Source organism: Betta splendens, chromosome 14 (assembly GCF_900634795.4).
Source record: "Betta splendens chromosome 14, fBetSpl5.4, whole genome shotgun sequence".
In the NCBI taxonomy this organism is placed as follows: domain Eukaryota; kingdom Metazoa; phylum Chordata; class Actinopteri; order Anabantiformes; family Osphronemidae; genus Betta; species Betta splendens.
In genome coordinates, this window is record NC_040894.2 from 8023358 (window position 1) to 8145830 (window position 122473).

At 44.8% G+C, this 122473-nt stretch overlaps 4 protein-coding genes across 12 annotated transcripts; 2 read left to right on the plus strand and 2 right to left on the minus strand.

The window, feature by feature from the left end:
• Window positions 1-353: 353 nt before the first annotated feature.
• On the minus strand, window positions 354-46660 carry LOC114869057 (disks large homolog 4). 7 transcript variants are annotated; one of them, XM_055514619.1, is made up of 22 exons: window positions 46625-46660; window positions 20829-20990; window positions 16843-16899; window positions 10496-10549; window positions 9809-9859; window positions 9489-9613; window positions 9059-9228; window positions 8807-8943; window positions 8410-8554; window positions 7999-8134; window positions 7256-7412; window positions 7051-7153; window positions 6835-6949; window positions 5805-5981; window positions 5657-5699; window positions 5544-5574; window positions 5387-5434; window positions 5160-5261; window positions 4792-4964; window positions 4574-4686; window positions 4397-4488; window positions 354-3561 (listed from the first exon to the last, which is right to left on the minus strand). In XM_055514619.1, the coding sequence occupies exons 1-22, from the start codon at window positions 46643-46645 to the stop codon at window positions 3455-3457; spliced, it is 2319 nt and encodes a 772-aa protein (XP_055370594.1). In that variant the 5' UTR covers window positions 46646-46660; the 3' UTR covers window positions 354-3454. The 7 variants fall into 7 exon arrangements, with proteins under 7 accessions (XP_055370594.1, XP_029028701.1, XP_029028700.1 ...); XM_029172868.3 differs by lacking the exon at window positions 46625-46660 and adding an exon at window positions 43494-44703; XM_029172867.3 differs by lacking the exon at window positions 46625-46660 and adding an exon at window positions 35393-35530.
• Window positions 46661-56303: 9643 nt separating this feature from the next.
• On the plus strand, window positions 56304-94108 carry zbtb20 (zinc finger and BTB domain containing 20). Of its 2 annotated transcripts, none has more exons than XM_029174678.3 (4): window positions 56304-56554; window positions 78129-78260; window positions 79478-80989; window positions 82681-94108. In XM_029174678.3, the coding sequence occupies exons 3-4, from the start codon at window positions 79498-79500 to the stop codon at window positions 83214-83216; spliced, it is 2028 nt and encodes a 675-aa protein (XP_029030511.1). In that variant the 5' UTR covers window positions 56304-56554; window positions 78129-78260; window positions 79478-79497; the 3' UTR covers window positions 83217-94108. The 2 variants fall into 2 exon arrangements, with proteins under 2 accessions (XP_029030511.1, XP_029030510.1); XM_029174677.3 differs by having other exon boundaries at window positions 56309-56554; window positions 78124-78260.
• Window positions 94109-96685: 2577 nt separating this feature from the next.
• si:dkey-251i10.1 (uncharacterized protein LOC100038774 homolog) lies at window positions 96686-99192 on the minus strand. Its single transcript, XM_029173600.2, has 4 exons — window positions 98984-99192; window positions 97705-98191; window positions 97468-97608; window positions 96686-97351 (listed from the first exon to the last, which is right to left on the minus strand). Exons 1-4 carry the CDS (start codon window positions 99092-99094, stop codon window positions 97194-97196), a joined length of 897 nt encoding a protein of 298 aa, XP_029029433.1. The 5' UTR covers window positions 99095-99192; the 3' UTR covers window positions 96686-97193.
• Window positions 99193-104718: 5526 nt separating this feature from the next.
• LOC114869388 (GDNF family receptor alpha-4-like) lies at window positions 104719-118986 on the plus strand. Of its 2 annotated transcripts, XM_029173599.3 has the most exons (9): window positions 104719-104929; window positions 105262-105780; window positions 112842-113108; window positions 113186-113278; window positions 113367-113736; window positions 114233-114342; window positions 114679-114813; window positions 115540-115676; window positions 116814-118986. In XM_029173599.3, exons 2-9 carry the CDS (start codon window positions 105726-105728, stop codon window positions 116994-116996), a joined length of 1350 nt encoding a protein of 449 aa, XP_029029432.1. In that variant the 5' UTR covers window positions 104719-104929; window positions 105262-105725; the 3' UTR covers window positions 116997-118986. The 2 variants fall into 2 exon arrangements, with proteins under 2 accessions (XP_029029432.1, XP_055358138.1); XM_055502163.1 differs by having other exon boundaries at window positions 104719-105780.
• Window positions 118987-122473: the final 3487 nt, after the last annotated feature.

The window sequence follows — 122473 nt, forward strand, 5'->3', positions numbered from 1 at the left end:
ACACACACACACACACACACACACACACACACACACACACACACACACACACACACACAGTGGCATAACATACTGTCCAATAAACAGATTCTCATTGTGTGCTTTCCCAAAGAGAAAATGGTTCCCCTGATGAGACACAGGGAGGTGTGGGAGCGACTAGTAAATATGAACCAAGTATTTGCATATGCAGCTGAGAGGAGCTTGTACAGTATAAGTAGCTGAAAATGGAGAATGACTGCCCTCCCCTGGTCGCACAGGGACTATTTTTGCAGCCGTCAGAAGAACTGTGAGGCGTCAACTCATGGACACATAGACAAGTGTGAGAAAAACAAAACAGGCCAATGAGTCCATCGTCAGAAAGCATTTTTAAATTCTTTTTATTATTTTATAGCTAATTTACAACAAGCGCTTCACTGAACTTGAACATTATATTTTGCTTGATATTGTCATTGTTAAATATATTTTTCTGCATCAGTTGACTTTGTTGTAACTTTGTAATCAGTCTTTTCTGTAAAAATTCATATATTTTATAAGGAATATCACACTATGATACGGATGGCTGAGAGAGATATTAAGAAACACATTGAACCCTCAAAGAAAGAAACTGAAAACATATTATTTCATTCATGGACGTGTGGTCACGTGATTCTATCAGTGTGTGCATGTAAATGTATATGCCGATGTCTTTCTGTGTAGATGTGTGTGTACATGTGGGCAGATGACTGGCTCTGATGGAGTTCGGACTTGCATCCATTCATCCATCCATCCATCCATCCAGCAGTTGTGCATGGCTACACCTAAAGCCACGCGGGACGCCAACACTTCTGATCTATTTACAGCATTTCTGGCCAAAACCTAAAAGCTCTCCCAGTGTGGAAAAATACAAAAATATACAGACTTGGAGATGGAGCCAGTCACACAAGTAAATAAATATTAAATGATAAAGAAAAACACACGCTGATAGTCATTCAGAAGCCTCCGCTGTTCCATCATAAGCTGAGAGAAGCCAGTGAGCAAAAATAAACAAACAATAAATATGAATGGTCACTTCCATCAATATTTCCACCTTCAGGACAATGTAAATACAAACACATGCTCATAAAATCTTTGAGTCATTTTGCTTTCATTAATCTTTTACCTGTTGATACCAGTAGCAGTGCAAACTTCATAAATACTTTTTTAATAGACACATGTGAAACCATCTTCATTGCATAACACCATGGCGATATTGCACTTCATCTTCATGTGTGTGTTTCACTCTCTCTCTCTGACACACACACAGACACGCACACACACGACCCGTTTATATATTATGCATTACAACCACTAGTGGATGTTATAGTTATTCTCATATAATATAATTTGTATTTTATACATCAAGCTCTCATCTACTCTGTCACACACACACACACAGACACACACAGCTGCATCGTACTCGTTCCAACTCATTTTGAACTTGTGTAAGGACATATCGGGTATGTCGTTCTCCGGCGCTCCAGTGTGACGTTTGCTTATGTCGACTTGAGCGGGTCTATTATTTTGTTTCGCTGCATTTTACAACAATAAAATGGGAACGTGAGTAAAGTCAACAACCAAACTGCAATATTACCCAAAGAAATCAATGGAATATTGTTTGGAGATGTTGATTTTTACAGACTTAGTTCCATTAGAAATTGTCATAAAAAAGATATATATATATATTTATATGTATATTTATATTTATATATAGGCCATTTATTTGTTAAACATGACTTAGCTTAATTTGTGTGGACACAAGGAGGAGAAAGAAGCAGAGAAAAAGTGGAAGAGAGAATAAAAGAAGACCTATTCCTCCCACACAGAGGAGTTCCACACATGAATGTGCACAATTGCACAGACACACGCGCACACACACACGCACACATACACACACACACACACACTCACCATGGCTTTTACAGCGGCCACTGGAAACAGTGTGTACGTCTGCGGTCGAGGGATTCTTTTGGAAGAGTGATCGGTGAGTTGGCTGCGGTGTGATGACGCTAACAGCTCCGCTGTTTGTGCCTAGAGAGATAACATTCATCCTGGATTCTGACGAGCCGGTCAGAACAGCCAGTCCCCCCCTCCCGCAGAGAGGAGTGTGCTAGGTTACAGCTGAGATTACAACTCTACTTGTGTGTGTGTCAGTGAATAGGTGTGAGTGTGTGTGCATAAGAGATCGGAGGCTAAACGGTGTCAGAGGATCTATTGCGCTCCGGACCGGCCTCTCAACGCCGTCATCGCTGTGTCTCCCTTGTCCTCCTTTGTCTTTCATGAGACGCCCCTCCAACAACAAGGAGGCAAATAGGAGAACACACTCTACATACCCACCATTCTTTTTATATTTTCTCTTTTTTTCTATAGTTTTATCTCCTATCTCCGTCGTTTTTGAGGATGCATGCACAAATTCAGGTTATTTAACATTATTCATGGTTTGAACTCAATATTCACCACTGAGCAATTGAGCAAATGTTGGCCGTGGTTACTGAGGTTTACCTCACACCCAGAACCGAGAAGAGATTCACACTAAAAAGTACTCTTGTTGATAAAAGGCTCCTGGCCGCGAGGGAAGGATCTGGGCTCTTCGTTCTCGGTCCTCTTTCTCTTTTCCGTCCTGAAACAAGGCAAATGCTGACAGGAGGAGGAGAGCCACAAGGATGGGATAGAAAAAGGGCCAGCATCTCCATCTCCAAGCTTGGTGTGTCAAGGTGTCTGACGGGGTTGTGAAACGGCTAGGAAGGTGCGGTGGTCCTAATACTGTCCTAGAGTCCGTCCCTGTCCTCTGGTTGGACCCCCGTTCAGACCCAGTGATTAGTGTCCGTGTACATCCAGACTGCTTTCGATCTAGAATAACTGCAGTTCCCACGCTGCGTATCAAGTCATCGCTTCTAATTGGTTTCTGATTCTCATTTGATTTTATATTACGAGAAACCTCGGCTGTGTCTAAACAGGAAAAACACACATTACACAATAAGTTGTTTGGCGCGGCTAAATAAACTGTGCCACTTTGCGTCACCAGATCTGGGAGCAGCCACAGCTGTATTGAGAGCTGTCCACATGTGGCCCGGATGCATTTTAATGCTAAGTGTGCAAGCAGGGTCTCAACACTCAGTCCTGTCTTATCAAAGAGCAATACTGATGAAGTCTCTTCTCTCAGTCTATCACATCGCTGTGTTAACCTCTGTCTCTGTGTCTCCTATTTGGTTTCGTTCGTGTCTCGCTGTGTCACTCTTGTTTCTCGCTGTTTGACTTCGTATGCATTTGTCTCTCTGTGTCATTCTCGGTGATTGCCTAAGCACTGACTTTGCTTGAGGACAGACAGGCAGGCGAGGCTGGCTTGGCTGTGAGGGTGAAGGGCGGTGTCGTTAGGTGGCTGTGAGGGAAGCAGGGGGGAGGGCTGGGGGGAGGTAGGGAAGGGGGAGGGGGTGCAGCATCACAGCCTCTCCCGAGTGGGGATCCAGATGTAAGGCCCTGATTGCTCCTCGATCACTGTCTTTACTTTGTGGTAGACTTCTTCAAAGCTATCCCCTTCCACGACAGCTGCAGCAGGACACAGGAAGAGTGAGGGGGAGAAGACGAAACAAAGAGCGATGGGGAAAAAAAAAAACACAGGCAGCGGCAAACAAAGAGAAAAGAGACACAGCAGGAAGCCAGTAAAATGTAAACATAAGAGGGAGGAAGAGAAAAGATGGATGTTTATCAGACAATGGAAGACAGACTCAATTAAGAGGCTGTACATCATTAATACAGTTTGATAATCTGCCTGCATTAACAGTAGGGCGATAAATCACATTGTTAAACCAGAAAGATGCTCTAGTTTTTATCTCACACCTATTCAGTGGCCTCCTGTAGACAGCAGAGGGTTTGCCAGGAAGCTTATCAGTCAAATTCTGATGTCTGCTGTGATTTGACCTGAATATGTCTCCTAAATGTTAAAAGCAGCCCGAATCTGCATTTATCTCTCAATAATACCTGGAACATGGAAGTGTAGAGCTTATCATTGCGGGAAAGGCGTGTCTGATTTTAACGCTGAAATAAGGAGAACTGAGTTTATACTGTTGACATCAACAACGAGCCAACTCAACGGACGAGCTGCTGTTTGTCAAATCTTGTAAACGTATAATGATGAAGAATTTTAAGATCACCATTCCAAATCCACTAGATTAGGAGTAAGTAGTGAAGCGCAAACACAGGTGTATTAGCTCATGTTTGCCATCTGGTGCTGCACTACTCCAAATCCCACATCCACTGCTAAATATGCACACATTATGTAGTAAAGATAGTTTTGTGCTTAGAACTATCCGGTTCTGTGTGTTGCTCTGTGTACATCATGTAGGTGCATTTACATAGACTCTTCTTCTGCTGCTGCTCTTACCTGAGAAGCACTCGAGGAAGTCTTGCTCTAGTTTGAGAGCTCGGTCCATTCCTTTTCTGGCCTGCTCCTCCGTCAGGCGGGTGTTTATCTCTCTGTCAACGTAACAAACCAAATTGTAGCAGACTTTTTATTTTTCAGGCTTTTCAACGCGTTCAAGCAGACATCTGCATCACGTACAGCACATTCTCCAGAGACTTGGGCCGGACGAAGATGGCGATGGGATGGAGCTGAGCCGCTTGTAGCCTGCGCACAGCGTTGGCTGATACGTCCAGGATGCAGTGTTTCCCCTGCTGCTTGTGCACACGTACAAGGAAGAAAAAGAAGCATGCAAGAAGCATGAACATTATTAAGATTCGTGTTCCTCTTAAATTTACATTCATTTTAATGTTGCTCACCTGCTCAGCCACCTCGCGGACGCTCTGCACGCTGGTGCCGTACAGGTGGCTGTTGTACTGGCCCGCCTCGATGAACCGATGGCTCTGAATGTCCTTCTCCATCTGTTCCCGTGACGACACAAAGTGATAGTCCCGGCCATCCACCTCATATTCCCTCTTGGGCCGTGTGGTGTCTGTCAGGCAGAAAGCAGAACAATAAAAGCAAAAAATACAGTACAACTCCAAATCTCGAAATTAAAGCAATTACTTCTCGGAGAGAGGACGCATTATGCAGACGTCAACCTGAAATGGCTCCAGGTGGCAGCAGTGACATGGAATGAAAACCCGACTGCTGATCAGTCTCGGGAAGTGACAGCGTAATTACTCACGTGGGACACAAGATCCAAACTTATCAGGAAACTCAGACAGCAGGTCATCATTTATCCTGTCCTTTACGGGGCCGAGAATGATGATGGGCCTCGCGTAATGAACTGAGCATGAGGGAGCGACAGAAGAAAGAGAGTGGAAGCATTCAACATACAGGAGTCATAGCAGAAATTAAATTCAATTATAAATTAAGGGCTTAAATGAGCAACCCTCCTCTTTCTGACCTTACCTTCCACCTGGGTAACTGTCTCATAACTGTGGGAGGTTTTATCTCTCCCTGGAGACAGAGGACAGCAGGATTCAGACTGTGGTTTATGTGCTACTCTTTATTTGTGTGTACTGTATGTGACACATTTTAATACTCATGCATGTTCCATATTCACTACCTTGTGTGCTCAGGCTGTCTCGCCCATGGTCCTATAGGAGAAACCAGAGAAGAATTAATGACAAAACACAACTGGAGAGAGGAGGCCTCACTCAGACAGATGAATAAATGTACCCTCTCTTTGGTGTTAACGCGAGACCACTCTTTTCTTTCCACTCTGCAAAAACATGAAAGAACAGTCAAATTGAATATTTATCATCTGTAACTCCTAGACCAGATGCTTAGCAGCTGTAAAGCACACATGGCTGGCTCTCCCTCTGACCTGTGCTTGCTGGGGATAAATCCGACCTCTTCCGCCTCATTCTGGGGGCTGACCTTACGAGCCTGCCACCACTCCTCGTCTCCACAGTCCAGGACATGCAGCACATCCCCAAACCTGAAGCCCAGGGCTTGACTGAGGAAACCACAGTCCGCAGTCTTGTCATAGTCAAACAGAGCCCTAAGTGACGAGAAAATAGGGTCAGTTAATACAGACGGCTTTTTAATGGCCCATCAAAAAAAGTGAAAGATGTTTTCTTATAGTTTAGACCCGTTTGTTTTTAAATAAGTTTTATTTCCCTGCCACGTCACAGATGAACTCTCACTGCTGTGAGTTCAATCGGCCTTTAATGATTTTTATTTTCATCCCTTATATCTGAAGCCACCGGTTAATGTTCACATCACTGTTTGTACCGTTCGGACACGCACGCCACACTCTTTGCTGTGTGATGTGACTCTGTGTTAGCCTGCAGATTGTGGTACTTATTATAATTGCAGAGCACGTTATCTCAAAGACAAGCCTTTTTTTAATTTATAGTTGACGGCATTGCGATCTTGTTTCCTCAGCGCGGCTTGAAAGGATGTTTTGATCCTCACTGACAGTAGATGCTATTAGTAAATTGGTGCTGTACAAACAGTGGTAAGCGGCAGGTCAAGGCATTTGTCAACTGTTTGTAAAGAGCTTTACACACGCTGGATGTGCACGGACGAATCCTACAGCTTTAAGTAATTGGCTTGAAAATGGCTTAGAGTGTCACAGTAACATCTCCTGGCGATGTTTCCATCTAATATAGTCAGTAAATGTCTGGAATGTGCACAGATAGAAGCACAGTGTGACATGGTGTCTGTGTTGGAAAGTATAACGATATGCTGCTTGTATATTTACAGAGTGTACTGTTAATGAACTTATTAAAATTCCAGGCAGGTCATACTGTTTGAGCTTCATTCCTCAGTAAATGCCTGATTATTCGTGGATATTTTATTACATCACTGTATTAATAGTTCAGGTCATGTAATCAAGGTGAGTGTGAGACCTGATGTAGAAGCCTCTCTTGGGGTTGCTCCTTAGTGTCGTGGTCCCAGAGCCCATGCTGCTGTTCATCAGCTGTTCTCTCAAGTCGTGGATCTTCGCCTCGAATCGGCTGTACTCTGGAACAAATAATGCACAGATACAGATAAAAATACACTTTAACCACGAGAGAGAGACTGTTTCTGTACGAAGGGATTGCGTACGACAGGTGAGGTTTTACCATCGGGTCGGTACTGAGCGATGATCGTCACGGTCTGGCCGGCGTTCTTCAGGGCCGCGGCTGCCTGTTCGTGTGTGGCCATGCGCAGGTCTACGCCATTTACCTGACATACACACACGCACGGATAACCATCATCAAACACTATGTGTCACCCTTGAGGTCCTGTCATGTTGTGTGACAGCTTGGTGAAAATAATTGCCCTTACACTCAGGATCTGATCGCCCTTGTGCAGCTCTCCACTAAGATCAGCGGGGCCGCCTGCCAGGATAAAGGAGATGAATATTCCCTCTCCATCCTCGCCTCCCACAATGTTGAATCCCAGACCTGTGGAACCTCGGTGGATCAGAACTCTTCGAGGCTCTCTGGAAAATGGTGACGAAAACAGGACATAGTCACTAGCGCTTTGAGAGCGTGAAGAAAATGTGATCTAGTCTGATGAAACCATTGATCTATTTGGGCTAAATGCTAAGCATTACGTCTGTTGAGCAATATAATCTGATACCATCTAAAACCATCCCTGGGGGTAAACATAGCGGACACACAAAGAAATGTCCTTGAGTAAAACCTGCCCCACAGTGACTGCAACCAGAGATTCAAGTTAAACCGGCAGCCGAGGTAACGCTGCTCTCTGACCTAAACCTCAGCGAGCATCTGTGGAGAGGCCTGAACATGGCAGCTCATAGATACTTCCCTTCCAAATCCTAAAAGATTCAGAGCTGTAACTGCTGCCAAAGGTTCTTCTATTAAGTAAAGTACCAACCATGTGAATAAGAGTTCAACGTTATAAAACACAGTCATATGTCTACTGGTATGTCACTTTAACTAGGGTTTATTGACTGTAGGCTTATAGATAAAAGTGCTATTTCTAATTTACAACCCATAAAAACATGATGGCAATATTTTCTGAAGTGAATGTACATGAAAAATAGATGAAGGATCATTGCTCACCGGGGGATGTCGTCATCTCCCATCAAGCCATGTAGGACAGGAGAAAACCGACTAGGTGAGGTGGGAGTGAGGGCTTGTGGGTAATCTGAGCCCAGATAGTTGGGGTGGCTGAGTTCGGTGTCCATATGGGAATAAGCTGTAAAAAACGCAAGACAGGAGATCAGGATAATATACCAGGGAGGCACTGTGCAGATGTCACCACCATGTCACTAAATGCATTTTTGTAACATGATATTTCCTTAATGTTTGCTATGAATCATTTCTGGTCATCAACACAGAATGATGTCATTACATCAAAGCCTGCAGTGAGATTTATGGGTTACAGGACCAGTAGCTTCCACCTCACATATATAGAAACAGTGTTCTGGTAGTCTAGTAAAGAGTGGCTGTGTACAAAAACATGGGGCTTACTGCTGGTGAGGTCTGGAGGGTTGTAGGAGTTGGTCAGAAACAGGTTGTTGGGCTTGGCCACCCTGAGGTACACCACCTCAGCTGTGTTCTTCAGAGCCCCTACCGCATCCTCATGCATCACATCTTCCAGACACACGTTGTTGACCTGATCATTCCCAACAGGAGGAAGAAGGAAAGCTCAGTCATGCAGAGACGTTTGTTCAGACACCATTTTGAGGCTACTGTTACATTCTCCCCATTGTCCAGTAGATGGCAGTAATGCTGTTTGAAATTTAAGTCTCTTCTACTGTTTTCCATCCATACACATCTATTCTAGACCACAAAAACTTGGGTTTGTGCTCTGATCAGTGATATCACACAGCACCATAAACGAATCAGTAATAACTAAGTGACGAACCGCTAAGATTTTGTCCCCGATCTGCAGGCGTCCGTCTTTATGCGCTGCTCCGCCTTCAATGATTTTGGTGACATAGATGCTGTTGTCGCCTGGTATATGCTGGTTGCCGACGCCTCCAGCGATGCTGAAACCTAATCCTGAGAAAAGGAAGTGCAGAAAGAAGCAGCGGGTGAGGCATGAGCGAACACACAGCAGATTTGTTAAATTAGCCAGGAGCAAAGCCCTTTACAGTCCACACCTATCGTCACCTACCTTTAGGCCCTTTGATGAGTTTGATTTCAGTGACCTTCTCAGCTGCTGGCTTTCTACGGAGAACGTAAAGGCGGACGATAGCACCTGCCTCCTTGAGAGCCTCCACAGCCTGGCTGTGCGTCACCTCCCTCACATCAACATCATTCACAAATAGGATGCAGTCATTCACACTAAGAAACATAGAGAGACAGTGGGAGGAAGGGTGAAAATATAGCTCGCGCTTTTGTTTTGATGAAGAAATCAGGTGTAATGCCGCACCAGACGAGGCCAGGAACAGTCAGTCTGAGCCAAAGGATCTAGTTTCACAACAGAACATCTGGCCTTTCCTACAGTACGAACTCTCAACATGCAAACATCTACACTTTAAAGCTTTAAAGTCATGATAGCAAAGGGGTTTATGGGTCCAGTTCACCCACTGCCTGTGTGTTACCTGAGCCGTCCGTCCTGCGCCGCGGCTCCTCCAGGGATGATTTTGGTGATGAAGATGCTGGGGTCATCTCCCACATGGGGATTGTCTGTTCCCCCAGCTATACTGAAGCCCAGGCCTGAGTTACCCTGCAGCACCAAGTCAAACCATAAGCACAAATGATATTAATCACGTCAGTAGCATTTATCTATAACCGTTATGCATAATGCTGCTGTATCGTGTTGGATGAGGGCCACTAATAATTAATATGGGAGCTGTTCAGAATATTACACACATATACTATAAATGAAATTACGACTGAAACATCCTTTTATCAGACTCACTCTCTCCAGTGTGATCTCCTCGTACTCGATTTCCCCTTCAGTCCCATTCACCTGTGACGAGGAGAGGTTGGTTTATAACTTTACCTTTAACCACAGTACGAGTCTAAATCTGGTGTCAATGTATCTCAATATAGAGTCTGCTCCTGTTTGACATGATTTATGTGTGGATCGGTCTGGTGCCTGGGTGATACCATACCAGCAGCACTATTCTTTCACTCTCGACTGGCTGAAGAACTAAAGCTACACATCAGCTTTACCTCTGCAATTAGGGATCTCCCAGAGGAAGAGTAAATTTAAAGAACTCCAGACTTCACTGTTCTAGTATGTGACCTAGAAAACATCTACTCTTCGTGCTGCTGCGGAGCCCCAACGCCGGTATGTACAGTATCGGCAGCCTTTTCTCTGAGACGCCGCTAATCCCTCACAGTTTATATTTAAACTGCTTCCAGTTGAAAGCGGCGCATCATTAAAGAGCTGTGGCTCCAATGAAGGAGCCATTTGTTTTGTCAAATGTACGTAAAAATAAAAGTAATTATTCGTTAAATTCATTATTCTTCACGTTAAAACAATGATTAAAACCCACCTGGATGCTGGCAAATGAGTAAAAGCACTGATAATGCAGACTGAGCATGTTAGTCCAAGCTAACATAATAATACAATAAAGAGGAGATTAAGCATAATCCTTACATATGGGGATCCATCGAGTGTGTCAGTGTTCACCACGACTGGGGGAGTATTTCCCTGGAGGGAGAGAGAGATGAAATAATATTAAGAAATAATAGCAGAAAGTCAAAGAGGAGGCTCCAGAAGGAACTCACTATATTCCTAAAACCTTCATTCACGGCCAAGACCGATGGCCATTTTAGCTTTTAGCTGTGACAACACGCTTCTCCGTCTGCTCCAGCTAAAGGATGGAGGAGCCATTTGTTATTCTCCACCAGTAATGGACCTAGACATAATTCACGCTATTGGCCAGGTTTGCGCTCTCTGCGCCTGGCTTGCGTTCGCCGGTGGTTGAATTACAGTATAGCTTGTATTACTGATGTTTTAAATGGCGACGTAGTGGATGCGGCGGACGCGGACGTCCGCCTCCCGCCCACTGGTCCTTTCAAAACAAACCGCTCGGTGATTCGCGCTGACAGCACATGGCGGCAATCTCCCAGCGCGCGCCCGATCGCGCGCACGCGGAGGATGACGGGGGGACAACAAGGCGCTGACAGGCCGCGCGGTAACCGACTATCATCTACCAAGCTAGTTCTTATCAAAATGTGTTCCGGCGTCAGGGTAAAACCTGAGTGATGCGGTTCAGCGGGAACAAAGCCGCGCGGGGAGCACGAGGAGCGCCGGGACGGCTCCGCCTTTCATGTGGCTCGGGTTTACCTGCAGGGACTTTCCTCTGTCAGCTCGTCTGAACCTCCACGCTTCGCGCTCGTCTGCCTCCTTTTAAGCCTCTTACATTACCATTGTTTCGTGCTTCTTTTGAGGATTCACCCTCGTCATCGGGTGTCTGATGTTGGAGAACGTAAACGCGCCGTTAGGTGCCGTGCTCCTGGGAAAACGACGTCTGACGGCCCCCGTCTCGCGCCTCTGTTTATTTCCGCCATTGTTCTGAAGCGGGCTGATTAGCTGACGCTTTGCGTCGAAAGCGCTCACAGAAAAGCAAACAACAGCATCAAAGTGGCCTTTAGAGAAACGACAGCTCAGACACATACACGCAGCTGCAACTTCAAGCTTTTACCCAAAACAAATGCACACACTTAGCCAGTAAAGCATTTTAAACACACTTTGCTTTAAATTAAGTCAAACGTTATCATTTGCTAACGTGAGGCCTGTTTACACAAAAACTGTCCGTCATCGTCATTGTCAAAAACGAATGAAACCATCATCCACATGCGAGCTGGTCTCCAACCGCCCACCATTTGATTCCAGCAGTTGTCTGTGCAGAGCTCCATTGTGCAGCCGCGTCCAACGGGCCATGCTGCTGAGCATTACGTCAAATTCCTTATCTAGAGACAGAAATAATGACCGTAGCCAGCAGAAATCCAAGCCCAGTGCAGGCAGCTTCCCTGCAGCGATTTCTGACAGCGCCTTCTCCCTCTCTCTCCATTTGACAGGGAGATTTACATTGTTTTGCCGCTCCTGCCCACCTATATTTTAACAAACCCACTCTGCAAGAATAACAGGAAGAAATACATTGTTTTACCTTGTGTGGCCCATTGCAACTTAATAATTGTCCTAACTAAAGAATGTAAATCAATATCCAAGCTTGCAAAACGCTGAGGCAAGAAAAGGAGCAGCTAAAGGGTGAAGCAGTGTGTTCAATCAATTTCTTTTCTCTATTAGCGACTGTATAAATTAATTAGCGTGGGCGGCTTAGCAGCGGGACCCGCGAGGGTTTAGGAGACGTTAGGAATGCGTATCGGGCCCTCGCTCCTCAGGAGGATGACAACACCATCAGATGAACAGTCCGTGTGGTCTGTGCAGCCCAATCTGTGAGCGCGGACACTTGAGGCAGCCTGATGAATGGTGATCATGATGAAGACTAACGTATAAGATAACCGACATCTCGTGTGACAAATGTCCACTGTTCGTCTCGAGGCGCGAGCTTTAAAGTCGGTCCAGCTCTGTTTAGAAGAGCCTCAGCGTTGAACATTCTGCAAAGTGTGCACTTGCCGGAGATCAAACCACAAACTACTGACGTGTCTATGAAGATGTTGTTGTCTGGAGAGCCGTAGAAAGGCAGGCAAACGTTATGGAACAGTGTGTCTCGGAACAGCTGTACAACAGTAAATACCAAATAGTGGGAGCTCAGGGGCTGTGCAGCCTATTACTGAAATGGAAACGAGGAGACAAGACTTGCGTGAAGTGTTATTTAATGTTGGACGGCTGGTGATTTAGCTACCTCTGTGCTGGTGTGTGGGTTTTAGTGCAGACTGTGACAGAGGCTAATTTGGACGTCAAATCATGCACATTGCTCACTTATTGGCTCCTTTTTAAATCCCACGTACATGTGTGGCGTGTAGGAAAAGGTGTGTGTGTGTGTGTGTGTGTGTGTGTGTGTGTGTGTGTGTGTGTGTGTGTGTGTGTGTGTGCTGTGGGGGTGTGCAGTTAGTGGTCGTACACAGCTTGATATGCCTTTGAATATTAAATGAAAGATCACACCTTCAGAGTAGGAGTCTAGCATTCACTCTGACAGTTTACTGTACAGTTGCAGCTGTATTTGATTAACATTAAATCCTTGGAATATTTAGATTTGGGCCCTTGCGACACGACCAAAATTAAGTCTGCATAACTTTCCACTTTTATGATTTCCTGCCATATGGTTTGTTGTGGGCAAAGGTCTCCTGTGATTCTAGGATTAACTTAAAACACTCAGCTGTGCTTTGTTGCGTCTCATTTGCTGTAATTTGACGCAGTGCTTTCTGGTCGCACTCCTGCTGAGCTACAATTGTCACAATATAAATAACATAACATAATTTTTTAGTGGTGACTCTGTGCAACTACAACTAACTGTGAACACACACAAACACGTCAGCTGATTTGTTAGCATTTATGCTAATCATCACATTACACACATTAGTTCTATTCTAAAAAAGAAAATGAATGTGTGTGTGACACAGATCATCATACTGTATCTGATATTCATGGGCACTGGGCACAGCTGGCCTTGGTTACCATAGTAACAACAAAAATAAATCAATTTTTTGAGCCACTAAACAACAGCAGTTTATTAAAGATGACTACAGATGCACTGCAAAAAGAGCACATAGAGTTACACACAGAAGACACGTTTAAAACTCGCCTACCGTTCTATAAGGCCGATGCTTCCTGGCTTTCCGCACCTTGTCGAGGAACCGGCAACCCATCTTTTTAGCGTACCACACCGACATGAACATTTTGCTCCCAGTGCCAAATTTCTATTTACACCGGTGCTGGAGAGCAAAGCTCGCTACATGACATGCACATAGAACGGGTTCCGCTCTTCACTTGCCTTCTGAGATATCCACGAGACATCACCGCATTCTGCACTAAACCACGGCAACTGATCAGAAACCCGGAAGCCTCCAGACTTCCTCACTTCAAAGACACCTGTTTTAACTTTCAGCTTGCTTTCAACTCAGTCCAATCGAAAGTTACGACTAAGCACAGCTCCAGACGGAGGATGCGCGTTCATGAAATTTTAAATGCGGAATCGCAGAAAAAGCCACAGTCCAATTAGCGTCTCCCTCTTTCCGAGCCGACGCCAGAGGCTTTATTCGGAGGCCGATTCCCCAAAACAAAGCTCGAATTATAAGAATTTCTGATAAGCCGATAAGCCTGGTTATAAAGTGACACTCAGCCACGCCGATGAAAAAGAAAAGCTTTTCCAAATGTCTCTTTCCAGTCTCGGTTATCGGTGACAGCGGACTGCGGTAGTCGTGCCTCCCTGCTACTGGTCTGCACTCAGTGAGAATGCAGTTCATATTTTCTGCTGCTACTGTGGCCCTCCCCTCCCCACCGCGGGGGGAACGAGGAGCGAGCAGGAAAGTTTGATGGCAATTACTTAGCTGTCTCTCTGTGTAATGTCGATGGCGGTGATGTGAGAGGGGGAGGAATGAGACTTTGGCTGAACTTGGAAGGACGAGCGGCTCAGACGGGCCTGACTCATCCTACAGTAAGGAGCAGGGGCAATAGAGAGGGGACGGAGGCCTGCGGACCCCCGTTCCTACTCTGGGTCGGAAAAAAAAAAGTGAGATCAAAAACGCAACCTGACATCCCATCATTCTGGTTTGTCACTGCGTGGTTTCATCTGTTCTCAGTTGCGTGCTAGTGGGACAGCTTGGATAAAAAGCAACAGACTTACACACATGTTATAACACAAAGCTTTTTTGCTCATCTTATTATGCAACTAAATTAATCCAGGAGCTTCATAACGACTGCAACTAAAGCCTTAGCGCGTTAAGCTGTAACCAGTCTGTTTGAAGTGATGGGATGTAGGTGGGCCCTTACGCGAACACGGTGTTCCTGCAGTTCATCTCCAGATCGCCACCACCGAAAGGTGCAACGGCCGCCAGTGGGGAATTTCATTGAACAGGCCGTGTATTAGAAAACAGCGTGTGCCGTGTTTTCGGTCCCTAATAAGCTCCCATGAATCCGTGCCTCCTGCTCAGCCTCCCGTATCGTATTCCACTGCCTCCACCAACACGGAGCAAATGCCTGAATGCAGCAGATCTATCGGGTTTAGAAAACGTCTCTTTTTTATTTCCCTTGAACAAATAATTACACGGTGCGAGTGGCTTTGAGGGCACATGCGTTATGACAGGACAAGAAAGACCTGCTCACGCTCTCTGCTCACAGGCGAACGGATGCTGGCACGCTGAGCATCTCTGTCAGGGCACGCTGAAGGACAAGCTGTCAGCTGATGTTGTCTTTTTGTTAAGTAAAATCCACCCGTGCACCTATCTAATATCTAATCCCCCCCCCCCCCTTCAACTGCAAGGCCCCTCTATCTGTCTTACTCCCCCATTCAGCGTCACCCCCCCCCACCTTTTTTTTCTGCATGCATATTTTTTCTTCCCACTTCTCTCCTTCCCAGAGGACCTGAGCTGCTGCTGCACAGTAATTACACCGGAGCTGCAGGGACATTTTTAAACATTTATTAAAGAAAAGTAAGGAGGGCAGGGAAAATGAAGATAGAAACCAGATACGGACCAGACGTGAGTGCAGAGCAGACAGGGGAGGCTGTGATGGAAGCTTTTGGGCACACACTACAGAAATCAGTAATTGAATCCCTACATTAAAAATGATCATTGCTCGTCATTTCGCAGAGTGCCAGACACATCATAAAAAAGGAGGGGGGGGGGCTATTTTATCTGAAGAGGAGCAGCGTGAAAGCATTATGTATAGCAACAATCCTGTGGGCAGAGAGGAGAGAAGATGATACATAACCGTTTTGAGCAGGAGAGACGGGGTGTAACATAAACTGGGCAGTGGGAGTCTTTTGTAAGCACTTTGCACCTGCTGCTTCTCGCTCCCTGTGCGGGATAAATTGCAAATATGTTGTGTAATGTTTTCAGCCCATGTAGCCGAGTCTTTCAAGATAAATATAACGTAGGCACGGCGAGAAACCATCTCTGGGACCAATAACTGTCTGTGAATGAAGCCCATGGACAAAATCTATACAATTATTATTATAGATATAGTTATATATAGTTTTTGGATAAAACCCAGCTGTCATTTTCATTTAAGCATGTAGAGTATGCACCCCAAGCATCACCTCTGCCAAACCACTGCAGTCCTTCCAGAGACAATGCTACACATTAATCAATGGGGCCTGGAGTGGTTCTGGCAAAGCCCACACCATTAGAGCAATAAAGAGACACAGTGACGACACCACCTACACATCACTGACAGCCGCACGGCCACGGCCACTGCATCAGCTCCAAGGTAATCTATACACACCAGCGTTAGCGCAGCACGGCCCAAGCACTTCTATAAGTACTTCTGTGAGTGGGAGGGGACGTATACGGTTCATTGTCCTACTTAGCACTTGCGCAAACACGCGGAATGCGCTCAGGGCACCGTCGGAGGTGTGGTGTGTTTGAGGTGTGGGCAAGAAGCGATGCCCACAGCATTAGTCATGTGAGCGCTTCGCGGCACCGCGTTAACGCTGCCGGTTTGATTATAGGAGCGATTTATGCGGCTCCGGGGTTGGAGTGAGTCAGTGCACAGTCTAACACTGACACCTACAGGTTTCAGTCTGTCCTGCAAAAGACGCCTGTCCGTCAAAGCCTCACTGCTCCGACACAGGAGCCGCGATTTACAGTCAATGCACAGACTATTGGCTGGAAGGAACATGGATAAAATGTCGATAATGTGCGGAGATCACAGTCAACGGTTAATAATCGCCAGCAGAAGAAATGCGTCCACAGGAGATTTCATGACAGCGAGTCACAGACTGACGTGAAGGGGAATCGAGCACAAATGGAGATGGGGACACAGATCACACTGGTGATGATGGCTGATGGCGGGCGACGGAGCGGCCGCGGTCTTACCAGAGTGGAAACAGCGGAGGTGTACATTGGAGTGTGTCCGGTAGACATCAACACAGGCTGCAAAAGAGTAGAGCGGAGAGGGTAATTGTGCAGGACAGCGGACACGAGGCCAGAATCTCCATACCTTGATGGAGGTAGATTTACTTTATTGTTTAGGACCATTGTCCCATTGGGTCAAACGTCTACCCGGCATCAATTTGCTGCCTGAAAACCTGAAATGATCCTCCAGGAGAGAGCGCCTGTAGCTCTCCATATGGTGCAGAAAGATAACTGCACACCCAGCTGAAAATATCCCAACTGTGAAGAGCGGAGGAGGGAGCGGGCTTTAGAATAGAAGAAACACTTTTTGGTCCAGCCGGGGTCCAGACCTTAACCGAATAGAGACGCTGTGTAATGAGCCCCAGATTCATTCACACCAGACTTGCTGAGAACATTCCTGAGAACGTTGTGAAGGTCTAATCTGCAGCTAGAAGCGAGTGTGCACTTATTTGTAATGGGGAAGCTCAATAAAACATGAACAATGATATGTGGTTGTGCCTGGGATGAAGATCTGGGCACATTTTATCAATGCTGACACTCCAGGATTTCCAATATTAAGTAATTTAAGCTTGTTTTAATAAAACATACCCGAAGCGCTAAAATGTTGACGTACTAGATGAAGACGTCTTTGTCTGTGTGCCATAATCTGGTCACAGTGGGATTGTTATGCTTTTATACACAAACACACCTCAAGTTACTACAGGGCTCTAAACAATCCACCCTGAACCTGTGCATTAGCAACAGCAGTGCCGCATTTTCCCCCTCTGGAAAAGCGACACATTGCAGCAAAGCACATCATTAAAATATGAATGTTGGGACAGATGCATGTGCTGATTTACAGTAAGTAGGACTGAATAGGAGGCCGATTCATCCTGAACTGATGTGATCTATTACCCACCTACCACTGCGCTTTAACATCTTGCTCAGTGGCACATCGGCACTAGCTTTATTAGCAGAGGTAATAAGAATTACTTAGGAAAAAGAGCTAGTTTCAATAAAAAATTAAATTGTTAGATGAATAAACTGATTGAAAGAAAGGTCCTATATGCAGTACACAGGGACAGAGCTGCAAGAGGAAAACCCTATTACTTCAACATGGGAAATAGAATCAGAGCAGGATCTCTACTTAACAACAAACAATCTATTGAAGAATCATCATCAGCAGCTGACTATAAAAACTGCTTTAACCCCGGTATTCATTTTAAATACTGTGTTATCTCCAATTTGACTCCACCACCCACTGTGAATTCTCCCGACACCATTCTAGAAATAGAAATAGGAGCAATCCTAATTCCCAAAACACTGAACATCAACATCCGCCCTTTCATGTCTTGGGAAAAAAATCTCTACGTTATTTTTCTGCACGTATAATAATAACAATAGTATCGTTGCTGTATTTGTAACTGAACCATCGACCCAGTTACTGCTGTAACTTTGTTAGTGACACACTTCTGTATTTGACTCCATGTCTTTTTAATGAACGTGTTCAACTCTCCTGTGTCTCTGTTTTGCTGGTTTGGACGCGACATTGATGCGCCTCCTCTTGATGATTTATAAAACTGCTTTGCATGTAAACACATTTCTCAAAAGTCCTGGGGCCAGAATGAAGAAAACGGTTGGCAGTTTTCAACTATTACGTCTCTTCTGAGCAGAAGTGCAACACGACACTGAGACAGGGAGTCAGAAGTATGTATATTCATGTAACTCGATGAAGACATGAAACGTTCCCAGCCCACACAGAGCAGTGGATAAGCAGCTCATTACAGTCACTGTCATGACAGACCTAAATATGGTGATGCGCAGCTATTTCATGTGAATCCTCCATCTACAAGACATGGAGAGGAACTCCACAGAAACCAGGAAACACACGCTAATTAAATGCAGCTTTTCCAGCTTGGCTTGCTTTCTGCAGCTCACGTGTAGCAGCTATAACTAATATAGAAGCAGAACCATGAGAACGCAGGCCTTTAGTGCAGCCAGAACCAAATAACTGGGCAAAGACGTGCCATTAGACATTAGCGGGACACAAATACTGCTGTAAGTGAGATTAACCAGTTGAATATACTGTAGGTCTGATTATTGCCAATAATTTTACATAATCCACCAAATGAGACCTGGTCAGAAACATAGAAGACAAGAAACAGGACTGGAGCCAGTTCATATCCTATTTTTCTCACTGTTAGTGAATTTAATGAGAGAATCAATTCTGAGAGTTGGTCTCATTATTTTCCAGCACATACGCTGTTCTTACTGTGGAAGCAAATGCCTCGAAACTAATCTTAGACTCGAGTATTTGCATAGTTTCATTCAACATTAAAGGATCACTCACGTCCTGTGCAGTAGCTTTAATGATGTGTAGCAGGGTTGATACAGGCTCAAACGAACTGCTGAAAACGGAGGTCATGTGACCCAGCACATGATGAGTGGATGGCTTTTCAATTTGAGTCAGACCTTCACTACTATTCATCACACACTCTTTCAGCTTTTTATGTTGTATTTAAACAAAACGTATAGAGTAAAAAAGCATGAGGGCACAAGAATGTATGTGAAAAGCGTAAGCCTCCCTCCCATCACTGTAATGAACGGCGCATCAGCGCCAAATAATTACCGATACCATGGGACGTGCAGGACGGCAAACTCCGTGGGGACAAAGTAAATTAATGAGCCCAGCAGGAAAGGTCAGCGGGGGTCACCAGACAATCTACGCCGCTTCATGTGCTTAAACATCTCACGACGCGGCGCTGACGGACTCCCAGGAGTCATTATGCAACGCCGCGATCGCGTCTCTGTGAAAGTCAGTTATGTGTCAAACAATAAAGCGTCTCCAGCGTCTCTCCCCGTGATTGGAGCCAACTCCCCCGTGCCACCGCTAAGACTTGAGTTTGACAGTGATGCTAAAGTGAGCATCAGCAGAGAGACGCTCCCTGATCAGGGTCTGTGTGTTTTAAATAGCAGCGGTGGAGTCGGCCTCTCCTCCCATCAACGCGCTCCCTGAGGAGAAAGGAGAAACTCGTCACCCCCCCCCCCCCACACACACACAAATACACACAGACCCCTCAGTCCTGACAGTCATATGTTGGCGTATGACATGGATCATTGTGAAGTGAGCCTCACTCAGCTGACACCTGCTTGTACCTACGTGTGTAACTCTTAATGCACTGCGTCCGGACAAAGTGACTGAGCTCGTGTTTCTACTGGCGTCAGCTGCGTCTGGACTCTACGGCCACTAGCTCCTGTGTCGTCTGCGTCGGCGTCTCGGGGACGCGTGGTTCCGCTGGTGTCAGACGTGTCAGGACTGAACACGGTAACTGAGAGCTGCTCAGAGTCGTGTGTCCTTAATTAATGGCACACAAACTAAATCACAGGGTAAGAAGAGAAGTAGCTGGTGTTAAAAGGCTGTTGAACTAATTTATTGTCAAGGGTCAGATTGATTTATTGTCATTATATTGACATTAAATCATTTATCTTGAGAAAAACTAGGATTTGGCAAAATACCTAGTTTTCAAGTATAACATTAAAAAGGATGTGAAGTTCATAGCCTTTGGTATGAGTGAATGAGCCCACTATAAATGTAACAAATGCTTGAGCGTGTAATGTCCTAGAATGAGACGGAGCATATTACTATGAGCATATATCTGCCTGGCAACACAGCTAGAAACGTTAAGATGATGTCTCTTATAAATGTAAATGTTTCACTTTAAGAACAAGCAATCTGTCACTCGCCAGTTTCTAACTGCTACTGTACATTTAACAGACAAGGGGGGTCCAGTGTTTAAGGGCTGGTGTGTGTGTGTGTGTGTGTGTGTGTGTGTGTGTGTGTGTGTGTGTGTGTGTGTGTGTGTGTGTGTGTGTGTGTGTGTGTGTGTGCGTGCGCGTGCGTGCGTGTGTCTGTCTGTCTGTGTGCGTGTGTGTGTGTGCGTGTGTGTGCGTGTGCGCGCGTTTCCTACCTTGACAGGAGAGATGTGTGTGTGAGGTGTGTAGCCGTGTATCGCCTCCATGGCAGCGAGGTTCTTGTCACTCATATGAAGCATCTCGGCACTTTTCCCTGGAGCCAGATGTGCTGGACTGTGCTCCAAGGGGGGCGTCTCCTCATCCTGGTACCTGTACTTCTGCAGAAACACACAGAGACAGACAGTTGTTTCAGTGCAACACAATTAAAAAGGTCCACTTCACAAACAGACCCCACTGTTTCCACTACATTCCTTCAGACAGCCTCTCATTTCCTTTTAAACACAACAGTGCAAATGACGAATTCCTGTCACCCAGCGCACACAGTAGTATTTCCATCCCAGATTCATCTCCAGCCAACTGTGTAAATCACGTAAGTCATGTGTGACGCCCACAAGCGCAGAGTGAAGACGTGATGGAAACAGAGGCCCCATTCAGCTTTGTGCTCTGAGTAAAGTGTCCGTCCTCCACAACCACATGGAGCGGCCGATGACTCACAGTGGCTCCACAGTAGCCGATCCTGCAGCTTCTTCCTCGTAACCTTACTCCCCTACTGATATCCCACACACGGGCAGTCCGCCAGCAGCCCACGGCGTTAGCCACACATGGTAGGTTTCATTCTAGGCGTGATGACACCAAATCTGCACACGGCGCCTTCTCTCGCACACAGCGGAGATCCTCCCCATTAGCGCTTGTATTTTTGGATCGAGCCCGAACCCCTCGAACGCACAGCGGCCTCCGCCGCGGTGTCACACGGAGCCGCTCCTTCCGAGAATGGAGAAATGGAGAAAATTCAGAGGCATCTTCTGAATGTTGGCCGACGGCCGGCGCTGACACCCCCCCCCCCCCCCCCCCTCCTCCCTCAGACAGCGAGGGAGGTGCATCACCAGTTCCTGTCTCAGACGTGCTGCCTAGCAACCGGAGCGGAGCAGAGATTGCAGTGCCACGGCCGGGGCTTCCAGCATCAGTCCTGGATCGCATTACTCTGAGACAGCAAGAAAGCCAGGGAGCGAAACAGAGATGAAGATGGAGGAGAACGTGAGGGGGGGAGGGGTGAACACGAAGACGTAGGAGCATCAATCACGGCCAGGACAAAACAGCCGTCTGAGGAAACGGATGGTTGTGGAATTGTTACATAATTACAAGCTGCAAACGAGGGATTCTAGTGAGGCTGTGGCACAATGCAAACAATTTAAAAGCGCAAACGATTAGTAAATGACTGACGAATCACAGATTAACTCGGGATCAGGTTGAGGACGACCCACTGGTCTCCTCTGCCCCCGCCTTCCCCATATGACCAACACTCATGCTGCCGTGTTTCCTTCTGTTGCCCTGGAGGGGGATGTGATGGTTAATGTTCCCAAATGTCCTCATGTTCTCTGACCAACAGCACGCCTGAACCAGGCCTGTGCAGAATACATGCATTAAAGCATTAAATCTGTGTGGGAGAATGAAGACGCTGTAGACACGCAGTAGGTGCGAACATGAACCCGGGAAGAACAGACCCTAAATGAACATAACTTGATTATTGTTTTTAATAGGATGTCAAAGAAAACCTTATAATGTGCAGCATCAGCGCTAACACATCGCGCGCCGTAATAAACGTTTGGACATCTTGTCAATAAAATGTGCTTTCCAGACGCGGCTTTATCACAAACAGGGGGTTTGTAACGGCGCGCAGCAATTAAATTCTGCTTGTAACTATACAATGGGCCCAGGAAATTACCTGCGAAGCAGGACACCTCTGGGGCTCCCAGGGTTTATTGTATCGCTATATCACAGCGGAAGGCACCCGCTACACATTTAGAGGATGGATCCGCTGCAAAGGTCAGCGTCAGAGTCTCCACGGCGCCTCCTGCATGCCACACCTGCACAGGCTGATGATCCAGCGCCTTAATGGCTAAGCCGGTTAGCCCAAATGTCAGAAGCTACAGTACCTACCGTCTCAGATTGTAATTCAAGCACCCAGCTGAGCTTTGAAATTATGTGTGCTTTGGGTGAGAGTTTAGCCGAGCTCTCAGGCACATGGGTCGACACAAAGAAATATAGATGCTGCCTTTAAGTGAGACCCAGGCCTTGTCTTTAGTTCAACCTTCATTGGATAATACACCTCCCTGCTCTTATGTAGGCCAGAACATCTACTGATGTCAGTGGAGCAAACACGTTGCCAGGCATCAGCTCCAGAACACAGTTTATTTTTATATCCATGTCCAACTCAGTAGAATATGTATTATTGTATGTATTTACTACCTGTCATGTTAAGTAGGAAGCTATTTAGCGGTTTACATGTGCACTTGAATAAAAACTGGATTCACTGAATAAAACACAAAACAACTCGCTCCGACTGGCACCGAGCGGCTGCACTCGTCCTTTGATGGACAACGGGACAGCGACACAACAACAGAACTCCACACTCGCGGCACAGCAGCGCGATTCATCGCCACTTCAATGGAGCATTGATGGGGGAACAAGGTTTGTCTTTTGGGGTCGCTTGAACTTTGAACGCAGCAGAATTACAGCCATTGTTGCCTTCTCAGTTGATTTTCACCCTGAAGTGTTTTCACAAGTGACAAACCCCAAGCGCAGCTTTCAGCTCATTTGCATTCTCGCGGCTGCCGCCGCCAGCCGACACCTACCACGGCCATTGTTGTTTCACGTGTACGTGAACCTCGCATCGTCCTCCAAGTCCAACTTGGTTTTAATCCTCCCAGGTGCTTCGGCGCAACACTGTGACAAGTGTTGGTATCCTGGAGCGATGCATCCTTCAGCAGCAGCGGCAACAACAACAACAGACTTCCCATTCACCAAGGGGCCAAAGGATTAAAGCTGCACGAGGCCAGAAGAATTCATGGCGCCGTGTGCATTTAGCAATACATGGCATCAATTGGTGATGAAACGCGATCTGATCTGCGCCAATGGTGCTTCGTTCCAAAGAGCACGTTGGCTCCGAGATGCTACTGAGAGAAGACGTTGGAGCGGTGACGCTAATGTTCAGTTGTAAACAACATGACAGCTCCACATCACGAGGAGGAGCATCAGGATGCGTTACTACAGAAGGACGACGATCGCCAGTAAACAAATGTAAATAAATGTGATGTTTGCAGAGTCAAAGTCTGTCACACTGAGGCATATTTAGACTGAATTAGCCCCTGAGGGAAATAATCCAGGTGCCCATTCACCCCAGCAACAAACTAAAAAAAAAAAAATACTTCTTTTATCAAACGTATAAAAACTTTTAGGTCTCTGTTTTTTGAAGTTGCTTATTGTCCCAACTGATTTAAAACTTTCTCTAAAAATAAAAATGAATTCCCCAAAGTGCTGTTAGGCTCTCTTCACCACCGAAAGGCATATGTTCCTGCAGCGCAAGATAAAAAAATCATAAAACTAAATCAGGAAAACAAAATGCCATCTACTTCCTGGACGCCTTTAATATTCACTATTTCCTAGGTTTCAGGCCAAATTTGCTTAATTTGTCTTCATCTAATCCAAATCACTCTGAATGTCATTTGTGGGGGGTGATTCATCATCAATAAGACCCACACGAATGTATCATCATTACATTTGGTAATTCCATTAGAGTCATAGAGCGAATGGGGCCATAATGTGCGTTGGGCTGTGCTTCTAGCTTGAACGCACACATTTCCTCCGCAGACGACTGCACCTAAACCTAAACCCCCTTTACAGACAATAGCTTGACTTTTTTTCTATTATTATGAACACCACAGGGTGGTAAACTGTCCTTACACACAATTACACAATTAGCTACAAAAACACAATCCGGTGCCATGTTCGCGGTGTGGTGCAGCCTCTTCCCCACAACTCTCCTCACAGGTTTCACACAAAGCGCAGCGGCCTTCATTATTTATACCCTCCTCCTCCCACAGCGCCGTTATGCTGAGTAAACACATTTTCATATATGTTGTGGGTGAGCGCGGTGTTAACCCTCCCCCGTACTCGGTCCACGGACAGTAATGGAAGAGGCCATTTTAACACGCAGCACTGCCAGACCTCTTAATGGCTTAAACACGAATGTGCTGTAGGAGCAGAAATGAGCCTCACGTTCTGGGATCTCCAACGGAACGTGTGTAAAAGAACCTCCCGGGTTCTGCATTGAAATGCTTTATTGGTGTGTTTTACAGAGACCCACGACCTGAAGGACGAGTTCCTTTGATTGTGAGTTTAATTTTGAAGCTCCATTATGCACGTCGCTGCCAGGTGCTTATTGAGGTCCACTCTTCAATGCAGCGCGTTCTTGGCTGCTCGTGTTCCGACAGTCGACGCAAATCACGCGAAATTACGCGTCCGCGACGGGAACGCCTACTTCCCAGGAGCCGCTGAAAAGGCCGGAGCGCTGTCGTTTCCGCTGCTTCCGTGGGCTCACCTCGTGTAGCTAAGCAACCCCTCTTGCAGGAACGCGGCGTTGACATTTTTAAATGATGTTAGCAACTTTTAATATTGGACTTTCAAAGCCTCTCACAGAAACCTCAATATGTTTCGCGCGAGACCCTGCGTAATGCATGAGCCCCGTCGGGTTGCACGCTTCTGTAGATGGATGAGAGCCATTTCTGTAGCGTAGAGTGTGCTACTTACACCTACAACCTGCACACGGGTTACTTACACAACACCAGCTGCTGCCTGTGATAGCGGATAAATCAGGAAGACTAAGTTAGCGAGGACGGCCCGACCCTGAAGGCTTCGATTTTAGGCCTCAGCAGAGCATTAGAATCTGCTGCCGCGCATTGTCGGTGCTGCATTTCTCTGAGTTTACACTCAGGGAAGATGACATAAAGCGCAGGGTAAAATAGGTCAAATCCATAGAAAGGAATCTGTGTTTACTCAACTACAAAAAAAAACCTAACAGTGCGAATGTGTGCAAAGGAACAGGGCTCAGTGCAAAGCACAGTGCCTCCGCTTTCAAATCGCCGTCTGATGTGACTATTCTTATGGTCATTTCCCTGTAAAGATGTCTGGGACCCAATGCAATCGTCAGTGGGATTCATAAATCCTTCACTACACTAATATGCTGGGTTTCCACTTAAAATGAAATTAGTCTGGCCTTCATATAACTGCGCTGAATTGTGGCCTAAAGACAAATTTTACATCTCAGTTTGTCTTGATTAAATGTTGTGGGGCCATTAATGGCCATTAAGCTTAAAGGAGAACAGTAAAGCTCAGCTGGATGTTTAAACCGCATAAAAAAAAATAATTTAGGCCCCCCGTTTAATGATGGCGATGCTCTGTGTTGGTGTTTCTGAGCGAAACGAGGCCATGCAAACAAGTAACCTTGGGAGATCACCTTGGCAGTTCCCAGCAATATGATAGCTAGGCTGGTGTTGGTGTTTGGGGCTGTGAAAGATTCAGAGGAACAGTAAAACAGCATCCCTGCATTGTGACGTACTGTACATCCCAAAAGATCCACGGAAGTAAAAGAGCACTGATAACAACCCACCGTGAGACTGCAACACTGTGTTATGAGACACAGAACCTGGAGGAAATATGACTCCTGTACAGGTTTTGGGCAACAATACAGCATCTAATCATGACTCACAATATCTGCATGTAACATGACCTGAACGCAGTGTTACATACATTAAGCAGGGCTTAAATTATTTTAATTAAGATACAGAGTAAACATTTGCTGTGTTGCTGCTCCTCAGTGTTTGGTCTCGATGACTGTGGAGGCAACATTAATCTGTGGGAGGGGATTTTATTCCATAAGACAGTTGCAGAGATATAAGCAAGATGTGAGTTTGGTGTGGGGACGCATGGAACGAACGTTCCTAATACAATCGATGTTCACAGCCGCAACACTGATACACAGACAACATATAAATATTCATTTTTTCCCAGCAGTGCCTTTTAAATGTAGGAAACTGGTCTCACTTAGCGTAAAAACAGACATCTAGAACATAGTATCACATCAACATGCTGCTAAAGTGGGTCAAATAGTGAGGACAGGACAGAACAGGACACAAGCCTGAACGTTGCGGAGCCGAACTTGGCTTTGCAGAGCTAACAGACTAGGTGACATGTGGAGGGGGAGGCTGAGCTGGCTGCTACACTGGAAACACCTGAAGCTCAGAGAGGGGGGGGGGTCTGAGGACGGATGAATGAATGAATAAATGGATCGCACGTCCAGAAGCACAACGCTGGCGCACGGTGAGACACAACGGGCTGTTTGTGCTTCCTGATCATCACTGAGGTGTAGAGAGCAGCGGGGACACTGTCCACGTTACCTGATGTCAGACGGGGACCGACGTCTCTGATGATGAATGATGAAGAGGCCCTGAGCAACAAAAGTGCATTTCCCAAGGTCACAAGCATCGCATGCTGTCTGCTTTGCATTCCAGCAGAGCCGGGTGTTTAATTCAGCTTGTTGAATCGTGTGGTTACCTTAGCACGACCTACCCCACGGATAAGGACGCGTTTGGCTGTGATGGACGCTCCACGCGCTGTGAACGAATAGCGGCGCGTGGCCGGACGCTGCCCGTTCCGCGATAATGGGAACTGGAGCCCACTGACGTCCGAGCGCGGGTGGGAAACGCGGGTCGCTCCGTGTTGTAAAAGGTGACTCGCCGTGGATACGCGCGAGGAGCGGCGCGGGAGCCGAAGACGAGCGATTACCGGGGAAAAGCGCGCTCGAACGAGCCGCACGGATCAACCGACGCGTTAAAAGACGCGCATCCCTCACAGAGGCCTCGTTCTCGTTCACTTTACGCATTCACACGGACAAACAGCCCACGCTGTGCTTCACCCACCAGCCCAGCCTTACCTTACACCCGAACATGAGAGACAGGGTCCGGTTACTGCAGATGACCTTACACTGGCACATGACCGGCGACAGACACTTTAAATTCCTGACAGGCAGAGACATCAGCCCAGAGCCTCACACCGGCACGCGCAGCACAGACCACAGCTCGTCGGTCCGCCGCCACACTCCACTCCACGTTACAATTTGACGAGAGTCGCGCAAGGCGAGACGAGCGGGGGGGAGGAGGCCAGAGATGCCCGGGTAATGAGCGGGCTGCCCGGTTAAACGGAACCGCAGCGGGACTCGCGTCCACCGAGCGTGTATTTATGCAACTTCAGATCATGCATGGTTGTCACGTTTGAAGCGTCGCCCTGTCTGTCACGTTCACAAGGATTGGCACTGGTCGCGGTTTGCACTGTGCTCTCTCTCTCTCTCTCTCCCTCTCTCTCTCTCTCTCTCTCCCTATCTCGCTATCTCTCTCTCTCTCTCTCTCTCTCTTTCTCTCCCTATCTCGCTATCTCTCTTTCTCCACCTCTCTCTCTCTCTCTCTCTCTCTCTCTCTCTCTCTTCCTCTCGCGTATTTGATTCACCGTAAAATTTCTACTCAAGGCGCAGCTGGAATCAGAAGGTGGGCAATGATGAGGTTGAAGCGAAAGTACCGGTCGCCCACCGTGTTTCTGAATTACTTCGAACATTTCTAGTAGTATATTTAAGTACAAATACTACATACTACACCATTCTTCTCGAAGTAGGAATTAGTAACCATCAGCCACAGTAATCACGAGCCACATCAGTCTGGTTTGCCGCATGTTGCTGTGGGATTACTTCGCCCCCTTTCGGATCATTTAAGAGTTGCTACAGGAGCTGTCCATGGTTCTGAAACGTGTGTTTTTGTGTGAGTGTGTGTGTGTAGAGCTGGAGGACTACAAAATGTCCTCACGTATCCGCTTTGCTGATTGACACAACCAACTGCTATTTCTCGCACAGGTTGCTGCCTCTTTCAGTCTTTGCCATCACGCCATCTTCTCAAATTAAGACCAAATACCACAAATAGGCCGCTGCCTTCATTTTCTCACAGAGAAACCCCTTCCCTGCAGAGAGCTGAAGTTCATGTGTCTCCCTGTGAAACAAGCAGAAGCACAAACATTTAAGATGTGTATAAAAACACACTGAGCACACTGAATTTACTTCTAGTGCAGGAATTCTATCTGTATTTTTTATATTCTTATGTAATCAAAACTGGTATCTGGTGAATATTGGTTTCTTAAGGTTTTATACAAGAAACAAACCATTTAGGCAAATAGTTACAATTTCTCAAATACTACTGATGAGAGTTTTACTGAAGGGTCTTGAAAAGTTAACTATTTATATGTGATCCTCCAAACAGATATTTATTTTAGTTTACCAAATACAGTAGTGGGTATAGATTCATTCAAATTTCCATCCTGCAGCGTAAACGTCTGTTCTGCTTCTGTGTGAGGCTGTGCTGACATGCTGAGCCCACAGGGTGGAGTAAGAGAACCAGGTAGGCTCTATTTAAATATTGTGCATTCATCTCAGGACTGACTGCGGCGCAGGGCTCAACGCTCCTGCGTGACGTCACCGGCAAATCGAACACCGACTGTTTCAAACCCACCAGTGTGCGGCTGAGGCTTTTTTTTTTAACCTTATCACCCTCCCAGAGAGTTGGGGATGTCCTGGGAAATCTGCAGTGTGCTAAATCCGGCACATCAGCAGGTTTATCCCAGGCTTTCAAAGTGAGAACAATCATTTCACACAGTAAGACTGGTGCCACTTGTTCAGTTAAAACACGTTTTACCTCCTGAGCTGTAAATAAACAGATTAATACAATCAATACAAATAATAATCTGGTATGACTTCTGGAGCAATATGATATATACACACATGACTATTAAATACCCAGTAATTATTTAGCTGTGTGTGTATTTTTAAACTCAAAACTCAAAGTTTCCTCCACCACAATAGGTCCGACTGCACATTCTGACTTAGCTCGAATCGAATACCAGCACCAACATTTCAAACCCACAACCGTTTCCATGGATATTGCCTACTAAAAATGAGAACTCCGTCCTTGACTGCGGCTGTGAATTCATCTTACTAAGAGTCTCTGGCAATGACCGTACGCTGGAAAAGATCACAGTGATGAGTAGCAGGCTCACAGAAGGCCACCAGGGTAGTTCTACGCATTACTCCGATTTAAACGGCATCACACACCCTCTGCGCTCCACAAAGTCAATAAACAAGTTCTTTACACAAGTTCATTAGGAGCGAACAATATCCAGTTATCTGATGACTCAGCCGCGCTGCTGATACTTCATACGAGCGAGAATGACCCAGATGGTGGGGATTTAAGAAAGGAAGCGTTCTCTTACGGGCAGCGATACAACTTGTCCGTGTTCGTGCCTCAGTAGTCGCTGAGTGAGTATGATTTATTTATTGAGCTCTGACACAGGAACAGCATGAGGGAAGGCACGCGTACATCCAGTCAGACCTGGGCTAACACGGCTGCTCTTCACAGGAACGCCAGCTTCACAGGCGCCATTTCTGTACGTAGAATCAAATAATTATAAAAATAATCATAATGTGGTTTATCTGAGGTTATAATTTCAAGATTTCTATGCATTTACCTGTTCTAATTGCATTTTCAGGTCCACTTAGAGATATTACATAAAGATGGATAAGAATGAATTTCATTACCTATAAATGACATACGCTGCACATCACATGTTTTTAATGGTACCATATATGGTAATGAGTGATTTCCCTCTTCCTCTACGGCATTACGTAAGCGTGGGAGTCACATAGAAACCTGAACTGTGGTGCTTCAGCTTTGAGTATGGCATTAACATCCTAATACTGCATTGTGTGAAAAAAAGAGAGAGAGCGCGCGAGAACCCAAAAGAGCCCGAGTGTTTCCATGACAACATCTGCAGGGGGTGGCCGAGCCCTAACAAGTAGTCCACTAGTTAGCGGCGTTGCGGCCGGCGTATCTTTAACATTAGCCGCTCTCGCGCGGGGGACGGCGCGAGTCAAAGCGGACCCCGTGCCGCCGCCACATGCGACACCAGCGGGACGCGCGCCAGGGTTTTCTCAACACACGCGGAGGATTTCAAGGCGCGCTGCGAACGCGGGGCTTCCGGCGCTGGCGTCATTCGCCGCTGGCGGTTACAGCAGCTCACAAAGTCTGCGGGAGAATATAAATAAAAATAAGGAAATAAATGAGAGAGGTGCCGCTGTGCTCTGCCGCTAACACTAAAGCCGTCTGTGCCAAGGCTGAGGTGTTGTTCTTATTTCTGTTGAATGAACAGTGTCTTAATTACTCACTCCATTTGATCAGTGACTGTCTAACATTAGGGACTCCATATTATTTCATGTGGAGCGCTGTGCATGTAATGCACCAATGACTCACTATGTTACTGTACCACCTTCACCTCAAAAGACTTTGGGCCACTCTTCATTCTGCAGCACAGCTGGCCTGCAAGTCATTAACTTGGGTATTTAATATATTAAGTTTTACCTGATTGCTGGTTCCTATCAGTGAGAGCAGCTGCTGTGACCTGTTCAAAAACATGGTGCTGGTTGGTTTTTGGAATGCGTAAGTTTACGAGCATCTGTTGAGACTAAGTCAAAGACTGATCCATGTTCTGTGATAGTGAGGAGGTTCTGGTCGGTGGATGTTAGTCGTTGACAGCCTTTTCTGTCTGAAATCTTTTGATTTACGAATATGATTGTAATGGGAGGAAAAGAGAATGCAAATCTGTTGAGAGCGCAGCTCATTAGCCTCCGGCGTTCTGTGAATTTATGGTCGCTGTCATGTAAAGGAAGCACGGCATCTAAACGAAGCAGAACCGTGAATTACCAGCTAAATTGGGGAGAATAAATGTGTCTCGCTCCCGCACAGTGAGCCTTCAGTAACAGCACTGACACTGACGTAGGCCAACTATAGTGCAAACACAATGGGGAATCTCCTGAGGCGCTTCGACTACCTCGGCTCTACTTAGGAAAACACCCAAGGTGAGAAGTGTAGCATTCACACCGACACGGAACATGTTATATCAGATTTGTCTCTCCTGGAATATCTGATTTCACCCATTATTTTTAGGAAATACACAAATAACATCATGGAAAATAGACTTTGTTACGTGGGTTATTGTTCAGTGGTGATGACCTGAGTATTAGGCAATATTAGAGTTACTATTTATCTTGGCTGATCAATTTTGTCACAAACATCTGGACTTGTTGGACAGACAGATAGATCCTCTAGATACAGAATCAGTGCCAGAGTGCACCGAAGCTCCTCCGGTGGCGTTTACCTTCGCACCGTTTGCATAATTATAAGGCGAGTCTGTGCTTCGGTTCAATATTTTCTCACCGGCGCACTTCAAACACAAAACTCTATCAAAGTCGGGTTTTCTCGCAGCAAAATCATTTCCAGCTGATCTAATTGCTCGATCGAGGAGTGCTGTGAATTCAGCGAAGGCGTTCGACTCTGCTGCCGTCGCTTCCTCGGAGCAAAAGCGCAGGAGGATGCGAAGTTTACATGCAAAAACAGCTGCTGTAAAGTCCGACGGTCGTCCATCACGCTGTTTGATGAATCAGTCCTCAAATCGCTCAGCTGAGCTCTGTGCCCTATTATTCCCTCATCTAAGACTAGAACATTACACCACAATCACAGAGCGATGATCTGCTTCCTGTGTCACATCAACGATACTGTAGGTCTAATTCTGTTCCGCCATCACCTCTGTCACTTCCGCTGTCACTTCTTCTGCGCCTCCTCCCACACTAAAGACAACAGTGAGCCATCCTCTGCCTGCTGTCTTCCACACCAGACCCATACATAACCTGTCCATCTTCACTGATGAGGGCACCGATGCGGCTGAACCCAGACCACAGCTATATGTGGGCTCATAGCAGTTAAAGCTCTCTGCTGGTGATGTCACTACACATAAAAGCTTCATTGTGCGCCGGTGAAGAATCACCCCGCTCCTCAGTCAAAAAATAGCCGGCCTCCTACTTGAAACGCCGTAAACCAGCGTGTTTTTGGACCGAACTCTGATGAAATGCAGCAGAGACGCTCCGGCCACCGCTGACGCCTTGGCGCCGCGTTCAGGGAGCACAGCGGGGTGCCAGTCTGGTCGGCCATGACTCCGCTTCCAGCCAAGATGGTAAAAACAGAGGCACCGGGCGCCAGCAAGTGCTGTGGACCTGACTGGGGGGTGTTTTTTGCTCCAGTCTCTGGCCACGACCATCTGAGCGAGTCATGTTGCCATGAGAGTTACACACAGACTGGTTGAAATCAAATTCTCTTACGGGCATAACATAGTGTGGAACTCAGGGGGTTTTAAACAGTGAGGCAATAAACTGTCCACTCTCTCCCGTGCTACTGGTTCATCCACCCTCCTGGGAAAATGCCTGTTTCTTTGAAAATGTGAATTCATAGAACGGTGCAGTTATATTTTGAGAACAGTGCTCGTGTGTCTGATTAGCCAAGACTTTAATCGTTTAATTGTGTTCAAGCAATGTTTGGTTACTTAGTTTAGACTGGTTACAGGTGCAGAAAAGGAGAAAAGGACTAAAGCAGCCGAATTCATCTGCTTTAAATAACGCTTTGTGATTAATACAACCTCTTGAGTTTTAAGCTCTCTCCAAATAAAACAGAGGAACTAAACAACTACTGTAAGTGAGAATATTTTTCTAAAAAAGTGTTAATCTAGTGCTTTAATTTTAGTCTAAAACATTCTTCTAACCCATTATTTCATCAACTTCTGACTCTCAGGTGTAAAGTTAAGGAGTTGATGTTCATGTTCAAATCTTATTATGAAGCTCTGCAGCCGGATGTAAATTGGACATCAGTGAGTGAGTGAGTGAGTGAGTGAGTGAGTGAGTGAGTGAGTGAGTGAGTGAGTGAGTGAGTGAGTGAAGAATATGAGTTCTGGTCCACAGCCTCTGATGAACCTCAGTCCATTCACACTGTTTGTCTCTGTGTTTTGTAGACTCATCATCTTGCTGTTAAATCACTGTAGTTCTGATCCACTCTTTACTCTTCATCCTCCCGTTAGCGACGAAACTATCAAGCCGATTAAAGTGGCGTCCACGCGGTAGATGCCCAACAACAACCCTGACGCCGCCTCCTCCGTGTCTGACAGAGAAGGTGAGACGCCTTGAGTTAAAGGCTGCTGGCATGTTGTGACACTTTAATCTGTCTGTCAATCCAGCGGGTCTGTCTTTGTCTCAGCTCAGTCCATAGCACTGTGACCTAGAGGCCTGCAGATCACCTCATGTACAAAATCTGCAATATACAGAGACTTCAATTAAGAATATATATAAAATAAAAAAAACAACCAGATGAGCTCATAGAACAATTGAAAGCACTATAAAATACTGGGTACAGGAAAATAAAGCTCCATGGTGCAACACATCATTCAATTAGTTTCTATCAACAAAGTTCAGCTAATTGCACATGGAGCGGACGAAGCAAAAACTTAGAGTTGTGTGAATGGATCAGAACAAAAACCTTAGAGGAGCATGTTAGGGGTAAAGGCATTAGCGCATTAAACTGAAGCTCGCTGGACGTGCGTGTCGCTTTGAAGCTGTTTCGATGAACTGGTTTGATCCATGTCGGCCCATGTGCACCTACATGTCAGGACTGGGTTCAGCTGCTTCCGCGTCTGCTAAACTCCAAAACAAAAACCAGTTTAGTCCAGTTTCCTGCCTACATGTTGCCCTACTTTACTGGCACGTTCTGGGTCTAATTATACACCTTGCTGGCTACATGCAAACAGGGTCCCCAGCTGGACTCAAACCAGGCACCTCACGCTTACACGTCATGCTGTGACTCTCCTGCTACCAGGACTCTTCCAGCTCCAAGTCTATTATGGGCCCAGCTCTTACGTTCAGTAAGTTTAATCATGAGTTTAATCATGATTTAATTCGTATTCGCCACCGGAAAAACAATCATATCCATGTGATGTGACTGAACTGCAGCCTATAATCCATTCCTTCCGCTACAGCATGAATCCACACATGAATTCGTTTGCAGGAACAGCTCTGACATGGACAACAGGCACTGCCAGGTCCTTCCAGATCGCACGCGTGCACACACAATGCTTCAACGCTCTTCGCGTCCCGTCGGCTAATTGAGGCGGGAGGAGATCTCGGAATGCCCCTGCTTCCGTTCCTCCCACTGCCACGTACGGCTGCATAAACAAGCAAACAGGACGCGAAGCCGCCTCGGCGTGGGAGGAAACCCCGCTTCTTTCCCGTCTGACTCTGAAGGTGATCCGGCACCTCTAACCCTAAAAATGAAATGACCTCCGTCACCGTGACGACGCTCTGATATTTGGGATTTTTTTCAAGGAGAGAGATGCACATAAATATGAATATGCCCCTGCTCTAATAGAGGACAGTTGCCTTCGTGAATCTGCAAGGCTTCAATCAACAAGTCGGCCAGAGTTTTCTCCTTCGGCATACCTAAGCATGTTCACTGGCACATACACACCTACATGTTGGCCCGGCCACGCTCATACGTGATGCTCAGAGTGCATGATCAAACCCACCCAGAGCACACGCACAAGGAAAGCACCCCGGTGCTCATAGACGTACTGATGCTCATTCTATGACGCGGTGACGGAAATGTCAAAATATTCGATGCAGTAGACACAGATGTGGATGCAGACCTCCCCAAAGCCTGCCAGAGCGACTAGCGGGCTCCCAGCTAGCATGCAAAACAGAGGCAGCAACACAGAGATGGAGGAAGGAGAACGGCACAAACAGAGAGGTGAATTTACCTACCACACACGGGCAGAGAGAAGGGAGCTTAGTGCGGCCCTTCATGAGCGAGAGACAGAGGAAAAACAGCCTCCCAGACACCCGCAGTAGAGGAGGAGAGGGATGGGGAGAAGGAGAGAGAGGGAGGGAGAGAGAGAGAGAGAGAGAGAGAGATGGGAGGCTGGGGAAGGGGAAATAAAAAAAGAGGGAGGGGAGACGGGGAAGGGGAAGGGGGTTTGTCGTAGCAGGCGAGGAGGGAGACTTTTTCCTGGAAGCCAGAGTTGCTCATGTTGGATTTTTTCTCTTGATATGATATAAGGCAGCGGTCTGAGCGGCAGCGTGCTCCGGCCGTGACTCATACAACATGTTTGTCAGTGACGGTGAGTGAAGGAGCGGCAGCGACACGGAGACGATAAGCGGAGCCCGTGCACTGCTCTCCTCGGGCGCCGCCGTCCGAGCCCCCACCCCCCCCCCCCCCACACACACACACACACACCCGGCTCTCTGCCCCGCGCCCCAGCGAAAGGCTAAACACCGGGGCCGTTCTGTGCAACGCGCGCGGTTTTGACACAGATTTCCCCAGTTATGCAACCATTATGTAATTGCATATTTATCTCTTTGCGGCTCGTGTTTTATCCGTGACCTATATGCTAATTTCTGAGGTGCTAGGTCTAATTATCAGCAGCATTTCAACTGCTCAAGCTGCAGGACGGCAAAAATACTTTAGCTTCCAGGCTTAAGTTCCTTAATGTCATTATTCAGTTAGTTAATACAAAATTTTCACCATTTGGAAAATATACTGTAATATTTCCTTAGATGCAAGTAATTCAGCTGCTGAGGGCCTTTGGGCCCCTGGGCAGCGTTGCCTTAGAACCGGTCCCTCCAGTCATGAATACAGCCACATGCACCCAGAGGTGGCGCTGCTAATTGACACCAGCCACAGATGCTCCCTTGCAGCCGCACGCGTTACGGCATTCCTGCCATAACGGGACGAAGACGCGCTCGGACGCACAGTTCTCAAGGAGATGCCGAGCGCAGGTTCCATTCATCTGCAGCGATCCGAGGTATTCTGTGAAACGTGTCATTTGTGAAACAGCGATTTTGACGGTTTCAATAAAAAGGTCCAGCCTGCGACACTGCGGATGCGTCTGAACCTGCTGCGTCTACTTTTAGCGAGGAGCTGTTAGGCCGGTGCTCTACCTCTGTAAATGGATCAAATATTTATTTAAGTGGATGCAATTCACTCTTGTTTTCACTCTTGTTTTCCCTAAAGGTTATGAATTAGTCATGCTCTGTCTTTGTCACATGAAACGTATTTCTGACTGGAACATGAAAGTCGCTTTACTTCCCTATGTCCTTAGATGGATAAATATAGTTCTGAGTGGAGGAAGGACTTCTCTATTTTATCAATTTTACCAATTAGTTTCTATAAACAAAGACATCATCACTGCAGATGTTTCAGCTTTTGAATTTCGTGGACCAGAGATCAGACAGTGAATTACATTTATCATCACAACATCTGTAACATGTTACTGGTACTTTTCACGATCGGCCTTTTGGACTTGGACACAGTTTTTTACAATAACAACATTAGTTTGTACTGTAGCACTAATTCAATCAGTGCAGTCATCATCCACAATAAATATAATTCTATGTCTAATCTGATCCATGTAGCAGCTTAATTGGCATTGTAATGAGGTTTGTTTGGTGAAGCTGCTGTTCTTTCTGTCCCTGGCCACGTCCCTGTCTGCCTATGAGTGTATTAAGAGGGAGGCAAGGGGATAAATAGAGTAAATGCACCATGACCCTGCTGCACTGCATTACACTGGGCTGCTGGGTGATGGATGGGTTATGACACCTGCAGAGGTTGGGCCTAGAGCCCTCTGGACCGCAGCTCCACTGTCTGTGACTAAAGACGAGTGGAGCCCGTCGTGACGTTTCCATCTGGAGCGAGGCTCGTGCTCGTGTCGGTGTCAAACGCCGTGGAACCCGCGGATCCAGCTGCATAACGGCCAGCGTTAATTTTCTATTTTCTGCATTTGTGAGCATTCTCGGCTGCTGCCTACACAGAGATCATCCTCCTACCTGAACACTGTGGGCTTCACATTATCAACACCCTTCAATGGCAGGGCTCTCTCTCTCTCTCTATCTCTCTCTCTCTCTCTCTCTCTCTCTCTCTCTCTCTCTCTCTCTCTCTCTCTCTCTCTCTCTCTCTCTCTCCCTCCCTTCCGCCTTTCATCTCTGTTCTCTCCATGATGATACCCCTGCCATGTTGTCATGGCAACAATCGGGCCCTGATTGCTTGGTTGCTAGGCAACTGACATCACCTATAAGGGGAACATGAAGATACAAAAGCTAGAGACAAACAAAATACACAAAATATGTGCACTTGTACATTGCGGCGTGAAGTGTTTGGAGCTCACACTGTCATTAACACTGTCATTGAATTTTTCATTCAAATGCGGACTTTTTCCCGGTAGTAGTCATTTAGGTGTATCATTAGAGACAGAAACCATGTAATTCAAATTTGACCGCTACTCTGGGGAGTCCCAAGCTCTCTGCCAAACAGGTGGTTAAACCCTCCACAATGTGAATTTGTGAAGGAAACCCTTGTAAATGACCCAAAGTGTCAGTAATCCTGTACAAACTGCAGATAGAAACACACTCCGGACGTAATGTATTAATTGTAGGGCCCAGGCTAATAGAACAGCAAGCAGCATCCAAGCATCCGGTCGATGCACAAGCCAGCAGCGGAAAACTGATATTATCCCTAAACCAGATTGTCATGGACGCCTTGTGCTGTAGTTTAACAATTTACCACAAGGTGTCATTGTGTGCTGTTCTGAAAATATGATCCCAGCACCAGAAGAATATCTGATCCCATTTGCAAGGCTAATGCAAGCGCTGCTCACATCGATACCAACACCAGCATCCTCGTCGGTTCTGTCTTCGTGTTTTACATTTCCTCCAACCTCTTGCTGGACTCATACATACAGCGATAGGCACTCTCCTCACATCATATACGATCCCATTACAAGATGTCCTGGCGAACAGATGACCTGCGGTGTCTGCTGCTCAATCTGTCCCCGTTCATAAGCACACTTTGTCTTTCCATCCATACTGTTATTTGTCAGTCTGGTAACATAAATCTGTTGTTTTTCTGTCCTGTGTCAGAGCAGCACAGCGCTCGCCGGTCCACCACAACCAGGCTCATGTTTCACCATTAGCCTCCTCACTAAATGTGAGACGAAGTCTCCAGCCCCAGCATCCCATGATGGATCTGAGCTGTCACCTGTCATATGGACAGTTTCAGAAGGGACAGCGATGCTGACAGTCGAAACACTGGAATTAAGCAGCGGAGCGAGTAAACAGGGCGGCAGCCGCCTCTACAATGTGAAATACACTTATCGATTCTGGTGCTGACCTCTAAACCAGCAGCAGATCACGTATCAGAAGCGTCTTCCTCCCCAAGTGGAAAAATCAAGCTCAAGAAAAACAGAAATCTTAATTTCATATCCCATAACAGCAGCAACAATGATAATGAATGAGCCCATGTCCTCTTCACACTGGGAGCATGGGGAAATTATTCAGTAATATCCAAACATTCCAGCGTGGATTGATAAGAAATGAGGAGGCATTGCTCATCCTCTCGCTAGATAAGACTGGAGAGCAGAGTGAAGAGAACAGAGGGGGGCACAGATTGTGTTGTGTGCATTTGACAAAGAGAAGCTCTTAACAGCCTCCTTGCTGGCTAAGGCTCCTGGTGGGGGTGGAGGGTATTATAAAGTAGTTGAAAGACTACGGGTTGGCATTAGCAACGTGTTATCACAGCGAGGAGCTCGAATGATGTCAAATTTGCAGCAACTCTGCATGTTGGGGGAACCTCTGCAGCCGCATTCACGGCAACCGCATGGCAACCGCACACACACACACACACACAAAAGGAGCGACACAGCTGCAGTCGCCTCCGTCTGCTGATAAGTTTTCCAAGAAGTTTCCGAGCACGCGTTCCTTAATTCGAGCAGGGCTGCGCTCAAACCCCCCAGCGCGGCCAACTGCGCTGGAGCAGGGCCGCGCTGCGCTTCTGTCTGATCATGTAGGTGTGCGGCTTTCTTTTGGGAGAGCGGCTGAGTGTGTGTGTGTGTGTGTGTGTGTGTGTGTGTGTGTGTGTGTGTGTGGGTGAGTGGTGAAATACGAGCTCGGGAGCGGCACAAAGCCGCCGCTGACCACGTTCGCCCGCAACGCTTCTCCGGCCGGCGAAGGTGGAGGACGAGCATCCGCCTCCCGGTCTCCGCCACGCTGGACCACGAGGACCTCTGGAGCCTCTGGAGCCGCGCAGTCGGGGCCTTAGACTCGCACCGGGCCAGGACTCGCTCCGCTCACGGTGCCCTGGGGGCGACTTGGCAGGATCAGTGTCTGTGCGGCTGCATACAAAGGCCTTATGGACTCTTGTTCCCTTGAGTAGAGATCATATGAGCTCTCCACTCACTAATCCTCGCACTACACTGTACTATATAACACACACTTGGACAGACACACAATGCACAGTTTGGCAAATACACAGCTGAACTGAAGGAATTGTGAGGAGGGTGTTTCAATTGTAAGTGGAGACTTTTTAGAGAGCCACTGGACTAGAGCAGCTGGAAGCTCAACACAATATATGATGTAAATATTCAGATATGTCAAACAATAAGCACAGGCACAAAAACGGAGGAGATGCTCACAGACGGGGATAGAGCCATACATTGAAGGCGGTAACGAGCACACGGAGCTGCTGACACTGCCTACATCGTGTCAGATGTATAATTTATTTGCAGCACTGACTAGGGAAGCCTCGAAAGTGCTCAAGACGAGGGCAGGAGGTAAGAGAGTGGCGGAGAGGAGGGGAAAGGGGGTAAAACGAGACGGGGGAGGAGGGAGGGAGGGCGGAAGGAGGCGAGTGGATGGGGGATCACGAAGGTGAAGGAGGCAGAGAGGACGACAAAATTGTGGTATTGGGAAAAACGTGAGAGCAGAGAAGTGGAACGAGGGTGACAACGCTGGGAGAGAGAGAGAGAGAGAGAGAGACACAGAGAGAGAGAGAGAGAGAGAGAGAGAGAGAGCAATAATCAAAGGAGCGTGAGACAAGCGAATAGAGAGCAAGGCACTGGGAGTTAGCAGGAACATGCTACGTACGCTAGCCTGCTCTCCACACACGGGGGACGCACATGCACACACTCCATCCTTCAGTGCAGTCATTTTCCAGCAGACGCGCTTTAAGAGCTCACGTCCCTTCTCTCCTCACGTCTTTGTTCTTGCCTCTTAAACATCAAACCGTCTTTCTCTGACTCAGTGCCGTGCAGGGAGGCAGAGTCAAAGGTATTGTCAAGCTCGCAACCAAATATAAATCCTGTGACGTCTCCTCGAGCTGATATGCCCTGATATTGCAGCTCCAAGTGTTATGTAATGGCTCTTCTGTATGATGCATTGCTACCGTACGTATGTTGCAATTCATTATTTATTTTTCCTTAGATTTGAGTGTAGGAAGGAGCAGGAAATTACATAAGCTTTTTAAAAAGTGCAGGAGACAAAATCTATTATTCTGTGTGTGTTTCTGCGTCGTTTCAGAAATTAGATACATTCTCAAGTGTTCCAATTTCTCAAAGGTTGACAGTTTTGTAAAAATAATATTAGCATTATGAAAAAATCCCTTTGTAATTATTTCCTGAAACGTCTCAAAGGATTAAAACCGTCCTGTTGTCGCTGGTACCATTTATTCCTATTAGAGGACGCAAAGCTGTTCCATCTCCAGCTCGATGCCGCTCTTACAGCCTTGTAGCTGGGTGCTGCGTGGACAGTTTAACTTGTTGTGCTTTGTTAGCGGTTATTCGTCACCCGCCGGCTCGCGGTGGCTTCACCCACACTGCAGAACTCGCAGCGAGAAGCGGCGCCGTTTCACATAACCTGCTCTCCAGCATGTGGGTGTCAGGGAACAGCTCACCCAGGAGGCTGCTCACCCATCATCTGCTACGCCGTGACAAGCCACACTGCTCACCTGCAATGCAGCCTGCCGCCATTAAACTTTAATAACTCACATTTAAAGGAGCACGCCGCGCGTTTGGCGGCGTCTCCGAAATCATCTGCGGATGATTAGTGTTTATTAGTCAAGTCGGAGAGTGGGCGGTTCTGTTAAACGGCAGGTTCCGGTGCACGTTTGCAGGGAGTCGGTCTCTATCCTGATTTTTAACAATAAAAGAGCAGGAATTCAGTCTGAAAATGTAGAAGTCAGGCATTGTTTGAGGTCCGTGACTAATGCAATCAGAGGAATCCTGCAAACGGCTCCTCAGTCACAATCTTCACTTTTATTGACTGTGTTCCCAAAGGTGTCCTCTTTCCGCGCTACTGACTCATCAGTGAGGCTAAAACCCCAACTGTTACATAGTGGAGCGATGCTAACGCCTAGACTGGCTTTATAAGGAGACGTGAGTGGCAGAAAGGAGCAGACTGTGGAAGACGAGCAGGAACTTTGACATCGCGGCTCAACGTGACGTTGACTCACTCTGTTTCAGCTCCTGGTCACCGTGTGCAGTGTGTTTGGACCATTACACTAGATGTTTCTGGTTTTTGCTAGCAGAACCAAATCACGATTTAATTACTGTTATTATTTAATCAAGTCCACTTTGTGTAATGATTTAGTCACCGGTTCTGGTGATGGAATCCTGCGATTCTCACCTGTAATGGTCGTTAGAGCGCTTTAAATTGCCCGTTCGCGTCTCAGCCCACTTTATTCTTTTATGCTCTTTTGTGCATTAACTTTCCATTTTTTCCCTTTTATAAACTGACCATCTGTCTCGCAGTTTCTTGGCAATCCTCGGCCCGTCGTTGCCAGCTTTACAGTAAGTCTTTTCTCACTTTGACGGCTACGCAGGATCCTGGAGCGCGTGCGCTGAAATGCACGGTTACCAACTGTGGTCCTTCACTCGCGGCGAGCCTCTTTTCTCCAGCAAACTCAGTGAGTCACACTCAAAGGCAAAGGAGATGCATGTGGGACTGATTGCGCGGAGAAACCTTGACATTTCCCTTGTTTCTCTTCTCACTTTGTCACACTGCACCGCGTTAGGTAACGAGAACAGGCCGGCGCATTGAAAGTTGAAGGAGTTGAAGACGTGAGATGGAAATTCAGCTTTGATCTCCATCTCTGTATCATGAGCAGAAAATGTACTTTAACGTAAACCTCCAGTGTGCGAGGCTCGATCTCGTTGCTCATTTCACCGCGCCTACTTGTCTATGTTTAACTGACCAATAATCTCCGTTGCCAAGGAAACTGAGAGCTTGATAAGCAAATGAATGTAATGTGCCACAGCGAAGCACAAATTTATGTAATGCGTTTGAAAGGGCCTGCTGCACTCACTCCGGCTCCAGTACCAGGACCCAGAATAACGTGACGGGGGGCCGATTGTCACCTGTTCTCCAGTGTGTGGATTTTACACCTTCCCCACTCCTTGTCATCACTTCCTGCCAGAAGCTGCAGTGGAGCACAGCTGCTACAGTTTGTGCGTCCGCCGGGGCTTCGAGGGTCTCGAACAGGTTGTAGCTTCGTGAACCGTGACAGGTTTGACCCCGGTGTGTGTGTGTGTGTGTGTGTGTGAGCGTGGACTCCAACATCAAAGCGGGTTTATTTTTGGTTTTATTAGCCGAATCCTCCACCGCCTCCGTGGAGGCTGAGCGCTGACGCTCAACACACGTGTGTGATATAACGCATCTCTCGGCCTGATGTGACAGGCGCACGCGTCCTGCGGACCCCGCGCCCGCTTTCCACTACGTGCGCGCGGGTCAGCCGGCCCCGGTTCAAACGCTCACCCAGCACCGCGGGAGTGGGAGAGGGGCTCATCCGGCTGCGGGCGCGTGCTCAGGTAGCGGCATCAGCGCACGGACCCCCGAACACGGTCGGACACACAGCGAGCCATGCGAAACGACACGGAGATGCTACGCCGAGATGTGACACATGACAGCTTCCCTTTGTACAGACACAGTTGTGCAGCCACTGGCTCTTTCTCATGCGCGCACACACACACACACACACACACACACACACACACACACACACACACACACACACCAGAGTATGAACAACAGATAGGCTTACCTTTGTAGTCACAATGCAGAGGCAGTCCATGGTACTTAGAACAAAATATTGGGGTGTATTTCAACCCCCCCAACCCCCCACGACAGAGGGCTGAGACCCCACACCCCTCTCCCCAGCCTGCCCCACTCCTGCGCTCTCACACTCGTCCTGCCGTTCCCCCCTTTTCTCTCCTTCCGTGAATCTCTTCTTTGACTAAACTGAACCAGCGAGGGAAAGAGACGATGGAGGGAGGGGGAAACGTGAAGAGGGAGGGGGAGGGCCACAGGGAAACGGAGAGAGCGAGCGAGCGAGCGAGCGAGCGAGCGAGCGAAGGGAAGAGAGAGGAGAGGCGAGAGGGTGGTCTCGGAATTTTGTATGGGAGAGAGAAAGACGGGAAGGTGAGAGGAGATCAGGAGGGTTTTTTTTGTTTAGAAATGAGAGATAAAAGAAAGACAAAACATGGGATGGAAATGAAGAGAGATGGAGGTGAGGGAGGATGGAGATGGGTGGAAAGCAGAGTGGAGGGGATTGAAGAAGGGGTGGGAGGTTCACACTGTGGAAAGAAAGGGAAAAAGAGAAAACAGAATAAGACAGAAAAACAGCAGAGGATGGAGAGGAAGAAGTGAGGGAGGGGACAGAGGAGGAGAGAGAGAGAGAGAGAGAGAGAGAGAGAGAACGGGAGGGAGAGTGGGTGAGTGAGTGCGCGAGTACGCCTGTGTGTGCGCGTGTGTGTGAAGACAGAAGGAATTAGACCGAAAGAAAATGTGTTGAGGAGGAGAGTGTGAATTACATATGCATCATGGAGAAAGCGAACACGAAGCACCGCGAGAGCGACCTGAAGGACGGCGGAGCGCAGAACGAGAACCCGACGGGGGTTCTCGCCATTGAAGAGGGGGCCACGAGAAACGATGAGATTTAAAAAAAAGAAAAAGGAAAAGGAAAAAATAACGTGTGAAGATCTTCCCGCTTGTTGTGGCACTCTGCAGCTGTTGCCTTAGCAGTGGTGCAGTTGTTGCCATGGCAACGGGGAGGCTCGCTGTTGTCACACGGCACCGTCGGAATGCACGGGGCCGCCGGAGGAACTCAGCGCTGCGTTCCGCACACCTGTGCACCAAAACCTGTGTGAGGGCGCAGCAATATGCGTTCGTGCGCGTGTGATGGGCGGCGATCAGCAGGAACGATCCAGTGGACTGTTCGACTACATCACACATAAATCATAATAAAACGACTGGATTGTCCAGAATCGATCATTCACAGCCCCTTGGCTCATCGTGTTAGCTGTTAGCTGCTAGCTAGGACGTGGTGTAGGGAAGCTTTGAGCGCCATCCGGGCGCTCTGCCTTTAAGACAGTGGACTGTACCACCGTGAGGCGTCAGGGGGGGCGCGTGCGTCGCTGCCTTTACATCATCAGCCCTATTATTGTCCACGTCCACCACGCAGCCCACTGCATCCCCGCGTTTACAGCACCCCAGGTTGGCGAAGCAGCGGCGTAGCAGTAAAGCAGTTCTACATAATGAACACACATTTACTCCCGGGGGGGTTTAGAGGCTGTGATTGAAATGTACAGTGAAGTACAGCAAGCGCATGCGCGCGTCCACGGACCGCCGGTCCTATGACCTCTCTATTAACATACCTGTTGGTCACTTCTCTGACTCATTTTCGTGCCTTTTCCTTCCACTCAACGAACCGATCATCTGACGTCATAGAAGCTGCGGCGCCGCGCAGTGTGACAGACTCAGCTTCCAGTGTTCCACCGTCTTCATGTAAGATTTAATAACTCCCACTGGTTCTTGATGCCTTCCGACAACTCGATTTATTATGCATTTCCAGACTAAAGCCTTCAACCGAGCTTTTTCTCTGAGAAGATTGATCTGATAAGAGAGGACTTTAGTTTGTTTTCAATTATGAATCAGCAGAAGTCTATCAAAAGGGCCAGATGTTTTTTATCCATTAGGAAATTTGTACATTATAACAAATAACTTATATAATAAATATATTATTTGCAAAGGTAGATGAAGTTTTGAATTCCAAAATACCTGACAATGGTTTTCAAGTTACTCATGGTACAAAAATAATGATGCTGTACATTCATTCTAAATGGTGGGTTCTTGTTTTATGCACTTGTCTTGCAACGGTACTGTGTTGGAAAACAAAGTCTCAGCTTGTTTAAAGGCTGCGTCAGTTTATCAGAGTAAATCAAATCAAGTGGGTGTTTGTCAAACGGGTCCGTTTAGCAGAAGTGTGTCTCCGTTTCTGTTTTGACAGACTGCGTTTAATTCACAAGGTGCAGAGATGAAAGGAAGAGGGAGATGCCCACTTTAATGACAGGGCGAGGGCGTTCACTCTCAGTGGGATCCATGAATTAATATACAGTAAATAGTATTTGCATGTGAGTCTGTTGTCATTGAATGACTTTATTTTAATCTGTGTCTCCCTCTGTGCTACGACTCCTCTGCTCCGGTGTCCTGCACGACGCCAGCGTTGACTAAGTGCCAGCAGAAACGAGTTCATGAAATCACGCGGGGTGCATGAGCCCTGATCACATCCGTGACGACACCAGGCGCCTCTCTCCCACTCACATACATGTAAAATCTCCCTTTTGGCTGAAGCTCAGACTCAACCTTTGAGCAAAAGTGTCCAAAGCAGGAAGAACGGTCTGTGAATGTGTGTTTGTCCGTGTCAGAACCCTTCTAGGACTGAGCATTGACTGCACATGTTCTCCATCCGCTCATCATGACTGACCTGTGCACACAGTTACACAATCCAGCGAGAGGCTCCGCTTCCACGTTCGCTCACCAAAACTTCAACATCCTCACAGTCCCTGAGTTCTGATTCTCCAGCTGCACATCACGAACAGTGGGAGCGGTAACTGACACAACGCCCAAACGCATGATATTGATAATTATGCAAATGAGGAGAAAGTAGCCTATATATGTTAAACACAGAAGCCTTTCATCGCCCACGCGTCACCCACACGCTCGCACACGCACACGCTGTTAAAAATATACCGCGTTCTGCAGGAAGTGGCAGAGAGGAAAAAAAAAAAAACCTTTTCCCGGCGGACGCGCTTGAGTTCTGGCCGCATCTCCACACATGTACATTAGCACGTCCTCGTTCTAATCATCTCGTCCAAAGACGTGAAATCGACTCACCCACAAATATGTCGCGTCCATCCTGCTTCGCTCAGAAACTGGAGTCCGTTGGTTCTACGACGCGCCTCTGACCAAGAAGTAGGCCAAGGACGAGCGCTGGTCACCTAAACGGGCTGAACACAAGCAGTGGGGCTGCTGGGTGAGAAGATGGATCAGCACAGCAGGGGGTGATGGCACAATTCTCCTTTGAGCTGACATATTCAGATTATCATAAATAAGAAATGCCATCGCTGTGGTGATGATGCAAGGAAATAATGCGAGCTGAAACTAGTTTGACTATGAGTATTCTCCATTATACTGGTTACGTGTGCTGCACAATGAGCGCCGTGTTATTCACATCTTAAACGTTTGTAGTTTTGTGGCTCCCGTGCGGCAGAAAATCCCTTTTTACCTCGTCCAATGGCGTTCGGCCGGCGCCAAAGCTGACAGACAGACGGCTTCTGGGCTGTGGAGGACACGGACGCGCAGCCGCCCACAGGTGTCTGCACGCGCTCGCGAAGGTGCCGAGCGGAGGCAGGAAACGGGCCGGAGTTGCATTGTGGGGGATTCTCTGTGTGTCACTAACGCAGGTACAGGAGCATTTGTTTGAGGCTAATGCACGTCTTTGCATCTAACACATATTTTATTAAATGCACTTGGAGTACAGATGAAAGTGTAGTGTCTCCAATATTTATTAAGACATTAACACTCAAACACCGGGCTAAGCTCTTAGCTGTCATCGCGTTGTGACTGAAATCCCAACTGGCACGTACAGACATGTGTCGTGGGCATTTTCTCCCTGAGCCCCGCCTGCCAGACCAGTGGGAACCAGTAAGTATGTTCAGATGAATGCAGGGATGCACCGCTGTGTACGCTGCACCAACGCTTCCTCCTTTGTTGGAGCGTCGAGGCATTGAAGTTTTTATGAGGGTATAATTGTTCTTCGGCTTAAAGAGCTTGACTCCCGGCGCCTGCAGGTCTCAGCATGTCGCGCACATTAGTGAGGTAATCCGATAATTTGAACGGCTTTTCAAGAGAACGTTTGCTAAATATCTATCAGGACGCGAGTGATTTAAACTGTTATTGTAGTGTATTGTTTTTCAACCTCACATTCAATTTGAACTGAAATAATTCATACCAAAGTTCTGCAGTCTCAGGTTCAGGCAAAGCAGTGTTTAACTCATTGTAACATGCAAACATCACGTTGAATAATCAGTGTGAATCTCTTTTGCTCCCTGCAGATGCTGCTTCATGCTTCTTTGACTTCGAGTTGAACTCAAGGTCATCGAGTTTGCATACGATTTCACCACTTTAAATCCTTTTCTGTTCTATAACAACTGTGCTCATTGGTCGACCACCTCATTCTCCATTCACCCTCTCATTCTGTGCGTTAGCATCTTCAAAGCACACCCAGCTGCTGATCTTTGCCAACCAGCTCCCATTCACGACTCTCTGAGTGATTTGTGCTTATTAAGATTTATTTTCCATATTTTCTTCATTTGCACGGTCACCTCTTTACTCTCCCTACTCTCTTATTAATCCACTCTCACCCAACTGTGAGCTCCTTTGTACATTAACGAACACGGAAATTACACTAGATGACTGGACAAAAAAAAACATTTAGTGGCTAAGTGCAGACATTATTCAATTTTAATAACTGAACAAAAATATTCAACCTTTATAAAAGTTTGACTTCACGATTTTTCGCCGCCTTCGCTCACGTTGCCATTAACGTACGAGTTGTTACGGAACAACTGAAATGTTCGCGTGTTGAACGCGAAATCGGCCGTGAAGCGGATGGACCGCGCCCCTGCTCTTCCTCCGTGAACAGCCTCGCCTCCTCCTGATACTGACCCATGCCTCCTTATCTGACAGCTTGGTGAACTGGCATTTGGCACACTGATAAATGCAACAACAGCGAAGGGGGCGCTTCCTCCACTAACACTGGCCAGGCTCGCTGGGCTGCAGCAACCTTCTCTCCCTGATACTTCCCATCAACCCACAGCTTGCTAATTAATAAGCAGCAGGGGAATTCCAAGGCTGCTAATAACATTCACTTGTCCACTGCAGCATGTAATGATATACTGTAGCTCACAATTATCCTCCTGGTATAGCAAGCTGAGCTGCAGAGCTGGTGGTAGGAGCTGAGGGTTCCCATCCTAAAGCCGTTAATGTCTTTATAATTAATTGAATGGGGAAACGTGCCACACGTGGTAATGCAGCGTAATGATGCACATGTGTCCATTGGAAGGATGGGACTTTATGTTTAGCTTTGAGAGGTTGACTTCATAAAGATTTGTACAAATGTTTACTGCAATGCTCATTTTTTCAAAAGGAACATTTAAAGTACACAATTTAAGGTGTTGCAGAACTTACAGCCTTTGATAAAGTTAGTGGTAGTAAATTGTGCAGAGGAGTTTTCCTCCAGCGATCGGAGCTGTTTCGATGAGGTTCAAAAACATCCCAAGAGTCACACTTAGTGTCAGGACCAAAACGTTTTGACCTCTGCAGTAACACTGTGCTACCTAGCAAAAGACAAAGCCCTCAATAACGCTGCACCAGACGTGTCTTTGTTTTGAGTGGAAACACTTAAAGCTTATACAACATCCATGGGGCTCACAGAGGCTTCCCGTTAATTGTGATCCCCTTAAGATGATTGGCTATGAACAGTGGGACAAATTGCCCAAACGCAGGTGTGAGTAGCCTTTAGAGACTTAGCCGAGAAGATTTAGAGCTGTAATTACAGCCACAGAGGATTCTACAAAATTATAATTAAAGAAACACTCGTGTTAATTGGAGATTAGGGATGGATGGATGGATGGATGGATGGATGGATGGATGGATGGATGGATGGATGGATGGATGGATGGATGGATGGATGGATGGATGGATGGATGGATGGATGGATGGACGGATGGATGGATGGAAGGATGGATGAAGTGAAGACAGTGAAACTGGGCCAAAGCTCAGTGTGACCTGCAGTTGAACTTTGAGAGCCTAATGCATGTATCAGATCAGTCAACATCTCTGGCCGTGAGCGATTTATTACCGGTCATTACAAGCTTGCGAGAATGTTATTTATAGTATTTACTCATACCAGGCTCCATGAGTGCTGACTGGGAGGCATCCACCTCCTCCATGGACGCCAGCAGCGGCCGACACAAGCCGGAGCTGCTGTTCGCCGAGCGGTGACGTCTGGGAGGAAGCCCGGTGTCTTATTACGCGGAGTTGCGCGCCATCTCCTGGTTGAAGTGCGTACTGCAGGGCCAGCCCGACTCGGAGTCACGTGCTCTGCTCCGTCCTGGTGCTCTGCTGTTGACACGCCTCCCCGCTGACGTCGCTTACTGGAACCTGAGCACTTTGTGTAACACCTGAGCCACTCGCACGTCCTTAAGTAAACCCCATTTGCATGAGGCTGTGTTTGTAATGATGTCTGGGATGTTTCTCTCGGGAGGGGGGGGGGGGGGGGGTGTACATTCAGTTTCTGTCAGAGCCGCGCTGCCAAATAGTGAACACGGTTGTGCTTATACAAATAAGGCTTATGGCTACACTTTCTGGAAGTCACAGCAAATGGAAATCAAACAATGAAACCAAACACACGCGGCGGCGACGACTGCCAGCATTGTGTTTTTTAACTGCTGCTTGTCTGTCAGTCCTTTGTTTAGTTTAACACCTGCCATGTCGTCACACCGCCTCGGGCTATAGGTGCCATTTTACCCTCTCCAGATGATTGACTGACAAGTTTTAGGGTGTGAATTGGAACCGATGGGGGAGGGAGGGGGTGAAAACAGCAGTATATGCATTGCCTCAAATGAGAATAGACGATGCCGTCACGATCAGAGCGTAAGTGGCAGTGACACCAGGTTACGCATGAATATCGGGCGGCTGCTGTTTCATGCTGCTTGTATATTCATCAACCTGGAGACGTCTCCGTCACGTCAACGAGGCACTCGAGACGTTCCTCATTTCTGAAGCGCTAATGGGAAGCTTAGCCCTCTGCTATGCCCCCCCACCCCCCCCCCCCCACACACACACAAAGCCATCGCCTCCACTGACCGTGTGCACAATCGGGAAGCAATCTGTCCGTCAAGGCCTCCAGCAGTTGACAGCAGGACGGCGGCGGCCATGTCAGAACGGGGGCTCTGAGTGGCTCCGGCCCATCCTCGTGCCCCCGACGCCGCCTGCCGCCGCTCTGACGGCCGGCCGGTCACCGGTGCCGTCGTTCGAGGCGCTGAAGGTTAAACGGCAGGAATGGCCCTTTCTTCTCACGAGACCAGCAGCTTCCTGCGGCCTTCGGAGGAGGCGTTTGTCGCCTGGTCATCCGTGAACGCTCCACAGGCTGATGCTGAGGGACGCTGGGAGCGCTGCACGCGCCATTTACATATGGATGGAGGGACTGGGACTTAATATTTATGTGGCAGCCGCACTCACACTGGATGGGCTCAGTTTCAGCTGAATAAAAGGGAACGTGCCTTAGCGACAGTCAACGTGACAACGGCGTGGATTTCACAGGCTCGTTGTACTATTTAGGGTGAGGTGACGTATCACAGAAGAAGAGAGTTGAGCAAGAATCTGCGGAGACCGGTGGCATGTTATTCTTTGTCTGGGCTTCAAGGCTGACATAGGCAGGGGCTCTGGTGAAACGAAAGACAAGTGAACAAGCGTATTAATCATTTATACCACTTGGACCGTGTTCCAGAATAGACAGCGCTGTGATAACTCATTTATGTTACCTCCGCCGTCGCTCTAAAAGGAACAAGCGCTCGCAGTGTTGGGGATGAACTCTGCTTCCCATTTTTATTAAGCTCCTGCTTGTTTACACTGATATTAATTCATTGGGTGCACTTAAGTCATATGTGTAAATAAGACGAAGCCTTGATTAGCTGATCTCAGATGCACAGATGCAGGCGCGGGTTGTTTTACGGCTAAATCTCTGTCATTTTGGTTGAAAAACCCCTCAAAGCATTGTTGATTTTGGAAATCTGAGACGCGGTGCTGTATCTGTTTTCACTTCACTTCTATCCAAACACGTAAATCTGGTCGTACAGCAAACATTTCCTCACTTTACTTGTTCTGCAAGAAGGCACACAAGGTACTAATTTCACTTCTTCTTCCTTTTTTTTCTTTCTTTTTTTTTCATTGTGTTCGGTTTTGTTTCTCGAAAATCTAACCTCCATCAACGTGTGATTCATGGGACAGTAGGTGCTAATCCGCGAAGGCCAGGAGCTACAGCGTTTGTCTCACCTCACACGCGTACAGTAGCGCGACATGAATAAAATAAGTGCAGCTGAACAGTGTCTCGCTTAGAGTCGAAGCAGAAACAACCCAAAAAGGTAAAAAAAAAAAAACAACTGTCAGCATGTGAAGAGGCTTATTCGCTGTCATCTGTGATCATTTCATGTGAGTTTCAGTGAAACATGTAACACTAATGTTGTCACTGACATACTGCACGGCCAAAAAACAACAGTTATTTTAGGCACCGTAATTGACAAATTAAGACCAAAGACCAAATAACCCAAAAAGAGGCGCGAGAAGCACAGCTAACAAAGCAACGTTATTGTCTGTACTTGTCAACTATCTGCCTGCAGCCAGTTTTGAAGATGAGAGGTGAGCAGCGCTGCATTGCAAACTTACTGTGCATTACAAAATGCTGCAAGCTCGAGGTAGCTTGTTAGCGATTTTTAGATTTAAGGGCCGTTCGCTGAACTCTTCAGCACATAAAACAACAAGGGGACGCGACAAATATGTTGTCTGTGCTGTTGCGCCTTTATAGCTGGAAATGGGGAGATATGAGGAAGTAAATAGTGTGGTGGCACCGTGGACCAACATGAAGGTTTGTGCTTTAAACACGCGCAGGTAAACATAATTACCATTGCAACACTGGCAACGGCAACGAGCGGCGTGTACGTGCAGATACCATCTTCCTGCCCGTGAATCATGCTGATTAACTCCCACTGACTATCAAGGTGTGCCACGTTCTGCGTGCATGGGTGGCACGCTGGTATTCGCAGATGCGTCGCGGTTCTGAGTCGGCAAGTGGCGAAAGAATGAAAACAAATCTGTGCCGATTTGTTCTCGAGGTCTCGCGGAACAAAGATGCGCTGTGGTGAAGCTGTGGGGGATAAGGATAAGGGGTGTTGTGTGACCTCGTTGACCAGTTTGACAAACGCAGAGGTCAGCGTGGATGAAATGCGTTTGAATGATGCGCATGCGGGAAAGAATAGCAGAAATGAATGCATGTGTGAGGTCACTGCACTGATGTATGGCCATAATATGCCTCTAAATTTGCTGTGATATAATTATTATGTGTTTTTGTGTTCTTATTACGCAATATCTCAAGTGTGAGCCTACTCTTATCTAGCATGAATTAAATCAGTACCCAAACAGTTCCCTGGAGTGGAAGCTCGTGAAGTTCACCTTGAGGACATAAGAATCTTTAAGTAACAGTGGAAATAAAGGAAAAGAGCAATCCCTCTCCCTTTTCACACATTAACAGCTTCCTTCCACATGCATTCAAAACCAAACAGACTTTGAAATAACATTTTAATTGCACTGCAAATGGAATGAAAACTAATTCCATCTGCCTGAAACCACTGTCGGTTGTCATCCAACCTATAATGAGTTGCCCCGACTGTCTGTAAAATGAACAGCCTGTGGGCCATTCACTTAGCCGAATATATTACAAGAGAACACGAGACGCGGGGACAGGACCTATGAATCTTGCACAATAACGCCGTAGCTGAAACTGCGGCTGCGCTGATTTATTCCCAACTTGAGGGGACTCTGAGGTAATAACTTGCCTCATAGTAGGTTCCAAACTCCCAACTCAGTTAGCCACAATAAAACTCCATGATGTGTACATATATTTGGAAAATGAATGTCTGTTAACTTGGACATTATCATCTACCCATACTGTACGACTGCGCTAATTGAGAAACCTGCAGACAATCAGGTAATTTGCAAATGGGGGGGGGGGGGGGTCTAAAGCACACATTGTATGGGGAAGGTGTAGGAGCAGGATGTATGAATGAACAAACCAATAGGGGGAAGTCACACTGCCCTCTGTTGATTACATTTAAAGCTCAGCCAGGCAAGACGTGACCTGCCAATCTGTAATTACTGGGTGTTTACATTCCACATAGAACATTTATACAATGTGACAAATGTTTCAAATTTGTGTTAAATATTACTGCAAAAAATGTTTCCATGACTGATTACAAGGCGCTGGGTTACAAATGGCCTTGGTGAGGTTCAGTAAAATCCAAATTTTCACAATGGACAAATAAATTTTAAAAAACGATCAATGACAAAAAAGACAGGTAGAAACCGAATGCACAAATGCTCTTGTAATGTAGTGAATTTTAAACTGAAAAGCTGGAATGTTTGAGCTGCTATTCGTTAAGGTGTTACTTTACACGTCGAAAATATGAAATGCCAAATCGTGGTTTTCGTGCTTAATCTTTGTGCTCGGCCACAAATTAGCTGAAAAATATTTAGGGATTGCAAATGCTAAATTAAACGTGTGTGTGAGAAACTGATGAATGAAGTTCAAGCTCTGCGAGCTTCAGACCTGTCAGATTGTGACTGTAATAAGGTTGGGGTCAGTGGTTTTGTGCTCCTGGTGCAATTTATTTCACCATTCACCACAATTACCAACTGATTAGTTTTTATGTGTCTGTTTATTTTGTGTAAATTCAATATAATAAAATAAATATTTATTTTAAATATATTTTTTAAAAATTATTTATTTATCCAATGTTCCAGTTTTATATATTTTTTTTATTTATATATAATTATATTGTCAAGCTTTGTGTTTATCTGTATTGTGCTTTTTCTTTTTTATAAAAATGTGGTAAATAAAAAGTTTGGTGAATTAAAAACTGTCTATTTTCAAACAAAAAACCCACACACATTTACAGAACCAACGTAAAACCTAAGTAAATCTTTGATGGGGTTTTTTGGGTTGGAACAATGCGCCGCCACAGAGGCATGTCCAGCACAACACTGAGCGCGTTCTCCATGTTGAATCCTCCCCGCACGTGTTACCGGCTGAGCCTTGTTAATCAAGCGAGGCATCGACAACGCGGTTCCGGGAAGGCGCGCGCCTCGCGGATCTCCAGTTTCAGGATGTTCACTTTATGACCCCCAGAAATCACATCGTTCACGTTTTGACTTCACATTAACGCTATTAAGCACGCGCTGCGTCGTCGGGCTGCTGTCACGCGCGTCCAGGCCGGCGCTCGCGATCCTACGATGTCCCTACTTAATGTAGGTCAAAGCAGTGACGGAAGGGTGTCCTCCGTTGAACCCGCCGTATTAATCCACATCGCAGTCCTGCAGATGGCGCGCACAGTCAACCGAGTGCCCTGGGTGCTCGCGCGACGATATCCGCGTGGAAGCCTGAGAGATGGCGGTGGTCCGAGGCGACACCTCCGTCTCCCCCGTAGCGTGCATCTGGAGGGGCGGCGAGCGCCGAGTTCGGGGGTGCAGCTCCGCCGAGGCGCGGAGCCTCCACGCCGCGCGCACGCGGCGCTCCAGGAAGCAGGGCGCTTTATCAAACGGGCTGATCGAGCGTAACCTTAGTTGACCTCTTTGTCAGTGCTTCAAGACGCAGAGCTGCTTACAGTGAACGTCCTCCAGCCGGTGCACAACACACGACTCGCATACATGAATAATTTATTGAAAGTATCTATTAGACAGTAGCCTCGGCACGGTTCATTATTCAGGTCTGAACTACAGAAAAGCGTGTGCGCACACACGCACACCTGTCACTGTCTAGACAGGGAGGGGGCATTAAGGCGGTGGGTGCGGGGGGGATCCCACATGACCCATTACTGCTTTATTCTGTGCCAGCTAGAATATATCTCAAGGCGTTGGATAATGACAAAAAAAATCAACAACAACAAGAGAAAAAAGCTCTCCCTCCACCTAATCTGATTGGCCGGCTGAACCGACACCAATTTTTTTCCCCGCTCGCAAACTCGAGGTCAGCTCGGGACGTTAAAAAATAAATAAATGAGAAAATAGAAATGCGTAGAAAGTGGAAGACACGGCAGACAATCTAGCTTGTTGGCGTCCGCGATGAGTGACGGCGCCCGCGACCAATCAGCGCGCGCGGCGCAGCTGGCTCACTGTACTGACAGGGGCGACGTCCAATGCGAAGTTCAGACGCATGATGGACACATAACTGACAATTCACCCCCTCCCGTCCTGTGGATCCAAACCGGGGAGAGATTCGGGAGTTCATTCACATTTGTGAACGCCGATAGATTAAAGAGTGGGCGCCGAAGCCCACACGGTTACACGAATATATAAATTAATTTTAAAAAAGGAGGGCTTTGTCGACGAGGCGCGCGTGCTCCGGCCGAGGGAGCGAGGCGACAACCTGTTTTGAACGCACGCCCCGTATCGTCCAGGTTTCGTTCCGCTCCGTGATTTACATTTATACAAACGGCTGCTCAAGGGGGGATAAGCTGGAACATATCGAGTAGGAGGAACAACACTACTACTACAACTACTATTACTATAACTCCCACCACTTCCAGAGCCATACTGGAGCGGGTTTTACATCCCACCGCGCTGCCAGCGATTGGGGCACAATAATGTTGACGGATTGGTGATCCAACCCAAGACAGCGCACTGTTCTTCCAATAGCAGCTTTAAGTGAAAAGGCGTGCCTGCCCTCCCCCCCTCCCCCTCCTCCTCCACCACCACCACCACCCCTCAAAGTACTCGATGTATAGTTAAAAAATGGGAGGGCACACTTGAACCGAGCTGCTCTATGAAGGTAGGCTGCAGCGTGTGTTTATTGATGAGATGAAAAGAAGATGGAAGTGAGAAATGAAACAAAGTAAAGGAACATATTAAAAAACTAGAGGCGCTTCGTCGGGGGAAAACGAGGGGAGCCGTGGAAACGCTGTGGCCACTTTTTGAACGTGCTTCGAAGTGCAGGTAAGAAATTGAGAAAAGTAGGAAAAGGGATGGGTCCTCGCAATATCTATATCGGTGTTATTAAAGGCGAGAAATAAGAGTTCTCACCAGAAGAGTCTCAAACGGTGCTTGTGGACTTTATGGTGAAACGCGTGAAATACGTCGGACTTCCATGTAGTTGTGACTGGGTTTAGGAACCACATATTAAGCCCTGCGTAATCGGAAACTTCATTCTCCAGATGATCTCCGACATTAAATACACGAGACGCCAGCGTGCGAAAATGAATCGAACCGAGTCGCTCGTGGTCGGAGGGCTCAGTTTTTTTACGTGCCAGAGGTTTTTTTGTTGTCCTTTTATATTCGCCTACAAAAACGCGCTGCCCTGGCATGACGCAAGTTTCCCATCTGTCATTATTCTCAACGTGCCCCGTTTACCTTTAGCCCTTTACTTTCGGATTTGACCCAGAGCCGGGCTGAGACACTGGTCCAACTGTGTTCACAGGTCTGTTTCTCTCAATCAGCGGAAGCCTCAGCGATGCTCGCAGGCTGCTCGCTCACATTTTACACACTGTGAGCCCGGAACAACTGTGGCAGCCGACGTGCGCATTTGGCTTTTAGGTCAGTTATGTGAATCGGAGGAAACGCGTTTCCTTATTGCAGTTAACCACTATAACACCCTCTCACTAGAAATCTTTTTCCAAAAATACATTTGAACTTGCCGGAAAAGATTGTTGCGATGTCCGAAAGGCATCGTTAGTAGCGGCTCGCACAGCGCGTACAGTCAGACAGATGTCTAGCCTACATTTTTTATGAATTAATATCAATATCGGCGTGGCATTTATGAGATGGGGTTACATTAAGATGTGCTCAGCTGGCGGGGAAAGGCTCGCTGGTATCGTGTCTAAAGGTAAAACAACACCGCGAGCTCGGATTCTCAGATAAATCACAACTGGATCCAGTGGGACGCTGGTCTGGATTTTGGTGCCATATTTCTCCAAAAGGAGCGATCACTTTAACCGTCGCAAATCCGCTTTTAGAGCGACAGCCCGGAGTATGTGAAAATGTTGACGATGTGAGAATGTTTTGGCAAAGGGTGGCCTAGATAACTGCGGTCAAGTGAGCCGTCGTTCGTTCATCCGTCGTTCAGCCAGCCGCGCTTCAGAAACGTCTTGCGCCCGTATTACGCGCTTTACAGCAGAGCACAAAACACGCTCGTCGCGACTTCCTCTTTTCATAGCGACACGTCTGGTCTGTTCAAAATATTGAAAAATACGAAACAAAATATTGCATATATAGAAAAACTGTCGCCTAATAAAGATCTGTATACTTTTACTGTAAAATTAAGCATTTATTAGTATTTAAAACTACCATGTCATACTGTGAAATTTTTATAATTAATAACTTAACTTTGGTGCATAGTTCCAGGCCCAGACCACTTTCCCCTTGTTCTACTAGAGGTGTACTATCACCACACAAAGATCTGTATATTTTTACTGTATAGTTTTGGATTTATTAAGTATTCAAAACTACCATGTCATACTGTAATACAGTTACCTTTGATCATTAATAACTTGACTTTGGTGCATAGTTCCAGGCCCAGACCACTTTCCTCTTGTTCTACTAGAGGTGTACTATTACCCCACAAAGATCTGTATATTTTTACTGTATAGTTTAGGATTTATTAGTATTAAAAACTACTAAGTCATACTGTAACTGTATGGGCCGTATAGTCAACTTTAATCGTTAATAACTAGACTTTGGTGCATAGTTCCAGGCCCAGACCACTTTCCCCTTGTTATACTAGATGTGTACTATCACCCCACAAAAATTCATGTATTTTTACTGTATAGTTTAGGATTTAGCAGTACTTGAAAGTACTATGTCATACTGTAATACAGTCAACTTTAATCATTAATAACTTGACGTTGGTGCATAGTTCCAGGCCCAGACCACTTTCCCCTTGTTCTACTAGAACTGTACTATCACCACACAAAGGTTCGTGTATTTTTACTGTATAGTTTTGGATTTATTAGTATTCAAAACTACCAGTTCATACTGTAACTGTATAGGCCGTATAGTCAACTTTAATGATCAATAACTTGACTTTGGTGCATAGTTCCAGGGCCAGACCACTTTCCCCTTGTTCTACTAGAGGTGTACTATCACCACACAAAGATCTGTATATTTTTACTGTATAGTTTTGGATTTATTAAGTATTCAAAACTACCATGTCATACTGTAATACAGTCAACTTTGATCATTAATAACTTGACTTTGGTGCATAGTTCCAGGCCCAGACCACTTTCCTCTTGTTCTACTAGAGGTGTACTATTACCCCACAAAGATCTGTATATTTTTACTGTATAGTTTAGGATTTATTAGTATTCAAAACTACCAAGTCATACTGTAACTGTATAGGCCGTATAGTCAACTTTAATGATCAATAACTTGACTTTGGTGCATAGTTCCAGGGCCAGACCACTTTCCCCTTGTTCTACTAGAGGTGTACTATCACCACACAAAGATCTGTATATTTTTACTGTATAGTTTTGGATTTATTAAGTATTCAAAACTACCATGTCATACTGTAATACAGTCAACTTTGATCATTAATAACTTGACTTTGGTGCATAGTTCCAGGCCCAGACCACTTTCCCCTTGTTCTACTAGAACTGTACTATCACCACACAAAGATTCGTGTATTTTTACTGTATAGTTTAGGATTTATTAGTATTCAAAACTACCAGTTCATACTGTAACTGTATAGGCCATATAGTCAACTTTAATGATCAATAACTTGACTTTGGTGCATAGTTCCAGGGCCAGACCACTTTCTCCTATTTCTGCTAGATGTGTACTATCATCACACAAAGATTCGTGTATTTTTACTGTATAGTTTAGGAGTTATTAGTATTCAAAACTACCAAGTCATACTGTAACTGTATGGGCCGTATAGTCAACTTTAATCATTAATAACTTGACTTTGGTGCATAGTTCCAGGGCCAGACCACTTTCTCCTATTTCTGCTAGATGTGTACTATCATCACACAAAGATTCGTGTATTTTTACTGTATAGTTTAGGAGTTATTAGTATTCAAAACTACCAAGTCATACTGTAACTGTATGGGCCGTATAGTCAACTTTAATCGTTAATAACTAGACTTTGGTGCATAGTTCCAGGCCCAGACCACTTTCTCCTATTTCTGCTAGATGTGTACTACCATCACACAAAGATTCGTGTATTTTTACTGTATAGTTTAGGATTTATTAGTGTTCAAAACTACCAAGTCATACTGTAACTGTATGGGCCGTATAGTCAACTTTAATCATTAATAACTAGACTTTGGTGCATAGTTCCAAGCCCAGACCACTTTCCCCTTGTTCTACTAGATGTGTACTATCACCCCACAAAAATTCATGTATTTTTACTGTATAGTTTAGGATTTAGCAGTACTTGAAAGTACTATGTCATACTGTAATACAGTCAACTTTAATCATTAATAACTTGACTTTGGTGCATAGTTCCAGGCTTAGACCACTTTCTCCTTATTCTACTAGTGATGTGCTATCACCACACAAAAATTCATGTATTTTTACTGTATAGTTTAGGATTTAGCAGTACTTGAAAGTAGTATGTTAAACTGTAACACAGTCAACTTTAATCATTAATAACTTGACTTTGGTGCATAGTTCCAGGCTCAGACCACTTTCCCCTTGTTCTACTAGATGTGTACTATCACCACACAAAGATTCGTGTATTTTTACTGTATAGTTTTGAATTTATTAGTATTCAAAACTACCATGTCATACTGTAATACAGTCAACTCTAATGATCAATAACTTGACTTTGGTGCATAGTTCCAGGCCCAGACCACTTTCCCCTTGTTCTACTAGATGTGTACTATCACCACACAAAGATTCGTGTATTTTTACTGTATAGTTTAGGATTTATTAGTATTCAAAACTACCATGTCATACTGTAATACAGTCAACTCTAATGATCAATAACTTGACTTTGGTGCATAGTTCCAGGCCCAGACCACTTTCCCCTTGTTCTACTAGATGTGTACTATCACCACACAAAGATTCGTGTATTTTTACTGTATAGTTTAGGATTTATTAGTATTCAAAACTACCATGTCATACTGTAATACAGTCAACTTTCATGATTAATAACTTGACTTTGGTGCATAGTTCCAGGCTTAGACCACTTTCTCCTTATTCTACTAGTGATGTGCTATCACCACACAAAGATTTGTGTATTTTTACTGTATAGTTTTGGATTTAGCAGTACTTGAAAGTACTATGTCATACTGTAATACAGTCAACTTTGATGATCAATAACTTGACTTTGGTGCATAGTTCCAGGCTTAGACCACTTTCTCCTTATTCTACTAGTGATGTACTATCACCACACAAAGATTCGTGTATTTTTACTGTATAGTTTTGGATTTATTAGTATTCAAAACTTCCAGGTCATACTGTAATACTCTATGGGCCTTATATTCAACTATGATGATGAATAACTTGACTTTAGTGCATAATGCCAGGCCCAGATTATGTCACTTTTCATAAAAAAACTGAGTGAGGCTAAGCACACACACATTAAATCCTTTTATTACCATCTGTTAGGACTCCAAAGTGTGACTTTTAATATTGAAACTAAATGTTTAATGTTTAATATAAAGTCATTGAACAGTCAAAAACTGAATATTTATGTGTGAAACATACATTAACGTGGTGGAGGAGTTTGTGTGCCTGAATGACCCCGGGAGCTATGTTGTCGGGGGCTAAATGCCCCTGGTAGGGTCTCCCAAGGCAAACAGGTCCTGGGCTGGGCTGAAGTGGAGGAAGTGTCCGGAGAGAGGGAAGTTTGGAGTTTGCTTAGACTGTTGCCCCCGCGACCCGCCCCCAGAAAAAGCGGTTGAAAATGGATGGATACTGAAATCGTTATTTGTTCTCATTAAACCATTTCCCATGTCTGGAGTTTGTTTTATCAAAGTTATTGCCGTCTCTGTTCTTACACATTGTAATATCTAGTTTTGAACACTAAAATGTAAATACAAAATGTATATAACCAAATATTCAGGATTAGATTTAATGCAATTATTCTCTCTTCACAATACAGACTTAAAACAATAAAAAAGAAAGTTACACACTACACTGTTTGTAGTGCAGTACTTATTGGTTTTATGCTTGACTGTAAGGGCCATATTTCAGCATAACATGGTACTACTAAAATCCTAAACTATACAGTAAAAGTACACAGATCTTTGTGGGGTGATAGTACATCTCTAGTAGATCATGGGGAATGTGGTCTGAGCGTGGAACTATGCACCAAAGTCAAGTTATTGATCATCAAAGTTGACTGTATTACAGTATGACATGGTAGTTTTGAATACCAATAAATCCTAAACTATACAGTAAAAATATACAGATCTTTGTGGGGTAATAGTACACCTCTAGTAGAACAAGAGGAAAGTGGTCTGGGCCTGGAACTATGCACCAAAGTCAAGTTATTAATGATCAAAGTTGACTGTATTACAGTATGACATGGTAGTTTTGAATACTTAATAAATCCAAAACTATACAGTAAAAATATACAGATCTTTGTGTGGTGATAGTACACCTCTAGTAGAACAAGGGGAAAGTGGTCTGGCCCTGGAACTATGCACCAAAGTCAAGTTATTGATCATTAAAGTTGACTATACGGCCTATACAGTTACAGTATGACTTGGTAGTTTTGAATACTAATAAATCCTAAACTATACAGTAAAAATATACAGATCTTTGTGGGGTAATAGTACACCTCTAGTAGAACAAGAGGAAAGTGGTCTGGGCCTGGAACTATGCACCAAAGTCAAGTTATTAATGATCAAAGTTGACTGTATTACAGTATGACATGGTAGTTTTGAATACTTAATAAATCCAAAACTATACAGTAAAAATACACGAACCTTTGTGTGGTGATAGTACAGTTCTAGTAGAACAAGGGGAAAGTGGTCTGGGCCTGGAACTATGCACCAACGTCAAGTTATTAATGATTAAAGTTGACTGTATTACAGTATGACATAGTACTTTCAAGTACTGCTAAATCCTAAACTATACAGTAAAAATACATGAATTTTTGTGGGGTGATAGTACACATCTAGTAGAACAAGGGGAAAGTGGTCTGGGCCTGGAACTATGCACCAAAGTCTAGTTATTAACGATTAAAGTTGACTATACGGCCTATACAGTTACAGTATGAACTGGTAGTTTTGAATACTAATAAATCCTAAACTATACAGTAAAAATACACGAATCTTTGTGTGGTGATAGTACACATCTAGTAGAACAAGGAGAAAGTGGTCTAAGCCTGGAACTATGCACCAAAGTCAAGTTATTGATCATCAAAGTTGACTGTATTACAGTATGACATAGTACTTTCAAGTACTGCTAAATCCTAAACTATACAGTAAAAATACATGAATTTTTGTGTGGTGATAGCACATCACTAGTAGAATAAGGAGAAAGTGGTCTAAGCCTGGAACTATGCACCAAAGTCAAGTTATTAATGATTAAAGTTGACTGTATTACAGTATGACATAGTACTTTCAAGTACTGCTAAATCCTAAACTATACAGTAAAAATACATGAATTTTTGTGGGGTGATAGTACACATCTAGTAGAACAAGGGGAAAGTGGTCTGGGCCTGGAACTATGCACCAAAGTCTAGTTATTAATGATTAAAGTTGACTATACGGCCCATACAGTTACAGTATGACTTGGTAGTTTTGAACACTAATAAATCCTAAACTATACAGTAAAAATACACGAATCTTTGTGTGATGGTAGTACACATCTAGCAGAAATAGGAGAAAGTGGTCTGGGCCTGGAACTATGCACCAAAGTCTAGTTATTAACGATTAAAGTTGACTATACGGCCCATACAGTTACAGTATGACTTGGTAGTTTTGAATACTAATAACTCCTAAACTATACAGTAAAAATACACGAATCTTTGTGTGATGATAGTACACATCTAGCAGAAATAGGAGAAAGTGGTCTGGCCCTGGAACTATGCACCAAAGTCAAGTTATTAATGATTAAAGTTGACTATACGGCCCATACAGTTACAGTATGACTTGGTAGTTTTGAATACTAATAACTCCTAAACTATACAGTAAAAATACACGAATCTTTGTGTGATGATAGTACACATCTAGCAGAAATAGGAGAAAGTGGTCTGGCCCTGGAACTATGCACCAAAGTCAAGTTATTGATCATTAAAGTTGACTATATGGCCTATACAGTTACAGTATGAACTGGTAGTTTTGAATACTAATAAATCCTAAACTATACAGTAAAAATACACGAATCTTTGTGTGGTGATAGTACAGTTCTAGTAGAACAAGGGGAAAGTGGTCTGGGCTTGGAACTATGCACCAAAGTCAAGTTATTAATGATCAAAGTTGACTGTATTACAGTATGACATGGTAGTTTTGAATACTAATAAATCCAAAACTATACAGTAAAAATATACAGATCTTTGTGTGGTGATAGTACACCTCTAGTAGAACAAGGGGAAAGTGGTCTGGGCCTGGAACTATGCACCAAAGTTAAGTTATTAATTATAAAAATTTCACAGTATGACATGGTAGTTTTAAATACTAATAAATGCTTAATTTTACAGTAAAAGTATACAGATCTTTATTAGGCGACAGTTTTTCTCTATATGCAATATTTTGTTTCGTATTTTTCAATATTTTGAACAGACCAGACGTGTCGCTATGAAAAGAGGAAGTCGCGACGAGCGTGTTTTGTGCTCTGCTGTAAAGCGTGTAATACGGGCGCAAGACGTTTCTGAAGCGCGGCTGGCTGAACGACGGATGAACGAACGACGGCTCACTTGACCGCAGTCCTAGACATGGGACCACGCTCTGGTGTAATTAAAGTTGCAATAGGCGCTTCCTGCGTGCCTTTTGAGACACTATTTTGCAAAATATTCATGGGCGACTTGTGATTCGCTCGCTCTTTAGCATCGGGTCGAAGCAGTAATGCGCTTCACCGCCTTAATAAAGTTAAAATGCCAGGATGGCGCTAGTGTTTGCGCCTCGAAAAGATAATAAAAATAGGGCAGCGACTCTCCAGAATCCACTCGAGCGACCGTGGGGAATCGCGTCGGAGCAACATGTCAGTCTTCTTTAGGACACCGTCTATCAGCGCGCGTGTGCGTGCGCGCGCGCGCGGGGACGGAGAAAGGGACGGGGATCCGGCGTGCGTGCGTGCATGTGTGGCAAACAGATGATGTCCCAAATCGCTCGGCTTTGTCAGGGACGGGGAGCCGTGCGGCGCGTTCCCATTGTGAGCGCCGCCGATAGTTCCTCCGGCGGCCACGGCGCCGTCGGGCTCCCGCTAACGGGCACCGGCTCCGGCCGTAGCTCAGAAGTTGCGCGCAGGTACAGGCTACGGCTTTGCGTCAACACATTAGTCATTCCACAGGTCGGTTCCGGTGCGGTCACTCAACGTGCCGTCCCACCGTGAGAGGACGCGAGAAAGCCGGTCGTGGGTATGACACACGGGAGGCTTCCTCAGCGCAGATACGGTCCGTGGGTAGACACACACACACACACACACACACACACACACACACACACACACACACACACACACACACACACACACACACACACACACACGTATAAATAAATATATAGTGATTTCCTCCCGTTTCACGTTTGTTGTGATCACTTCCTCCTCCCGCCTTCATTCAGAATATGATTCCACAACGTAAATGAGCTGCAGTCCTATAGGCTCGCTTATGTAATTGATGGCTGCACCGGCCCATTTGTTTTCTGAATGGACACGTTTGGAGAACACAGAGCTGCGCGAGCGAGCTCCACGGAGCAGAAATGCAACATTTCACTCGGATGTCAGGCTTCAGCTGAGCACAGTTATAAACCTATCATATGAATCGCGGCGTATTGATTGACAGACTGCATGTGGGCGAGTAAAGTAAAAATTAGACTGTCACAAAGTGTGTGCCGGATTGAGTCCCCTTCATCTAAAAAGAAACACCACATCCAACTTAACATCTGTATTTCTGGACATTTCCTTGTTTGATGAATGGGAGGGCACTTGTCTTGTGTGTGAGTGAGCTCTTAACACGGCGTGATGTCAAAAACTCTCATTTTCTCCACACAGTAGCTGCTGGAAGAGTGACAGCCATTATTTGCCTTGGGAGTGTTTGTAGTATCAGGTGGCCAGTTTCATCTCACTCAAGTCACTAATGAGTATTTCTATGTATATATTCCACATGTACATTAATATTCAGCTTTTCCGCCATCGCCATTCGCTCGCTTTCTGTGTCACTGTTTGAGCCCACCCATGACTAATGAATATTTAAGAGCATGTCTGCAGACTAAGGAAACTCATTATTATATGAAGGAGACCCAGCAGAGAAACTGTAGATCTACTCAAATGAAGGCACAGGGGGAGAGAGGTGTTCAGCTAATGCACACCCAGCAATCAATCCCAATTTTCTTTTGGCTTCCCCATTCTTCTGTCGTGTTCCACAGCCCGCCAGCCTCTCTTCACAGCTATTTGTTGTTGTACAGCAAATTGTCACAACATGTGCGTAACATTTATTTTTTTATGTTTTTGGACGTATTTTCCTCACTCTTGCATATATTTTTTTGCCACTGGATTTTATGGCTTTACCTAATTGAAAATGTTGAACCATGTTTTTTTTTTTCCCCCATGCTGTGCTGGTGTAATAAATGTTCATTTGGAAGGGACATATACCAAAAAACAATCATCTTGTACTGTACATGCACACAGATGGCGGGTCAGCATTCCAAATAATTTTTTAAGCGCAGTGAAGGCACTGCTGCCCAAATACACAAGATGCAGACCTTTCTCTAAAGCCTCCGCAGTGCCACATTTCTGGTTGTTATTCCCACACCATTCAGCCATCTTCATCAGGCTGTTACCAGGTAATCCTGGTGGCTCATAACTTACATAATTACGCTTATAAATATATATTTGTGGTGCTGTTTCCACACAACATTCCTGACAATGGCATTTAGGCTGTTAGTGGACGAGACGTGGGGAAAGGACAGGGCACGTGGGGGAGGCCCTGTTATATTGGTCCTAAGTGGAATTCACTTCACTCCACTCCATCAGACGGGTTTTTTTATATTGAGCAAAATTGCATTTTTTGCGATGCAATATTTAAATGTCCAAAATGCAAATTTGGTTGCAAATGTAAGCATGGACCTTAAAATAGTAAAATTATGTGAATTCTTGCTTGCAGCACCAGTGGGCCTTTACATATTGAAATTGTAATTCGTAATTCCAAGAGGGGCATTTTACTGTAGTATGAGGAAACATGCACTTGAGTCGATGCTGGCACTTTGTCTACCCCAGTTGAACATATTTGGCAGCCATTTTGGGAATGCAGTAGAGATCCATCGATGTAACGAGCCTTTTTGTGGATTGCATCCAGAATGTCACAGAGCTTGTTAACTGCTTGGCCTTTTTTGTCTCAGACAGTGTTTATCTCCCCCGCCCCCCCTTTTTTGTGCCTGTATAATAATCGTTAGAAGAATATTTCTCCATGGAGCAAAACTAATCTTTGATGTGATTGCCAACTGTTTTCAGGTGCACATCTCATAATTAACCATGGAACTGCTTTTAATGGACTGTTAGCTTAAAGATTTAGCTTTCAGTGTATAAAGTTTCTCCCCTTATGTTTATTACGACGATTTCCTGTTTTACAGCAAGCTTTAATGCTACAGTTCAGTTACCATGGTAACCCTAAAACATCCTACTGTACCAAAAATGTCTTAAATAATTTTGGTTAAGACTAATTTATTTTCTTTAAACCTCTTGTTTATGGTAATAAAAGTAGTCACTCATAGAAAACTCCACCTTGGTAAATTGTTAGCATACACACATTTTTTTTTTAAAGCTTGACGTTATTGGCAAGCTAGCTGCCTCCTGGCTAACTGGCTTGGAGCCTTCTACCCACAAAGCACCTTTTTCACACATAACATGCTTCTCGTCACATTTTGTCATTATTTTTTTAATCTCAAAAAATACTGAAAGCACAATTGCAAAACCTATTGAGAGTCTTCACTGGCTGGTTTTGTAATTAAGAAGAGAATTTCCTGTTTTGCTGTGTTCTACAAATGAGTTCCTTCTGTGCATGAGACCAGGTTGTAAAAAATAATACGTCGTCTAAGCAGTGATCAATTCTGTATGTTCAAATGTGAGCTGAGTATTTTATCAAAGTGAAGGATTTTAGGATTTTTAGCACCAGTTGCAGTCATATACTGTAAATGTACGCTTGTGCTTGTGAGAATGACTTTTCTGCAAACCTGATGACTTTCAGAGTTTGCAGCATGTTGAAAACCGACAAACAAAAAAAAACTTTAAGGCATTCAGTTTTCAAAGGACTTTTGTTTTGGAATCTCCCCTCCCTGCAAGTATCACAGGAATGCGTAATGAAAGCACACATTGAGACTGAATAAGTATTAGCGAATGTGCCACGCTGTTGTGTGCAAGCTTTGCCTCACTTATAAAACTTCATGAAACACATTTAATATTCTCAGCTCCAAAGTAGCCTAATAGTAAACACAACGTTGTTCAAGGGGGTCTTGTAACGAATATATACGTATATACATTAAAGGAAAATTCTACAAATAAAATTGGTTCATCAGCAGAAATAGTCTACAGACTGTTTGTTCTAATTATTATAAAATTAAAATACATTTTCTCACTTTCTGTAAATAACATCATTTTCTATATATGTTTCTGTTTCAGTTTGTAAAATCCAACTGTTATCTAAATATGTTGTTAGAGGACATACAGTACAAACACAATCCAGCTGTGGGTGTGACCATGTGTTTCCATTACCTTTGCTCAGATTGCTAACAGACTCTTGATTCATGCTTATTTATATTCATAATTCTGAGTTAAAGCCTTTCATTAAAAGCCGAATATCGTGTAACAACTTGACCAAAAGTTGTAAAAAAGTATTTGAATATTTGCAAGTAACACTTAATTAAAACTGGAACATGTTGTAATAAGATATGCTTGAAATTACCTTTTCCTTTTTTGCATGACAGGCAAAAACATTTAAGCTTGATTTGTCTCCTGACTTTAAACACACATGCAGGCCCAGGCATTCAGCTGATGTGAAAAATGTATCCTGGATTCTAATAGCCAAGTTGTGTGTTTGCCAAGGTGCATGTGTGTCCTCAGTTCACCCCGCTGTCCATATGGTTTCGACAAGTCATGGTGAAATCTGCCTCGCTGAATGGGGAAAGTATCTAAAGAGACAGAATCAGTTTCATAAAAACAAGCAACACAGTCTTTGGTAACTTTTTAAACTGTTTTCCAGAGAAAGAGTGCTGTGAACTCTGCTTCTGTCTTGGCTCCTGGAAGACTTTTTAAGCCTCATGGCAGTAAACAGCACACGCAGCTGCCAAAACGTTAAGATTGTGCACAGCCTCGCTCAAGGTACATCGGTATGCACTGTGAAATGGGTAAACTCAGGGGGAATTATTTACACACTAGTATTTGTGTTGTGGCTTAATTTCAAATGAAGATTGCCGCAACCTTATGTTTCCACAGAATCGAGAACCTAGTTGTTGTTTTTTTCACTCGGTACGTCATTAACTTTTAAATTACAGCTGCCCTAAATCATTCTCAGACATTTCGCCTGTAATTTTCAGCTAGGAAAAAAATTCTTTTTCAATTTTTTTATCTTCATCCCAACATTTATCCCATTTTTACTGTGATACTGTCTCTGCTGCATGTTGCCCTGAAAATGACCTTGATGAAGGCAGATTTCTGAATAGATTTTTTAAACACCCTCAAAATCATGACAAACAGCTTATTGTTTCAGCAGCTAGGAAACAAATGTTTTATCTAGTCTTAGGGTTGGTTTATGGCAGTTGATGGGGGAGGAGTGTGAGTAACCTGGCCAAGCAAGAAACGGTGAAGTAAATTCTTTGCTTTACTTAAGTTTTTGGGCTTGATTTAAAAATGTTTGACCTTTTAAAGCGTTTGAAAAACAACAAGATCATCCTGTTGTTGTGGAACAGTTCTAATTAATAACATCTTCCTTGCATTTTCAATACAGATGTGATCCATGTGTCAGGCTCCATTAGGTGTTTATTTGGTGTGTACACCAGTGTTATACTTTTCATTTGTAGCAACGGTAGCACAAACATTTTTCACTTTATCGAGACCTTAGAGTATAAAAAAACATTAACTAATATGCATTTTGGACAAAATGTCCTTTATAGCCTTTGACTGATAGAGGCTCGGCTGCTGGCTAGTGTTGCAACATTCATCCATTCATTGGTGTTTTTTCATGCTTATTCCTGTTCAGGGTCACTCTGGCGTATCCCAACATGCATTTAGAGGAAAGCAGGCCAACACCCTGGGCAGGTCACTTGGCTAACACACAGACAAACAGAGAAACGCACTCACAGGAGCTAGTCATCAAAGGTCTGCCATTACAGCTACTAAGCATCAAATTCCCTCTCATAAAAAAGCAAATAAAAAAAAAAAAGTGTGAGCCTTCCTCCACCTCTCAGTCTAACCATGAGAGCACAACAGGCTTGGATGTAACATGCCAGTGATAGGGCTTGCTGAAAATACTCACGGCCATGTGGAATGACTTTTTTATAGTAATGTACCAGAAACAGCTGATGAGCTTACATTACGCGCCACAGATGAGAATCCTGCTACATTGAAACGGACACACTGACCAACAACCCAGGTGCATTAGCAAGGCCAACGGAGCGGATTATTATCATAAATGGGGCGGAAGGGCGGCCATGTTATCTCTGTGCGAAGGCGGCCCTGGAGTGACTCGGCTTTTTGTACCTTAAACGTGTCAGACGGCCTAAATTGCGCCGACATTTACCAATCGAAATGGGAAGTGTAGCCACGGTGAGCAGTCAAATAGTTTGCATTGTTGGCAGGGACACATTGCACAGAAACGTTGGAGTAATGGAAACACTTTACAAACCAGCTGGGACTTTGCTTTATCGCACGCACTCGAGCGCAGATAGACTAGTATTTTCTCAAAAGGAACCGTAAACACAGTAAATGTGAAAGGCTTTGACAGGTGGAATAAGAAGTACATGAATTTCTTTTAGGTAAACAGATTGCATAAATCTTTGGTAGAGCGCTTTTAACAGCTAAAAGCAAGACAAGAGCTATCAGTAGCTTGCATAAGGAACACACAACGCAAGAGGCAAACACAATATGTCTTTGCAGCTGATAAAGATATAACATGTGATCAGTGATAATATGTGGTTATGCACACACAGCTTAAAATAAACTAGCATAAACACACCTCCTCTTGGCCCGTGCATAGGTTGTTCCCTGCACTTGCTCCTCAGCTTGATAATAAAAAAGGTGGAGAAGCCGCCTGCAACTTTACACAGCAAAGCAGAGCGCTAAGAGTCATTTATCACACGGCGTCGGCGCGAAGATGCTGCATCAAAAGCTCCCAGCTAATTCGGCATCTTAGGATTTTAGCAGTGATACCAACAAACCTTGATTATTGCGAGTGTTCGTGTTATCAGTAACCTTTGTCACTTATTCTCATCAGGGCTTTTAGACGCGGTGGTGAAGTAAAACAACGTGCGTCTTACAGCACTTCTAGATTATTGTTGTGTTTCACAAAATGACTGCCTGCTATAAAAGCTCTTTACTGGCTGCTTCCTTGTATGTTTTATGGCCATTATTGCCTTGATTAAAAATCCCTGTTGTAATTGGAAAATGCAGATTCATTGTGTGGCGATAGCGTCTCTCCCGTTTCCAGAGTTGAGTTTGTGTCGCTTCTGACTTGTAAAGTATCACACCGCCATTGACAGAATACTAAGAGGGGAATTTCTCCCATTTTCTTGTGCAACTCTGTAGCCAGCTCGCCGAACAGGTTTGACTTTCAACACAGCAGGGATGAAGTTTCCTAATGTGGTTCGATTACACCGCGTCCCCGTCGGATTAACAGCAAACATCACCTTTGAGCTAATTTTCGGGCCGCCGTGTTCTGCTGTGGTTTGATCTACGGTTAGCGGGTCGGCGGTATCGGCATAGGGCGCCAGCGGTGGTCGACCGTGTTACAGGGTGTCAGCGTTACACTTTTAGATAGATCGCATGTCAAATGAGCTGATGAGACATATATAATGTGTATTTACCACTCAACAGCCTGCCAAACTATAAATACATTAGAGAGTGCTAACATCCAGAACCCTCAAAATAGGCACAGAATATTTTTAAGTCATCTGGATTTAATATCTTGCTCACATAAGGAACAAAATCTGTAGCTGAGTACACACAGTATGTTAAGGCATCATTAGTGTACCTGAATAATGACTCAGTTCTATCTCAGCCTGATGGCATGTGTATTGTTGTTGCTGTAGCTACAGGCTGAAGAAATGTGTTACATCATAAATCCTTTCTGCAGCGTCCACTTTCTCTCCCCGTTTCCTTTGCCTTTGTATTATTAACATGCAGCACATTAAGAAATTTGCAGCATCTGTTTTTTTTTTTTTTTTTTTTTTTTAAGCAAATCCTTTTTAAAAGGCACAGACTGAACTTGCCAGATAGTGGGAGAGCGGCTGGATCGCTGACCCCTGGGGCACAGAGCGGCCGACACGAAAGTGCACGGTTTCGCTGGAATACTTCGAGGACCCATCTGTGAAAGTTCAGCTCGGCGCTGGACCCGAAACCTCGGCGCTGGCTGGCGCGGCCCTCGTTCAGCCGCTGGTGAAACACATGTTACGGAACTTTTGGAGGCAGCGCACAATCGCATTCGCAAAGGGTGAAGTAGACGCGAAGTTGGAGCGCGGAAGCGGTGTTAAAACTTTTTGGAGCTCGGGCTCCGATTCCAGACGTTCGCGTGACTCCCTGCTCTTCCCTGCGCGGACGACGCGCTGCGATTTGCATTTATCTCCTGATTCGGACCGCCGTGACCTGTGCAACTCATGAATTACAGCGAGTATCACCTCGTGCATGTGTAGTTCACCTATTTAAGACACTTCGCTACCCAGCGCATATGTACGTGTGGGTGTGGGAACACTTTTACTCTAGCGCCTTTTTTTTCCTGTTTCCTGCTCCGTACTCGCTGTACGTGTGAGAGCGTGGCTCCGTTCTGTCTGATCTCTGGTGACAAACATTGTATACACTTAATCTAACATATCCAGAGGCTGTGCTGTTCTTTACTGCGTAAGAACTGCACTCCCCTCAGCAAAGGTCCCACACTATCCTCCCATAACTCAGAACAAAGCATCTTTGTTCCGAATTATCTCTCAAGGACAAAGTCGGGAGATACTCCTCTTTCAGAGATCTAGAGGTGCGGCTGCTTCAAGCGCCCGTTCTTAGAGATGCACCAGCGTGGGGACGTACAGGTTGTACAGTGTGATTGATGTGTAACTGCAGTGTTTAATCACTCGGCCCTAACAGACAGAGAAATCCTACACGAGCCTCTGTGTAGGTTCATGAAGATCCCGTAATGGCCTGCGAGGTCCTTTTTTAGAGAGCTGAAATGTCCTTGACGTGTGTAGTAGCTGTAGAGAGGCAGTTGCTGTGGACCCTTGTGCCTAAATGATAACTCTTGAATTGGGCATTATCTGCTTCGGGGGTTAGAGGTGTTTTGGAGACTGTCATATGAGTAGTCAGATGGTTCTTTTTGGTCAAATGCTCATTAACAAAACCACAGCCATTTGCCAAGTCGGAGCTATCTTTTGAAAGCGTCCTTTCTGTGATACTGTATTCATCCTTTTAATGGCCATAAGCCAACAGTGGCTGCCTATTTTTCTCCATCTGGACATTTTTTTAGGAAACGCCATAAAAATACAGTATGGGAAATGTACTGACAGCGCCTATTAAATCAATGTTTGCGTGGACATTGGCTGACTTAAGTATATTAGAAGTCCCATCTGTAAATGGACAATGGATGTGCTGTGGATAACGGGTGGCGGTGGGTGGGTTTTTGACAGAAAATGACGAAGTTCACCAATCTGTCCTGTCAAGAATTGCTTTAACCGTTCCACTTGTGTAATGGCCTCCAAGTGTTTATTGTTATTTGTTGGTTCGAGGAATTCATTCGAAAGCCAACATGTCCTGTCGCCCTCCAATCGGTTTCCGCTGCGCCCGCCGCCTTAACGCATTAATCGCCCGCGCTATTTGCGACGCTTTAGTGGCAGTGGAACTAAACACGAGCAGTTAAATTCAATTTAGGGCACTGTATAAGAAGCGAGCAGCTCCAGCGAGTGTGTGATGCACAGAAATGTATGAGCATAATGCAGTTATCCAAGCAATCTCAGCTGAGCTGTGGTCACAACACTGTACTGGTACTCTGTAATTACTTCACAATGCTCTGACCAAGTGAGAGAGCATTTGCTACAGACAAAATGTGTTGCTGAGAATTAATGAAATGCTATTATGCGGTGTTTGCATATTTTTAAGCTGGAAACCCGGACGAATCCCCAGTCCCCGGTCTGTCCCGGAGGTGAGGAGCCAGTTCGAAGTTGAGAAAGTGCGTCCACTTCCTCGTGACGCTCAGAAAACACGTTTAAAGTGAAGGACACAAACGCTCCATTGTCGACGTGACGTTGAGTCGTACAGTTTGGTTTCATGAAGAAAATAAAGTCAAGAGAAAATAAAATGTGTGAAAATCTTGGCTCGACTTGTCCACAGCCTACGTGTGGCTGTGGATGGTTTTCACTGACTGCTATAAAGGCAAATCAATTAAATCCCGGGACTGTGAGGTGTGTTTTCTCCGTGAGCGCGTGCGATTTAGGTGCATTACTTAACGTACTTGTTAATTGCTTCACAATGCTATATTCAAACACTTGAATGTAATGAAAGACGCGGCGCTACAAATTACGCAGATTTAATCAGCCGTCGTTGGGCAGAAATGAACATTCACTTACTGCGAGAGAATAAGTTTAATTGTGCTGATCAAAGACAAGCGACACACAGTGGAATTAGCGTTGCCTTCGTTTATTTATTGATGTTTTTAAGAGGCGCCTGATTGATTGTGGCGAGGTTTCGCTGTATGTTGTTTTGTCGGGGTGAAATTAATGTTGTGCGTCTCCGCCGCACACGCTTTTCAATTATGACTCGCCAGATCATCGCCTCCTCGTCAGGTTATTGCGTAGAATTCCCCGGCGCTCGCCAAACATTTACATTGTGCCCCAAATCACATTAGATCCCGTACGCGAACCGTACGATTGCAGCCCGACTGCTGCTAATGCACCTGGGCCAAACGGATGATTGGAATTATTAATTTGAACAATTGAACAGTGATCGTTAAGCAGCGGAGGCTTCAGCAAACTCATAAATTGCTATTAATTAGGTGTAACATAAAACAGCATTGATGAGCTGCATTCATCACGATGCTGTGTGCACATGCGTGGACATAGGCTTTTCACGATGCCCCGTGGCCCCTTCCCACATTTAAACGCACCGGGGGCCTTGAATATAAGCTTGTAGCGCGTTCCCGCAAGCAGCACTTGCCATATTCAAGATGCACATTATTCACATGGCTGATACTGTTCCTTTCATAAGCACGCCTCTTATGTCCATTCTCAACCCCATCCCCCACCCTTACCATTTCAACCCCCCCCATCCCACCCCCCACCCTCTCGCCGCTTTCTCCACCCGCCTTGATTAACTAATGTCCAATTTGATGCAGCGTATTTCATGAGCTCATCACCTAATACAGGCAGCTGATTAACCTGGAGTCTGGCAGGTGAAGTTGCAACCCTCATCTCGTTGTCTTAATTTTTTTTTTTTTTTTTTTGCACCCCTCTTCCCCACCCTGCCTCCACCCCTCGTCAGTCTTTGTTGTGGCAGCAGCAGCAGCGGCGGCGGCAGCAGCAGCAGCAACAGCAGCAGCAGCAGCAGCAGCAGCAGCAGCAGTAGCAGAGCATGCATTGCATTGGCGGCCTGAAGCATTGTGTCTGATTTCCAGCAGACAAACTGACCTCTGGGGATTTATTGACAGCAAACTCCACAGAGGCAGACACAGAGCTGGGAGCACGGAGGCAGCCGGAGAGGGGCGGAGGGTGTTGGGGAAGGTTTTGTAGGGAGGGAGGAGGGAGGAGGGAGGAGGAGGGGGAGGCGGAGGGGGCACAGACTGAGAGACAGACAGATGGAAGGAAAGACGGCGAGAGAGTTCCAACGTGATGAAACAGGAAACAGGTAGAGGCACACGGGGAAACAGATCGATACGAGAAGCGGGGGGGGCGTGGGGGCGGGGGGTGATAGACATCTCAAATTTAGTTTGATTAAAAAAATTGTGGGTTTTTTTTTTTTTTTTTTTTTTTTTGGTAGCACATTATGAAGTGAAAGAAAATGGCCGCCTCCTACAAGGATCTAATTAATTTTGAAGGATCATCAGCCCCTTTAGTCCAAGGCAGGGTACAGGAGGGAGGGGAGGAGGGCGGGAGGGAGGGAGACAGACCCCTGGGCTGATTAGAATTCACTGCAGGTAGGCACTGGCTGCTGCTCACCCACTGTGTCACGGCTAAAATGGAATCACTGTTGTGAGTGGCAGTCTGGGCAACTGAAGCCTGCTTCCCTTGGCCTGCTCCTTTGTTGCCAGCATTCACCTCACTTTACCCCTAAGGCAGGTGGATTTACATGTCTGGATAGGCAAGACAAGCCAGAGAGGGAACATATATGTTTGTATTGTCTGACAGTGGGCACACAGGAAAAAACGGCCTACGAGGATACAGTCACGTCTTAAACCAACCCTGCAAGCCAAGAAAAAGGTCAAATATTTGCGATGTAGTCAAGCGTTTTGGCAAACGCTCGGTAGGTGAAGGAGACGACTTTAAAATAATGATTTTTTTTCAAATTGGTTTCTAGTCTGTTTTTTACGGACGCCGTCTGCGAGAGGAGCTACACCTACAGTAGATTATTGATTTGGGTTAGATCCAGTTTGTAAGTTTAGTTCATACAACTCATTTGTGGGGCTTATACTGAAGTCTGTAGCGAACAGTCGGCATGGTTTATTTTGGGATTTTACGTCGGCGCTTTAGCGAAAAAGGGTTAAAATTTAATTTTAGATTTAGGTCTTAAGGATTTGACTGTAAAATACGACAAGGCAGAACAACAAACAAGTGGGTTTGCGCGTCTCCTCTGCCAAAGAATGATCCGTCTCGGTATCGAGTTATCACCCTCGTCTGCGAAACACGCTATTACTTGTCTTTATCTAATCATCAGATTTGTTAGTCAACAGGAAAATTTCAGGCTCGTGTCTCACTGTCCGCAGCACTTCTCCAACTGGGGAAGTGGAGCCTGTGGACACAAAGCAGGCTGTGGACCCACAGCAGCAGCACCGCTCGTTTGACTCAGTGCTTTTTCTTCACCAAAGATAAAAATCCAAGTCCTTTCAGAGCACTTTGGAAGCGTGTCTGTTGTCTAATATTTATCTGTTACCATGGCACAGCAGAGGATCCTTCTTCTACCAGAAAACGGTGGAAAAAATACAGAGGCCGCTCGCTTTAAATCACTTCGCTTCCATGGGTGGATCCGTCTCAAAGTGAGAGGTGCGCTCGTTGGGAGCGCTTCATTTGGGAGCCTGCAGGTCTGATCACATCCTGGTCCGGTTCTCTGCAATCAGCAACCAACTGCACTCACTGGTGTTGATTTCCATGTTGTGGCCTGCTATTAAATACTCCACTTATATTAAAGTAAATGTGCCCGTCCAGACATACAGAGTCGCTTTCCAAGCGGCAGTACTCGATTTATTTTAAAGCGCTGCGACCAGTGTGGGATTAATAAGTGAGAAGTTGTTTCAAAAGGCCATTTTGCTTTGGATCAGTGCTTTGTGTGACCTTAAATTATCTCATGAGAGTGTGACTTTACCGTGACCAGTTTTACATAATAATGTTTCTAACTTTGAATTCAAACGTTTGCATACTAAATGTGTGTGTGTGTGTGTGTGTGTTGCAGCAGTTGTGTAGTTTGCAAAACCTCACCAAACCAACTCATCACATGCTTGACGTTGCTGAATGCCTTTCTTGTGTTTTTCTGTGAATGCTTTATGTGTTTAATCATTTTATTATTACTACAAGTACTTATGGCTGCTCCTTCTCTGAATTGGACTTTATTGTTTTTAATTTCAGGGTTTGAAAATGAAAAAGGAGACACACACACACACACACACACACACACACACACACTGTAAATACTGTACACACACACGCTTTGTCTTTTCTAAAACGCTTCATCTGTGTAGATTTCGGAGGAATTGGGACGCGTTTCTATTTCATTTTATTTTTTTGGAGGGGCGTGGTTTAGTTATCCTGCAGCTCAGATGACTGCTGTGGCTCCAACACCAATATTTTTTTCCAATCTTGATTTGTAATTGGTGGTCATGTGCACACAGGAACGTCCATTCGTCTAGCTTTGAAAACTCTTCACACATCTGTTGCAGTGCGTCGGTGGCAGATCTTCCTGTTACTGTGGCTCCTCGTTCATTAAGGGAGTGGCAAGATCCACGAGGCATTACATGGCATTAAGATCTGTCTTTGTCTTCCCCTTTCTCCCCCTCCAAACACTGACAGAGCAGCACATGATTTGGACAGAGAGGACTGACAGCCTTGCCTAGCACCCGGCCTCCGATCAGCCATCTCCACCAGCAAACTGAAGCTTGACCCGCACTTCATCACCAGCCATCTTCGTAACAAAACGTCATCTGACTGTGAGTACTGGGATGCTTCACTTCTGATTTTGGCCTTAAGTTTCATCTTAAACATGAGTAGCTGGAGGTAATAGTATCACTGCAATACATTTACCTGGTTAAACATGTCTGTGGATTTCAATGATAGTACTGTGAAATTCATTTGTTTATTTATTTTTTCTGTGTGGGAAATGAAACAGAATTTATTTGTATTTCCAACTGTTATTCATACCGAACTCTTGTCTAGTTGTTGACGTTATTTCGACGTTTTTTTCCACACATACATTCATTTTCACACAGTGTAAACAAATTATTTATCAAATTTTCACATACATTTGTGCATTTTCCAAAAAAAAAAAAAAGAAAATAGTTTTTGTGATTAAAAGGGTTGAAATGATTAAACGTGCCAGTCAAAAAAAAACCCCAAATTCTTAAACTGTGCTACTTCCGTTTTGGGTTTTACATTATTTTTGCAAGAGATTTGAAAAACAATAATTAACATAATTTGTAAACATGCAGCTTGTATAATTTAGATTTATTTTATTAACCTCATCGCCTGCCTGGGAAGAAAAGTGCCTCAAGTTATTTTACACTGATCAGCCAGGTCACATCTAGTGTATTCCTAGGATAGTGAACACATGGCTAACAAAAGAGGCCTGCTGTCATCTGAGCCCAGTGCGCCACCTAATGGTGGATGGAGGAACTTCCGAAGTGCACACAGCGCCAGAGAAACTTTAATAAGAACCATCTTAATTGTCCTGAACGAGGCAATGGGGAATTTTTCAGTCATAGTTTAATAAACACATTAAGCTCTTATGTTAAAATTATTGTATATTAACGCTACAAGACTAGAATTTGGCTGACATACCTGAATGATCAGGTTATTCATCCACCACTAAACGCTCTTACATCGCATTCATTCATAGGCTTCGATGCTGCGTATTCATGTATTTTATAGGGAACATATACAGCCTGTGAAAGTGTCTCAGAATAAGGATTTTTCCTCCCATCTCCTCTGCGATGCATCTGTTCCTGACTGTTCTTACATAATGTGTGTTTAATTATTCAGTTGCTCAGCTTTATTACTCCTAATCGGTCAGTAATACTGTAAACACCTAACAGAAATATGTTGCCGTTGCATTTGGGGGAAAGGGGCGAAAGCGTCTCAGTGTGTGCGATTGTGTAACCTAGTGTCTGTTCCACTTACAGTTGAAACGTGTCTCGCTTCCTGTTTGCAGGTGACATCAGTTGCAAGGGGATGACCGAGCGCATTCATAACATCAATCTTCACAACTTCAGCAATTCTGTACTTGAGACCCTCAATGAGCAGCGCAACCGCGGGCACTTCTGTGACGTGACCGTTCGGATCCATGGAAGTATGCTTCGGGCTCACCGGTGCGTGCTGGCTGCTGGAAGCCCCTTCTTTCAGGACAAGCTGCTCTTGGGCTACAGCGACATCGAGATCCCCTCTGTGGTCTCAGTGCAATCCATCCAAAAGCTGATTGACTTTATGTACAGTGGGATTCTGCGGGTGTCTCAGTCAGAGGCCCTGCAGATCCTCACTGCTGCCAGCATCCTGCAGATCAAGACAGTCATTGATGAGTGCACCCGCATCGTGTCCCAGAATGTGGGCCTGGCTGGGCCTGGGGGGTTCCCTGTTATACCAGGGGACTCTGGGCAGGAAACACCGCGTGGCACGCCGGAGTCTGGCACCTCTGGGCCCAGCAGTGACGCAGAGTCGGGTTATATGCAAGCAACATCGCAGCAGAGCATGGATCGCGCATACACGTCACTGTACTCCTACACTGGCCTCTCTCTGCAAAACGGCACCCGCGAGCGGCCCCTTTACATTAATCCCCTGTCAACGAATTACGATCCGAGCCTCGGCGCTCAGAAGGACCAGCAGTCCCAGGATCCGCCCTGGATGAACCGCATCCAGGAGAGATCCCAGCAGGTCGACCGCTTCATCTCCACGGCGGAGTCCACTCACTGCCGCAAGCAGCCCCGACCGGTACGCATACAGACAGAGGGGATGCACATAAAACAGGAGGCCGAGGACGAGTTCAGTTGCTACGACAATTTGGTGGAGTGCCAAGACGACACCGACCACACCGAGGGAGTGGAGAGTGAATCCAAGGTGGAAAGTTTTGACTCAGGGGTGAGCTCCTCCATCAGCACTGAGCCGGATGCCATGGAGCAGCAGCCGTACCTGACGGGCTACACCAGAGAGGTGGGAGGGGACGGCGACGGCGCTCCGGTGCAGATAGAGGTCACCGACTCATCCCCCGAGCAAGTGCACGACACGGAGGACGGGGACACGTCCCACAGCACTAGTGACAGTAGCATGATGCAGCCCCTGCCAAACTCAGTCATGTCCCAGTCTCTGCCAAGTGCCCCGCACTACTCACACACCAGCAACCTGAGGATGCCGCTCACCGTGACCAGCAACTCCCAAGTGATGGGCACTGCTGGAAGCACCTTCCTGCCCACGCTCTTTCCCACGCAGCCGGCTAGAGACACCAAGCCGTTCCTTTACCTTCCTGGCCAGCAGCAGGCCCAGTTCGTGGCAGTGCCGCCCCCTGCAATGCCATCATTCCCAAACGCCATGTCGGTACAGCAGGCGCCGGGCCAGCAGCAACAGGCTGCCGGAGGACTGGGTCAGGGGGAAAAGAAGCCCTATGAATGCACTCTCTGCAGTAAAACCTTTACTGCAAAACAGAACTACGTGAAACACATGTTCGTTCACACCGGTGAGTTCAAGCATCCGATCAGAATCTAATTAGAGGCCGACACATATGCGCCAGTTGTTGTTCATAATTCGCCGATTGCAGGAGTTGTATGAAAACGCAGCCTCATGAAGCTGCATTCATTAGGTCACAGATGACTGGTGTCTTTGTTAGCATTTGTATCTGACAGCAGGTTACTCGTGCAGCACATTATTACACCACGCGCAGCTTTTATCCAGCGCTGAAGCCGTTATCAATCAAACGCGAGTCGTCATCACAGAAAGAATTACATGTCATATAATTAGATGATAGATTTGCCCGTTCAGATTTTATTTGTTATAATCCATTGCTTGTCCTGAACCACCTGTTATATGAAGGTCATTTCAAACCGAATCGCCCTTAATAAATAATTGGGTGTAGTGGAGGAAGTCCCTGATTAATAAATCTCATGGACTAAATCAGATTTTCCTTTTGCGAGCGCTGATGGATTATCTTTACTCCAACATGTGAAAAAACATTATTCAATAACTAACAGGATATGCTAATAATATTGTATTTCCCTATCTGTGCGATCACCACACGGCCCAGTCAGAATAAATTGCATTTAATTGCCTTGAGAAAGGTAATCAGGAGTCAAATGATATAAATTAAATATTCACAAGCCCAGGGATGAGGCAGAGAAAAAACATCAGAAGAATTAAATTCCTAAAAATATAGATTTGTACGATACACACCCAAAATAGCTCAAAGACAAGGGCGCGCTAGTATCTGTGAACGACACACGTGCAGCGGAGCCAACGTGTCATTGGCTGCAATCGCAAATATGTCAGAGACAAGGCTACACGTGTGAGTCACCGCGTTACAAACACGCGGCCCTGATAAAGAATAGGGAGTCAGACAATTAGTGCAGGCTCCCCACTCCTGACGGGTGACCGGCCCTGACCTCCGACCTTTCAAGCAAATGAAAAAGCACAAGTGTAAACTTGAGCTGGCTGCAGAATGATTCAGCAGCAAACACACACAGAGGACTTCATTGAGTTGCATGGTGCAGCTCTCTTATTCAAAGCGTTATCAGTCTCTTCCTGTATTTGTTAGCTTTATGTAATTATTAATATGTTAATATTTAATGCCTTAATGTCAGCTGAGACAGTTATCTAGAATGAGCTTTCCGAACTGACAAAATACCAAATAGATGCATAAATTATTTGCTTCCTGATTGTGTTGAAATTAAAAGGCTCTTATTCAGACTTTGTCCTCGTAGCTCCACCTTTCCGTGTGTGAAATCATTCATTTCGAAGCATTTGCCAGCAGATAACAATTGCAGCGTTCTATAATTTGTACAGCGGCAGAGCTATTTTTAAGGGGGAGCCTTCCTGATACAGCTGCTAATCTGAGTTTGAATAATTCTTGCCTGAGGTTTGTTCCTTAGCTGTAAACGTAACATTTCTGGCTTCAGGCGTCTGATGCTGCAGCCGAACCTGCCACATGCTCCAGCGGTGCTCAGGACTAAAATTAGCCTCAGATGCAGATGTGCAAACGTTTTTGTCAATCATATAACAGAGGCATAGCTTTATAAAGTGAACGATTGACTGATTGATTGATTCCATTAGAAATGACCATAACACACACACACACACACTGCATGTTTTCTGAAAGCCTTAATTGTCACGTCTCCTGTGTCGCCTCTAATGCCTTTGTCTTGCGTGTACATCCAGGTGAGAAGCCCCATCAGTGCAGCATCTGCTGGCGCTCGTTCTCCCTGAAGGATTACTTAATCAAACACATGGTGACACACACGGGGGTGCGCGCCTACCAGTGCAGCATCTGCAACAAGCGCTTCACCCAGAAGAGCTCCCTCAACGTCCACATGCGGCTGCACCGTGGTGAGAAGTCCTACGAGTGCTACATCTGCAAGAAGAAGTTCTCACACAAGACCCTGCTGGAGCGGCACATGGCGCTGCACAGCACAAGCAGCGCCATGACGGGGCTGTCGGGCACCGCCGGCACCCCGGGCCCCGTCTCCATCCCTATGCCCATGGCTGTCCCCGAGCCCGGAGCCGGAGTGGTGGCCCTCGCCATGCCAGTGAGCGGAGGTGCCGGAGTCGGGGCCGGGGTTGGAACAGGAGTGGGCGTCGCTGCGGAAGCGAGCTGCCAAGAAGGGACCACCTACGTGTGCTCCGTCTGCCCTGCCAAGTTCGACCAAATGGAGCACTTCAATGACCACATGCGAATGCATGTCTCCGATGGATAAGTACAAATAGATAAACTTCTTTCGAAACGAATGACAAATAAAATGGCACTAGATTTTCCTTTTCTTATTTTGAGGTATGAAGAGTAATGAGTATAGACACTGGCACATTAAGTTTCCAAAAAAAAAAAGATTTTTTTTTCTGTTATTCTAAAAGAAAAAAGATGGTGGCCTTAAGGCTTAGTAGTTTGATATTGATCTACTGGATGGATCCTAACTACAGGCCTCTAAATGTATGCTTTCCTAAAATACTGATTTATGTGTTGAACACTACCGAAAGGCCTACGAAAGAAACACATACACACAAACACACCTTTAGTGTAGATATGTCCGAATGAATATACATGTGCATCTATGTGTGTATTTGCATATGTTTGTCTGTTTGTCCAAGTGTGTGTGTGTGTGCGTGTGTGTGTGTGTGTGTGCGGGTGTGTGGGGGGTGTGCGTTTGCGTGTGCATTGCCATGAAACAAATAATGGCGGTTGTGAACCCATACTGACCAGTTTGGAAACTATAGATGTCCAAGCTTACTGTGGTATAATTTACAACGACAATAACAAAAAAAATCATCTGGGGTTGGGCTACAGATTCCCTCTAAAAATACTGATGGTCACAAGATTGCCTTCTTATGTAAAATAAAAAAGGAGAGTAGTTAATTTGACACTGGGTTTTATTTATTCCTATGATATTAAGGGATTATAATGCAGCTGTTGTCAAGGTACCGATTTTAATCATTTTACTGAAATGTAACTTACTGTCAGTAGTGACAGGGACAAATACTTCTCATATGTTTTGTAATTGTTGTCCATGCATTTTGATGATTTACTAAATTAGACTTTGTTGATGAGACAGTATTTGAGCAAAAATCTGTTTCATTTTCCTGAAGTTTGGAGTTTAACTCATTCGCATACACTGCCACTAATATCTTAAAGACTGTTAAGGCTAGTGGACCTCTTCCATTTCTATACATGAGAGAAGAAGAACGACTCTTTCGCTGATGGTTTTTTAGCCTTTCTCACTCACAGTTACGGCAGGTTGGAACATATGACTAAACTCTCTCCTTCATAATTGCTGCTCCTCAACTTGCACCTGACTGTTATGGGATGTAGATTAAAAACAGGTTTCTCACTTTAACTATTGTTGTTCTTGAATAGCCTACATGGTTTTAATTTGATTATCAAATTATAATATTGGGGGTTCAGGCTCGTTCAGTACAAATGTGTTAAATGGGGGAAAAAATTCATTTGACTCACATTTAAATTGGAAATAAATGATACGGTGATGGTGGAACCCCCCACTTAGCCTGTTCAGTACCGTTGCAAAGCTCCATCAGCAGGAGGCAGTTAAATTACTGTATACATGTATGTATTGGCGTCTCCTGCACGAAACTCATACTAAAACACGTAGCGCCACTGATTGACATGACACTGGTTGTGATATACCACAAGTTGCAGATGGACTTTCTAGACAATAGTATACATTCCTGATTTTTCTGAAACCTGGACACGGCGTGTACAGAAGAGATATGGAAGCTAGTGTGCGCAAGTTGTCATCCATGCATCACTTCACTCAAGGCTTATTTCTTATATTTGAATAGTTTTCTATTGCTTTTTAGCCAAAATAGGACACACACACACACACACACACACTCACACACATGCAACTGCCTGCAACTGCAATCTGAAGGATCTGCTCATTTGTTTGAGCAGACACTTCAGAAGTTGTATCGTTAACAGAATACCTAACTGCATACAGTGGTCTGTAAAATTAAAAAAAAACTAAGTGCTACTTTGCACATTTTCTTAAAATGCCTGTGCTTAATATTTAATTATTTTCCTTAAATGATTCTATGGTTTTCTTTTAATTCAATTTCAAAGGAAAAAAAACTTTTTTTTTTAATCTTGATAAGTGGACTGCATTATTTTCTTGCATATATGTTGCACTGCTTAAACCAATAAGTGCACTACTGTTAACAGAGATATTATAGTTTTAGAAAAGAGGATTTTTTTTAAATCTGACATTTGGTTGTAAAGTTCACATGTAATAGAATAGCTTTGTTTCCATTAATTCATTAGGTTTTTCAGCGGTTCTTGGCTTTTGTTATTTGCTTGCAGTTCCCTACAGTGTATACGTATGCCGTGTCGGTGCAAGCATTAATTTTATATTTAATTCTGTACCGTTATATGTGCTCATCTATCGTTTAACCTTTAGATTCATTCTTTAATGGCATCAGTTCCCCAAAACAGTTGATTCAGTTGCATTTCTTTGGAAACAGAACACAACATCCAAGCCAAACGACAGTAATAATAAACACTCCTGTCCAACTCTGTTGGTGGTGGTAAGAGTAATAATAACAATAATGATGATAGAAATAATTCTTATTATGAATAAGACCTTTATAATGTATGTGAGTGTGTAACATAAGTGACGTGTGTCCTAGAACAACCTTCTGTGGGTTTAAAGGTGTTGGGAGATGATGGAATGCAGCTTCTTTGATATTTGTCCGTCAGTTGTACACAGTTGTGTCCTTAGTGTGTATATGTGTATATGAGTGTCTGTGTGTGGTATATAGCCTAATCAAAATGTTGATAAGTGGAATATCTGAACTGTAGGGCTTCCTTTGCAATATGCAGCGCAGGTACTAAGAGAAGCAGCTCTCCAAACCTTTTGGGCTAGTGCGGCACCTGTAATCCAAAATCCCGACTGCAGCCTCGGTCGAGTGCCGTTGACTTGGTCCCGCCCGCTTGAAGGACTTGTGTCAAGCGTTTTGATGCTACGTTTTGTATAATCGCCACTAGACTCGCGTTCCCCGCGGAGTCGCTTTAAATCAAAGTCGAGTGAGACTCCGTATCGCGGGTTCCTCCTCGGCTGCGAGAGTCACAGTGAGAGGAAAAAAAACGATAATATACAGAAAGAAAAAATGTGTGAGATTAGTCCTCAGTTGAAGTAGCACATAACATTTGATTGGGCCTGTGTTTTATGGTGTGCATATAAGCCTAAATTGTACGGTTACAGTTTGTAGCTGTGGTTGCCAGGATGGCAATATTGCTGCATGCTAGTGCTATATTTGTCTCTACACAGCAAGTGGAGGGTAATCTCATGCCTTAACAGACAATGCACTAAATAGAAAACGTAAGCAACTGCCGAGATCTCTTTCCAACAGTATTGCCACGCGTGTGGCGCATAGCTCATGATGTTGGTGTTCGTCGTCTGTTCAGTACCCAGTTAAACACTGCCAAACTAACATCATCACTTCGTCAGAGCAAAGGCAGAGACATGAGTTGAATTGTTTCAGTGTAACGTGTGTGTTCAGTAATCTAGCATTCCTAAATTTGACATATTTTGTGTAAACACATATATCAAATGCACTATTGACTGTAGCTAGATGAGTACAACCAGCTTTGTGGTATCATTGGTCTAAATAGTAGGTTAAGTAGCTCGATGTTGGTTTTTGAAATATTTGATTTCAGAATTACACTATCAATTGTTTCTCTATTTTTATTTGTACTTTTTGTTTTGGAATAACAAAAGTAGCCAATCTCAACGTTATCCGGATGAGGGCTAATCACTCATCCCGTCGTCGGTTGACTTCTTGTATCATAGGGTATTTGATAGCGGAACAGGCGTGGAAGGAGAGTCATGGCGTGTTATAGCCCCCCCACCGTCGCATTAGCATCACATGTCCATAGTTATATATTCCTTATACTGCTTCAGCTACTTGTGGTGGTGCTTAATTCTCTTTTCTCAGTGTTGCAAAGAGTTGGTTGAAAATTGTTGAAAAGTTGCAACATTATCCAGAAAATAAGTCCTTATCTCAATCGTGCTTCTTCTAGTTGTTAGTTTAAAAAAAAAAGTCTAGAATTTATGTTTGCAAAGTGTACACATATTTTCCAGAACAAAACATATTGAAAAGTAGATAATAGCCTTGAGCCTGCAGCTGTTTGTATTGTGTTTCAAATATATTACTGTTCATGTTTTGTTTATCTTAGCGTAGAGACACAGAGTCTACAGTACATTGTTGTCCTTTTGCAGTATGTTTAATTCATCGTTATACTTCTTTATTTCAGACTTCCTTCGACTTTTTTCTGGTGATCATAGTGGTGTTGTTTATACATACATAGCTTCACGTGACTGGAAAAAGGATAGTCATATTGAGTCATATTTCACAGTGTACTATATATATATTCATATATGTTTTGCATTGAGATAAAAACAAGGAAGTGGAAGATAGTGATGTTGATGGTGGTGTTGAGTAAGGAACAGGTTCATTTTATTCTTACGCACGTGTCTGTCTTCCTGTTTGTCTCCACACATTTTCTGTCAGAATTCTTTTTCGTTTTATCTTCATTTAAGCTTGAATAAAGTCACAAAGTTAAGAGTAGAATACAAAAAAAAAACACATGAAGCATTCAGATAATACTTAACTGCATTTGTTGTCCTTCTACAGAACACATAAGAGTGAAATAGATAACTTCTTACAAATGTACTATATATATTTAAGTATCACCGTCTCCACACAGATAATAAAAACGTTTTTCAGATAGTTTGATAAAGACATAATTGCAGCTATAGTATACAGTACCTGTGGGATATAGGGAATATGCCTATCAAGTGCCTATCAGTACATACAGCAACTATACAGAAGATTCATAGTTTTTCTCTCCTACATTGCACAGATACAGTATATACACAATGGTCTATTAAAAGTATACTATTTATGCTACTACTGCTGAAACCTGGTAGTTGTGAGTGCATCCTAAGAAAACCCTTTAAAATAACTGAAATATTCTATTCATATACAGCGAAGGCTACATCAGCAAGTTTAATTTTTTTTATCGTACATTTATACCGTCTGGAGGATTTAAAGATGTAAAGTGCAATCACATTTTCATAAATACATATACAAATAGGCTTAGATGTTAGAGTTGAAAGTTAAATGACCTGTTTTTTTCATTCACGTTGCTCTGTCTCATAAATATTAGGCTTTTGGTTTTTTATTTTTAGCCTTTGCCATTTTCAAACAAGCCATATGCTGTACTGTACCGTACTGTACCGTACTGTACGCTGAGGGTGGAGGGCAGTGGCGCTTTGTGAGCAGCAGAGGGAGCTGCGCATTGGCTGGAAGACGTGAACTTTAACCACCTGCCAGAAATGTACGACAATCCAAGTCAAACGCTCACTTAACTCTCAATCTTGTACTGCTCTTCAGACTATAATTACATCTATAGACGTGGCCAGTAGATACGTCCACTGGTGTTTAGTGTAAATTAATAATTCACAGCTTAGATGAAGAGGCAGGCGCTTTAGGAGCTGGTTTCAGATTATCTCGGTGTCCTTTGACCTTAGTGGCAGGTTCTTCCACACACCAGCCCAATGGCCAGTTTCCCTTCAAAGTTTTATCTTATCCGACAGCCATGTTGATTATGTACAGCTTGAAATTGTAAAGGGCAAGCGCTGAGCAATGAGAAAAGAAGAAAGTGGTCATTAAACGGGAGACTAGATTTATAAAACTGCTACTAGGAGGCAAACAGAGTTTTGTAATTAAAAGTTTTGGCTACGGATAAACACACACACAGAGTATTCAAAGGTCTTAAAGTAGTTGGTTTAATAACATGAAAACAAAAGTAGAAGATAATATGGTAGAATAAAAACCATAAATGAAGTTTCAGCGCTGAGTGGCTGCGAGATAAAAGGTTTTGGGGATGGCTGATTATTCTGTCCCCTGTGGACTAATTACCACAGTTTCTCTCTCTAACCTTCTCCAGCCTAGTTACTGTGCCAAATTTAGAGAAAAAGACAAATTTTATAACACCATTTTATAACACCATTGTTAAATTAGATGTAAGAATCAAGCAGAAAAAGGAAAAATTATGGGAATCGTTTTAAGTGAGCAAATCTATTAAAAAAGGCCTAATTTACACACAACGCATATGCAAAACGAAGTGATTGCCTTTATTTAGAATCTTTAAATCTTCCATAATTCATAGTTTCAAGTAAATAGGAGAAAACAGCTATGATTGACACATACACATGTTGAATGCTTAGTTTCATACTGTTCATATGAAGCATCAGTAACATAGGCAATGTGATACTGCTAGTCCCTGTCATCCACCGTCACACACAAGCAGCGTCTGTTCGCATCCTGCACACCAACACTCAGATTTACTCCAAGCTTTACACACACACACACACACAAACACACACAGTGAAACAGCTGTTCAGAGCTTGACCTAAGCTACGTCTTGATTACGTTCACTATGATGCAGTTACTACACTACCCTGGTGGAACCCACCTTGTACCAGTCCAAATAGAGCATGCAGGCCTCGCTCCCGTGAAGGAGAACCTATTTTACTTCTCTTGGGTGTTTCTGTTTTGTTTTTTTTGTTTTTTTTAATCACGGTAATGAGGAGACTAGTCGCGATTTAGCCTCTGAAGACTTTGAACACTTTGGCTCCTTGCGTTCTCACTTGCTGGTTGTCTTCTTGGCTTCGTCCGGCTCCATGAGGCGATTAGCGCTGAAGTGTGCGGCAGCGTGACTGAAAACATGCATTCCCGTTCGAGTCCAGAACATTCCATCTCACACTCAACCAACCTGATCGAGGGTTTTCCACGGCCTCGTGCTTGCCGCAAATTGATTGGATTTGTTTTTAATCGCGCCGTGACGAACGTGGGTCTCGGTTTCCCATCGGGGGCCGATCGGGGTGCGAATCTGGGCCCCGCCCACGCGTTGCCATGACGCCACGAGGCCGCTCGGCGCCGGGCGCGGCCCACGCTCGTGCGGACTGGTTCTGGTTCTGTCTGGGCTCTAGACAAGATGAGGCTCTTCACCACGTCTGCCTTCATCCACGTGTAGGTGTGCGTTCACATTTCTAGCACTGTAAGGTTCTAAAGGAGCTGGTGGAGTCATGAGTTCAAACAGGGCCATGCTTGCTATTAGGAGGCAAATAAAAAAGCTGTACTAGACAATGTTTATTTTGACAAACCAAAGAAGGGTTCAAATCATTTTAGTTTTATGGAGATGATACGTTTTCTTACGTGTGTTTAGGGCTGGGTTGCTCCGCGTGCTTCTTTTTTCCTCTTTCGTGGCAGAGTGCTTGTGAAACGCATCCTTTCGATGACTTGTACTGGTTTTTGTGCTTCTGTTTATTTGCCTGTTGTAGACCAAAATCTATGTTTTTGAGGCGAAATGCGACAAACGCGTGAACATGAATCGGACGCAGTAGCCGTGATGCTGAAGGTCACAGGTCAAAACATGTACACGAGTGTAAAGCGTTGCAGTGTTCTGACTGATCCTGGTCGCGTCGTCCACACGCGCACACACGTGGCAGATGAGAATAGTTCACCTTCACAATGGGTTTGATCTCAGTAGTTTGTCTGTTATTTTGTTGTTGTAGAATATTTCTTGGTATATTGGCACTGTCTGATAATTTAAGATTGTCCCGAAAATACTAATCTGACTTTGTGACTTAGAAACACATTTAGCCATTTATACTTGAGATGGACCAAGATGTTTGAGTTTGCACATATTTGTAAGTTGTTAATTAAGCCAAAAACAAAGAAAGAGAATGACGATACAAAACTTTGAGTCTCGACAATTCAAGTCAAATCAGACATTAGTCGAATAAAAGCATCAGCCAACCACAAGATGAAAAAAGACTGAAACCAAACTATACGAATTTCAAAAATCCTGAATGTGGTCCAAATATATATAAAAGTCATTAGATGATATATTTTTGTAATAACAGCATCATCATCTGCAAGCAGAATGTGAACCATTTGGCAAACCCTGACAATATTTTATTACTGTATGCTCGACTTGTAGGTGAATCTGCTGTATATTTTTCATTCTGTGTTCAAAATAGGAAAATTTGATTACTGTAATTCGGGCAATATTTTGCACCTGCGACAAAGAATTTCTCAAATATTCACCTAACAAATCAAAAATTACACGTGCCCTGATATAAAAGAATCTTAGTGTTTTTTTTATTGTTTTCAGGCTTGTTGCTGCCATATCATGTATTTAGATGCTTTTGTAAACATGCACTTGAGTTGAAATATGAGATGTGCTTATAAATATGTGTATATTTTGTTAGGCCTTTTTTTGCCTATGTTAGCTTGATATATTATATCATTTCCCTAAAAATATTTCTCCTATATAGTTTTGAACTTGGCAGAAGTGGAGCTGTTGTAGTAAAGGTAGTTAACATCACAACTAAGCAACCCTGAAATATATGCTGCAGTAATGTGTTTTCAGTTTGTTTTTGATAATTTATGCTCCAAGTTGGTTTGTATTTTATTATTATTATTGTTGTATGAAACAAGCTTGTTTGAAAATGTATTGACTGCTGTTTTGAAATAGGGGATAAAGTTTTTTTTTTTTTTTCCTTTTCTTCTTTTTTTTTCAAATGTATGTGCACGTTTTTATAATATGATTTGTCAAACACTGGACTGGAGTGACTTTTCCAACATTTCCAAGTTGAGAGATGTATTTGACAGACATAACTGCACAGACGACACCCGTTAGCACAGATGTGAGTTGACAGACGAAGCACATCCTCCCAGCTGTACAGGGAGGGTGACTAACGCGGCCACCATCCTCCCTTTCAAAGTACGAGTCAATTGGATGTAGGAAGCGAAGCGAGTGTGCTGGTTAATTGCATTCAGTAGGAAATATTTATTAGGGTTTTCCTTCCAAATTGCTGCATGGCATCGGCTGGTGACAGATTTTTTTTTTCTTTTTTGATAAAGAGAGCGCCTACTTACTCGGTGAGGAGAACGATAAAGGGATACCACTTCACAGCTTTCCAGTTCTAAAACTCACCTGCTATGTTTCTGCTATAGAAGATCAGATATGACAGTTGACTCTCATTACACCACCCACCACTTCTCAAACCAGAAAAGAGATTTGCACTAGACTTATTTTGGTCTTCTTCTATCAAAAGCAATATAATTCACGCAACACGTTTTTGGACCATAGTATCTGATGGTTGTTTGCCCTCAGTGGGAATGTTGAGCAAATGGTTTTATTTCTCTTTTTTTTTTTTCGTATTTAAAGGTACAGAATCAGTCGCCTTTTTTAAATGTACATGAACTCCACCTATTGTTGTTCGTAGCAGGTTATTTTTTTAGCCAGCAGTACCCTGAGTATTAGTGTCCAGATTTTGAGGGGCATTAAAAACTGTTGTTTCCTCCTGTGATTGCTTTGGACAAATCAAGCAGCTGTTAAGCGAGGAATGGGATGTATGAGGGAAGGAATCATTTCCCACCAGTCAAAACGTCGATTGTCTTCACATTCAAACATAGAACACAGATACCAAACGATAAACCCAACACATGTCGGATGTCACACAGGAAACCATACGAGGAAAAACAAGCTCATCACCTTCAGTTCTGTAAACAGCAACACTGGCTGCTCACCATGAGTCACCGTTTGTCAAGCCGGTCATTCACAACAGCCGTAATTATTGACCTTAAAATCATTATTTTGTTGATGGATACGTGTAAAATTTCCAATAGTTCACACACACAAGCAAACCTTCACCATCTTACCTGGATGTAGTAGCTTTCCTGTTTTCACCGCTTTGTGGTGTTGTTGAAAGATGTGGCGGTTTGTCTAAATATGTTGCGTGTTAGAGGAAGCATAAGTATGTGCCTTCTTGTAATCTCCTTGGTGAGCTTGTTATTATTGAGAAGCTGAAGCCAGCCAATTGTGTTTGCACTAAAACCAAATTGCTTTTTGTGATGTAGACTATTTAAGCAAGCTTGTTGCGTCACTTTAACCGTACAGTATGCATGAGGGTGAAATTGGTGAGTCTAGGGCTAGAGCTCTCATCTGTTGATCTGTAAACCAGTGCAGCTTAGAGGATCTTGTGAATATATCTTGGCTTAGTTTCGCATTCAGTTTTCAGTTCCATCTCCTTACTCATCGAGTTTGTCACAGTTTCGACAGTTGAAAAAAAAGAAAAACGAAAATGGAAAAAAAAAAGCAAATAACACATACCATGAAAACAATACAGCTTTTACTTTCACATGCCACAGTTAGAGTTACACAACGGCAGTAGAGATGTTAATTTCTCTCAATCCATGGGAATGCATGAGTATACGAGGTCGCCTCAAGACTATTGGTCAAATCGATCTAGGGTGTTCTTTTGGAAAATTGTATTTATTACATAATTTGTTGACATCTGAGAAAAGGCCTACATGCTTTTGAGTCTTACAAATGCACCTTATTCATGTCAGTCCACGTGGGAAATAAAAAAAAAGGCTGGCAATGTAATAGCTCTGATTTAGCACCTTACTACACAGCATGTTTTCACTTTATGCCAGTTTAGCTATTCTTCCATATGTATGATTTCAAAAATAAATCTCCTATTCAGTGAAATTGTTTCATGGGATGTGCCAAAGTTTGGAGGCGATCTCCCAAGTGTTTATGCTTATCATTTTCTTTTCCTCCTCCTTCAGTTATAGCAATGGTATGTCAAAACTTTCCTATAACAGTGTGTGGAATCAATTTATCTCAGCAAACAGTATCATTACTTGCCATTTTACAATAAGCCCTGTATTTCACATATATTTACCAGTGATGTGTATTTGTTATTATAAAGAAAATAGCCGTAAAAGCTTCATTATGTTACATAATATTGTGACTTTTTTCGAAAAACTGTGAAGACTTATCTTGCATATACTTTATACAGAAGTATTAAGCCTTAATACAAAAGACTAAAAAAAGTGTGGAAGAATAAACTGATTGTTGCTAAGTAAGGATGATTTTTGTAAATGTTACCAGCACTTTTTTTGTAATTTTCACTCTCTGAGGTATTGTACAAGTTCAAGCTGTTTGTGAAGTTTGATTATGAAGGAATAAAAACTAGTACTTTCCTGTACTTCACAGAAAGTCTTGTTGCTGCTTTATTTTTCTGTTCTTTTTTCTTGATTCAACAAAACAGCTTCTACCAAATCATGATGGATGGATGGATGGATGGATGGATGGATGGATGGATGGATGGATGGATGGATGGATGGATGGATGGATGGATGGATGGATGGATAGAAGGTATTCTTGGAACCAGTATAGTGAAATAAATTAAGCCCATAAATAATATTAATGTGTGTGTTTATTCCAACTACAGTTGGATGTGATGAGCTTCTCAACAACGGACTGGAATATATCCCAGAATGCACTGGGCAGAAGGCAGGAAACACCCTGGATAAGCTGCCAGTGGATTGCAACTCCAACAATGATTAATAAACAATCGCAGTCATACTTCACACTGATTGTCCACTTGACTCACAGGCAAACTGATGCAGCCAACGTGTAAACTCTGCACGGGAACCGATTACCAGGAACCTGCTGTGAGGCGTCGGTTCGAACCCTGGAGCTGCTATATGAACTGCTAGCTGTGGCTAGATTAATTTTTATTCATGCAAAACCATAATAATAATAACCATGATGACAAAATGATAATGTGATTAGATCAAATGAATTATTCCTTCGAGTTGACTTGATTTTCACCATGTAATAAATTACTAATAATATTCACCAATGAATTTCAACGAGGTGTCCCAGTGTCAGATTTTGGCTCCTGTGCTCTGTTATATTCTAACGCTGGAACGAGCTGCTGCAATATTTCTTTAGTGAAATGAATTACAAGTGTATTTGAGAAGAGCTTGGCTGCTGCAGCTTATTAATTTTTGCTCTGACTATTTCATTTGTCTTAGCTATGTGCGGAGTATGGGTAAAAAGGCACTATCAACATGAATGAAGAATCTGTTGTGACATCTTAATGAACAAAATGATTTATATGAAACAAAACACAGTCATCGCACGTACAGTTGATCCATCTTCTTACCCAATCATAGGTAAATGACTGGTAAAATGTGGGATTTTTAAGTAAGGTCTGTGATGCACAAAACATTATTTAGTTTAGACATAAAAGAAAATTTAATTAATTACTCTAGGTGGTTTATATCTGTTTTAATAACCGGTGCATATTTATGTATTCATGCCCGTCATACCTATTCTTTCATTCTATTGTAATACAGATGTATTATTTTGAAGTATTGAGGTATTATCTAAAAAGTCACGAGGGACACACTTGAAAGTAATAAATACTTCAGATACTACAAAACTCCAAAAGGCTGTGATACATCAATGTCTCTACAATGTGGAGGTTTTATTTATAGTAATTCCGGTAAGTGTGCTGTGTTGTAATGCAGTACAGTACTTATGAGAACACTTTTACCTAATATTTTTCCCAAAAATCATGACAATGTCTGAGCTTTACACACCCTTCATTGAGAAACACGCGCGCGCGCATCGGGTGCGGGAGCGCGCCACTCCCACTTCCACTGGTTCAGCGCGGGCGCCACCTGCTGCTGACGTGCAGCACCTGAGCGAAGGAGAGGCTGTGGAGGACCGCTGCGACGAGCACGGCTGGAAGAAGCTGCTCGGTGGTGCTGATGGTGAGAAAGTGCGGGTCCTGCTGCTCGTTCGAGCCTAATGGGCATCGACTGATCCGACCAGTCAGGTTTGTTTTGTTCGAACGCTTTATGTTTGTGTGTCACCACTGCTGAACTTGCGTGAACGTCAGACAGAAAGGCCCGTGAGAAACCACTGCTCTAAAATAAATTATAGTAAAACAGCTAAATAGAATAATATTCGGCATTGCTTCGTGCGCTTGCGTCTCCTCATCCACTGAGCCCTTGAGCAAAGCATTTAACCTTAACCCGGGGTGATGCTCAGTGGCCACAGGTTCAACTTGTTCGTCAGGCAAAATGAGCGTGTGAATGTTCGGAACTCTGGGCGTTTCTGCAAAGCCAGACGAACCACGCTGAATCATAAGGTTTGAACCGGGAAGCGCCTCTTACTCACTGCACGGGTAGAACCGGTACCGGCTACCGGCTGCTCGCCGCAGCGGTCCGCGGAGACTCTACGTGGAGGCGTGGAGTTTGAAACTTCCGCGAACGGATTTGCTGACAGTTTCCTTATTGCCCTGACCTTGAAACATCTATAACCGGCTGTGTTCGCCTACTGGTGGAGTGTGATTTAGCATTTATAGTTTGCCATAATTATACGGCTTTTACAGGCTGTCTGCAGGGCATGTTTACCTGTGCCCCATGACTAATAGAGGAATCCGCCACACCCCGTTCATACGTGTACCTGCACGTACAGCGAAAACACGTACTCTGACATGGTAATTCAATTGATATCAAATGGGGAATTTCAAGACAACAAAACAATTTCAAACAATCAATCATATTCTCATTCTTAGACATTTGTGGATCAAATTTAAACTAATCTGCATCTTAATCATTTCAAGAATAGTTGAATCATTTCAGGTACATATTGTGGTTAAATTACATTACAGGGTCTGGGCTTTAAACAAACTTTCTTCTGATTCCTAGATTTGAATAATATTTGTCACATGAATACAAAACTAAAAGTTGTCAGTTGAAACAGTCAAAACCAGTATAGGGTCAGCAAATTTTAATACCCACAGAATAAACAAGCATCAAACTTACTGTTTCTATCATTGTATTGGGAATTTATTTTTAATAAGAGTCCTACTCTACATAGCTAGCAGTGACCAGACTCTCACTCAAAGGCTCTTGAGGAGTGCAAATACAGAATTTGGGTGTAATCCACCTCTTCTGATCTAAACAGTGATCATCTCATGCTATAACAGTAGATGAAAACAGTTGACATGAATGGTTCAGTTTGTTCCCCAGAATAAATTTATTCAAGTTGGGACCATACAAACCTAGTGAATGACATAGGGAGGTATCAGATTTCTTATAGGAATGACATTGGTAAGAAGGTTGTGGAACGTTTAAAATCAAAGATGCACAACATACAGCCGTCGCCAACAGTTAGTGGTGACACTATAAGTTTGTTCCCATAAATAAGGCAGAATGCAGAGTCCATAAAAATGGAAAGTTATTACATTTAGCCAAATTGGACAGTGATGTGACAACACGACTTAGAGGACTTTCTTCAGCTCATCGTACAACACCAGCACAAAGGCACCACCCATGCCTCTGAGCACATTGGACCAGGCTCCCTTGAAGAAAGCCTTGCCACCCTCATCGCGCAGAATCTTGCGCCAACAGTCAATGGTCCCACTGTACATGATATCGGCTGAGAAAGAAAAGGAAAGCACGGGTTAGATCAACAATACAAACATTACAGTCCACAGAACATACTTCACATTTAGCACCATGGCAGAAAATGCTTGCTTTAGTACAAAAACTCACCTCCTTTGCGTCCCGACTGCATCATCATACGTCTACGGACTGTGTCGAAGGGGTATGAGGTCAGGCCAGCAACAGCTGTCACAGTCTGTGCAATCATCCAGCTCACCAATATATGGGTGTTCTTAGGGTCAGGAAGCATACCTGTAAATATATATATATAAAAAAAAGTTACATACCCACAACACTAGTGTTTTTTTTATAAATACAAGGATGCTAGTACACAAGTCAACAGCATACCCTTAGCTGTGTCATAGATGCCGAAGTATGCAGCCCTGTAGATGATGATGCCCTGCACAGACACGTTGAAGCCCTGGTACAGGCCCCTTAGACCATCAGACTTGAAGATCTTCACAAGGCAGTCTCCCAGACCATTGAACTCCCTTCCGCTTCCAGCCTTTCCAACATCAGCAGCCAAACGGGTACGGGCGAAGTCAAGGGGATACACAAAACACAGGGAGGTGGCTCCGGCAGCACCGCCAGATGCCAGGTTTCCGGCAAAGTACCTCCAGAACTGGGTGCGTTTGTCAACGCCATCAAGGAAGACCTTCTTGTACTTGTCCTTGAAGGCGAAGTTGAGGGCCTGCGTGGGGAAATATCTGATGACATTGGCAAGGTTACCTCTCCAGAAGGAGAGGACTCCCTGCTCCTTGGGGATACGGACAACGCAGTCCATGATACCCTTGTACTGCTTATCAGCGGTGATCTGCTTACTGGCATGCTGGACCTGAAATAGTAAGAAAGAGATGTGTGTTAAATAAGCTTAACAGATGTAACTGACAGTCTCTTTATTGTGACCTTGGTTGTCAACTGGTTGGTTGTGAAAGTTTCTTAAAAACTCCAGACCAGTAAAACGTGTTAAAGTTATTAGCAACAAAGTAATAATTACTGATATGCTGAGGTTTGATCAATTACTTGATAATTCAGGAGAATTAAATCCAAATATCATAAATCAGTGAATACAGGTTGGAACGGACAGAGACAAAACCGCAATGCTGTACAAGATTAATCGAAAGAGGATGTAAAACTTATTGACCCTGCTGTGAATGAAAAAAGCCGGGCCCTGGCATCTCTCGGTCGTCTTTAAGGTTAGCCAACGGAAGCAACAATTCCATCATAAATTACGGCCAGAATATAACAGCCGTCTCTTCCAAGAGGCAGTTACATCAAAAGATTGGAGGTTTAAATAACCGTAGGCACTAGGGATGCATCAGTACAGAATGTCCCAATGTCACTACGAGTATTTGTCCTTTGTTAGCTATACCGGCTACTTTCACAGTGGGAGCTAACGTTAGCGGCCGGGCTCGTGTAGGTCATTACACATCCCATGGTGACCTTAAATATTTAGAATTTAGCATTAATATTAGAATTTACGTTAACAGCACGTGCTACAAACTAATATTACACTGTAAGAACAAGAACATTTGAGTGTAAACTATTAAGCGCTATGTTTAGTGAAAGTTAGCAAGATCACAGATGCTAGTCGGCTAACACTGAACGCCTTCCGGAAGAGATTTACCTGAAGGAGAAGCTTCACTCTCTCGATTGGGGCGACGGCTGTTTTGGAGATAGCTGCAGAGATGCCGCCGGCCAAGAAATCCTTGGCGAAAGAAATTGCTTGATCACTCATGGTAGGATGTTGTTAGTATGCCTTTCAGGTAGCCAGAAACCAGTATATACCCCTACTGCCCTCTACGGCTGATGGCCTGCACCGACGAAATGGCCGATTGTAAAGCCGCGTTGCGGATTTATATAAAACAGCAGATCGCGAGAAGACACGGGATCTGCGACTTGCTGCTATTGGCCAACCCTCAAAGGTCACGCGCTTCTCGACCAATGACAATGCTAAGGTAACGTCGTCGTCATTTTGCGTAAATGTTCTGTTCCCCTGGTTAGTACATTCATTGGAATTGACTTCATTCACATTGAAAACCAAGCGAACTACAGTGTTCTGCCAAAAAGTGACTGTCTGCAAAAAACTACTACGAACGCCTCGTAAAGACGTTTGTCGGTCTAAGACTACAGCTACTTCAATACAATTATACAATTTAGACTATATGAAATTAAAAATCTGGAACAGGTTAATGACGTGTCATGAAGTTATTTGATAACTGTAAATATGTGTATTATAGCAGTAAAATAAACAATAAGATGTTTTCATGTTGCCAAAAAGTAATTCAAACCAATGTCTTTTTGATCAGAAGTTTTTTTTTGCCTCATTTTTATACGTATACGTAAGCATTTTTTACGTTTAGAGCACAAAGACAAAGGATGTATTGTTTGTGAAGATGGTGGAAGCCTGGGGCAGTAAAGGAGGACACATCAGTTTAAAACAGGGAGGATGAGGTGGTGCTATTGATTGTGTTGGTCACTAGATGGCGACATCTGACTGGCAGCGATGACGTCCAAATTCTGGTACAGGCATCTCCTGCAGAAGGTTTTCAAACCCTTGACAGCATCGTGTTACTGATTACACTTTTTCATCTATTTCATTTAAACATCTTAGTTTAACTTGCACTTTATTCCACCAGTTTCCATTGTAACTTTAAGATAAGACATAGGCACATTGGCCTTTCCATAACCCTTCACCAGATCAACTACTTTACTTCTTTGATGGGCGTGTGTGTGTCATGACGTGTTTCATGACGTAGTGTGAGCTGACACAACATGCAGCTTAAACTGGCAGCTACAGTAGCATGTGCTGATCATGTTAATGATACTGTTATCTACTTCAATGTAAACATCAGACTCATGTAGTGAGCTTCTACTGTTGATACTGTAATACTTCATTCACTGGAGTAAATGATAGTTCCTCCACTGACTGTGCCTCAGTACCAGGACCAGCAAATAAAACATGTGACAGTTAATCCTTTTAACTGTTGTTGTTAGTTAGCGTCCCTTGCTTTGATCAGGACTTGGACTTTTGTCCTCTGACCTCAGTTATCACATCCTGTCTCAGTAAACCTGTTTCCGTGTAAGAGATGCGATTGTTGTTGTGATTTCTAATGAATTCTAAAGTAATGGTAAAATTAAACTGTAAAAAAAATTAAATTTGGGAAACCCAAACCCGCTTGAGTAGAAGGAGGGAGGTTTGGAGAGAGGGAGGGAGCTTGACTATCAGGGAGGGAGGTTGGAGAGAGAGTTATGGACAGGGAGTTTGACTAGAAGGAGGGAGGAGCGCCCTCATCTTCAACAGCTTTCCCCTTGTAAGGGTTGCGGCTGCTGGGAGTCTGTCCCAGCTGTCATTTGTGCTTGCCCTCAATATTTCAAACGCCCCTGTGTTATTGTTATATTAATAGAAATTGTTCTTAAATACACATTTTTTATTTGAAGTGACATAGAAGGAGGAGGAGGAGCAGCACCAGCCCCCTCCTCACTTCCTACATTTGACCTCTGTTGACTCGTTGACTCACCTGGCCATCATTTGTGTTGTTTGAGTTTTCCGATTGATCACCATAACCCCTGTCCCACTCTCTGGCCACCTGCAGCCCACCAGAGCACCAAGTGTGTCCTTGACACCAGCACTGCTGCCCTCAGGATGGGTGAAAATGCAGTGGTTCATTTCCCCAATGTGGAATCAGTGACGTTCTATTATTATTACCATTATTATTGAGGCAGCAGTGAGCCACTCTAGAAATGTCGCCACATCTGGCTACAAAGCTTCATGTGGAGTTTAGTTGTGTAATATATTGGACCTTGTAAAGTGCCTTGAGATAACTCTGATGTGAACTGGTTCTATAAATAACATGCAACTAATTGAAACATTCCTAACTCAGTTCAGTAAATTCAGCTTTAATTCAGGAGCAGCTTTATTGTAGTTAAAGATCGTGACTGTGCCTCCGGGTCTGACCTCTAGCAGCTCAGAGGCTTTTGGGCTTTGGCTCCGCCCCCAACATAGACCCCCCCCCCTGCTCCCCCTTCACTTACAGTAACTCACACCATGTCGCACACGTGGTGGTTGTGGGTGTTAAACGGGGGTTGTAACACTGTTGTCAGGCAGCTGCCACAGACATTTACATTTATGAGTGGTCCATGCTGTCAGGCTCCTCTTCTCCTCCTTCCACCTTCTATCTCTCTTCTGTTACTTTCTACTCTTTCTGTGCCTTCTCCTCCTCCCTCTGCTTTTCACTTCTCCTCACCCACCTTCTCCTCCTTCATCTTCATCTTCACCATCTTCCTCCCCCTCCTCTTCCGTGCCTCCTACACCACCCCACCCCCACTTTCACAGCCTCCTGTTGTTTTAAATCCTTAATCTCCACTTGGCTACTTTTCTTCAAATACTTCTCTATCACCTTTTATTCCTTTGCTTTTATTTTATAATTCCTCCTTCATCACTATTCTCCTAACTACATCGATCTCTCCCCCTTCTTCTCTCTTGTCTTTCTTTAATTGTTGTCTTTTCGATCCTCTTCGGTAGCTTTCTTCCTCCTCCGCTATCTGCAGCCATTGTTTTCTTAGTTTGAATTTTCAAATCTCCTCCTGTTTACGCTCTTACAATTGTTTCTCTCTCTCCTTCAGTTCTTTTGCTCTTTCTTTATTTTTCCGCCTCCATTCCTTTTCTCTCCTTCCTCAAGCTCACCTCCTCTTTCTCTCTTTTTTTATCCTTTCTTCTCAAAATTCATTTTTTATTTTGCAGAGTGTACAGCCATGTATTGTCTAATTAGCCTGTGCTTAATTTCCCATCACTACACTGCAGCATATCGCTTCACGTAAACTGCTTTGTTGATGTGATCTTCCTTCTTTTCATTGCTCTGTGTTTAAGATACCTGATTACCTCCTCATTCAATGGGTTTTATCCTCGATCACATTGTTATTTTCCCTACTAAAACTGTGGCTGACTAGTGTTTCCTACGTGGGGAAAAAAATCTGCCAGAGAAATCCAGACTGTTATCATTTCACCAGGGAATGTGAGTAATGGAAAAAAATCATGGTGTTGTAGCAGCTGATGAATGCGACTGGCAGTTTCCAGCTCGCATGCTAGTGCTATCAGCTGCTGTTTCCAGCTAGCATGCTGGGAGTAGAGCCCAGGGAGCAACTGAATGTCTTGAACCTGGGCCCCTTTGTTTTCTAAGCCACCGCACTACCAATTGAGCCACCAAGCCACTTTTATCATTGTCTTGGACTGTTAAAGTGAACAAGTGTCTGGAGGTGAACCTAAACTCAAACTTAGAAGACAAAGGTGTGTGTGTGTGTGTGTGTGTGTGTGTGTGTGTGTGTGTGTGTGTGTGTGTGTGTGTGTGTGTGTGGTCGTATCTTAAAGTTACCATTATAATTCTCTGATGGAATCAAGTGTTTGTGTAAGTTCAACCAAGTGGGTTTAAATAAAATGGGTGAACAAAACGGGACATCAATGACAACTTGAAAACTGTCTGCATGAGATGTTGTACCAGAAATCTGAGGTCGTCTCTGCCAGTGAGGTGTCGCCATCTAGTGACCAAATACAATCAATACCACCACCTCATCCTCACCGTTTTAACCTTCCTGCCTCTGTGATGTCCTCCTTCACTGCCCTCATCTTCCTCTGCAGCCTAGTTTTCTTCACCATCAGCCCAAACACAACACAAATACCAAACCAAGAATCAAGGCAAGAAGGAAAGCTTCTGATGAAACAGATTTTAGGCTTTGATCACTTTTTGGCAGCATGTTCCTGGTTCAACTGGTTTAATTGGTCTCATACATATATTAAAAGTGGTAAAATAACAGATAATAGCAGAACAGCTAAACTATTTGATATTTTTCTTTTCATACAGTATAAACTGTCCTTGTCACTCGTGCAGGTTCGAGCAGACACAACATTTGAAGTAAACATATGCAGAACAAACATGTTGCTGCAATAATGAGTCACAGCTCAGCCGAGTTCTGGCGTCGTGCCATAGAGTTAAACAGCCACGATCGACCACCGCTGTAAAGTGAATTACAGTGATTATTATGGTTGTTCACGCAAAATCTATCAGGTATAGCTGCACTGTACAACAGCAGCAGAAATAAAATCATCCGAAACCCCTTGAATACCCTTTGAAGGAAACCCAAACATTATCCTTTTCATGAAGAGAGTATTAATTGCAGGTTTTCTGAACCACATCATTTCAGCTGTAGGCATGTGTAGTAAACTGACAGCTGAGTGATTCTCATTAGCGTGATGCCAGCTGTTGAATATGTTTTTCTCCAGGGCCTTGTTGGCAGCTTATTATCAAACCATGTTGGTGTGGTCACAAAAAGCAATGTTTAACACTGACTGTGCAGTAGATGCATTTATCTATATAAGTAGTAGTCAGCTGTAGCAAATCAGTGCCCGGGGCTTATTTGAGCCAAGATGAGAAAAAAGCACAAATAAACTACTCAAAAGTGGAAAATGGAGACAACATCATAATCATTAACGCCACATACCTTCACCTGACCAAACACAAATTTCTCATTTGTCCTATTTGCATACACATGTACTATTGAATTGGAATAATAGTATAAGTAATAACAGTAAGTAACTGAACATTTGGTCTCATGCTCAGTGTTGACCACACAGGGGAGCTGCTGTGCTGTGCAGTCGACATCAGCCCTCCTCTGAAGAATCATTGGACTGAACCAGCAGAACAGAAGTGAATCCAACCTGAGAACACACTGTGAAACATTTTGTAAAGAACACATTGACTGAAATACTACAAAAATGATTTGACATGACAGTAGAGGCAACATTGAAAGAGGAACATTGTCTGGTGTGAGAGCAGCAGCTTCGCCTTGTGCTGTCATGGTTACCGTCGATAAAAGTGCCTCATTAATTGCTTTGTTTTGTTATTCTTGTTTGGTTGGCTGTGCATTTTAATGACAGTCACTGTCCACTTGTGTTCCTTGCTGCCACTTGAGCATCCAGCAGAACAGGACGTGTAAATTAATCCACTAATCCCTTGGTGTCTTTTAATTACAGGGAGGACAACAGGTCACTGGCTTGCGCTGTGCAGTTGTAAATGGCTTTTGTTCTCTTTTAGTGGGAGCCAGTGGTGAGTTTATTTAATTAAATTGAAGTATTTCACAATAAAGTGAATTTGCATAAAGTGAACAAATGTACATTTTAAATTATGAAACTTTATTTGCAGTTATTATTATATATAATATATATATACATTTATTGATTTTTTACATTGATTTTTCTCCTTATATTCCAGCAGATGAAGAATATTGAGATATATTGTACAAACAAACAACATAAAGTGACGCTTCAAGGTCACAGGTAAGTTGCACATTTCAGTATTTTTTCCACCACCACCCCCACTTTGCCAAGAAACCACAGGTCAGCTTCAGCAGCGGCTCCAGTGGAACAAGCACAGATTTCACAGTCCCGCTCCTGCTGTAAGCTGATATGAACGGAGAGGCTGTGGGTCGGAGTGGCTGCCTGCGTTCAAAGGAGATGAGGGGACATCTCCGATTCTATATGGGTTCAGGTCCTCGGCCTCCACATGTGGCACATATGCAGGTGCTTTGCTTCTTTCGCACGAGTGTCAGCTTTCAGTGTTGCGGTTCTCTATAAGTCGTTAATGAGTTCAGCTTCAAGGTCAAAGGTATTGTTGTACATTCAGTGGATGTGAGCACAGTCAGCCTTTAAAGTAATAAAACTAAATAAAACATAAACTGTGCAAGCTTATAAAAGAATGGATTAGAGAGAGATAAACTCCACTAAAGATAATTGATTCTAATGGAACCTCTAACGCAGCTTGTGCTGTACATCATGTCGATGTCTATACTTGTCAGCAGCCACACAGCTGTTCTCCCACAGGAAACATTTTAAGATCCCGTGGGCTTATTCAGCCTTTTCAGGGGCCAATCACAGTGCGCCTCCACCAGAGATGCGCCACGCAGTCTCTGCGCTCTGGTCTCAACTCCAGCTGGACAACTGTGGAGCCGCGACGCAGCCACACGCAAGTGCAACCGCCGCGCGACCCCCGCTCGGAGGGAGCGAAGTGTCCGTGCGTCCGTCGCGCTGGAGCCGAGCGGCGATCAGGTGCGGGGGAACTTTTGCGGGATTTACGCGCTGGAAATCTGACGAGCGCGTGCGAGAGCCGACGAATAAATGGGGACAGCGAAAATCGCGAGAACTTGAATCGCTCCAATTTTGAGGACGGTTCAGTTTCAATAACTTTGTGCGCTAAAGCGTCGGATCCGCCGGGGCGCAGCAGCAGCAGCGGCAGCGGGGGAGGAGGCTGGATGTGGCACGAGACGGGTCACTGAGCTGCAGCGAGCCGCGCGCGAGTCCCCCAGTCCCCAACTCTCCAATGTCACAGGACAGGATGATGATCATTGGACTCCTGCTCAACGTCTTCTCTCATGGTAGGCAGCTGGTCGTCTCTCATTTTAAGCGTAAAACGCAATGAGAATAGAGCGTCAGTTTAGAAAGAAATAGTTCAGATGATGTGTTCACTGTCAGGGCATTCGGTGCTCAATTATGATATGGGTTAGTAACGAAGGCTCTAATCTAGAAGATGCTGGGGTTCATTTTAAATTCTTGATAACTTGTCAAGAAGTAATGGGGTTTTTTTTTGTACCACACGTTTCTTTTATCGTTCCCTCTTTTATCTGAACAAAACACATTCACTTGCATTTTAGGGAGAATCTGTGTCATAATTTATCCCAAGTCTTTGTGAGTCTCTGGAGATAACGCTCAGAATAACATTAGAGAGGCGCATGAATGTTCCATTTATTATCTCCCATAGACAGATTTTATATCTAGATGACATCATGGGTTCAGCTCTGTTATTTCGGCGTTGGACACGTTCCAACGCGAGCTGTTCATCTCGCAAGTATTGATCGGGCTGTCCTGGATCATAGAATTATCACACGTGAATTGTAAGACGAGATGATGTTCTCTTTTCTATAAAAGCATTTTAATAACCACTGACATTTCACATAAAATGTGCATTAGGAGCTGAGTGGATGAGGATTTAGAGATGAAGCCCAACCATCATAACTTCAGAGACCAGTGTTTTATGAATCCTTGCCCAAAAGGTGGTGGAAGATTTGTTTGTTGTATTTAACATTAGAAGATTGGATTTCTATACACACACACACACGCACGCACACACACACACACACACACTGCTCCTGCTTTGAGATAATCATTGACATCAATAACAGTGACTCTGGCTGCAGGGAACCGCTCCGTGGCTCATTAAGCTTGTTGATCTGCAGATATTGATATTGCATTTTTTTTATGAACATAAGACTCCTTGTCACTGTTTGAACATGCAGCCATTGTCTGCGCGTCATGCGTCCTGCTGTTACCACAGATCACAGGGAGAATGTCTGCAAACGCCGCCGTTATTATTGGAGTACAGCAGGTGTGAGCTTCGCTGCATAATGTCGTGTGAGTCTGTCCATTAGAGATTAGTATCATAAAGTGATAAATGCTTCCTTGTGAATGTCAAATCTTTCAGGCACCCAGTACATCATCCACGGAGCCAGACACACCTTTCAGGCTCTGAGAAGCTATGATTTTCAAGCACTATTTAACCGACATCAGAGTAATTACAAATGCAAATAAGCCTGTCATGAGTTTCATTTCTGCCGTTCTGACTGAATGCTAAATTAAAAACTACTGTTAGAATGCATTAAGTGACACAGTGAAATCTGTGCAGAGCTCCTTTGAATTAGAACCGGCTTTTGACAAACCTCTTGCTATTGCGCGTGAGCCTGGAGGATCTTTGTAGGTGTGGAGGCGCTGTAGTTCATAACTCACCCTTCTCTGATTTTCCACCATCACGCAATGTTATTCTTACATTGCATTGCGGACGTCCTTGAGCGACTCTCCGCTCTGAACAGCAGCTGTGGGAACATTATAGACGAGCTCCGTCTGGAAGCACGGAGCTCTGAAGAACTTCCCTGTGCAGAGATAAGGTCGACGTCCAGTGACCGAGCCTCTATTTTGGGTCTGCATTTAGTGATTGACGTGATTGAGCTGTAACACAGCGGTCATAAAGCGATTAGGGCCCATTTCCAGGCCGTGTGGAGCTCCGGCCTCATGTCTGGGGTGGACTAACGGGTGCAGTCCCCGCTCTGGCTCCTTTCACTGCGTGATGCACTCAGCGCTGGGCTTGAGTGCCTTCACCTTGTGCTCACGGGCTCCAGCAGCTCTCCACGCTTTTCCAACAATGACACAGACCCGTCGTCTGCCTCTCTCCCTCTGAGGCATTGTCTCTATATAGGCCCTGCCAGTAATTCAGTTTCGTTTAGGATGGCAGCACATAAAGATTAAATTGGCCACGTGCCCATTAGACATTACTAGATAGAAGCATAAAATACACTTTCTGAATATGTAATTCATTCAAATATTTGATATCTTACTTGAAAGAATTAAATTAATTAAAACGCTCACTTCAAGCCCAACTGTGCCAGTTAAATGTTATTTCTAAAGGACACCTTCCGTCTCTTCTCAACCCACTATTAAACTCACAGAATAAAAACTTCAAATTTATGGGCTGTTAATTTGTGTAATTCATTTCCCATCGCCTGTTAGGTGGACGTCGGGACACTGTCTGCGCTTGACGGCGCCATCAAAACACCTGCGACCTCCGTCCAACTATTGTTATGTGTGATGCTGTACTGGCCCGCAAACGCTTTGGCACATTGTAATGTAGAACTGCACCAGGCAGCAGGAGCCGGGAGCCTGAAATATTCACACGGCTCCAGACACCCCGACTGGCTCGTACGGCACCTGATGCAAGTGCGCGTTTTACCTGGAGTGCCGAGGAGGGGAGTCGTAGGCGTGATCCGCTTGCACAATCCAGTGGCACAGCTCATTAAACAAGACCTCATCCACACAATCGATGCACTGGATATCAGTTCATTCAGAACCTGCAGTGACACTTCGGATGCTTGGACTATTATCGTGTTTTTTTCAGAACACCAAGACTTTACACCACAGGAATAATCAAGTCATTGTATCATCATTTTTTTTTTGGCAGCTTTCTCTTCATTTGTCACTTTGTTTTTAGAGAAAAGGCCCATTATGTAGCTGTCCACCCGCGTTACGCCGTCAGGATGATTTCTCTTCCAGGTGAACTGCTCCTGCCTCTACTGTTAGTCATTATAATGGAATGGTCACACCTTGAACTGCTTGTTCCTGACGCCGAGCGTGCACGGGCTGCATAGCACTGCACTGCCCATAATTCCAGGGTTGGACTTGTCTCTACGGGGCGTGTGCGTGGAAACTGATTAAAGCCAATGCAACCGTGCTGCACTTTTTTAGGACCCCGGTCACACATGAGCCCGTCCTGTTAGCTCGCATGGGTTGAGCAGCAAACTGTGGTGTAATTTGGGTTTTGGCTGGAAGGCAGCGCTGGGATATCGGAGTACCTGTCTGTGGCTGTTGTTGTGAAATGAAATAAAAGCCTGGCATCATTAGAGGGGGAAAAGAGAGACTGAGGTGTTATTTGAAGTGGACTTTATAGCAAAGGTGTATTTTTATTCTGCTAGTCGTATATGTGCTTGTCACAGAGACGCGGTATTTAATTGCTACCATCAGCGTGGTCTCGATGTGTCAAAGCCACAGGAGCCGCCGGTGGAGCGATGTGGAATGGACACATGCAGCGCTGAGAGATTCTGAATGATTTGGCAAAAAGTGGAGGCTGCGAGATTGAAGATTAATGAAGTCTGGCAGGTGCAGCATAATGAAGGCGCCGAGAAAGGAATGGTTGCAAGGAGAAGATGAGAAAATGGGATGAGGGCCTTTATCTGGCTGCGAGGGTTCTATAACCCCACTAACCATCATTAAAAAGAGGTGCAGCACATGTTTTTATTTTATTTCCCAATATCATTAATCAGTAGAGTTTATGTTCATGTCATTATTTACTCAATATTCGATGTATGTGAGAACAAGAGTAAACTCGCTGCTGCTTCACACAGTGTGAAAATGATTTGGGAAAGAAAAACTGGTCCTGTGCTCGAGCTGCTCGACTGCCCAAGGCAACATCTGTAATTTTCCTCATAACAAAGAAAATGTATTCCAACTGTTAAGCCTATGTTTAATGTTAATAGAAAGTTTAATGGGAGAAAACCCGTGAGCTGATTGGTGGAAAGTGTAGAATGTGGAGCTCAGCAGAAATAACTGAGTCAATACCAGCTCCCAGCGGCTTTAATCAGCAGTGATGAACCAGATGTGGCCTTCCTAAGGAGACACCTCTGGCCGCCGGTGCTCAAACACGCCTGGATCTTGGAGGTGTGTTCCAACATAGAGTCCAAAACTAAAGTTTTAGGCCAAAGAGCCTCAAAATGAATTGGTAAGAAGTGAAAACTTGATGACCCATCATGTCTCCTAAACAGATCCAAGTTGCAGCTGCAGGAAATGCTTTGATTTTTGTGCTTGTTGATGTTGATATCAATACTGTACATAATTAGCACATTGTATTTGTGTTGGCATTTAGCAGGAACGGATTATGACCTATTAATGCAGAACATCATGAAATGCGACAAAGCTGCTGCAGTTACTAATTAATTAACATTTCTTTATTAGATTTTTTTCTATGAAACATTGGAAAATAGTCTCAAAAAGTATAAAATATTCACATTTGAGAGCCTGGAACAAGTTTTCCTGTCATAAATCTAAAATGAACAATAAACATAATGCTGCACAACCAAAACCACAAAAACTCTAATGTTGGACATTAACATTCAATAAACAATAATTCATGGAGGGTCCAGTCAGAAACGCGCTGATGGAAGGATTGTCGCTGAGTAGTAACACTTTGTGTCAGGCGCAGGCAGTTGTCACTTTGGCTCCATCTTGCTGCCCTGCTGCAATTTCCTCCTCGAGCCTGTGACTTCCTTCCACAAAGTCCCTTCTGCCACGATCCCCGAACACATTTCACTTCAGAGTCACACTCTCCTGTCACAGTCTGCTCTCAAGTCAAATTACTGCCCCGCAATCTGCATGCTCCGCTAGCCATCCCACGCGCTTCAAAGGGCGGAAGAGAGAGCCTCCAAAGCAGCTCGCGCCCTCTGTACGTTGCTGTGTGCGTGCGTCGCCCATTTCTGTCATTAAACTTCTTCAGCTTTGCCTCACAAATTCTATTAATCACCCCAGTGAAAAATCAATAGAGTGTATTATGGCTTATATCACAGTAATTCATCTCCCATTTGCTTTCTCCTTCTTTTTAATTCAGGCACACTCAGTGCCCGCGCCAATAAGTTCTTTATACTCTATACGTTTGCAATATGCACAGTTTTAGTGTGAGCATAAACATAAAGATTCACTTACAATATATCATCAAATGATCATTAATGCACAGTGTCATGACCTGCTGATACGTGACTACAGGACTCCATGCTGTTATGTGTTTGCCACGTTCCTCTGTAGATTCACTGCAGCAGCCTTGGCGCGCTCTCTGCATCAACAACCGAAGCATGTCCTCTGTTTTATGAGACGCCTCGTGCCAAAGTCAGATCTCCACCTCGTGTAGAGCCCGAGACTGCAAAACATACAGCGGCAGAGCCGGATTACGCCGGCGCTTTGTGCCGTCAGTCAGCGGGGGCTTAATCGAAATGTGTGACCGATCTAACACAATGCCGCCGCGTTTGCATACGAGCGTGTGTGATGTTAATGTAGCGGAGCCCAAACGGACGGAGCCAAGCGCCGAGGCCTACAGTACGTACGGGGATTTGTTAACAGGCGCCAATAGGTTCCGAGTGTAACCGAGAACATTTTCTGTATTTATTTGTGTTTCCAAAAAAGTCTGAGAGTTGATTCCTCTGTGCAGCCGGGAAATGACAGGAAATAGCTAATATTAATGAGATAAAGTGGGTAAAGTGTGTGCATATTGCCTAACCAGGCTGTTTGCTTTCTTTATCTGGAATCGCTGCGTGTAGAGTGTAATTTGTGGGGACAATTATATGTCACATTTGGGGAAAATTAATTTCCTGACATGCTTGGAATCAGAATGTGATTTCTGAGGAGGCCTTTCATTTTTTCTCCTCTCTTCTCCCCTCAGGCTGACGCTGGACACCCGGCATTGTGTTGTTCATCAAGAAATAATGATAATCAGCGTCATGAAATGATTTGTAGTTTTTGCACTTCTGTCAATCAAAACACTCAATGCTTAATCTCTATGGACCAACTTGGCTGCATTCAATTACCAGATGACATGTTAGTTTTGCAGAAGATGGTTGATGAGATGCAACAGACTTATACTGGCTGACCATCGTATAGGTTAAGCACTAGTACAGGTGCTGTCATGCTATTTTGGAGTTGCTTCAGGAGCAACCTGCTCCGATGCATCATAGAAAACCCTCGGACAAACTCAGACTGTCTGCAACCAACATTGGCACCAAAACTACTGGTTGCTTTTATGCGAAAACCAACACGATAAAGGAGGCTGAATGAAATGGTTTGGTGTCTAACATTATGTGTGGAGTCAGAGTGACATTGGTGAAAAGCTCCTTCTAAGTGGAAGGAGCCCTGCTGCAGAAGGTTTTGCCCCCAGCTGTTCATGTGTCCTTTTACAGTAATAACAGCAGGGCTCTCGTAGCCAAACAGTGCGAGACATCTTTATCCACATGTTCCTGGATTTTTGGTCTAAAGCTACATTATCGATTCTCATCACTTCATTCAGATTGCTGTTTATTTGCATGTCAAATTCAGATGCTGTGTTTGCATAAGGAAGGTAATCGCTCACAGAGGGACGTCGTGCACGCTTTTAGCTTTATTTAAATTCATTAAGTGCTATGACTGTCCCACAGGAAGGGATTAGATTGACTAGTTCCCCTCTTGTTGCTGTTTCAAGTACTCGCAGGAGGCTCCAGGAGGCTGGTCGCGGTTGGCTGCTGACCAACATCCTTTCTGATGCACAAAAAAATAAAATAAAAATGAGCGGCGGTTTCAGTTTTTAGGCTTCAACGTATATAAGCGCGTTGCTCTCAGACAGTGGGAACAGAATCGCTCTCATCAGCACCAAGAACCGCACACTGTGCTGGGAAAGATGGCGCCTTCATAAAAATGTAATGTGTAGGGCTGCATGCATAAAAACAGTGGGGGGAGATGTTAACAAGCCGCCCCAATGAGAAGATGATGACATAATTATAATCATAAAATAACCCTGTAGTGCCGTTAAATTATCTGAGACTCCCCGTTTCTACTTTAGAGTCTTTAGCATTCACCCATGGTGCTGCTTTATTACACTTGTGTGTTTTAAATGTAATTATACTTGTTGTATCATACAACTTGTGGCAAACTGGAGGGTCCAAGGATCAGGCTCACCTACTCCAATGTGCTAATTACAGCCTATTTAGAATTGGAATTAAAATTGGATCATGGTAACATTAAGCCCCATTTGCATAATACATAGACATACTTATTGATGGTAATTGACGGCTAGCAACGGGTCGGTGTCTGTGTCCCACAGGCAGCGTGCCCGCCTCGGCGGCCTTGGACTGCCTGGTGGCGGAGCAGGGCTGCATCCAGGAGCAGTCCTGCACGGTGCTCTACCGGCTGCTGGAGTACTGCGCCGCCGAGGAGGCGGTGGCGCCGCTCGGCCCGGACGCGCGCCTGGAGTGCCTGGACGCCCAGAGCTCCCTGCAGCGCTTCCGCCCCCTGCAAGTGTGCAAGTGCCAGCGCGGCTCCCGGAGGGAGGAGCACTGCCTGAGGGTCTACTGGACCGTGAGGTTCGCAGGTCGGTGAGAGCTGTGCGTGCGGGCGGAGGCGGAGGTGGAGGAGGTCTGGAATTCATGGATAAATGATCTGTTTCAGCGTATGATGAGTATGAGGTGTCTCCTTACGAGGAGCTGAAGTTGAATTTGGTGAGGAACATTGAGATGTCACGCATGGCCTCCATCAAGGCAGGTAAAGTGCGGCTCCGACTCACTTTGGCACAGAAATACAACAATAGTTGTGTTGCACGTCCATTTCCCGATGTTTCTCACTCCTCCAGCGTCAGCTCTTTCCATTGACGGCCAAAACCAGTGTCTGAAAGCGGCCCAGGACTGCGGCCTGTATGAGAAATGTGGATCCCTGCGCTCGGAATACGTGGTGGCCTGCACCAAGCGGGCGGCCGCCTCCGACAACAGCTGCAACCGGCAGAAGTGCCACAAAGCCCTGCGGCGCTTCCTGGAGCGCGTGCCCGAGGAGTACAGCTTCGCGCTGCTCTTCTGCCCCTGCTCCGACACCCTGTGCGGCGAGCGCCGGAGGAAAACCATCGTGCCCTCGTGTTCCTACGAGGAGACGGTGAGGGGCGAGGAGCGGGCCGGCAAGCCCAACTGCCTCAGCCTGCAGAGCTACTGCTCCAGAGACGAGCTGTGCAGGTAAGCGGCCGCGAGGAGAACTCAGTTAAGTGCTTCTTTAGTGGAGGATTCGGAGTCAGAGCTGCTGTGGTGCAACCTGGTTGTTGTTGTCCATACGTGTGTGTGGGACTGTCTAGTCTGGCTGTAAATGCTGCAGAGATCATTAATAATGAGTGAAAAAGAATACTTTTACCCAAAACCCCAAAAATCAAAAAACGTGAATGAATTCTGCCGACATGTAAAGTGTGATACATCAGATTTACCTCTAACAGAAATCAGACTAGATGAGTAGGATGCAATAGTTGGTGGAGTTTCAGACGTAGTTGTAATGTGAGCGCGCGCTGTGTCTTTGTCTGTGTTTTCTGTTTGTGCCTCTTTCATTATGTCGTGGCTCGTGTTGACCCACATTCACAAGAGAAATTGTCAAAACACTTTAAAATGCACACTGTCTTGCTCTGTGCCGCCAGATAAAAGCAGCTTTCCCTTCTTTTTCTGTGTGTGTGTGTGTATGTTTGAGGTCCCGGTTTGCTGATTTCCAGCAGAACTGCCAGCCGTCCCCTCTGTCTGCCTCTGGCTGCATGCGAGAGAGCAGAGCCATGTGCCTGAAGGCCTACGCGGGACTCATAGGTGAGAAAGCATAGAAATGAAAGAGGTAGAAAACAAAACAGAGCGATCCTCCGAGGGTTCATTATTGGAAATCAGTATCTTAGCTTCCATATTCAGCCGCTGCCAAAAGCTGCTGCGCCGGGGATCCAGGCAGTATCGCTTTTAAAACAAATGGACGGACTTAAAATCAGCAGCGCGGCAGAATATTACATCCCTCCGTTTCCCACAACGTGCTGCGAAAAACTAAATGTGGAGAACTGGTGGCACTGGATCCCCGGGGGTAACTGGTGCTGCCGGTTTGAGGACTGAACTTTAAAGGAAGTCACGTTTGCTGCTGTCGCCGCATCTTTTCGCCAGGAACCATCATGACTCCCAACTACGTGAGCAACAGCAGCACCGACGTGTCCCAGTGGTGCACGTGCGACGGCAGTGGCAACGAGTGGCAGGGCTGCCAGCGCATCCTCCAGATGTTCACCAGCAACATCTGCCTGCGTAAGTGCCTTCCAGTGATACCATACAGTACCATCATGCAGACACACGTGACTCTGTCTACAGTTCAGTCCAGGATTTCGGGTGAGAGAATGTTTCCAAAACTTCATTTCTCATTCTGATATTAAATTACTGACAATTACTCCTTTGTCAATGTAACGGAACAGGAAATGTTACCTTTTAGCTGCAGTTTGGGAGTATTATTTAAATTGATACTGAGCTCTTGCTCTAACTGAGTATTTTATAATGCATTAGTGCAGAATTTCAATGAGATGGGTCATAATTGATGATTGAGCAGGCGACCCGCTGAACCGTAATGTTTTCTTATAAATAAATGAATGGCAGGGGACATTGTCCCCGCTGTGTGGCTTCCTGCCAAATGTGAGTGCGATTTCCAAGTTTTTGCGGAGTCAATGAATCCTTTCACCAAATCTGATAAAGTGGCTTCTTGTTGAATTGCTGCCAAACTCAAGGCACCAAAATATATACTGTTACACTGCTGTATAGTGTAATACCACATATGTTGATTTAAGTAGTTGAGTCTAATCTGTGAGTGTGATAAAATAATTTCTAGCTCATTAAATATTAGCAAATTAGCACTGAAAGCATATGTTTATCGTGTTTTAGCTATAATTACGTTTACAGTATAAACCGCTCCTTTGATGCTGCGTTGAAGGTGCTTATTGATGTGAACGTGGTGAAGACGACCCCCGCTGATTGTTTTTTCAGGCACTGCCATCAGCTCCATGGGGATCTCCTCACCTCCTCCTGTGGAGAGCACTCCGGCGCCAGCGTCCCGGCCCCCGCCGCGCGTCTACCAGGAGCGGGTGCACGTCAGAGTTAACACTCTCCCCGAATTCAACAGCGTAAGCCTGCTTCCTGCCCGAGCATATGCCCGACTGTGTATCAGGTGCTAACGCCTGAGTATCGCAGGGACCGTGGCAGCTTCCTGCACCCTCAGATACCTCTCACCCCCCCCCCCCCCCCCCCTCTCATTGTGGCTGAGCTGTAGGTGTGAGCAGCGCTCCCACTCATTATTCATGTATTCACACAGATCTGCTGCGTTTGCTCCGTTTCATCCCGCTCCTCCCCGAGTCCCACCCCACCACTTTGTTTGAGGACGCATTGATTAGTACTGTTAGTAGCGTTGAAGCAGGGGAGAACCTTCTCATGATGATCCAAAGTTTTCCTGTATCTGGCTTTTAAATCTAACTTTAGAAAAATATCAAACTCACTTGCCTGAAAAACGTAAATTGGATTATAAAAATAGAACGCTGGGCTCTGCTCTGCTTCTGATGCCAATTACGGGTCAAGAACATTTTAAATAGACTTTAGAAAGTAAAACTCTGTGAAGAATGAAGGCTGAGCCCATCTTCAAACCTGTGTCGGTGCTTTACCGGTGTTTCACAGCAGATAGAGGCTTTATGTGAATGTGTGTGAAGCTGCACCTGTAACCACACCCTCCACTGACCTCACCTTGAACCCTGTAATGTAATGCCTAGTTGCTCTAGTCTGCTTTATATCTTTACACAGTGCTGGTATGTACACAATGTAGCAGCGAGTATCATCCGCTGGCAAAGAACACTTATGTTTGAAGCAGACTGGACCTGTCTTTACTCACCACGTTAATATTTGTATTTCTGTCAGCAAAAATAAGCCTCGGACTATTATTACAGTGGGCATGTTGGGTTTGAGCCATGTAATGTGGGATTTCTGCCAAATCTGCCACCACCTCCTCATCCTGGCTCACAGTGTGATGATATATATACTTAGGATTTGCAATAACGCGTGTTGAAGGTTTTCAAGAAAATACTACATGGTAAATCCACTTCCATACAATACTTCATTCATGCATTCATTTATTCATTCGAGAGGATGAAAATGCCCCTAAAAATCCCATTGCATTCCTTCTAGTTTTAAAAGCTGTTTATGTAGACGTCCTCCTCCTCCTCGCTTCACCACCCCTGTTAATTGGAAGGATCACTCTTTCCTCGCTCTTACAGATGGAGGACAGCGAGGAAGTGGACCACGAGGAGGAGGAGAGCCAGGAGTTCAACGTCATCCCGCCGTATTCCGAGAAGGACTCTAACGCTGAATCTGGGGACAAAAGGAGTCAGAGGGGAACCGGCAGCCGGGCGCTCCCCGCGTTGCCTTTAATGCTGCTGTCTGCACTCATCCTCAACTGAGTGTTATGGAGCCACTGAAGCCTCCGTCTCATCCTTTTGCTCATATTTTACACCTGCTGCCACTGTCAAACCCATCACAGAACTCTAAAATGAGCCATGGAGGAGAGTTGTGACAAGAAAGAACTGGAGACATTTCTTCCTCTTGTTACAGTAGTTCTAGTTTTTTTTTTTTTTTTTTTAAATGCCCAGACTTATGATTTCATTCCTCTTATCGCTGCCTCCGCGGGAGCTTAGAGATATCTGTAGTCCTGCAGTATCTGTCTTTGCTTGAAAGGACGGGCACAACGTGAGCAGAAACATGGGTGGATGGGTGAATTGAGAAGTGCTGTCTGGGCAAATACTCTATCTAGAGCCTGCTTCACACTCAAAGTGCATCCCTTCTTTTAACAAGAAGCACATCGCCCAGGGCCACATCCAGCGTACGTGCTCCCGAAAAACCATAACCAGTCAACTCCACTGCAACCGGGCCTCAGCGCGGCTTTTGATTTCTTTTTCATGACTCTTGTCACATCCGTTCCTCAGCTGCCCCTTCGGCTCTTCCTCTGCATCCTCCATCCTGCGGATAGAGTGGGATAATCCACGAGCTAATAAGAAGGAGCACCGCACTTAAACTGTTTTCTGCCGGTAGGAAGGCGCCTTCCGAAGCAGCGAGGGGCAAAAAAATTATTTAGGGACACAAATTATTGTGCAGTCACTTAATGTGAGCGAGCTGATCCCCCGTCAACCTTCCGCTCGTTGGCGCCGAGTGTGAAGTGCAGTGGTCGGCGTGCTCGGCTTCTTTCGTTAACACACCACTTAGTTTTATTCCCATCAGGGTGAGTGACTGAGAATTCAACCAGCGGCAAAAGTAATGAGATCAAATTGCATTGTAGGGACGACGGGCAGAGAAAAGCAGCATAAGCGATCGCGACGCACTTCAAATTGCTCCGCGTGCCAGGAACGTGTGGGGAAGGGGCTCGGGGGAGGACGCGGCCAATTTGCCGCTGTCGCAGCCGCTCACGTCCCGATTCCCGCGGGCCGCGTCTTTAGTGCCGCGTCCCCATCACGCGCTTTAGGTGTGGAGATAGACACCGCGGAGCCCGTCGGCCGCTTTGATCACTGATCTCCTCGCCTGAAATATCTTTTGCTGATGTTAATGATTTTTTTTTTCCTCCCGCGGCTCATTTTCTTGTGAAATTACACAGCTGCAGGGCCACAGGTAAAGAAGAGGGGTGGTGGAGTAAACTGCCTGAACTCCACCAGAGCTCCTTGTTATTAGGAGCGGGTCTTGAGTGACCTCCGCAAATTGAACATTTCTGAAAGATATCACAAAATGCAAACTGCGGCTTTGTTGTGGATCTAAAGGGGCCCGGCCTCACTGTACATGCTCATCAAGGCTGCCTGGTAGAGGCTGATTGTGCATTTAAATCCAAATTGTATCTGTGAATATAACTTGAGAGGTTCTGAGTGGCCCCGCTGCTACAGAGCCCTCGCTGCCGGACTTGTTTATTGGCAAAATACTGCACATTTGATGAGGAGGCTGAAGCGGCGCCTCCGTCGCGACTTCAAACATCAGCTTGAATTTTTGAAGTCGAACTCCGACTGGATGGAGGTTTTATGCTTCGCGGACCTGCAGCGACATCAGACGAGCGAGCGTCAATAGCTGCATCCAGGGCGACCGGGCCTTAATGACTGAATGTGAGCTTCCGTGCGTTTTCACATCTCAGCGGGTTTGTTGATAGTTGTAAACTATGTAAAGTAAACATTTACATCACACGTGGCTCGTGTTGCTTTTTTTTAAGGCTTCTTCTTCATCCATGAACCGAAACTGCAGCTCGGTCACTTTTTATATTGTCTCTTGTAAATCCTGTTGTACAGAAATAGGCTTCACTCGCCAAAGTTGTTTTAAATACACATCATGTCAAACATTTCTGTTCTGTGTAATAACATTTTGTGACTGACGAAACTGTGCTGATTTCTTAAAAGAGGAATAAAAATCATAACAGAAGAAGCTGTGTTCTTTCGATCTTTTGTCCAAATGGTGTAAGACTGATGGGGCCTGGTTGGGCTTGGAGTCGTGCCGACAACCTCAGTGGCGTTTGAATGGCTTTTAATTTCATAACATATGACTTTGCTGATTTAAACCGAATTGTCTAAACGCCGTGAAGAGCCGAAGCCGCTCTGGTTCGTGTTTCACCCCTGAGTGACGGAGGCGATTACAGGGTCTTGGGGTTTCTGCGTCTGCAGTGACACCGCGGTGACAGGAACAAGCTACAGCGGAATGAGGATAAGAAAAATAGAGACAGTGACAAAAAAACAGGCTTTAATTATGAAAAAGCACAGCCTGACGCCCCCTGGGACTTCATCGTTGGTGCCCAAATTCAACCAACTGTCCACAAAGTTAGGCCGTGCCTTTTAAATCACCCCGAGGGGGAAACGATCTTGTAGAATTTCTATGTGATAGCGCCGTGCGACACTCACAAAGGTCCTCTCTCTTTGCAGCAATTTATATTTGTCACAGGAAGAAAAGCGCAGGTGTCACTGATAACAGAGAATAGCCGCGTGGCGTTCGAGGGTCAGCGTGACAATGAGTCCGCATGCATTAGCATTAGCACGCATTAGCCCTTGTTAATTGACTGTCCACACTCAGTGAAGGCAGCTTGTTGACTCCATGACGGCTCACAAAGTTTTAGGAGTTTGCTCGTTTGAGCCACAGTTGCAGCGTTTAAATTAAAGTGGGCGAAAGGTTCCGCTGGAGTTCTGCCTTGTGGCGTTTCCCTGATGCATTCACGTGCTGCGGTGAATTCCCCCTCCTCTCGTCAAGGAACTAAACCAGACGCCGGCGTTCCGTTTACGTGCATCGTTGCCTTAATGTTGGGAAAGGTTATTTCGCTGCACAACTCTTTTCAGTCGGGCGAGTGTTGAAGTCCAAACTCTGCTGAGACGAATAAAACCCGACAGCTGCCTGGAAGAGTGCAGCACAACTTGGTTCGGGTTCAAACTCAGGACCCGCTTCCTGTGAGGCGACAGTAATCACAGCTGAGCCTCTGTGCTGCCCCAGGAGGCTCTTGAGCTGCTTAATATCCCAGCACTGTCCTCATAATGTATATAAAAGATAAGCAGTTATGTTAATGCGGTTATTAATTAAGTAAAGTGCTGCATTCATTTGCACATAATCTTGTGTCAACATACAGCACTTGTCTTAACCCTTAACATAACATGTATTACTATGAACCCAGGCACACACTCAGATTATCAAAGCCACAGAATGTGCTTTTGTTATTAATATGATAATTTGTGCAGCAAGAAACCCCAGTCCAATCAGATCACCCACTTAGTTCCTCCGCAGTTTCTAATACTGTCTTAATGTTTTCCTCCGCAGAGATGCACAGATGTGTGTCACCGAGAAGCACAAACATAAACAAGATTTACACATGGAGCTGAAGCTCCGTGAGACTGAGTCTAATCATTTAACCTACATGCTAAAAGGGATTTTGAATGCAGTACAGTGCAAGTGTGTGCATCTTAAACTGGGAACTCAACATGTTACACAGGCAACATCTGATGGTTTCCTTCATTTATAAGGAGTCTCATGCAATAACACGCAGGAGCTACCACTGTAATTTACAAACACATGCTGGCACTTTGCGATGTTAAATAGATTTATATAATGAGTGAATGAACTAATTAACCGCCGTTAATTAAAGGGCTTGAGTAATAAATGCAAATTCCGCCACCCACAATGCTCTGCTGCAGGACGACGTGCAGCGCGATCACAGGGAACCGCTTTCCTGGTTTAGACTCTGGTTGAACGTGTGCTGTACCTTCTGTGACGCTCGCGTCGAAGCCGAGGCGCTCACAGTGACAGCCATTATTTTTACCCTCTGCCATAAAAACGGGAAACAACATCATTTCATAACACCTGTGCATCAAAATGTCTGCTGCGGGAAAAGCCTATTGTCCTCGGTGATGACGCAACGTCACCCGACCCGTCTCCTGCTCAAACACCTGCCGGCTGCAGTCGGGCCCCGGTGCAAACGCTTCCCATCCAGGATTCCAGCTCAACCATCAGGCATCCGCTGCTTCACGTAATCCCTCTTAAACCGCTGATGCACTTCTGTTTGACGTCCGTGCTGATTTCCTGGTAATGACTCTGACAATCATTGGCCGGTAGGATCCCTCTTTCTCCTGTGGCCCTTTACATTCAAATTTATCCTCTTACAGTAGCTTGTCCAAGAAGCGTCACCCCCCAAGAAATTATATCTGTGAATTTGATGTTCTATCAGCGAAATTGAAACGTCTTCTGAGTTCAGACTGTTCTGCGTTTGAATCTCTATCAGTCTCTCGTTGGCAGCCAAAGTGCTCGTGAGGAAATGCAATTTAAAGCATTACCAACAATCTTGCTGTCTTTCCCAGCCGAGGCACTAGCAAATTACTACTTCAATAAAGATATTTGAACGTCACATAATGAAGAGATAAATATAAATAGACGTTTTCAAAGTGAAAGAGGAATTAATCAACTCATGGAATGACCGGCACTGGAAGGTCAAGCGCCTGCAGGATGTCATCATTCAGAAAACACAATAGTGGGTGATTTCAGAGCCTTGCTCACCTTGAATTGGTGGTAATTGGTGAATCCAAGTGCAGCTGCAGCTTCCTTTAAGCTCTGCTTTTTTTTTGTGATTGTTTTTTAGCTGTGAGCTCTGAACCTCTGTTGTTGCCGCAACGTTTGTAGGCACAAAAAGCAGCATATGCTGCTCGTTAGCAACCAGGCTTCGTGCTACTAATAGATCTGTACCGCGCTCATTTTCATGGCTCCTAATTAATACAATTAACATTAACATTTGCAAAAAATAGAAATGAATTTCACAATAAAGCACTGATTTGTAGACGTCAAATAAATTTTATGCAGAAATAAGTGTGGACACACCTGCACACGCGGGCCTGATTTCTGCCTGACGGCGCACACACATTTTCATCCGCGTGTGGGAGACCTTGATTGTAATGTGCTCTGATGCTTTTCAAAAGAAATGGGCCTACGTACAGTTTATGGTGATTGTATGTGAGAAAAAGCAAAGGTCTGCTCGTGTGAGAGATTATCTAAATCTGTGTGAGGTGAGAAATAACCATCACTTAGCACTGGGTACCGGTGTTAACATGAAGAAAGTGCAGCCCTGATGCTTTTCTATAATTACTTTAATGCTCTGTTTCCAATTCTACCTCATGTGCTCCTCTAGTCTATTTTGTATGAGCAGACTGTACATTTCCCCGTCATATAATGACGCTAAAATGCTGCCAATTCCGTGCTTAATACCAGTTATTTCGATTTTAAAGTGGAAAACTGCGTGTGTGCATATTTCCCGTTTCCCGTCCACCTCCCCGCCAGCAAAATGGGTTCGTCTCATTCTTTCTTTTCATTATCCACACTGAGCCCAAGTCTGACGGACGGAGCTGTTGCAGAACGCTTTATTGTGTTTCACCGGTCAATGAAGCCTCGG

Excerpts from the sequence above, each read along its gene's own strand:
- zbtb20 (XM_029174678.3), top strand. The coding sequence starts at position 79,498 with ATGACCGAGCGCATTCATAACATCAATCTTCACAACTTCAGCAATTCT. Across the intron at positions 80,990-82,680 it reads ACACATGTTCGTTCACACCG|GTGAGAAGCCCCATCAGTGC; the intron begins GTGAGTTCAAGC and ends GTGTACATCCAG.
- si:dkey-251i10.1 (XM_029173600.2), bottom strand. The coding sequence starts at position 99,094 with ATGAGTGATCAAGCAATTTCTTTCGCCAAGGATTTCTTGGCCGGCGGC. Across the intron at positions 97,609-97,704 it reads CATCTATGACACAGCTAAGG|GTATGCTTCCTGACCCTAAG; the intron begins GTATGCTGTTGA and ends ATATATTTACAG. Across the intron at positions 97,352-97,467 it reads GCAGTCGGGACGCAAAGGAG|CCGATATCATGTACAGTGGG; the intron begins GTGAGTTTTTGT and ends TTTCTTTCTCAG.
- LOC114869057 (XM_029172865.3), bottom strand. The coding sequence starts at position 27,703 with ATGTCTCTGCCTGTCAGGAATTTAAAGTGTCTGTCGCCGGTCATGTGC. Across the intron at positions 9,614-9,808 it reads AGGAGATCACACTGGAGAGA|GGTAACTCAGGCCTGGGCTT; the intron begins GTGAGTCTGATA and ends TTGGTGCTGCAG. Across the intron at positions 7,154-7,255 it reads AGGGCGATCAGATCCTGAGT|GTAAATGGCGTAGACCTGCG; the intron begins GTAAGGGCAATT and ends TGTGTATGTCAG.
- LOC114869388 (XM_055502163.1), top strand. The coding sequence starts at position 105,726 with ATGTCACAGGACAGGATGATGATCATTGGACTCCTGCTCAACGTCTTC. Across the intron at positions 113,109-113,185 it reads CTGGACCGTGAGGTTCGCAG|CGTATGATGAGTATGAGGTG; the intron begins GTCGGTGAGAGC and ends GATCTGTTTCAG. Across the intron at positions 113,279-113,366 it reads CATGGCCTCCATCAAGGCAG|CGTCAGCTCTTTCCATTGAC; the intron begins GTAAAGTGCGGC and ends TCACTCCTCCAG.